This window comes from Humulus lupulus, chromosome 2, assembly GCF_963169125.1.
Source record: "Humulus lupulus chromosome 2, drHumLupu1.1, whole genome shotgun sequence".
In the NCBI taxonomy this organism is placed as follows: domain Eukaryota; kingdom Viridiplantae; phylum Streptophyta; class Magnoliopsida; order Rosales; family Cannabaceae; genus Humulus; species Humulus lupulus.
Genome location: NC_084794.1, coordinates 3549255 through 3693433, shown reverse-complemented (window position 1 = coordinate 3693433; position 144179 = coordinate 3549255). Strand labels below are relative to the sequence as shown.

At 35.2% G+C, this 144179-nt stretch overlaps 9 protein-coding genes and 1 long non-coding RNA gene across 14 annotated transcripts; 4 read left to right on the top strand and 6 right to left on the bottom strand.

Annotated features, from left to right (window-relative positions):
* Positions 1-26619: 26619 nt before the first annotated feature.
* Positions 26620-29347, top strand: LOC133816919 (uncharacterized). 2 transcript variants are annotated; one of them, XM_062249260.1, is made up of 2 exons: positions 26620-26810; positions 27961-29347. In XM_062249260.1, exon 2 carries the CDS (start codon positions 27978-27980, stop codon positions 29196-29198), a length of 1221 nt encoding a protein of 406 aa, XP_062105244.1. In that variant the 5' UTR covers positions 26620-26810; positions 27961-27977; the 3' UTR covers positions 29199-29347. The 2 variants fall into 2 exon arrangements, with proteins under 2 accessions (XP_062105244.1, XP_062105245.1); XM_062249261.1 differs by having other exon boundaries at positions 27951-29347.
* A 12280-nt stretch (positions 29348-41627) lies between these two features.
* Positions 41628-49071, top strand: LOC133815784 (uncharacterized). Its single transcript, XM_062248585.1, has 2 exons — positions 41628-42101; positions 48759-49071. The coding sequence occupies exons 1-2, from the start codon at positions 41663-41665 to the stop codon at positions 48791-48793; spliced, it is 474 nt and encodes a 157-aa protein (XP_062104569.1). The 5' UTR covers positions 41628-41662; the 3' UTR covers positions 48794-49071.
* Positions 49072-54757: 5686 nt separating this feature from the next.
* On the bottom strand, positions 54758-60146 carry LOC133820008 (uncharacterized). The gene is made up of 11 exons (XM_062253403.1): positions 60006-60146; positions 59757-59846; positions 59473-59589; positions 57973-58305; positions 57270-57371; positions 56812-57182; positions 56631-56730; positions 56493-56552; positions 56308-56394; positions 56046-56174; positions 54758-55188 (listed from the first exon to the last, which is right to left on the bottom strand). The coding sequence occupies exons 1-11, from the start codon at positions 60144-60146 to the stop codon at positions 54886-54888; spliced, it is 1833 nt and encodes a 610-aa protein (XP_062109387.1). The 3' UTR covers positions 54758-54885.
* A 3254-nt stretch (positions 60147-63400) lies between these two features.
* On the bottom strand, positions 63401-64053 carry LOC133815783 (uncharacterized). Its single transcript, XM_062248584.1, has 2 exons — positions 63951-64053; positions 63401-63872 (listed from the first exon to the last, which is right to left on the bottom strand). The coding sequence occupies exons 1-2, from the start codon at positions 64008-64010 to the stop codon at positions 63528-63530; spliced, it is 405 nt and encodes a 134-aa protein (XP_062104568.1). The 5' UTR covers positions 64011-64053; the 3' UTR covers positions 63401-63527.
* Positions 64054-64128: 75 nt separating this feature from the next.
* On the bottom strand, positions 64129-67246 carry LOC133820006 (uncharacterized). Its single transcript, XM_062253402.1, has 6 exons — positions 67100-67246; positions 66959-67017; positions 64919-65012; positions 64591-64834; positions 64296-64511; positions 64129-64230 (listed from the first exon to the last, which is right to left on the bottom strand). Exons 3-6 carry the CDS (start codon positions 65008-65010, stop codon positions 64129-64131), a joined length of 654 nt encoding a protein of 217 aa, XP_062109386.1. The 5' UTR covers positions 65011-65012; positions 66959-67017; positions 67100-67246.
* Positions 67247-88347: 21101 nt separating this feature from the next.
* LOC133816918 (BTB/POZ domain-containing protein At3g44820) lies at positions 88348-92589 on the bottom strand. 2 transcript variants are annotated; one of them, XM_062249258.1, is made up of 4 exons: positions 91796-92589; positions 91363-91432; positions 89703-90911; positions 88348-89601 (listed from the first exon to the last, which is right to left on the bottom strand). In XM_062249258.1, exons 1-4 carry the CDS (start codon positions 91849-91851, stop codon positions 89008-89010), a joined length of 1929 nt encoding a protein of 642 aa, XP_062105242.1. In that variant the 5' UTR covers positions 91852-92589; the 3' UTR covers positions 88348-89007. The 2 variants fall into 2 exon arrangements, with proteins under 2 accessions (XP_062105242.1, XP_062105243.1); XM_062249259.1 differs by lacking the exon at positions 91796-92589 and having other exon boundaries at positions 89703-90898.
* A 7932-nt stretch (positions 92590-100521) lies between these two features.
* LOC133816917 (UDP-D-apiose/UDP-D-xylose synthase 2) lies at positions 100522-103821 on the bottom strand. The gene is made up of 9 exons (XM_062249257.1): positions 103380-103821; positions 103194-103286; positions 102956-103063; positions 102076-102190; positions 101857-101990; positions 101666-101767; positions 101486-101578; positions 101242-101377; positions 100522-101154 (listed from the first exon to the last, which is right to left on the bottom strand). Exons 1-9 carry the CDS (start codon positions 103650-103652, stop codon positions 101039-101041), a joined length of 1170 nt encoding a protein of 389 aa, XP_062105241.1. The 5' UTR covers positions 103653-103821; the 3' UTR covers positions 100522-101038.
* Positions 103822-111164: 7343 nt separating this feature from the next.
* LOC133816916 (uncharacterized) lies at positions 111165-111897 on the top strand. Its single transcript, XR_009885479.1, has 2 exons — positions 111165-111292; positions 111388-111897. It is a non-coding gene; the product is annotated as an uncharacterized LOC133816916 (long non-coding RNA).
* Positions 111898-126440: 14543 nt separating this feature from the next.
* On the top strand, positions 126441-129887 carry LOC133816915 (putative phospholipid:diacylglycerol acyltransferase 2). The gene is made up of 6 exons (XM_062249256.1): positions 126441-127340; positions 127533-127755; positions 127834-128117; positions 128273-128615; positions 128720-128988; positions 129062-129887. The coding sequence occupies exons 1-6, from the start codon at positions 126862-126864 to the stop codon at positions 129543-129545; spliced, it is 2082 nt and encodes a 693-aa protein (XP_062105240.1). The 5' UTR covers positions 126441-126861; the 3' UTR covers positions 129546-129887.
* Positions 129888-132677: 2790 nt separating this feature from the next.
* LOC133816913 (patatin-like protein 2) lies at positions 132678-138383 on the bottom strand. 3 transcript variants are annotated; one of them, XM_062249252.1, is made up of 7 exons: positions 138113-138383; positions 137824-138014; positions 136283-136472; positions 135413-135574; positions 134274-134576; positions 133608-133783; positions 132678-133199 (listed from the first exon to the last, which is right to left on the bottom strand). In XM_062249252.1, exons 1-7 carry the CDS (start codon positions 138242-138244, stop codon positions 132944-132946), a joined length of 1410 nt encoding a protein of 469 aa, XP_062105236.1. In that variant the 5' UTR covers positions 138245-138383; the 3' UTR covers positions 132678-132943. The 3 variants fall into 3 exon arrangements, with proteins under 3 accessions (XP_062105236.1, XP_062105237.1, XP_062105238.1); XM_062249253.1 differs by having other exon boundaries at positions 132678-133196; positions 138113-138378; XM_062249254.1 differs by having other exon boundaries at positions 137824-137980; positions 138113-138251.
* Positions 138384-144179: the final 5796 nt, after the last annotated feature.

Genomic DNA, 144179 nt, shown 5'->3' with positions numbered 1-144179 from the left:
GCCCAATATTGTTACAGATATTATCCCCTGAATCATGGGATATTCAGAAGATTGCATGAAATAAATTCGGGATACATAAGATCTTTCCATAAATGTTGTTTTTCCAGCGGAACCACCGACCAGTCTGGTCGTGGTAAAGACAGGTCTGTCCTGCTTCTGGTGTGTCTCCTGGTCGATACTCTAGCAGACGCTCCAGGTGTCAGCCACGTGTCAAGAGATTATTCGCCACGTCACAAATGCTAATTCATTGGATAACATTTGCCCCCCAAAGTTTATTTACCACGAACAGTAAATAAACTTTGAACGAACGACCCTTCGGTAACCCCTCCTGACGTGTCAGAGCCCTTCGTGCGTTCTTGAGAAAAGCAAACCACTCCTGTCTAATCAAGGCTTTTCAGTTTCCCAGAAACAATTATGACGGCCATTACGCTTCCCCATACTTCGAAAATGGAAAACTAATGATCACGCCTTTTGAACACCAAAGACAAACTTATATAAGGTTACTTGAGGCACTTCTTTCCTTTTTACGCACGTCATCTCTTTGTCGAAAAACCCTAAAAACCAGAGCTTTACTCTCTCCGGCGAACCTTCCTTTGCGCTGTAGGATCAGACGGTGGGCTTCATTGACTCCCGAAACTCTCACTTTCATCTTCACGACCACTTTCCTTGGTAAGTTACTCTGAAACTCCATGCTTCTAACCTTTCGTGGTGCATGCTTTTAAACGGTGTACTGTTTGAATCTCTTGGTTTCTGATTTTTTGAACCAGTTGGAAATAATTTCTTCCCGTTGTAAGGGGAGTCGAAAAAGCTTTTCAGGAAAACTTTTCACTTTCATCCTTTTGGTCTGTTTTTTAAACTGTTTGCACAGAGAGACTTAGTTAGACTGCTGTTATATAAAGGCTTAGCTTTTATACTTCGACCAGCGTTACTTTAAGAATCTCCTAGATTCCTCTGACCTCGCTTCCCCATTCTTCTGTTTGCAGATTTTAATGCCAGATTTGTGGGGAGGTGAGAGACCCATCGACGACGACCTCCTCGCCCAACTGCTCGAGGGAGAAGAACAACCAGTCGATCGCATCCACCAGATACCTTTCTCACGAGCCTCATCCAGACCGCACCCTTCTCCTTCAATGGCCCGTTCAAAATCTTCTGGCAAGAAAAGGCCCGAATCTGAAAGTAACCCTTCTTCATCTGCCCAGCCTGATTCGCAGGCGGGGGCTCCCTCGACCAGCGGTCGAGAGAATCTTATTCCTGACCCCAATATCCAAACCAGGGCTCGTCCTCGTCATCGCAATCCGCCTGATGTCGAGTGGTACACTCCTCCAGCCAGTTCGATGACCCTTCGGATGGTCGCGAACTGCTTCAGAAAATACCCCCTAACGGGGGTAACCATTACACGTCCTACTGCGGAGCAGAGGGCTAACCGTCCAGGAGGAGCAAACAGCGCCTGGTCCCGGTACCATATTGAAGCGGGGGCTTATCTCCCTCTTCATCCTTTCTTTGTGGGGGTGGCCAAACTGTCCGCGGCTGAAGCTGCAAAAGATGCAGCGGTTAAGCTGAGGGAAGAGTACCGGTCGTACAACAAGACTCATCTCCGCGAGATCAAGCATCTGGAGGGGGTAGTCAAGTCTAAGGACGAGACTATTGCCACTCTCGAGGGCAAGGTGCAGCAGTCGGAGCTTGACAACTCCAAGAATCTGGAAAAGTACAAGAGGACGACACTCCGATGTTTCTATAACTTCTGGAAACACAATCAGGGTGCTGACTTTAGCTACCTTTCAGAGGAAGTCAGAGTTGCGGAGTTGGCTCGGTGCGCTGCTCAACTGGCTGAAGAGGAGGCAAGAACCGCGATTCCAGCAACCCCAAGCGTCGTTGGTTTGGACGAAGAAACCATCGAGGAAGAGACTGACCAGGTTGTTGCCCAGGATCCTCCTGCCCCCCATGCCTCTTGATTTATTTAACTGTCTTTCTTTCTTTTGGAACATGCGACCCACGGGTCGCAATGTAAAGACAATAATTTCTTTTTAAACTTTGCTGCACGGGCAGTAAATCTTTTTGTTTGAACAATTACATCCAAGAAGCAATGCTTGCGGTGTAAAAGCTTAACTCTTGGTGTTATAATATTTTTACTTATTATAACGTTTGTCCGTATGACCGAACTTAGCATAGTACTTTGTCATGATTTATCAAAACATATATTTTGAAAAAATACTCTAAGTACTTGAAGCATGCTTTCACTCATTTTGTTCATGTGTTTACATACCTTGAGAGTATGCTTTGCTATCGATGTGCCTTATATGCCCCCCAAGTGATCGAGGAGCTTTAGGTCCTTGGTCACTTGCCTTGACCATGGCCTGTCCGAACATTCCTGTTCGTGCGGAAAAATGATACTTGTAATACAGCAAAACAACACACGTAGTGAACAAATATTTGTAAATGTAAATTCACAAAGGTTGGCAAGAACGACTGGCTGAGCACAGTCCCTTATAATTTCGTATTAAAAATGGACTAATCATGTCTTTACGAATGATTCTGAAACAGAATCTTACATATACGAGCAGTTAGCCATACACCGTGGCTAACCCTCTTTGCAAAACTTGTAAAAATTAATAGAAGAATTTGAACAAGCCAGTCCTTTAAGAAGGGATGTTTATTGGTAATACTTGCGCAGGTGTTCTCCATTCCAGTAACGTGGAACGAGATCTCCGTTTAAGCGTGCAAGTTTGTAGGTGCCTGGGTGAAGGACTTCTTCAATCTGGTAAGGTCCTTCCCAGTTAGGTCCGAGCACGCCAGCAGTGGGGTCGCGGGTATTCAAGAAAACTCATCGTAACACCAAGTCTCCGACGTTGAATCTTCTTTCTTTAACTTTGGAGTTAAAGTACCGGGCGAATTTTTGCTGATAAGCAGCCACTCGGAGTTGAGATTTTTCTCGTATCTCATCAATTGAGTCTAAGGACTCCAACATTAGCTGGCTGTTTTGCTCTTGATCGTACGTTAAACGCCGATGTGAGGGGGGATTTATCTCGACGGGTAACATGGCCTCATACCCATAAGCTAAGGAAAATGGGGTACGTCCTGTGGCTGTTCGATGAGATGTTCTATACGACCAGAGGACTTCAGGTAGTTGTTCTGGCCATGCTCCTTTCGCTTCTTCAAGTCTTTTCTTCAGGGTGTCCTTGAGGGTTTTGTTCACAGCTTCGACTTGCCCATTCGCTTGGGGGTGTGCGACTGAAGAAAAGCTCTTAATTATCCCATGCCTTCCGCAGAAATCGGTGAATAGGTCGCTGTCAAATTGGGTCCCGTTGTCTGATACTATCTTTCTGGGCAGACCGTAGCGGCACACAATGTTCTTGATGACAAAGTCGAGAACTTTCTTGGTCGTTATGGTTGCGAGTGGTTCAGCTTCGACCCATTTTGTGAAGTAATCAATTGCCACAATTGCGTACTTTACTCCTCCTTTTCCTGTTGGCAGGGATCCAATTAAGTCTATTCCCCATATTGCGAAAGGCCACGGGCTCTGCATCTGCTTTAGCTCGTGTGGAGCTGCTCGTGGGATTTTGGAGAACCTCTGACATTTGTCACACCTTCGTACGTACTCCATTGAATCCTCGTTCATCGTTGGCCAAAAATAGCCCTGTCGGAGAATTTTTTTCGCCAAACTCTGCCCCCCAGCGTGATCTCCGCAGAAGCCTTCATGCACTTCTTTCATGAGTTCCTTAGCTTTTTCTGACGTGATACACCTGAGCAGTGGCATTGAGTATCCTCTTCGGTACATAATACCGTCGAGCAGTATGTACCTAGTAGCTTGTCTTTGCAGAGTTCTGGCCTTGTTTCTATCTGCTGGCAATGTCCCATTTGACAGATACTCCAGGTAAGGTGCCATCCATGTATCTTCTATTCGAATTTCCATGCTGGCTTCGGCCGCATCAATGCTTGGCTCACTTAATCTCTCTACTGGGACTATGTTCAAGGTGTCAGCATCTTTAGCACTTGCAAGTTTGGCCAAGGCGTCTGCATTCGAATTTTGGTCTCGCGGAATCTGCTGGAGGGTGTATTTTGTAAACTGCGCTAGCAAATCTTTTGTTTTGTTAAGGTAGGCCATCATTTTTAACCCTCGCGCTTGATATTCTCCCAGGACTTGATTCACGACCAGCTGGGAGTCGCTGTAAATATCGAGCGTTTTTATGTTCATGTCCCTGGCCATTCTCAGTCCAGCGAGGAGTGCTTCGTATTCCGCTTCATTGTTTGATGCTGCGAAGTCAAACCTGATTGCGCAGTGAAATCGATGCCCATCGGGCGTTATCAATATCACTCCCGCTCCAGCGTGAGATTCATTAGATGATCCATCTGTGAATAGTTTCCACGAATGAGTCTTGTCTTGAGGCATGGGCGCTTCAGGCTGTTTGCACAGCTCGTTACTGGGGAGTTCAGTGAACTCCGCAATGAAATCGGCTAAGGCTTGCCCTTTTATTGCTGCTCGCGGTGAATAAGTTACGTCGAACTGTCCTAATTCGACCGCCCATTTTAACAGTCGTCCAGCCGCCTCGGGTTTTTGGAGGACTTGCCGAAGGGGCTGGTCGGTCAGAACCGTGATAGGATGGGCTTGGAAGTACGGTCGCAGCTTTCGGGAGGCTAGAATTAGGTAATATGCTAATCTTTCGATCGGTGGATATTTTAATTCTGCACTGATAAGCCTTTTGCTGACGTAGTAAACTGCTTTCTGCACGCCTTCTTCCTCCTGTATCAGTACTGCACTAGCAGCAACTTCGGTAATCGCCAGATAAATATACAAAGTCTCTCCTTCGATTGGTTTTGATAGGATGGGAGGTTGTGACATATGAGCCTTTATTTTCTGGAATGCTTGCTCGCAGTCTTCTGTCCATTCAAACTTCTTATTTCCCCTAAGTAGATTGAAGAATGGAACACACTTGTCAGTTGATTTTGATATGAATCTACTAAGGGCAGCTATCCTCCTGGTCAGACTTTGGACATCCTTGATCTTTTCTGGCGACTTCATATCGATCAGGGCTTTTATCTTGTCGGGGTTGGCCTCGATTCCCCTTGAATTTACTATAAACCCTAAAAACTTTCCTGACCCGACTCCAAAGGAACATTTGAGGGGATTCAACTTCATATGGTACTTGTTTAACACGTCAAAGCACCTTCGCAAATCCCTCACATGTCCTTCAGCCTTCTTGGTCTTTACCAGCATGTCATCCACGTATACCTCCATGCTTACTCCGATCAGTTCCTTGAACATGTGGTTGACTAGTCGTTGGTAAGTTGCACCTGCGTTTTTTAGTCCAAAAGGCATCACCTTGTAACAATATAAGCCCGTATCGGTCCGAAAGCTTGTATGATCCTCATTAGGGGGGTGCATGCTGATCTGATTGTAGCCTGAATATGCATCCATGAACGAAAGGATCTCATGCCCAGCAGTTGCATCGACTAGCTGGTCGATCCTCGGGAGTGGGAAGCAGTCTTTTGGGCAGGCTTTATTGAGGTCTGTAAAATCCACACAGGTCCGCCATTTGCCGTTAGGCTTGGGGACCAGCACCGGATTGGAGACCCATGATGGATAAAACGCCATCCTGATGAACCCATTCTCTTTAAGTCTTTCGACTTCTTCTTTCAAGGCTCTTGATCTGTCTTTATCGAGCAGCCTTCTTTTCTGTTGCACCGGTGGAAAGACTTTGTTTATGTTCAGGACATGGCTGATCACTGTAGGATCTATACCGACCATGTCTTTATGTGACCAGGCGAAAACTCCTTGGTTCTCTTGCAAGAATTCCACCAGCGCCTGCTTTGCGGTAGGTTCTAAATTCTTCCCAACCCTTATGATTCGGGTCGGGTCTTTTTTATCGAGCTGGACCTCCTCCAAGTCCTCGACGGGTCCAACATTTTCTTCAAAATCCCCAAAGCGAGGATCCAAATCTGTATCCTCACTTTGGGCAACACCCTATTTGGTGACTTTTCCACCTGATTGGGTTTGTCTGTTTTCCGTCATCTGCAATCGTTCTGGGGTAGCGCTCCTCGATGATCCACTTTTTGCCTTTGTGATCGAGGCGTTATAGCACTCCCTGGCTTCCCTTTGGTTTCCCAAAACGCACCCTATCCCTGTGTCCGTTGGGAACTTCATGGCTAGATGCCACATGGAGATGATGGCTCTCAGTTCAACCAGTATGGGTCTTCCAATAACGGCGTTATACGCTGAAGGACAATCGACCACTACAAATGTGGCGAGTGATGTCCTTGAGGCAGGCGCTGTACCCGTTGTCACTGGGAGTTTGATCATTCCGGCTGGTGCGAGTCCTTCTCCAGAGAAGCCGTATATGGTTTGATTGCAGGGCTCCAAGTCCTTCACGGACAGCTTCATGCGTTCCAGCGTTGATTTATACAGGATGTTCACTGAACTTCCTGTATCGACCAGTACTCTTTTTACCATCATATTGGCCATTTGGATGTCCACGACCAGCGGATCGGAATGTGGGAACCGGACGTGTTGGGCATCGCCCTCAGAGAAGGTTATCCCGCACTCCTCTGAGCGGGCCTTTTTCGGCGCTCGGTCCTCCACAGTCATCATCTCGATGTCCTGGTCGTGGCGTAGAGTTCGAGCATATCGTTCTCTAGCCTTTCCGCTATTCCCTCCAAGGTGCGGGCCTCCACAGATGGTTAAGAGTGTTCCGGCTACGGGGGCAGGCTGTAATGGTGGCGAGCGTTGGCGTGTGGATGTCTGCTCGTTGCCACCTGGAGCTTCTCGTTGGGAAGTTCCCGAGGCCCGTACGTACCTTCTCAAGTGTCCTTGTCTAATGAGGAACTCAATTTCGTCTTTTAGCTGGTTGCATTCATTAGTGTCATGTCCGTAGTCGTTATGGTAACGACAGAATTTGGTAGTGTCTCTTTTTGAAATGTCTTTTCGAATGGGCCCAGGTTTCTTGTAGGGCACACTAGAGCTTGTGGCCTGGTAAACCTCTCCTCGAGACTCAACGAGGGCAGTGTAGTTAGTGAACCTAGGTTCATAACGATTACCCTTGGCTCGTTTGTTGTCGGAGGTGGAAGGCTCATTGTGTGGCCGTTTCCCACCATTCTTGCCATTACCGTTGCCGTTTCCGTTGCCTTTGCCGTTGCCATTTGGTTTGGTGCCATTGGCGGCTTTGGTGGGTTCGGCAGCCTTCTTACCCTTGTTCGAGGGTTTTCCATCATCGGCAATGGCTTCTTCGAGCTTGATATACCGATCAGCTCGGTCTAAGAACTCCTGGGTGGTTCTAACCCTATCCTTACAAAGACTTTTCCATAGGGGCGAACGGTGCTTCACTCCCGCGGTTATAGCCATCATTTTTCCTTCGTCCCCGACTGTCTTTGCTCCGGCTGCCGCTCGCATGAAGCGTTGGATGTAATCTTTTAGTGATTCTTCATCTTGCTGGCGGATCTCAACCAGTTGGTTTGCTTCGGTCGGGTGGACACGACCTGCGTAGAACTGTCCGTAGAACTCCCTTACGAACATTTCCCAGGAAACTATGCTTGCAGGTGGGAACTTAAAGAACCATTCCTGCGCGGCTTCAGAAAGTGTTGCAGGAAAGATCCTGCACCGAGCGTCTTCGGACACCTTCTGAATGTCCATCTGGATTTCAAACTTATTCACATGCGAGACGGGATCCCCGTATCCATCAAAGTTTGGGAGCGTAGGCATCTTGAACTTGCCGGGAGTTTCTGCGTTGGCTATTCTTTGGATAAATGGAGTGCCTTTTCTTCTATCGTGATCGATGTAAGAGGTCCTTCCTCCGACCAGCTGTTGCACAGCCTGATTCAGTGCATCTATCTGGGCTTGCAACGCAGTAGGAATAGCTACGGTCTCTGCTGCTGGGGGGATGTTCTCACCATGCTTCTCTCGACGATCATTGAGTATGTCTCTTAGATCTTCCTCTCTTCTCCGTTGCTCGCTACCTCCGAGCCGGTTGAAGACATTATTTTGCCTGGGTTGCCCCCCAGCATCGTGTCTATCTGGTTGATCATCTTGAGGTATTTGGCTCCTGCTCTTGCCTCTATTTCCGTTCCTCCCATCCGCATTATCCTTGCCTGAGTCAGCCTCGTTGTAGCCGTGGCCATCTTTGAACTTTGACTGGCTGTGGTAAGACTGGTTGTTCCCTCTATTCCCGTCTCTGGCAGAAACACCCCGAGCGTTAGAGGGTGGCCTGCGCTGGTCGCGATGTCCCCGCGCATTATCATGCCGTTGGGTTCCACGGACCGCAGAGCCTAACTCCGAGTCTCTCCTGTTATCAGGAGGGTGGTGACCCCTGTTCGCTTGGTGTGGCCCATCATTCTCGCGGCGTCTAGGACTACGAGGCTGTCGCTCGGCTCTATTCTGCCTTTGCTGCGGGGGATTACCTCGAGCAGCGTGGGATGGAGGATCTGCCTTAGGGTCCAGTGGGACGTCGTCATGGGGCATCTGGGGCTGTTCAGGCCTTTGCGGACTTGAAGGATGGATCGGTGGGCTAGGATTGGGACCTCCCTGGGGTGGCCCGTTTTCAGGTTGATTAGGCTGCGAGGCAGGCGCGGCCTGATTTCTGGCCAACAGCAAGGCCGCTTCAAGGGCTGCCATGGCCTCGGTCTGGCGGCGATCCACCTCCGCTTGTCTCTCGCTTAACTCCGCCCGCTGACGATCAAGTTCCTGCTGCTGCCTTGCCATAGCTTCTGCGGCAGTCTCTTGATTGGCTCTCAGACTAGCCAATTCTTCCTGCAACGTGCCCAAGGTGCTCCTCAAAGTCGCATCGTCCATTTCCTCCTCTTCAAAATCTAGCTGTGGCTCATCTTCCGCCATGCTTGCAGGAGGAGGAGGAGGTGGCGGATTCAACGGTGCAGTGGTAGCGGTCTGAGCAGCTTTCTTCCCTGCTTTCGCCATTTGTTTTATCAACAACGATGAGTCTTCCTCTCAATGAAAGCACCAGAATGTTGACCCACGATTTAGCCAACTGACACGGAGTCAAAATATGAATGATATTGACGAATATGTATAGATAATAACGTAATGACAAAAGTAAAGAAAACACAGTAATTTATAGTGGTTCGGCCCCAGAATCTGGTAATGACCTACGTCCACTTAGAATGATATTGATATGGGATCAAAAGTGTGATCATTGAACTTGGGTTCAATGAGTTTCAACACTCCTCATAAACAATACAAGTTTTCACAGATAATTTCTATAATCTCAATGATTTCTGGGCTCCAAAAGTCCCTTCCCATGAGCCATCTCTTGCTTTTTATAGGCTCATGGAGGGTTGCCCAATATTGTTACAGATATTATCCCCTGAATCATGGGATATTCAGAAGATTGCACGAAATAAATTCGGGATACATAAGATCTTTCCACAAATGTTGTTTTGCCAGCGGAACCACCGACCAGTCTGGTCGTGGTAAAGACAGGTCTATCCTGCTTCTGGTGTGTCTCCTGGTCGATACTCTAGCAGACGCTCCAGGTGTCAGCCACGTGTCAAGAGATTATTCGCCACGTCACAAATGCTAATTCATTGGATAACACTATCCAAACTATAAATCATATATAATTCTATATACACATCATCACTTATTAAATATGGATAAGCTAGGGAAAAGTGACCTAATCACCGTCTCAAATTGCATCGCCATCGGTGGGTGGATAATTAATCTTATATTTATATGGACTTTGTTAATTTTGTATTGTGTTTGTGAATCACTCTTTATTATGATTTAGATATATGTGGGACTTTATAATAAGTCTAAATTTGGATTTCATCCAATCGATCATGAATAGTAATTTTTCGCCATGTCCTCTTCTAAGAATTCATGAGACTTACTTGGCAATGCCATGTGTTCTTGGTAGAAAATATAAACAAGATATATATATATATATACTTAACAAATAAAAATAAAAAACCAATAAAAACAGAAGAAAAAAAGAAAATATTAATAGAAATAAGTTAAAGAAATAAAATCATAAAATATAAATAAAAAACAGAAAATTAAAAACAGAAATAAAAAATAAAAAAAATATTTCACACAAACACATACATATATATACACATACACATATATATACACAACATAGACATATATATATATACATACATAGGCAGGAAAAAAATAATTAAAATTAAAATTAAAACTCACTAACATATATAAACACATATGCACACACATATATATTTTAAATATATTAAATAAAAACTTAAGAATAAAATTCTTATATATATACATGTATATTGTGGTGGTCGTGGCGTGATGGTGGGAGGGCGCGGTGGTGGTCGGGGCGTGGTGGTGGCCGAAGAGAGGAGAGATCAGAGAGTGAAAGTGCGGGTCCGAGGAGAAGGTTGAGAGAGAGGGCGAGTTCGATGAGAAGATGGTCGGAGACAGAGAGAGGGTGGTCGGAGAGACGAGAGAGACCAAGAGAGATCGAGGAGAGAGACGGACTGGGGTCGGAGACGAGGAGAGAGAGGGATTGGGGTCAAAGAAATCGAGGAGAGAGGGGTTGGGTTCTTTTTTTTGCAGAAAAGGAAATTAAGAAGAAGAATCTCAAGGGTTGGGTTATCGTGGTCACTATTAGCGGGGATAAGTTTCACTGCTACTAGTCGCCGCTAATAAACTTTTTAATGACGTGGCGAGTATTAGCAATGACACGTGTTGCTGCTAATAGTCAAGAAAAAAAAATTAAGTTAAAAAATTCTCATGTTTCTTTCTGAAAAAATTCAAAATTATTAGGGGCGATAAAGTCACTGCTGATTATTAGCAACGACACCTAATATAGTCAAGAAAAAAAATTAAAGAGAAAAACTCTCACATTTTTCTGAAATTTTTTAAATTTATTAAGGCCAACTTTGTGGTCTCTATTATCACAAAAATCGCCGCTGATTATCCTTGTGGACAATTGTATGTACTAAGGTCTTCTTTTACATGAAAATATAAAGACGACCCTAAAGCTAGGCCAGTCAGTTAATAACGCAGTCTTTGTTGATCAAGTCACCCTAGGTCTATATACATGTATCAATGTGAATGTACGTGCGATGGTCAATATATGTATGTATATATATACAACAAAAAGGATTATTATTATTCCCTCTTCCGTGGCTGTGTACGTATATACAAATTGGCTTATATATTGTTTACAAAAATACCAATAATAATTTGACCAATCGATGATATACTTGTTGAGATGCATGCAATGAAATCGGTTGTTGCATATTTAATAGTATTATTATCCTAATTGACTTCTTTCAACGTTGCTGTGCTGTGTGTACATAAGAATTCAATAATACAATAAAATAATGAAAACTACGCGATTAGGTGCATGTGAATATTATATCATAATATTTTTACTAATAAATAGATTATTTACAGAGTATATATATATATATATATGGGAATTCTCTGATGGGGGCTTCATTTTAAGTCCTATCGGTAAGGCTCTTAATGTTTCTCGACCCTTGAACAGTTTTCAGCGCGATTTTTTTTATGACCGTATATATTGTAGCTATATAGAGCATCCTGCAGATTTTCAGAAAATTCCGAATAGTTTACAGTACCGAAAACTTGGTTCAAACATGTTGATTTCCACACGCATAAAAAAAATTAGTCACGCGTGCAACAACATGTTTGAATCAAGTTTTCGGTACTGTAAACTATTCGGAATTTTCTGAAAATCGCGCTGATGCTCTAAATAGCTACAATATACATGGTCATAAAAAAAATCGAGCCGAAAACTGTTCAAAGATCGAGAATACTAAGAGTCCTACCGGTAGGGCTTAAAGTGAAGCCCCTATAGAAGAATTGTCCTATATATGTATATATATCCCACTCCCTACTACTACTACTACTATTATGATATATATATTTATATACGAGATACAAACAACAACGTGCAATATAAATATTTGCTTAATTTTATTTATAGAATTTATTAATTATTTTTATTAAATTTATGTTAATATTATATAAATTTTGAAATAAATATCATATTTTAATTAAATAATTTATTTATTTTTATTTTAGTTTATGTTTGTTTTAGTTTTTGAATTTGAGAGTGACAACAAGAGATTATATATTATATATTTAATGTAATATTGAATATTATACGTTGACTTTAAATTTAAGTTTATTGCTAGTTTTTTTAAAAAAAAAAAGTAATTTGTTGCTAATTCACAGTAGATTATATTATATGAATAATATGATATTATTCTAATAAATGAATTTAAGTTTAATTAAATTTTATTTAAGTTATAAAACTGTTGACCCTGATTTTGGCCAACTGACACGGAGTCAAATATGTTTGACATGGACAAATGCGTTGAAATGAATGTGATGACAAAAACAATAAAGAACACAAGAGTTTATAGTGGTTCGGCCCCAGAATCTGATAACAACCTACGTCCACTTGAACTGTTATTGATATAGGATTCAAAGGAGTGATCAAAGAACTAGGGTTCAATGAGTTTCATAAACCTCTGAAGAACAAAACAATATATCAAATAGAATAACTGTAATCTCAGATAATCAGAAAGCCAAAAGTCCCCCTTCCTTGAGCTATCTTTCTCTATTTATAGGCTCAAGGAAGATTACATTAATTTGTTACAGATATTCTTTCCTAAATAATCGGATACTTAGGAAATCATGGGAGATAATTTCGGATTCGATCATAACTGCATAAGATTTTCTCCGTGTATAGCGTGTATACGACCAGGCTGGTCGTATATAGACATTGAGCGTTGCGCCAATAGATATCTTCCTGGTCGATAGTCGAGCATGAATTCTGCCAGATGTTAGCCACGTGTATTAAATGTTTGCCATGTCATCCATGCCTATTTTTTGGATAACATTTGCCCCCCAAGTTTGTTTGGTGCGACCAGCAATAAAGAAACTTTAGGGAAACAACCGTTCATATGCCCCACGAAATCTTTCAGGATCCCCATGCATTTTGGAAAGCCGTGACATAATTATGTCCAATCAAGCCTTTTCAGTTTTCAAGAAAACAATTTGACAGCTATTGACGCGGTTCTTCGCCAACAGGTAATTAAGAGAAGAAGAGAAAGGGATTAGTGCTAAATGTCAAACTGAAACAAATATATGATCTTAGAAAAGGAAAGAGGTGACTCAAGACACGTTTTTTAAGTGGTTCAAAGGTTAAAATCCTTCTACTCCACTAGTCAATATTATTGGTATATACTGGGTATTTGATTATAGAGTATTTATTACAAGAGATAATCCAACCCCTATTAAATCCCAGGGTCTCCATATTTATAGGAGAAGGCACCTGGGAGTTGGTAAGAAGGTCATCTCGTGACCTTCTAACCTATCATATCAACTCTGTGACATTCATGATTAATTCCTAAACCTAACACATAAGTGTGGTCAAATCAATAGGTAAGGAGATAATGGGCCGCACGACCCAACCCAGTCGTGGGTGTCTGAATACACACGTTCCTGCTGCGTGTCCGAGAAGTCAGGGGCATATCAGACACGTGATGTCTGATATGTGCACGTTTACCTTGCGTGCGCTGACTTTACAAAGGTTCACAGCCTCCATTTCCAGCCCGTACCGCGAGCTAGAGACTCGACTCGTTTTTCGGCCTTCAGAGCCTGGGCTCAGTCCTTTAGCAACCCGAGGTGAACACCTTGGGTTATCCCGAGCTAAGGAGGTACGATCTTATGAAGGCAGCTCTGGTTTGGGGATGTTCACGAGATAATCATGATTAGGCCGCCACTCAGCCCGCTAATCAGGCGCCTGATACGTGGAACATCGTGGTAGGTGATGGTACGTCTTACGAGAACCGCATTTAATGGCCTAGCCTATGCGCAGCCATCGTTTCGTATTTCGAGTGGAGGGCCTTGGATCCCACATCAGGGCCATCCAACGGCCCCCTACACGTGACCTTTCACGTATATAAAAGGGGTGGCCACCCTACGCATGGGCCACCCTTTCATTTGAAATTTTTCAGAACTTCCTTCCTTCTTCTCTCTTCATCTCAAAAGAAAAAGAAACCCTCTTCTTTGTGACCACCATTCTCAATTGTTCAAGAAGCTCAGGCGTAAGGACTCCTTCAAAGCTTTGGGAACAAACACTCCGATGAAACTCCCACCTAGGCGACACCTTCATCCACCTCCCAGCCAAACACTGTAAGTCTCCTGACCATGTGTGTTTTGAAAATATTTTTTACTGTAGCCACATGCAAGGGTTTACTAGTTTTTGAGGGTATGAAGGGGGAAAGCCTTTTAGGTTAGGGTATTTTTGCTATAGGAAAACGTTTGGGAGTATAGTTTACAGGATGCATTTTCTGGGGAAAATTTCTGGGTAGGAATTTTGGTATTTTAGTTCAAAGATATCCAGGATTTAGGTGCAAAACCAGGTAGCTTGTGAGACACGCCTCACAGGCGGTTTTTCCTTCTTTGCCAATTGAAACTTTCCCCCCAAGGCAAATTCTATCCTGACCCTCCTGACACACGAATTCCGAGTAATCTGGGATATGTTGGGAGCACAGACGCGTGTTCATAGAACCGCGTGGTCTCACTCTCCACAGGCTGGGCTTAACTCAGCTCGTGCAAATAACACTTTGATTCTTCCTCATGCTTAGGTCGCCTTTTTTAAAATCTTTTCTTTTGTTCGCTAGGCGACCAGATGGCACCAAAGAGGAATGCTCCACCGAAGACCGTCGGCAGCTCGGCCTCCCAGCAGGACAAAGGGAAAGCGGTGATGCCTGACTCCCCGATCCCCCGCTTTGGGCCGGCAGTGGAGAAGGAGCTCGAGGTGGCTCCTGGTTCATTTTTTGAGGCGGAGAGGATCGTCTCCAAGATTACCGATCAGACGAAGATCAATAAAATATTCCTCTCCCACAACATCGGGCTGGGGAGAGCATCAGTGGTGGCCCGACCTCCTGCAGAGGGCGAGCGGAGCTGCGCGCCGCTCAAAGATTCGTTCGCGGCCTGGAGCGGCGAGCATTTCAAGGCGGGGGCCTTCCTCCCGTTGGATCAGTATTTTGTTGACTTCCTCAATTATGTGGGGTTGGCCCCATTTCAGCTCCCCCCAACTCCTACCGCTTGCTGGCGGGGTTGAAATACTTGTTTCAGAAGCACGAGTGGGAGGTCCCCCACTCCTGCGGACATTTTATACTTTTTCTGCCTCAAGGCCAGCCCGGACCAGCGGGGGCGAGGCGACGAGTTTTATTACTTTACTTGGTTTCCCAATACGGCTGCGGTCATCGAGCTGCCCAGCCACCCCAATGACTTCAAAGACCAGTTCTTTATGTCAACGGGGTTCCGGAGCTGCGAGCACCACTACTTCAATCGCCCTCGTAAGTTTTCTCCGACTTTAGCTCGTACGTTAAGTATCATACAGTTCCTCATGTATCCCTTTCTGACTTAGACTAATCCTGCAGCCATCTTCGCGAGGACAGAGAAATCTGTGACCCTCGGGGCCCAATACGAGACACTGGAGGGCTTGCCCCCCAGTGAGAAAGATTATCGCGTGCTCGTGACAGACGAGACGATGGTGGCCTACAAGCTGATTTTCCCAAATCAGACCTTGAACCTAAAAAGGCTCCGGGGGCTTCCCCCAGCTCGCGACACCAAACCCATCATTGTGGAGGAGGTCGCGGGAGATGAAGATGAGGAGGACGAGGACAATGAAGCTCCGCTCGTGAGGAATAGGAAGCGGGCTTCGGAGGTCGTCCCGGGGACGGGCGAGGAGAGGACCCAGTCCGGAGCAGCCGCGGGTCCTTCTGGCCAAGGTAACCCTTACATGTTTAGGAGTCTAGATAGGGCCACAGCAGACCCCCGACTGGCTAGGTTCAATCCTAGGCAGCTCGTCCATCGTCACCGAAGTGATCCAGACCTAAACACAACCCTGCTCCATTGTGTCGACCGGCTTGTGCTGGACTACCAAGATAGCCGGCCTAGGGGTACCGTAGTAGTAGATAACACCCTAGCCTTTAGGTCGATCCTATTCGAGGAGTATGGGACCAACCTTCATACATGGCCATCACTCCGGAGGGGTGTCGTAGCTCCGGGGCTTAGGCAATATGTAGAGGAATCTAGCCTTGAGTCAGACTCGGACCCAGAACTTGCGCCAGCTCGGGAAGTAATCGTCTTAGATTCTTCTTCTAGCTCGGGGTGTAGGATTCCCTTTAGTATACATATACTTTACTTTCTTTACCCCTTTGTTTTTGTTTTTGTATGGTTGCTAACTCTTACTAACCATGTTTTTGTTTCGACAGAAGAGATGTCTCAGCCCGAGGAGAGCCTGCGAGGTGCGGTCTTCGGGGGGAACCCCTCAGCTGGGCCAAGAATGAAGAGGCTCTGGACGTCCAAGCACGCCGCCGGGACCCCCACCAAGTCTCCTGCAAAGGAGAAGGAGCAGGACCCAGCTGCCCAGGTCGCGGGAGCGATTCTTCCTGCTGCAGGGGGAAGCAACATGCCTCCACCCCTTCCGCGAGCTCCGGCCGCCGCCCGGGACGCAGGAACGGAGCTCGGGACTTCAGCGATTGTACCCTTCGACGTACGCATCCCAGTCAATCCCCAGGACCTGGGGAAGATCCCCGAGGCCTTCCGGGGAACAGTGTATGAGTCGGCGAACTACGCCGTCAGCCACATATACAAGTTCACCGAGAAGGAGCCCCGGGCCATTGAGACAATGAGCCCGGTGGGCGTGCTGGAGTCTTCACTGGGCATGGCCATGACGGTAAGCTAACTAACTTTTTTGTGATTTTTATCATTACACTTTGTCCTGCTTTTCTAAGGCAATTGTCTTTTCACCTTCGCAGAGCACCATTGCCCTTCACCGAAGCATCGCCAGGACCAAAACTCAGCTCGAAGACATGAGGAGCGAGCACCAGACTACTCTGCAGGCGGCTAAGGATGTCTTGGCGGCCTCGCAGGTTGAGTTGGAAAAAATCCGCTTGAAGGTCCAAGAGCTCGAGACCTCCCTCGCCACCTCACGGACAGACCTAGATGCCGCGAAGACTGAGATCCAGGCTGCCCTAGAGGCCGAGCGGGCAACTTCGGAAAAGTCCATGGAAGATCTGTTTTATCATTGTTGGGCCTACAATCCAGACGCTGACTTCTCCTTCATGTCAGCGAGCCTCTGGGAGCGCTTGCTGGTGAAGTTCCAAGCTCGCCTTGATAAAGAGGCGCCCTCTGAGACCGGGGAAGGCTCTGGCGCAGCTGAGTAAGGCGAGACGGCGACCTCTAAGGGGCCACCTGGCAGAGCTTAGGGCATTTTTTCTCCTGTGCCCCTCACTATTTTTAATATTATATATATATATTTTTTTTTTATGTAATCCTTGCATGAGGTGCTTCCACCTCGAGACAATTTGATTCAATGCTTTCAATTGATCCTTTTTCTTGCCTTTACGCGTTTTGGTTACAATTTCTTGAACAACTTAGTTCGCGCTAATCTTTATCCATATCTCGAGCTCTTTAGGAAGAACAACGATCAATAGATTTAAATCAACTTCTAAGTTTTATGACCCGGTTAGGACCAGGAACTTAATTTGAAAACTTAGTTCGTGTTAACTTTTATCCATATCTCGAGCTCTTTAGGAAGAACAACGATCAATAGATTTAAATTAACTTCTAAGTTTTATGACCTGGTTATATCCAGGATACGACTTAGTTAGCGTTAATCCTTATCAATATCTCGCGTTTTTTAAGAAAAACAACGGTCAATCGATATGAATCAACTTCTAAGTCATTAAGGAGACCTGGTTATATCCAGGTACCATATGCCCCCCAAGTAACTGGGAAAGGGTCTTTCGTGGTTACTTTAGATCACACTTGAAAACATGTACAAAAAAAACTGATTCTCATTGCTTATTACATGAAAAATGGCCTTCCGGGCCTTACAAGTGAATCATTGATAATATTTCTTTAAATGGATGGCGTTCCAAGTCTGCGGGATTGCCCCTCCATCAAGCCGAGCTAACTTATAAGTTCCCTCCTTAATGACCTCGATGACTTGATAAGGTCCTTCCCAGTTTGGTCCCAAGACTCCATCTTTGGGGTCCTTACTGGCTAAGAAGACTCTCCTTAGGACCAGGTCGCCAACGCTGAAGGTGCGCTTTTTGACTTTGGAGTTGAAATAACGAGTGATCTTTTGCTGATAGTGAGCGAGTTGGAGTTGCGAATCTTCTCGCCTTTCATCAACTAGATCAAGGGAATTGCACAGTAGCTCGTGGTTGCGGTTCTGGTCGTAAGACTGGACCCTATGCAAAAGCACCTTAACTTCCACGGGGAGGACTGCCTCACTCCCGAAGGTCAAGGAAAAAGGAGTATGACCCGTAGGAGTCCGATGCGAGGTCCGGTACGCTCATAGGACCTGGGGGAGCTGTTCTGGCCAGACCCCCTTCGCTTCATCTAATCTCTTCTTGAGGCTCGCCTGTAGAGTCTTGTTGACAGCTTCGACCTGGCCATTCGCTTGAGGATAGGCTATGGAGGAGAAACTTTTCACAATTCCGTGCCTTTCACAAAACTCGGTGAACAGGTCGCTGTCGAACTGAGTGCTGTTATCGGAAACGATCTTCTTGGGCAGGCCAAATCGACAGATAATGCTTTTAACCACGAAGTCAAGCACTTTTTTGGACGTTATTGTTGCCAAAGGTTCTGCCTCAGCCCACTTAGTAAAGTAGTCAATGGCTACCACGGCGTAACGGATCCCGCCCTTTCCAGTGGGGAGGGCGCCAACCAAGTCTATCCCCCAAACGACAAACGACCATGGGGACGAGATCATCTTTAGCTCGACTGGAGGAGCTCGGGCAACTGTGGTGAACCGTTGGCATTTGTCGCACTTCTTCACGTATGAGATCGAGTCTTTGGACAGAGTTGGCCAGTAATATCCTTGCCTCAGGACCTTTAAGGCCAAGCTTTGCCCCCCAGTGTGGTCTCCGCAAAATCCTTCGTGCACTTCCTGCAGGATGGCCTTCGCTTCGTCTGGAAGAACACACCGGAGGAGAGGTAGGGAGTGCCCACGTCGGTACAACACCCCATCGACTATCGTATACCTAGGAGCTTGATACGGGACTCGCCATGCATCGTTACGTCCTCCAGGCAGCTTGCCCTTGACGAGATATTCAAGGATGGGGGTCATCCAGGTCGGCCTGGTATCGATCATCTCGATCTCCGTCCTGACTTCCTCTATACTTGGTCTTTCCAAGAATTCTATTGGTACTAACCCCAAGGTCTCCGTCTCCCCAGAGGTGGCGAGCTTGGCGAGAGCATCTGCATTAGTGTTCTGCTCCTGAGGTATCTGTTCGATCGAGCCTCGCTCAAACGCGGACAGCTCAGCTTTTACCTTTGCCAGATAGGCGGCCATCTTGGGTCCCCGTGCTTGATATTCGCCCAGAACCTGGTTTACCACGAGCTAGGAATCACTGAAGCACTGGACGGAGTTCGCCTTCAACTCCTGGACTATCCTCAGCCCGGCCAACAAAGCTTCGTATTCGGCATCGGTTTTGGAGGCCTTGAACCCGAATCTCAGCGCCGAGTAGAATCTATGTCCCTCGGGGGATATCAAAATGATTCCAGCCCCGGAGCCGCTCTCGTTGGACGAACCATCCACAAAGATCCTCCACAATGACTGGGGCGAGGTGACTCAGGGTGAGTCTTCTGCGGGATCCTCCTGGAATCCCGTGCATTCCGCCATAAAATCGGCCAGGGCCTGACTTTTTATAGCAGTTCGCGGAGTGTAAAAAATCTCGAACTGACTGAGTTCGACTGCCCATTTCAACAAATGTCCCGAAGCTTCAGGTTTTTGCAAAACCTTCCTTAGAGGTTGATCGGTCATGATGTGTATTGAGTGGGACTGGAAGTACGACCTGAGCTTTCGCGAGGCCGTGATAAGGAAGAACGCCAATTTCTCCATCAATGGGTATCTGGATTCAGCCCCGAGAAGTCTCTTACTGATGTAGTAGACTGGCTTCTGAACTCGGTCTTCTTCCTGGACTAACAGAACACTAGCTGCATCCTTAGTGACAGCTAGGTAGAGAAAGAGAGGCTCTCCTGCCTTTGGTTTGGATAGTACGGGCGGCTCGGCCAGGTGTGCCTTCAGGTCGAGGAATGCGCTTTCGCACTCTTCTGTCCACTCGAACATCTTGTTTCCTCGGAGCAGGTTATAGAATGGCAAACACTTATCGGTGGACTTAGAGATAAACCGATTGAGGGCTGCCACTCTTCCTGTCAGGCCTTGGACATCTTTTCGCGACCTGGGCGAAGGAAGCTCGAGCAGTGATCTGATCTTGTCGGGGTTCGCCTCGATTCCTCGGGTATTGACTATGAACCCCAGGAATTTCCCTGATGCGACTCCAAAAGTGCATTTCAGTGGATTGAGCCTCATGCCATATTCCTGTAGTATCTTAAAACATTCTTCCAGGTCGGAAACATGGTTATCGGCAGTCTTCGACTTGACTAGCATGTCATCAACGTACACTTCCATGTTTTTTCTGATCTGGTCTGCGAACATTCTATTTACTAACCTTTGGTAGGTAGCTCCGGCGTTCTTCAGCCCGAACGGCATGACCTTGTAACAATAGACGTTAGTCGGGGTCATGAAGCTGGTGTGTTCCTGGTCCACCGGATTCATCGCGATCTGATTGTAGCCCGAGTACGCATCCATAAAGGACATGAGCTCATGCCCCGCCGTGACATCCACCAACTGGTCAATTCTTGGCAATGGAAAACAATCCTTGGGGCAGGCTTTATTCAGGTCGGAGAAATCGATGCAGGTCCGCCATTTCCCGTTAGGCTTTGGAACTAGCACGGGGTTGGCGACCCAGATTGGAAACTTGGCTTCACAGATGAAGCCACATTTTTTGAGCCGGGCTACTTCTTCTTCTAGGGCTTCAGCCCGAGTTGTTCCTAAACGTCTTTGCTTTTGAGACTTGGCAGGAACGCTTTTATCCAGATGAAGTGTGTGCATGATGACACTCGAGCTAATTCCCACCATGTCCTCGTGTGACCATGCAAATACGTCCAGGTTACCCCGCAGAAACTTAGTCAGCTCCGCCTTCCTCTTGCTACAGAGGTTTTTCCTGAGCTTGACCTTCCGACAAGGGTTCTGCGGATCGATACTCACCTCCTCGAGCTCCTCAATAGCCTGGAGCTCGGATCTGTCCTCGCCTACTCGGGGGTCAATATCCTCACTTAAGACGACATTTTCCCCCTCGGCTCTTTGAGGTTTTTCCATCTCAGGATCAGCTAAGGGTTCCTGAGATTCCTCTTCACCTTGAATGGCCATTGCCAGCTGCCCGGGTTTAGATTTTCCCTTCATGGAAATGCTGTAGCATTCCCTGGCAGCGAGCTGATCGCCATGGATAGTGCAGATTCCCGTCAAAGTAGGGAATTTCATCGTGAGGTGGCGAATGGAAGTGACGGCCTCAAAAGCCATGAGCGTAGGTCGCCCCAAAATGGCGTTGTAGGTAGTGGAGCAGTCAATGACCACGAACCCGAGGAGTTTGGAGACTGTCCGAGATCCTTCACCTAGGGTGATCACCAGCTCGATCGTCCCTATCGCTACTGATCCTTCTCCCGAAAAACCATACAACATCATGGAGGTTGCCTTCAGCTCGGCGACAGTCAAGCCCATCTTCTCTAAGGTGGATCGGAATAGGAGGTTCACCGAACTCCTGTTGTCTATCAGCACCCTCCTCACTCTCCAGTTGGCGAGCTAGACTGCTACGACCAGAGGATCATTGTGAGGGAACTGGACATGGCCTGCATCCTCCTTCGTAAAAATGATTGGTTGCCTCTCCAATCGCTGCTGCTTTGGCAGGCGCTGCTTCAGGACGAATTCTACTCCATTATGAGCCTTTAGTTCGTTCACGTATCTCTTCTGGGCGCCTCTGCTCGTGCCGGCCATGTGCGGACCTCCAGAGATGGTGGTTATCTCTCCCCCAACCACGGGAGGAGGGACGTCCTGATCTATCCGAGGCCTGGGCTGACTGGCCAGGACTTCTGGAGCAGGTCGACTCGCTGGAACCCTGTTCCATGCGTATTGAGCCAAGGGGCCGGCACGAATGAGAGTCTCGATCTCATCTTTTAGATGCCTACAATCGTCGGTATTATGGCCAACATCGTTATGAAAACGGAAAAACTTGGAAGTGTCTCTCTTCCCCTTGTGGTGCTTTAATGGTTCCGGCCTCTTCCAGGGGACTCGAGTAGAGTTGGCTAGGAAGATATTCTCCCTAGACTGGGTGAGCTAGGTATAAGTCACGAAGACGTGCTTAAACTTGTCTATGGACTTATTCTTCTTTTGACCGTGTTGGCTGCCTTCACCATTCCCCTTTCTTTTGCCTCCGCCGAGCTGGTTGTTCTGTGTGACGTTCTGGGTCGCTTCCACGACCTCCGTCCCCACTCCAGCGGGCTGCTCAGGGACCTGGCTGGTTCCTGCAGCAGAAGCTTCGACTTCTTCCAAGTTGATCCATTCCTGGGCTCTGTTAAGGAATTCGTTAACCGAGCTGACTCCCTTCCTTTGTATATCCTTCCAGAGATCTCCTCCGACGAGGATTCTAGTTCTCATGGCCATGAGCTTGGAGCTATCATCCCCGTCTCTAGCTCGAGCAGCAACGTTCGCAAATCTGCTCAGGTAGGCCTTCAGAGTCTCATCGGGCTGCTGCCTCACGTTAGCCAGGGAGTCGGCGTGAACACGGGCGGCCTGGAAGGCTCGGAATGCCCTTTTGAAGTCAGCTGAGAAGGTTTTCCAGGAACTGATTGACTGTCTTTTGCCTTGCTTGAACCACTGCCTGGCTGGTCCGGTCAGTGTAGAAGGGAAGATTAAACATCTCAGCTCGGGGCCAATGTTATGGGCCATCATGAGGGTGTTGAACATCCCTAGATGGTCCGATGGGTCTCCGTCCCCATTGAACTTTGACAAGTGCGGCATACGGAAAACAGGTGGGTACGCCGTTGGCGCTATGCTGGGGGCGAAGAGCTCCATCTCTTCCCCAGAATCATATTCATCTTTCTCCTTCTCCGATAGGAGCTTCCTCATTAGCTCCTCCATCTGAGCCAGACGTTCGAGGGTTTGGTCTAGCTGGTTTGGCCTAGCGCTCTGTGAGCGCGACCGCACAAGTTGCCCACAAACCTATAATTTAGGGATTTTAATGCACCTTTTAGATATTAATTGGTACACTTTGGTTAGGGCTTTATGCAGTAGAATTTTAATACTTTCTTAAGGATATTGTGGGTATGGATTAGCCTTAAAAGGATATAGGTGTATTTTAATATGGCTGGGTTTGGTTGAGGTTTTAAAACTTTAATGTTATGTGATATGTTTAGGCTCGCTAAGGATACTTGTAGAGACGCGTTAGGGTGTGTGGATCACTACTACTTTTAAGGTAAGAAGAGTGGACACATGCACACAGGGTGTACGCTTGACGTACTCTTATTGATAGAATTGTTATGTTTAAATTCTGTTGTTAGATGTATGGTATGAAAGTGAATGTAATATGTTTTGTTGATGCTTGTAAGTGTGATATGTTGCTTAACATGCTTATGTTCCTAAATGCATGTCTACGTTATAAATTAGCATGCTTATGATATGTTGAAAATGCATTCTTATGTTCTTATGTGCTTCAATGCACTACGTTATTTTTGTTTTGGATATGATTGATGTCAATGTTATATTTATGATTTAAATTATCTAATCTTGTTTTGAATTAAGAAGAATGTTTTTGGGTAAATTAAGGGGGTTGTGTCCTCCACAGCTCTTCTTGTTGGGCTTTGGCTCACAGGTACTCTATGCTACAGGTATTAAAGCCAAGAAAGAGGTTATATGGAAATGAGTTGGAGAGCTTTGGTGAAGGGCGAACATGTCACGGATATCATGACCGTTAGGGGTCGAGCCTATTTGGAGAATTTGAATGTTTTACTGTCTAGATTTCTAAGATATGCTTTATTTTAATTTCAAATGATGTTCTTAAGTTTTGTTATGGAGTCAAATAACATATTTTAGTTGTTTAAATGGAATTTATGAAACTTTGGAGTTTCTTTTCTTTTTAAAATGTCAGGTTGTTATTTACATTGGTTTCTTTATAAATAAAGGAGGTTTTCCTTAAAAATTAGTTATTGTTTAAGTTAATTAACGTCCACTACAAGAAAAAGGCTCTACAGCGACGACTTTTGTCGTCGCTATAGATCAAGAAGTCGTCGTTGTAGGTAGACAGCGATGACATGTCGTGGCAACAACAACGTCGCTGTAAGTCCATATGTGTAGCAATCTACGGCGATGACAAAACACAGTCGTCGCAGTAGGAAATCTTCTTTTTTCAGTTGGACTGGGATATTGCGACGACATGTCGTCACTGTTGGTGGTGCAAAGATTTGAAATTTTGAATTTCAAAAAACTTCTACAGCGAAGACATGTGGTCGCTGTAGGTCCGGCGACCGCTCCATATACAGCGACGACATGTCGTCGCTGTAAGTATACAATTTTTAAAAATATATATTTAATTAATTAGATTGATTAAAATTTATTTAATAAATTATTAAATATTAATTAAATAAATAAATAAAACCAATTTATTAATTAAATAATAAATCCAATTTAACAATAATCATAATCTCCAAAATGTAAGATAACAAAACATAAGTAGTATATTGTCTCCAAAATAAAAAAACAACACAAAATATTATTAATTTAAAAATAGTAACTTAATAAAACTAAATGTCATCAAAATCAATTCCAAAGTCATTATCGTCGGGCTGTTGTGGTGGTTGCTGTTGTGGTTGATTGCTTGCCATCATGGACTGTATCATGTTCATGTCTAAGTTGATAGGCTGAAATTGTGGAGGTTGGATGCTCGGATTTGTTGTTTGCAAATATTGTTGCATTTGCTAGAAGTTGTTGTTCTAGGTCATAAAGGCTTGACTGAAGTGTTGAATCATGGATTGGAAAGCCTCAAGTGGTATCGTCGGAGGGCCAACTGTGGTGGACGGAAACGGTGATGCCTCTGATTGTGAAGAGGATCCGGTGGCGCTTGAGGCAAATGTACTGGTGCCCTTCAACTTCCGTCCAATACCTCAGTTGTGGCCACGACGGTTACCAAGTACCTTTGAGACTACTTGTGTCTCGTCAGATTTAGATTGAGATTGTGTCTGGACTTCTTGCTGCAAGGCATCCTACAGTTTAGAAACAAGACAATTAATACATAATATAATGAAATAATATACATAGATACAAAACTTAGAAAGTTACTCACATGTAGTGCATCCTTAGCATTCATGTTCACCTATCCTCGTGTCTGATGATTGTGCATGTCATGGAAGGTATCGATAATGCTGGGCAATTCCTTGGTCTGGTGATTCATCTTTAGAAAACAAAATTTAACAAAATCTCAGTTAAATATTGAAATTATTATTAAGATAACTTAAAATATTTCAAATTATCTATATATTTTTATTTACCTTCTTAAATCGAGCAGAAGCATAAGAAGTCGATCCATGGAGACTTGGATACTTCTGTTTTGCTCTGTTGGAAGCATTTTCCTTTGACGACATTGTGATTCAAAAACTGATAACTGTCTTTTAGGAATAACAATATCCGCATTTCTTTCTGGTCGATTAAATTTAGTCTCTACGCCCTGAAGATATTGCGAACAAAAAGTCAAAGCTTCATCGACAACATAACCCTCCGCTATATAACCTTCAGGGCGCACCTTATTCCTCACATAATTTTTCAACTTCTTCATATATCGCTTAAACGAATACATCCACCTCATGTAAACTGGTCCTCCGAGGATAGCTTCTTGCGATAAATGAAGAATTAAATTAATCATTATGTTAAAAAAGGCTGGAGGAAAAATTAACTCCAACTTGCACAAAATTTGTATCACTTGATCTTCTGCATTCTCCATGTCTTTAACAACCAATGTACGATCACAAATTTGCTTAAAGAAATTACAAAGTTCAATGATTGTCTTCGATATAGACTTATCCAAGTAGCCTCGAATTATACGAATGATTTGCTGAGTGGTCAACTACCACATTATACGAATGTCTATTTAACTTACTGAAGCTAGCCAAAATTAAGTTTATTGCTACTAAACATATTAACATTAGTTCTAAGAATACATATACATACTCCAATAATTTATCATAAAATCACTATTTATGCATGTATTTTCTGTTTGAACTCTGAAATCGTGCTACATTAACATCACATCAGTGTTACATTAATAAATTGTCTTAAAAAATGATTCATAATACAACTGAAGGGGCACATTTTTAATAGTTATTATAGTTCGAAAAATAATTTCCATGCAAAAAAGTTTGGGGGAACCCTACAGGGCTCGGGGAAAAATATTATTTGTCATTAATTATATTAGTCATAGTTATCTTATAATTATCTATTGGCCTCATAAAGATATTTTCTTTGCGAATTGATAAAACTGAATTTTCGTAAACGTGCAAGTTATGAAATTAAAAGAGCTATCTGTTTTGTTTGGTTTTTATGAAAAGAACAAAAAGAAGGAGAAGATGACAAATGCGAAATCTTATCTCAAGAATGTTGGCCGTTCATCAGATTATTACCACAAATCTAAGATGCCACCTTATAACAAAAAATCTCTCAAGTCTATATAAGATATGTAAACCTCTTTGAAGAAGGCAATTCGAATTATCTTAGAGTTATCGATCACTAAACAAAGCCTGAAAAATTTTCTTCCTTAAGAAACCCTTGTACCAAACACTTCTCAATATCCAATCAATAAAAGATATATAAGATTTTTCTCTTGTATAGAAATTTTGAAGAAAAGTTGCGACAATGACAATCAGGAAGCCGTGGGAGTTGCTCAAAGATTAGCAGGTTAGTCAACTTTATTATTAGCTGAGGAATTTCTATATAAAAAGAAAATATTATATATATATATATATACACATATATAGTTAACAATGAATTCTTTAACACCAGAACTAGAATTCAGGAGACAAATAATTGACAACTTTAGATTACCACCTGAATCATACCAATTTAGAGGACCTAATGCAACATGGTTTCAACCCTTAAGTTCATGGGGAGAAAGTGATGGAATGCTTAATTTCCAATTAAACTGGATTAGCATGTTTTTATGGCAAACATTTAAAAAGAAAAATGCAAAAGATCTAGGAACAATACAACAAATACAAGAATTGAATGCAGCAGATCCAGAAATAAAAACAAAATTAAATGATTTAAAACTGTTGCAAAGTAAAAAATTTAAGGAAGTAATATCTTTAATAGAAGAAGATAAAGAAATTGATGAAGAAATATTAGAGAAAATAAAAAAGAAAACTAGGGAAATAGCTGATGCGACAAATACTATGGACCATATCCTAGAACAAATCGAACAATTGAACGAAAAATTAGACAAAACAAATAATATACAAAGACTTGAAAATAGAATAATAGAGTTGGAAAATAAAATTGATCGTCTGAGTGAAAGGTTAGATGAGTAGTAAAAAACCTTGATGGATTAATTAAAAAATAATCCAAATAGTAGGATTAATAATATATAAAAACATATATAAAATTTAAGGAAGAAATACCAAAAGTATGAAATAACAATAATAGATGTAAAAGACTATAAAACCAAATGAAGAATATGACACTATAAGAATAGCGACCTTTGCCAGCGTTATTTTGCACTGATGGAGGCCATTTCACTACAATGCTATCTCAGGTTTCCGTTCTTTCTATACGTTTTTCTTCTTTTTTTTTCTCTTCGTTTTTTTTAATCCTTTCGTTTTCCTTTTTTTCTCTATAATCGAAAATCTGAAATTCTGTATTTTTTCGTAATAAATTTTTCATTTTTTTTTCACCAGCGAGGAAAAAGGAAAAAAAAATCTTTGTCTATTCTATCCAAACTTTTGTCGGTGCAAAAATGCGTCTGCAAACTTTTCCAATAATTTCAACACCATTATAATTTCAAACTTGGATATATGTAAGGATCTAACAAGTTTTTGGCAGACTTGCTCAGAAAAATAGAATTTAGTGATGGAACCTGAGGAGAATACTGATGCCAAGATAGAATTTCTCAATGAACGGATAAAATTCCTTAGGGAAGAGTCCGGAGATATATACCAAGCTGCAATATCAATGATGGAATACCTTGAACACAATGCTAAGGTTCTTGTTAATCTAGCAGAGTGTCACAAGAAATATACCAATGAGATGTATGATCAATTCAATGATTTACAAGTTGAATTGAAAAATAAATGTATACCAAAATACCAAACAGGTACTTATATGACCTCAACACAAACAGAAGAAGAAGAAGAAGAAAACAGGAGCACAGAAAAAACTGTCCCAGAAATAAACATGCAAGTTCTAACACAGGTCAGAAGTGATGATGGGCCTAGAGAAGATGAAAGAGCAGAACCAAGAATGGATAGAGGCAGCAAAGTCAAAAACACCGGAGACAGATCAACTCGTTCTACCAAGATAATAAAAATCAGAGCAGATGAAGACTTGAGCCCTTTATCAGCAAAAGAAGAAGAGTACTCTAAATTCGCAGAATGGGTTTACAGGATGGAGAATAATGATCACTGTTTCAAAAGTCCTGGGAATCACACGTACCCAAGGATTGTATGCTTGGAGGGTATAAATCCAAACTTAGTAAGTAAATTAGCTAATTTTGGGTTTCTTGATTTGATATACCCTGGACTAGGCCTTAAAGAATTGGATGCATTCGATGAAATTTTTAAGATAAAAGTCTCGGAATTCGCCAGAGGAAGAAGAATTTATCTCAAATTCTATTCCATTAGTCCAGAGTTTGAAGACAACATTGACTATCAAGCTCAACATGTGATCTCTATAGGTCATGTGGCTGCTAATTTCTCGATGGAATGCGGTACAGACACAAGTCCCATACCAAGAATTACGAGAAAATGGATCAAATCCAGGAGAGCATTAGGCATCAAGGCTGTCCATGGAATTTCAAAGAATCTTTTCGAAAGAAGATTCAGGGTTATATGCCAATTTTCCAATTATACTATTGCTACACAGGGAGGAACTGATAAATCATCCATCCTAGAAGAGTTGATCAACAACTTCCAAATCCATGCATTTCCACCATGCTCGGAGACGACCAGGAGAGAAGCATGTGCCATTATGCAGTGTCCAACTTGCAATGGCAAGAATAATGAGACCCCGTCAATCATGTCACCAAGGACAATGGACCAGCTGAGAAAGATAGCACTTAAAAATGTTATGTAAAAGGCTTATGAAAGAGCCACCTGTTCTACCTTTAGTGACTCTGCATGTTACCAAAGTCTACATAAAAAGATGTAAACAATATGATACCAATATATCAATAAAAATGCATTGCTAAATCCCTATTCTGGGATATAGTATTTTTCCCAAAATTCTCTTCAAACTCTAAACGATTATTTATATACTATACTATAAAAAGAAGCCCCAGATACTAGTTAATAAAAGAAGGTCTTTTCTAAAAAATAAAAAATAAAAAAGATGTCGTAATAGAAGACCAATGAGATAGACCCAAAGCTAGGCCAGTCAATTAGTTAAGAAAGTCTCTTTTAATTAACTCATATTTATATATACTTTGTCTATACATATTTATATATGTACATCAATGTGAATGCACAGTTGTCTATATATATATATGTGTGTGTGTGTATTGTTTACAATATAATATAATAATTTGACCGATCGATCGATATATGCATACAAGGAAACAGGTTGTTGCATCATTATTATTTAACTTAATTGACTACTTTTTAGAAAATGTTGCTGTTATACATATATGAAAATAAAGTACACTGTTACGCACGCATGCATGAATATGAATCATAATTTTTTACTAAATAAATTATATACCCACCTACTACTACATACCTACTATCATATACATATATAAATATCACATTAGAGATCATATAACTCATAATACATCTCGATTGTCAAAAGATATATTTAGAGAAAAAGCGCATTGAATAACGATCGAACAACGTTCTCTTGAGAGTCATCTCCATCGTACGTAAAAGTTAAGACAGTGGTTTATCTAACCCAACTCGATATCGACCGATATATGGCTCCCATTCACACTATAATGCAAAACCAAGCCCGAGCCCAAGGCCGAGCTGCCCTAGCCGAAGCTCAAGCCCTAGCACAAGCTCAGACCCGAGCCCGATCCCAAGCAGTAGCTGATGCCCGAATCCTAGCCAGAAGCCGAACCCAAGTTCAAATCCTAGCCTTAACCAGAGTCGTAGCCCAAGCTCAAGCTCAAGTTCGAACCAATGCCCAAGCACTACAGCGAGCCCGAGGACTACATGCACAGCAAGGCCAAGTCCATGGCCTAGCCCTTGCCCTAGCCATATCCCAAGGCCGAGCCCAAGGACTCGCCCAAGTCTTAACCGAAGTCCGAGCCCGAGCCAATCTCTGGCGAATGTAAGCCTTAGCAAAACTAGTATGAGATGGCTTCATCAGCTCCTAACGATCCAGAGTTTGTGTCATTATTGAGTTTGTCTTATTTTTCATGTGTCATTTATTAAATAATGTTGTTTATTGTAGCAGTTCCCACATATAAGTTTGCTCGACTTGTCCGGTGGGCTTGCCATTGAATAATTTTAAGCTTAATCTTGTTTATAAGACAATTTGTATTAAGTTATGAATTAGATACATAAATATATATTTATATGTATAAGGAATTAAAGAAGCAACGAGAAAGAATCTTGAGAACTTAGAAGAATGAGTTGTGTATATTTGTAGAACAACATCTAAAACTTATTTATAGATAGAAAATTATTAACAAGTATTAATAAAATATAATTATCCTAATAATATCTTAGGGATAATCCAAATTAATAAAATAAAATTCGAACTCTATTAATATCTATCCAAACTATAAATCATATATAATTCTATATACACATCATCACTTATTAAATATGGGTAAGCTAGGGAAAAGTGACCTAATCACCATCTCAAATTGCATCGCCATCGGTGGGTGAATCTTATATTTATATGGACTTTGTTAATTTTGTATTGTGTTTGTGAATCACTCTTTATGATTAAGATATATGTGGGACTTTATAATAAGTCTAAATTTGGACCATTTCATCCAATTTATCATGAATGGTAATTTTTCGCCCTGTCCTCTGGAAAATATAGACAAGACACATATAATGAAAACATAAAAATAAATAAAAAAACAAATAAAAACAGAAAAAAAAAATATATTAATAGAAATAAGTTAGAAAAATAAAAACATAAAAATAAATAGAAAAAATGATAATAAATAAAAAACAGAAATATAAAAAATAAAATAAAAACTATATATCACACAACCACATATATATACATACACATATATACATAGGCAAAAAAAACAATAAAAATCAAAATTAAAACTCACTAACATATATAAACACATATATACACATATATTTTAAATATATTAAATAAATACATAAAAAATAATAATAAATAAAATACTTAAATATATATACCTGTATATATGGCAGTGGCCGTTGCGTGGTGGTGGGAGGACACGGTGGTGGTGGTGGTGGTTGAAGAGAGGAGAAATCGGAGAGTGAAAGTGCGGGTCAAAGGAGAAGGTTGAGAGAGGAGAGATCAGAGAGAGAGAGGGCGGGTTCGACGAGAAGATGGCCGGAGACAGAGAGAGGGTGGTCGGAGAGACGTGAGAGATCAACAGAGATCGAGGAAAGAGAGAGACTAGGGTCGGAGAAATCGAGGAGAGAGAGGGACTGGGGTCGAAGAAATCAAGGAGAGAGGGGTTTGGGTTTTTTTTTTTTTCAGGAAAGAAAATGAAGGAGAATAATCCAAAGGGCTGGGTTATCATAGTTACTATTAGCGACGACACGTGTCACTGCTAATAAACTTTATAATGACGTGGTGATTATTAGCGGTGACACGAGTTGCCGTTAATAGTCGATAAAAAAATTAGGTGGAAAAATTCTTACTTTCTTTTCAGAAAAATTTCAAAATTATTAAGGACGACAAAGTTGCAACTGTGATTATTAGTGACAACACCTAATAGTCGAGAAAAAAAAATAATAAGTAAGAAAATTCCTACTTTTTTTCTAAAAATTTTCAAAATTATTTGGACCAACTTTATCGCCTCTAATTTAAAAAAAATTCGTAGCTGATTATGCTGGTGGACAATTGTATGTATTAAGGTCTTCTTTTACATAGAAATGTAAAAAGTTGTTGTAGTAGATCGGACAAAGGAGAAAGACCACCCTAAAGCTAGGCCAGTCAGTTAATAACGAAAGTCTTTGTTAATCAAGCCAATGTGAATGTACGTGCGATGGTCAATATATGTACGTGGTATATTTATATATAATATATATATATATATACAGCAAAAAGGATTATTATTATCCCTCTTGGCTGTGTGTACGTATATACAAATTGTCTTATATATTGTTTACAAAAATAATCATAATAATTTGACCAATCGATGATATATTTGTTGAGATGCATACAAAGAAATCGGTTGTTGCATATTTAATAGTATTATTATCGCAATTGACTTCTTTCAACGTTGCTGTGCTGTGCGTACATAAGATGTGCGTACATAAGAATTTAATAATACAATAAAATAATGAAATCTATGCGATTAGGTGCATGTGAATAATATATCATAATATTTTTACTAATAAATAAATTATATATAGAGTATATATATCATATAGTAGAAGAGATAACTATTCATGCATATCGATTCAACCTCCAAAGATTGATATGACTCTCACTCCAAGAATAAAAGGAGACCAAGCCAGAATCCTATCATCAGCTGCCCGAGCTGCCCTTGACGAAGCTGAAAAGACAAGCGCCTTTCACCAAGCCATAGTACGTGCCCGACTCCAAACAAGTCAACGAACCCGGGCCAAAGTGATAGCATTAGCCGGAGACGTAGGCCAAGCTCAAGAAATAGTTCGATTCGATGCCGAAGCACTAGCAACATTCCGACGCAAACCATTCAATGAAGTCGACCGAAAAATCCAAATCCGAATCCACGGCCTAGCCCTTACCCTAGCCTAAGTAAATAATGTTGTTTAGCCTAAGTTTTCATATATGTATGAACGATTTGTTCGCTTGGCTTGGCTTTAAATAAATTAATTAATTTTAGACAATAATCGGCATTTATTTATTTATTTTTCTATTATTATATATTTGTAAGCGTAGCCTAATATATATATATATATATATATGGAATATTAGTTCAAGATTTTGTAGATGATTAAATGTGAAGTTATATATTTATACTAGATACAAGAAACGTGGAATATGCACGCTTGCTTAATTTTATTTATTAAATTTGTATTATTGTTATAGAAATATTTTAAATAAATATAAATAATATTATATATAAAAAATAGTATAAACATATTAAATGAAATATTAAACCAAAATACTATTTATGATTTTTAAATATATATATATATATAATATGATAACTTTTTAAAAATATAAATGATAGTTTTTTTAATAAAAATTAAGATTATGTATTATATATTATTATTATTATAATATTTAAATTTATATTAATAGAAATATTAAATATCTAGTTTTATATTAAATATTATTATAATAATAATATTTTATAATATTTGAATTGATATTAATATAATTAGTATAAAAATAAAATTATATATTATTATGATAATAATATTTAAATTTTTATTAATATAGCTATTAAATATCTAGTCAATCTTGTATTATATACTATTATAATAATGATATAATTATTATATATGTACTCTTATATTAAATATTATTATAATAATAATATTTTATAATATTTAAATTTATATTAATATAATTAATAAATATTTATTTTTAACTTAATTTTAAAGGTATATTCCGTTAAATATTTAAAATATTAATGGAAAAAAATTGTTAAAACCAAAAAATTTCGTTAATAACACACTTATTATATAGAAACCACAGATGTTGATGAGGTCCAGCCTATTTTTATTTTTTATATATTATACAAAATGGGCAAAACAAAATTAATTAACATCTTTTAAAAAGAAACCCAAGATATATTTCTGATATTTATGCATAAAAAAAAAGGGGTAAACCCAGATATTTTAAGATCTAGCTAGCACTTTCTCTTTTGTGTGCCTTGATTCTTCCTTAGCTTTACCCCAACGTTTAGGCCGAAAAGACACAAAAAAGATTTCTACAACAGTCATAACATAACGTTGAAATTAAAGGCCTAGCTAGCTAGCTATGATGTGGATCACAAAACCAACATCATGAAATTTTAGATTACATCATAACAAGTGATCAGATTACAGGGAATTCATAATAGATGCAGGCGAGCTCTAGTCGGAGGACAGCTAGGGTTGATTATTTTTTGGAGGAACAGTGTTAGTCCTGCTCTGCAACATGTACTCAGACTTAGTCAGACTATGAGTAGAGGTTTCAAAGTCTTTCGGAGGGTGGACAGTGCTAGTGGCTGACGAAGCCGTGTGTTGATACATGGCAGAACTAGTCAGACGAGAGGTTGCTTCTTTTGAAAGAGTGGCAACGCTAGTATGTAACGAAGTCGTGTACTTCCACATACCAGATTCAGTCAGACGAGAAGTAAGCTCTTTTAGAGGAACAATGGTAGGAGTTAACGAAATCACCGTGTACTGGAACATGTTAGATACAGTCCAACGAGAGGGGTTTTGCTTTTCTCTAGTCATTGTACTTCTACAGCAATTGAGGGATTGCTTAATTTTCTATGAATAAGTCTTTCAGTACACAATATATATATACACACACACACAACTTAAATATTATCACTTGTCTCAACTCTTGCATATTATTGTTTATAATAAGCAGAAGACAGCTCATGAGTGTGAGTTGAGAAGCAACTCAATTAGCAAATAATTTATAATAACCACTAATTGTAAACCACCGACTCTTGCTATTATAAATAGCTTTTTATTACAAATGTATGTGTGAGAATAAAAAATAATAATATACATACACTCCACAAAACATATTTTTGTTAAATATTTATAATTTGAATTTAGCCCTAATTAATTCAAGAGAATCAAACAATAAATAGCCAAAGATTAGCGGAAGTGTACCAGAGTCCATTGAATCGATTGTACGAGGTTATGATCTTCCGAATTTGCAGTCAAAACTTTTGAGAACCTTAGTCTCTTGATGATGGGGATTCAAGAGTAAAAATATACGTACTGCAAATTGGGGACCATTACCTCTTTATTAATAACTGACAAATCAGTAACTAATCTTTATTTACTATTTGTAATTTGGCCCCTCATCAAATCAGAAATTGCCTTTATGGTATTCACATATTAAAATCATGACAAGCATGCCCTTAAGTCATAAACTTTATTCCAAAATAGACCACATAATTTCGACTCATTTATATGATGACCCAACACACATTTTATATATACAATTGTGACCCAAATAAATAAATTTCTAACAATTTTATTATTCATCGGACAAATTCTTACCTATACTTTCAAAATTAAGGCAATACAAATTATTACTATATCTTTTATATATATCATCAGGTCAACATCTACATGTGTGTACACACAGAGAACTTATCACTTCCCATCAACGCTTGAATATTATTGTTTTATAATAAGCAGGAGAAACAACTCAGCATGAGCATACATAAGTCCAAAAGAATACCATTATCAAATATCATCTGTCAACAATCAACATATAGATATATATTAATTAATTCATGTGAAATACCATTATCATATATCATCTGGCAACAATCAACATATAAAAATATATAGCTAACTTTCTCCACTACTAGAAATATCGGTTTTTATACCCAGCATACAACAAAATTGAAGTAAAAGCATTTTTAAACTCTTTTACTTCGTTTTTGAATTTGACACTTAAAAAAAAATAGATATTACGCACTACAAAAAATATGAATTTTGCGCTGGCAAAATCCATATAATTTTTCCCGACGCGATTTTGCGTTGGCAAAAAGTGACGACGTACACCATCGATAATGTGACTTTTGCCGACGCAAAACGCACTACGCCGGCAATTGTATATTTTGGCGACGAAAAAATGCGCCAGGAAAAATAAGGATGCACCGACGAAAAATTTTGTCACAAAATTATATAAAACACTTTTAGCGGCGCAAAATTGTCCCGGCAAAGATGCTTCTTTTAGTGGCGCAAAAACGCGCCACTAAAAGACACATCTTTTTCCAGCGCAATTTTGCGTAATTTTAGTGCGCAATTTTAGTGGCGTAATTTTGCGTCGGTAAAAGTATTTCTTAAATAAATTTTTTTGATAAATTACTAATTTTATTTTCAATACACTGATTCTGATTTCCAATCAGACAAATACAGTCAAAAATCGACATCTGGGTCAGTGTTCACTCTTTGTGGAGGAGTTGTTGTTTGGAGAAGCATTAAACAATCCAGCATAGCTGATTCAACCATGGAAGCCGAATACATAGCAGCTAAGGAGGCGGTTTGGTTGAGGAAGTCCTACACTGATCTGGAAGTTGTTCCACATATGGATAAGAGCCACTAATCCTGTACTATGACAACAGTGGAGCAGTAGCTAATTCCAAAATACTGAGAAGCCACAAGAGAGGGAAGCATATAGAAAGGAAATACCATATGGTAAGAGAGATTGTACACCGATGTGATGTGACTATTATGAAGATAGTGTCAGAACAGAACCTGGCTGACCCGTTTACCAAAACACTTCACTACTACAAAAACACATTTTCAGACACTTTTTTAGGGCATTCACCTATATGCGAGCCCTAAAAACAACTCCTGGACTTTTTAGGGCTTGAGTTGCGAGTCCTAAAATCTATGTGTGTCAAGTTTTTTTTTTTTTTTAATAAACACCTCCTGGACTTTTTTGGACACTCATTGCAAGTCCTTAAAAATTTTCTTTTAAGGCTTGCGGAGCGAGTCCTAAAAATTATATGTGTCCTAAAAGTTTGAATTTTTTTTAACAAACACCTCCTGGACTTTTTGGGACACACGGTGCTAGCCTTAAAAACTTATGTGTGTCCTAAAAGTTTGGATTTTAAAATATCACAAACTCCCTCCAATCCATCAAATCACTCAATATTATAAAAAAACACAACAATAACTCAAATCATTCTCTCTCTCTCTCTCTCTCTCTCTCTCTCTCTCCCGAAGCTCCCTCTCTCTCTCTAGCTCATCTCTGCCATGGCCAAATGGCCGCCTTGCCGTTGCCGCTGAACGCCACGCGCCACCCCCCGAAACCTCCAAACCCTAGAGCTTAGCCCCTCACGCGCGGCCTAAGACCCTCAAAGTGCTCGTCGAAGTTTATGCGATTTTGGGTTTTCCCAAACTTTCCAGCCACCTCAAGCGACCACGAGATGAACCACCACCACCACCATATTCCTTGCATCTTGGTCTTCAAAACCCACTAAAAAATTAGTGGTGTCGCCACTTACTCCGGCCATTCTTTTAGGGTTCGCAATGCGATTCCTAAAAAATCTCAGTTTTTAAGGCTCTCAAATAGAGGATTTGCACCCTCGTGAGTCCTAAAAAGCTTTTTTTGTAGTAGTGCTTTCTGAAAAGTCGTTCGTGGGTCACGTGCGCAATATGAGATTAAGGGTGATGCCTCACTTGCTTTGAGGGCAAGTGGGAGATTGTTGGACTAATTCTCTAAAAGCATGTAAAGACATTTTATTTGTTTTAAATAAAAGTACAATTTTATTATATTTGAATATTATAATTATTTTTTGAGTTAATTATATAATAATATCAAGAAAATTCCCTATTCATTCATGAGAATATGATCTTGTATTAGTACGAGAGAATTAAGATCATATATAATGAATAAAAATTTCGGTAACATATTAAAGTGATGAATTTTTAATGAATGGTTATTAGTATGGTTTACTAAGCATACGAGATGCAAGAAATCTAGATTCAGATTACTGATGTCGATAGACATCTTAGTAAATGTGTTGTATATATAATATAGATTATATATGACAGGACCGATGAAAATTAATTATTTTTATAAACTTGTCGTTTGACGTAAAGATTTAATTCTTATCATAATAAATGATCATTTGTAGATCAGTCTAAATCCTGAGTATTCATGAACTCCTGTTTATGTTTATTGGGTATTTTGATTCACTCGTTAAGATCTCTTAGAATAATGAGGCTAATGACTTTTGTTTTGGAGATTCAATATCATGGATGACTGGGAACATGAATTACAATAATGGAATTCATGCTTTCCCAATGGATCGAATTTTGGTATCCTTAAGGGTTGATTCTGGAATTGAATAGTTATTGAGCTCAAATATATAATTAGATTATAGATTAATTATTCGTTATAGTAAATTAATGGTACTTTAGGATGAAGATGTAATTAGAAGGGTAAAACAGTAATTTTGACCAGCTCTAATTAACGAACCAATAATGGAGGAAAAAACTACATATATCGATTATATCAATGGACTACTAGAGAAAACTCTGTAAATATAATTCTATAAATACTTAGAATGCAATTCCATATTTATAGTGGAGTAGTCATGGAATTAATAAATAAGATTATAAAGAGTTTAATTAATAATCTGGTTTATTGGAGCTTCGTATTATAGGTCCATGGTCCCCAGATCACCTATGCCCTACACTATCAAGGGTAAGGATGTCAAAAGAAAAATTAATATAAAGAGAAAGGACTAAATTGCAAATGAATTAATTTTCTAGGGCAAGGAAATAATTATGTGATAATTATGGGTCATTGATTAATTGTGAATTAATTAATTATTTTACTATAAAAAAAACTATAGGTTAAAATTAATATTAATCTTGTTTGGATTAATATAAATAGAGAAAATAATAAATATCTTATTTATAATATGATATTTATTTATTTCATTTAAAACTTAAATTTAATTTTGAATTAACTAATATTTATATTGGGATAAAGATTAATTAAACAAACATATGAGAAAATCAGGACACCTGATACAGGCTTGGGCTACACACACTGTATTGTATATGTACAGTGTGTGTGGCGCCTATACCAAGGATTTTTAATACATGAGATTTGAATTTTAAATTTCAAATATTTTTGTTTAATTAGATATTCAATTATTCTTTTTAAATATGATTTAAATAAATAATTAAATGAAAAATATCTTATCAATTTTAAATTTAAATTTATTTAATTAGATTAAATAGTTTATAAGTGCGATAGTACCTCACATAGGATTCATTTTTTTATATATCTTTATAAGTGGAACTACACCAAGACACTTTAATTGACCATACCATCACCAGAAACTTATATATATAAGAGCAACTCTAATGGTGGCTACCCCAATGGTGGCTTAATATGTCCAAATTATCTCAAAATATTTTTTTTATTTTCTCTCTCATCCACGTCACTTTTGACAACTTTTTTCATAAAAATGCTTCAATGCTAAGCCAATTGTCAACTATGGTCCCACATATTATTATTTAATATATTATTTTGTAATTATAAATAGTGTCACACTAAATTTTTTAAATCTATATATTAATATAAATAAATATTACATCAATTGATAATATTGAAAATTTGGATTTTGAGGATTAGTAGAAGGAGTATTTTGAAAATTTTGATTGAAATGAAAATATTGAAAATTTGGATTTTTGGGATTGGTATGTGGAAAAAATGATGAATTTTGAAAATTTAGATTTTAGGAGTTGGTATTTGGAAAATTTTGAGAATTTTGGGAATCCATTGTTAAGAAAAGAAATTTTGTGATATTGATAATTTAGAAGAAAATGTATGTAATGGTGTAAAAATTGAATAAAATAATAAATAAGTATTTATAAAAAAAAAATTATGTAATAAACAGTAAAAAAAAAGGGTAACAAAATTAAAACAATAACAAATATATTTATATATATATAATTAAAAAAAAAAAAAACTTCAAGTGGCAACGATGCCTTAGATTTATATACCCTCCAATGCATAAAAAAGAAAACTGACAAAAAATAGTCAGAATTGGTCAAAGAGCCAGTGCGGTTGGCAACCGCAGTGGAATTCTTAGGACGTATGTAATTAGAGGCTGCATGTAGGGCCCATTTCTGTTTTTTTTTTTTTTTTATATTGATATTTTTACATATTTTTTTAATTTCCTTTAAAATTATTGTTTTGTAGTCCATTTTTTTTCCTTTCAGTTTGGCCCCCCTTGATTTAAGACTCTTGGTTCCGTCCCTGCTTATACTCTCTTTATTTTTTGAATACTCACACCCTTGGTAACTTTTCACTTCTCTCACCTACTATATATTTTTGGACACACTATAATATAATATATATTAGTTTAGTTACCATAGACTACAAAGACTCTTGAAACTTTGCTAGACATAATAAAGATAACTCTTGAAAAATAAGTATGGTAATGGAGAGACCAGTCTGAACGCACAATTATTAATTGCGCAAAGGTCATTGCTGTTACATAGTTTATTGCTGAGAGATATGTTATGTTTGGAGTAGTGGAATGTTGATTTTTGGTGACGTTTGTACCTTTACAAGCTTCGATGAAACAAAGAATAAATAAGAGAAGGATAATTTGGGTATAATATTATTGGGATTGGAAGAATGGAAAGGGTTTTCAACCCGTTTATTTTTGAAAAACTTTATTCCAATATTTGGGTGTATCACTTTTCCAGTTGGAGTAGTTATTCCTAACACAAAAGTAAAACCAGACATTGAAATATGAGCACACCTTAGGAATTAACAAGATTCCATTTCAATACTCATTCTTGTCAACCAAAGAGCACCTTATATATTATAGATTACACACTCTTAGTTTCAACACGTACTTGACCTTTTAGTTTTCACACACTTGACGTTTGCTCGAACACCTCGCCAAGAGACCAAGTCACCTCTTAAAACTTTGTTTTATATATATATATATATATATAGTGACTCCCTATATATATATATATTTAGATCACTCTACAAAAATCTAGAAAAAATGGAGAGGCCACACACAATTATTAATTATAAAGGTCTTTGTTAACTTTTTTGCTGGAAAGAAGGTCATCGTTTATTATTATTATTATTAATTAATTAATTAATTTAAGTCACGTATATAATGTCTATATATATATATATATTTATATATATGTACTGTGTGAGTGAGTCTATGTATCAACAGCAAGAATAATGAGTATGAATCAACGCGGCGAGGCTTAAGAACGTTCTATATATCTTTTCTTCGTAGTACGTAATAATATTTTAACCGATAAAACTATATAACTTCTTAAGATCGATGTATATATAGATAACTTTACTAAATTTGATGAAATGTATTTATATATATATATAAAAAAAAAACGAAATATTATACAGATATTCAGTGAAAATATATGACGTTGCATTTGTTAATAACGAAATTAATAATTTTCTTTGCTGATCAAAAGTTTATAATAGATTGAAACTTTTAATAATTGTATACATAAGTCTAGTTTGGGGGTCAGAGACTCAGAATTAATAAAAGATTAATAATTTAAAATTATTTTCATAAAATATACAAGAACTTTTGTGGCTGTTGAGTCTTTGTTTATATTATTTGACTTTGTAGAAAACGCTGTGTGATCGAGCTTATATAAAGGGTGTCTTTTTTTCTTATATAGCCAAAGAACGACGACTTTCTTTGAAGAACCGGGCACCATCGAGTAACAATGGAGACTGGTTGGAAAATGCTTCGAGAATTCGCAGGCCGAACAGGAGGCGCGGCCAAAGACTACTGTACTTCAATCAAAACTCAATTGAACCGCGATCCTGCTCACCAGGAAGACCTGCGCCGTGCCAGAGAAAGAGGCGAAGCGAATGGCCGTGCCCAAGCCCAAAAAGAAGAAGAACATGCCAAGAAGGCCAGAGCCAAAGCTCTTGCTGAAGCTAAAGCCAAAGAACTAGCCGAAGCTGAAGTCGAAGCCCAAAAGCAAGCCCTAGCTGCTGCCCGAGCTAAGGTTGCAGCTGAAGTCGAAGCCCAAAAGCAAGCCCTAGCTGCCGCCCGAGCTAAGGTTGCAGCTGAAGTCGAAGCCAGAAACAAAGCCAAAGCTGCAAAAAGAGCTAAACCTGCTGCTGGGGCCGAAGTTTTTCGCGAACTCCGGGAGGCTGGTAAGAAAAGAAAGGAGTGGTTCAATTTATTTCGAAGAATTTACATTTTATATTGGTTTTCTAATGAAGTTTTCAAAAATATGACTTTGTTTTAAAAAATTCATTCTTATGGATTTAGTTTCTTATATTTTTCTTATATTTACTCTTAATTAAATTTCTAATATTTAGTTAATTAAAAATTGTGTTTTTCATACTTTGATTTTTTCTTTAATAAATTTTTGAATATATATTAAAAAAAGTATAATCTTCGTATTTTTACAACATAAAAGTTATTTATGAAAAATTCCTATTTATTTTAGTTTACATTTTTGTTTCATGTTTGATGTTGTCGTTTGCAATCATGGGGTTTTAATATTTATTTTGTAATTTAATATCCTGTCTAATTATATTTTATAGCTCAATATTTTTGTATCTGTCAGAGCGAGCATGATAGTTGATGGTTTATGAGTTTTGGTTATTTGAGTATGAGTGGATAGTGTAGTAAATGATGAAAAAATATAGTGATAGTTTTGATAAGATGAGCTAAGTATGGTTGATGGCATTGGTGTTGATAATGGGGCAAAGGAGAACTTTAATTTGAGGTATATATATAGGAGAGGAGTAGAAAAAGGAGTGGGCTTTCTTATTTATTTATTTTTTTTATTGTAGTTTGTTGGTACATGATCAATACATGAAATTAGTATTTATAGATGCCAAAGTCGGTCTTCATTTCCAAACCGACATTACACTACTGGCTATTATCATTTTGTCTAGATTTTTCCGATGTACCTGTTTTAGCATATAACTAGAAGGTTCTACACTACTAAGTTTCTAGAAAATCTTCTAGAAATTCTTATAGTATTCTTCATATTTCTTTGAAAAATCTAGAACAATTTAGAAATATGTAGCAACTTTAATACTCCTCCTTGATACATGTTTCTTTAACTCCGATCATGTCTCGCAGTAGCTCAAATTTTCTTCTTGGTAGTGCCTTAGTGAATATATTTTCCAATTGTTCTTCAGTCCTGCAATACTTTAGCTCTATTTCTTTATTTGTTTCATCTTCTCTTGATACTTGATGCTTATACGTTTGGTTCTGCTATGAAATACGGGATTCTTTGCCATTGTTATAGCTGATTGGCTATTGCAATAGATTTTTATAGCTTCCTCTTGTAATTCTCCCATGTTTTCAAGAATTCTTTTGAGCCATATAGTTTGGCTTGTAGTCATAGCTGCTGCGATATATTATGCTTCTGCTAAGGATTGCGCAACAATTGCTTGTTTCTTAGATGCCCAAAAAAATATTCCAGATGCAAGTGTGAAAGCATATCCTGACGTGTTCTTCATGTCATCAATTGATCTTGCCCAGTCACTATCTATGTAGCCAATCAATCTTGAGTCTGGCGTGTCACCATACCATATTCCGTAATGATTCGTTCCTTACAAGTATCTAAGGATTCATTTGGCTGCTCCGTAGTGAACTTGACTCGGATCATGCATGAATCTTGATAGGAGACTAACTGCATACATTATGTCTGGTCTTGTAGTGGCTAGATAGAATAAACTGTCTATTACACTTTGAAATCTTTGATTCATCGTCTTTTGGTGAGCTGTCCTCTTTCTTGAGTGCTTTGTTGTTGTCTAATGGAGTTGATACAGTCTTGCATCCCTCCATTTTGATCTTTTTTCAAGATTGTCTTTGTATACTTCTTTTGCAAAATGAAGATCCCAGCTTCTTTTTGAGTTATTTCAATTCCGAGAAAATAATGCATTAATCCAAGTTCAGTCATCTCGAAACTTTTCATCATATCTTCTTTAAATTGTTTAACCATCTCATTACTTCTTGTGTAGATGAGATCATCGACATATAAGGAGAAAATAAGTGTGTCATTCGTACCTTTAGTCTTGATGTAGAGTGTCGGCTCACTATTGCTCCTCCTAAATCCTTGTTTAGTAAAGTGGTTGTCAGAGCTAAAGCTGGGATTCACAAACCCAAAGTATATATAGCTTCAGCAGAACCAAAGAGTGTTAAGGATGCTTTACAAATTACTCACTGGAAAGATGCCATGGCAATTGAGTTCAAAGTTTTACAAGCTAATTCAACTTGGTCTTTACTTGATCTACCAGCTGGCCGAGCCCCTATTAGATGCAAATAGGTGTTTAAAGTCAAAGAGAATCTTGATGGGTCCATTCATAAGTACAAAGCACGACTTGTGGCTAAAGGGTTCCACCAACAACATGGCTTTGATTATAATGAGACTTTTAGCCCTATGGTGAAGATGGTTACTATTAGAGTTCTCTTAACAATAACTATCTCCAAAGGTTGGTGTATTCGTCAATTAGATGTGAACAATGCATTCCTCAATGGTGACTTGCAAGAGGAAGTGTACATGGTCAAACCTCTGGGGTTCGAAGATAGCTTACATCCTACAAAATTTTGTCGCCTTCACAAAGCGCTTTATGGTCTAAAACATGAGAAGTTGTCCAATGCACTATTCAGCTATGGTTTTGTCTCTACTAAAGCTGATTCTTCCTTATTTGTCTGTGCTACTTCGAATTTTTTGCATCTATGTTCTTGTCTATGTGGATGACATTTTGATCATAGGCAACTCTAACATAGTTATATCTCAGCTGGTTTCTGATCTACATTCTTCTTTTGCTCTCAAGGATTTAGGCCAAGCTACTTATTTTCTTGGGATTCATTTCACTCATACCACTGATGGGATTCATTTGTCACATAAAAAGTATATTCGGGATCTTATTTGTTGAGCTCAAATGCAAAATGCCAAACCAATTGGTACTCCTTTGAATGGTGGTTTGAAACTCTCCAACTGTGGCAGTGATCCTGTTGAAGATGCCACTCTATATCGGCCTATTGTAGGAGCTCTACAATATGCCATTATCACTAGGCCTGAGATTGCCTACTCTGACAACAAAGTAGCACAATTCATGCACAATCCTCTTATTTCTCATTAGGTTGCTGTCAAGAGGATTCTTCGATATCTTGTTGGAACTTTAGATCATGGTGTTCATCTCCGTTGATCTACTAATTTGAACCTTGAAGCTTTCAATGATGCTGACTGGGCTTCAAATTCTGGTGATCCCAGGTTCACAACAGGCTTTTGTATATACTTTGGCGGCAATCTCATAGCTTGGCAGTCAAAGAAGCAGGCCATAATTTGATGTTCCTCAACTGAGGCTGAGTTTTAGAGTTTAGCAAGTGTTGTCATTGAGATCACATGGAATTACTCCTTGCTTCAGGAACTTCGTCTGCCTCTTTGTGTACCTCCAATAGTATGGTGTGACAACCTTAGCTCTGCTATTCTCGCTGCAAATCTTGTTCTTCATGCATGTACAAAACATATAGAGATTGACCTCTATTTTGTTCGTGACAAAGTTTTGCAGCATCAAGTTTTTATCAAGCATGTCCCAACTCTTGATCAAATTACTCACTGTCTCACCAAGCCAGTTTCAGCTCTCGTTTTTCTGATCTCAAGGACAAACCCAGTGTTGTGTCATTATCCACAAGAGGAGGGTTGTTAAGGAATTAGTTAGTTATTAAGTGCTTAAGTTTGTTAAGGTTGTTAATCTATTATTAATGTTGCTTAACAACTTTCTCTATTCTATTAGATCCTAACTAACTCGTTGTATATAAGGTGCTAGTTCCTCTTTGATCAGTAGAATCAATACACAAATCTTCTCATTGATATTCTTTCATTTCTTTGAAACCTAATAAATACCAACTTACATGATGATATACCGTTACACACTACAAAAAACAGGGGCTATACCGAGAAAAATGTCGTCGGTATAAGCTCGGATGTTCTCGATTTAAGTTGTATCGAGAACATGTTCTTGTTAGAAAGTTCTCAATACATCCTCGTCGGTAGAGGTAAACTTCTACCGAGGACATTAAATATGTTCTCGACATCGCCTATATACCGAGGACAACTATTCTTGGTATACAGGGGCAATATTGTTGGTGGAGCCTGCCAATTTTGTCATCTGGCTGGGCTATATTGAGGACAATGTCCTCGGAATAGGCTGAACTGAGAATTTTTACTAGTGCAATATTTTATTATTTATATATTTATTTAATTTGAATTAAATAAAAAACAATAGATTAAAATTAAAACACTTATATTAAACATTTAAATAAAAACATAAGAGTGTGTTTGCTCAATCAAAATAAATAGTTGTCCTAAAGATGATAAAATAGTAGTCTATAAAAATAAACTCATACATAAGTCGTACTGACTCGGTTCTCCAACATCGAGATCATTAGGTGGTGGTGGGGTACATTGAGATCTCGGGGTGATACAATGAGTCTGGATGTGCTCTTCTAATTGTTGAAGACGCTCTCTCATCTCAACAATCTCTTCATCTCTAGTTTGTGGAGGATCAGTAGTAAATGGAACTTTGTCCCTTATGTTAAGGATACGTCCATATCCTTTTGGGTGACCATGTTTTTTTCCGAAGACAGTTTGTACCAAAGACAAGTCGTCATCTTCAGGCGCGCTTAAAATTGGTATGGAACTCTCATTACCAGTTGACTGTGTCTGTTGTGTGTTGCGATATGCACACAATTGATCATATAATACAATATATAATGTAATTATGTATTGTAAATAAATAATTAAAATTTTGAAAAATGTTTTAAAAAAAAACTTAACATGCCCATGTTTTTTGGCTGTTTCTGTCACTCAACCTGTGCCGGATTTGTGGTGAGTATCCATCGAGGTATCTGGGATCAGCTCAAGTGGCCCGGTCTCTAAATTTCCCTGCCACGTACATAGTTTTTTTAAAAAAAATTATTAAACGTAAATAAGAAAAACAAAATTAAAAAAATTTAATTAACTTACTTTTTTGTAGCGCAACGCTGGGATGGACTGAGAATCTCCATAACAGAACTCTTTTAGTTTCTTCGTATTTTCCTTGTTGACCCCAGAACATTTTTGCGTATCCGACCATTCAACTTCTTCAGCTGTAACTCTGGTCTCATAGTCATCTTCTCCAAGTCTATTGTGACACTAACTGTGTAACATCCGCTTCTATTAGTAAGGATATTTTGGTAATCTGGCTTGGGTCAGGGTATTATAGTAAAATTGTATTTTTTTATGTGTCTAATTATATGAGTTATGATATGCATGAATCATGGCTTATGTTTTCTGCCAGTCGATCTACACATATGTTTCTTCAAGTATTAGAGAGTCTAATGGTGATAATAGTTACAATATGGGAGTCAAAGTAGAAATATAAGCTCTTGTGGTAGAAAGCATAATTTAGGAAAAGTAAAACTATTAGTTTAAGTAAAAGACAAGTGTGGGTTTTGGAAGTCACGTTAAAAGATTTAAGGGTTAGGGATATTGAGGTCAATTGGGTTTTTACACGATTATAATCAAATTAAATAAATAATAAACTAAGTTTAGATGTCGTACGATTATCATACTACCCGATTGCGATATACGAAAGGCTAATAGACCAAGAAAAATTCTCTCATTCTTGATCCAGTCTTGAGGCCTAAGGTTTTGGGAGAAGAGTATCGATATGCGTTTTGGAGGGCTAGGAGATCTCTTAAGGAGCAAGGATCTAAGCTTTGTGGCTGAGATTTTGATCGATAAGTTTTCAAACTTTATTGTTGGAGTTTTATGTCAGATCTAGGTTTTGAGGTTTTGAGATGAATTTAATTGCTTTTGAGATTATGAATGTTTATTATAGGTATAAGGTTTTTAATGTTTGGGTTCCAAGGGTTATAAACATGTTAGGACAGCTGGTTGGGTGAATCGGGGTCAAAATTTTGCGATTTGGGTCGATTTCTAGGGTTAAAAGTCGCAACTGCGATCTCCAAAAATAGAGACCTAACGCAACTGCTACCTAGCTAGTTTGGCCTAGCGCTATGTGAGCGCGACCGCAAAAGTTGCCCAGAAACCTATATTTTAGGGATTTTAATGCACCTTTTAGATATTGATTGGTACACTTTGGTTAAGGGCGACCGCAAAAGTTGCCCAGAAACCTATATTTTAGGGATTTTAATGCACCTTTTAGATATTGATTGGTACACTTTGGTTAGGGCTTTATGTAGTAGAATTTTAATACTTTCTTAAGGATATTGTGGGTATGGATTAGACTTAAAAGGATATAGGTGTATTTTAATATGGTTTGGTTTGGTTGAGGTTTTAAAACTTTAATGTTATGTGATATGTTTAGGCTCACTAAGGATACTTGTAGAGATGTGTTAGGGTGTGTGGATCACTACTACTTTTAAGGTAAGAAGAGTGGACACCTGCACACAGGGTGTACGCTTGACGTACTCTTATTGATAGAATTGTTATGTTTAAATTATGTTGTTAGATGTATGGTATGAAAGTGAATGTAATATGTTTTGTTGATGCTTGTAAGAGTGATATGTTGCTTAACATGCTTATGTTCCTAAATGCATGTCTATGTTATAAATTAGCATGCTTATGATATGTTGAAAATGCATTCTTATGTTCTTATGTGCTTCAATGCACTACGTTATTTTTGTTTTGGATATGATTGATGTTAATGTTATATTTATGATTTAAATTATCTAATCTTGCTTTGAATTAAGAAGAATGTTTTTGGGTAAATTAAGGGGGTTGTGTCCTCCACAGCTCTTCTTGTTGGGCTTTGGCTCACGGGTACTCTATGCTACAGGTATTAAAGCCAAGAAAGAGTTTATATGGAAATGAGTTGGAGAGCTTTGGCGAAGGGCAAACATGTCACGGATATCATGACCGTTAGGGTCGAGCCTATTTGGAGAATTTGAATGTTTTACTGTCTAGATTTCTAAGATATGCTTTATTTTAATTTCAAATGATGTTCTTAAGTTTTGTTATGGAGTCAAATAACATATTTTAGTTGTTTAAATTGAATTTATGAAACTTTGGAGTTTCTTTTCTTTTTAAAACGTCAGGTTGTTATTTACATTGGTTTCTTTATAAATAAAGGAGGTTTTCCTTAAAAATTAGTTATTGTTTAAGTTAATTAACGTCCACTACAAGATAAAGGCTCTACAGCGACGACTTTTGTCGTCGCTGTAGATCAAGAAGTCGTCGTTGTAGGTAGACAGCGACGACATGTCGTCGCAACAACAGCGTCACTGTAGGTCCGTATGTGTAGCAATCTACGGCGATGACAAAACGCAGTCGTCGCAGTAGGGTTTTACTACAGCAACGACATGTCAGTCGCAGTAGGAAATCTTCTTTTTTCGGTTGGACTGGGATATTGCGACGACATGTCATCACTGTTGGTGGTGCAAAAATTTGAAATTTTGAATTTCAAAAAACTTCTACAGCAAAGACATGTGTTTACTGTCCTTTCTTTAATTTGTAAAACCATTTGCATGCCACTATGCTCTTCCCTTTAGGTCTAGTTACTAGCTTCCAGATCTTATTCTTAGTAAGTGACCTTATTTCATCTTCCATTGCCTTGGTCCATTTTTCAGAATCTTTGCAGTTTACAGCCTCTTCATAAGTAGTTGGTTCAGTTCTGTTTAGTCTCACTGCACTAACAAAAGCATATGTCAACACTTATTCCCATGCATTGAAGCTAAATTTCTGATTTGGATTAGGTATCCTTCTGGCTCTATCTCTTGTTAACTGATAGTCAACTAGGGGTTCTGTTTCTTGCTGTGTTTCTGCTGTAGGTTCCACCTGAAAAATATCATCTTGATTTGTTTCATTTTGGGTTGTTTCCACCTGATTTGTGTCGGGTTCATGGTGTTCTTGTGTTTCTTGTTGGATGTCGGATTGGTAGCTTATTGTTGTGCCTGCATTGTTAGTTTCTAATAGAGTTCCTGCACTAGAATCAAAGTTAGAAACACAAGGGAAAACATTTTCTTTAAATATAACATCTCTACTTATAATTGTTTTCATACCAGAATTTTCCCTTACCCATAACCTATACCCTTTTGTACCTTCGGGATAGCCTAGAAAAACACATTTAAGTGCTCTAGGTTCTAGCTTTCCTACACTTTTGTGTGCATAGGCTGCACAGCCAAATACCTTCAGATTGGACAAATCAGGTGGCTTACCAGACCACATTTCTTATGGTGTTTTGAAGTCTATAGCACTAGATGGGCATTTGTTAATTAGATAGGCTGCTGTTAAAACAGCCTCTCCCCAAAATCCTTTTGCTAATCCAGATTGGATTAGTAAGCACCTAACCTTATTCATTAAGGTTCGGTTCATCCTCTCGGCAACACCATTTTGTTATGGTGTTAACCTTACTGTTTTATGCCGCTGAATATCTGTCTCTTTACAGTAATTATCAAATTGATCATTACAAAATTTCAGTCCATTATCTGTCCTTAGAGTCTTGACCTTATGATTAGTTAAGTTTTCCATTGAGTAAATTTTTGAAATGCTTCACTCTTATGTTTAAGTAGAAAAACCCATACTTTCCTAGAATAGTCATCTATAATAGACATAAAATAAACACAACCCCCATGGGTAGATAATTTTTCAAACCTCCAAAGATCCGAATGAACATATTCTAGTATATTTTTAGTTTTATGCATACTGGTTTTAAATCTAAGTCTATGATGTTTACCTAGGATGCAAGACTCACAGAAATCAACCTTACTAACCTTATCACTTCCAAGTAGGTTCCGCTCATACTTTCCTAGAATAGTCGTCTATAATAGACATAAAATAAACACAACCCCCATGGGTAGATAATTTTTCAAGCCTCCAAAGATCCGAATGAACATATTCTAGTATATTTTTAGTTTTATGCATACTGGTTTTAAATCTAAGCCTATGATGTTTACCTAGGATGCAAGACTCACAGAAATCAACCTTACTAACCTTATCACTTCCAAGTAGGTTCCGCTCACTCATTATTTGCAACCCTCTTTCACTTATGTGGCCCAACTGTCTATGCCATAGAATAGCCTTTTGATCTTCAGGTGACTGTGTTGTTGTATTGTTACATTGAATCACAGGTTCTCCTTGTAAGTAGTAAAAATGTAACGCCTCACGTCACTATGGCTGCTTTCTGGAATGACGACTGGCCCTACAAACCAACACGAGTCTTTCCAGCGTGCTTTGTCCTCACTTGCACACTTCCTGGGAAAACTTCCCAGGAGGTCACCCATTCTTAGATTACTCCAGGTCAAGCACGCTTAACTTTGGAGTTCTCAAGTGATGGGCCACCGAATAGAAGATGCATCTTGTTGATATAGGTTGTACCCATCAATCCATTTAAGCCTTCTTCAACTGTGTAGTCCCATACCTACACAATCTTAGAATAATCACACTTGACCTTCCTCGGGCGGTATGGGATTGCACAGCTTACCCGGTTTTTCCCCTTACGGATCACAGGATTCTGACTGTCACAATCACCCCCCCTTACAGGCCCGACGTCCCCGTCGGCCACACTTTCGGCTGGGTCAAGGCTCTGATACCATTTGTAACGCCCCACGTCACTATGGCTGCTTTCTGGAATGACGACTGGCCCTACAAACCAACACGAGTCTTTCCAGCGTGCTTTGTCCTCACTCGCACACTTCCTGGGAATACTTCCCAGGAGGTCACCCATCCTTAGATTACTCCAGGTCAAGCACGCTTGACTTTGGAGTTCTCAAGTGATGGGCCACCGAAAAGAAGATGCATCTTGTTGATATAGGTAGTACCCATCAATCCATTTAAGCCCTCTTCAACTGTGTAGTCCCATACTTACACAATCTTAGAATCATCACACTTGACCTTCCCCAGGCGGTGTGGGATTGCACAGCTTACCCGGTCTTTCCCCTTACGGATCATAGGATTTTGACTGTCACAACAAACCTTCATGTTTATGGCCTTTGATGATTGTCATAGCTCCCTTGCTTAGTCTCATAGTTCCTGCCTTAATTTTACTTACAATTCCCATGTCATCTAATACACTTATAGAAATTAAATTTCTAGCAAGTTTAGGAACATACCTAACCCCTGTGAGAGATCTAATCACCCCATCAAACATTTTAAAACTTACTGTTCCTAAACCTTCTATTTGACATGATTGATTGTTGCCTAGTATGACTTTTCCACCTTTTGAATCCCTGAAATCAGTCAAGACATTCTTAGAGTTAGTCATATGAAATGTACAACCTGAGTCAAGAATCCAATCATCTTTGAATTTGGTAGCTACCACATAAACTTCGTCACTATCATATCCATCATTGAAGTTTACTGATTGTTGCTCTGATTTGTGTCTTGATGCATGATAATCTGATTTTTGTGAGTCTGAGTCTTGTCCTTCTGTCCGAGCCTTGTTCTTCCTTTTCCATAGATAACAGTCCTTTTTCATGTGTCCTGGTTTCCCACCCTAGGACCCTTAGATTGTGACCTGCCTCTGCCATTGTTAGGTCCTCTACTAAATCCGCGACTATGACTTCGTCCTCTGTGATGATGTTGCTTTCTGTGATGTGGTTTTCCATGGATTAGATTAAGTTCCCCATTTGATGACCCCTGTCTTTCTGTTTTCATTTCTAGATCTTTAGATTTAAGAGCTGAAATAACTTCTTCTAGGGTAATTTCTGTCCTGCCATATTTTATTGCTATCTTGACTTCCCTATAAGAATCTGGTAGAGAATTTAGAATAATGATAGCCTGGTTTTCATCACTCAGTGCCTCATTCTCCCCTGAATTTGCAAGCTCAATGTGCATCCTTAAAAATTCATCAAGATTTTGCTCTAAAGTCTTAGAGTGACTCATCTTGTACCCAAAGATTCTTTCTTTTAGAAAAATCTTGTTTGTGAGTGATTTCTGTTGGAATTGCTCCTCCAACTTCTTCCAGATTTTAGCTGGTGTTTCCTCTTTATCTACCAATCTTATTATTGCATCTGAAAGATTGAAGATAATGATCCCTGTAGCTATTTCTATATACTCTTCTTGCTGTATCTTGGTTGTACCCTCTGGCCATTCAATAGGTTCCTCTAACACCCTTAATAGCTTCTGTTGTGCAAGTAAAGATCTGATATTTCTTCTCCAAATTCTGTAATCACTAGACCCATCAAACTTGTCAATGTCTATTTTAATATTGCTCATGTTAGTATATTCAGAATTTAAAAGAGATAAAGGTTTAGAATTCTTAGTAGGTTCGGATAATGGAATATCCTTAAACACTTCTTGATTGTCTCCTGCCACTTGGGGATCTTCTTCCTCCAGTCTTGTAGAATCTTAGTGTCACTTCTGAGTTGAGTTTCCCAGCCAAGAACCTAGCTCTGATACCACTGTAAGGTTTAAATACCCTTATAACCCTACACCAACTCAGCAAGAGATTAGACACCGCAAGGTCAAACCTGACCTTTCACCCAATACAAAAAATATGGCCAAGATTTAGACATGTTTCCTTTACTGTTCTACTTTATCAATAATATTTAATATTGCTTTTGTACTTTTCAGATGAAACTTTCCTTTTGTTCCACACAAAATAGTGATAAACGAAAGCTAGGGCGCAAATACAAAAAATACACATCAAGTACCCCCAAAAACAATCAAAGAAGAAGGGAAGAAGAGCACACAGATTTATGGAGGTTCACCCAAATAAACTGGGCTATGTACTCTTGAGCTCGCCTCAGAGATGTGGTTAGCTCTTGCACTAAATCAATGGTGATTACAACAATTTCTGAGATTACACAAAACCTCACTCTCTATCTCGGAATGAGAATACAAGGAAGAAGAAAAGGGGCTGGGTTCTTAGATTTCACTGGTCTTGAAGCTTTTGGTGAGATTTGGCTCTTCAGAACTAGTTGTATTTATATATATATATATATATATCTCTGTATATGGTAGGGTTTAGATATAAATTATTTTTTCTTTTTTTTTTTTGCTAAACTGTTAAGAGTTTGTTGTAACTTATAACTGATTTTTGGTATTGGCTTATAACTGGATCCACACAACAAATTCGTTAACTTGTGTCAGTACATTGATTGCAAACATGAACCAAAATACTTAATTTAGAACCAAAATTATAGATAGAAGAGTAAAACGGCCGATCTAAAACAAGGAATCTAGCTAAGCTAGCTATCTATATTAGAGAAATTTTAAAAGGAGTACACACCTCCGAGGTATAATATTTATAAATAGGCACTACTAAAAAAAACTTTTCTCTACGGTTTTTTTAGAGTACTGAGAACCGCAGTGTATATGACCACAGAGAAAACTAATAAAAAAAATAAACATGTTTCAAAACAAATTATTTCACGCGCGTATAAAATAGGTATCAAGACAACATGTTTCTTGATTTTTGTACTATAAATTATTTTGAATTTCATAAAAATTTGTGGGAGGTTCTAAATAACTATATTGTACACTGTTGTATAAAAAAAATTAGATTGTACCTATTCATGTGCCAAAAATATAAAAACAGATTGTTTTGAAACTTATTTTATACGCAACAGATGGTTTTGAATCTATTTTTTCGATACCGCAAATTATTCGAAATTTTCTAAAAAGTAATGGAATATCTATTATCACCATTATATAATAAAATAAATTATAATTTTTTTTACGTGCTAAAAGTAGCAACGTCCATTTGTAGGGACAAAATCCCTACTATAGAATTTTCTTACCAATATATATATATATATATAATGTCTCTCTTGTAACTTGTTTTGACATGCATGGTGGCCGGTTACAAAATGGAGATAACAAAAAGCTACATATTGCACCATTCTACTTCTTCTTCTTCTTGATCTTCTTTGGTGAACTTCATATTCTAATTTGTACAAATTAAAAAAAAAAAAAAAACGAGAGAGAGAGAGAGGTATTTATGTAAAAGAATCTGAATCCTAAACTCACTTCACTAGCTCTTTGGAGATCAGATACCTAAAAGAGAAATTATGAGGAATCCATTCGATGGCCTTATGCGATTTCCCACCTTGACATTTCTTTACACTCTTTCTTAGAGATTCAGGCAATGTCTGCTCAATCATCTCCAAAACACCACTAGAACGCATGCCCGAATTCTTTGCGAAAGACTCGATGATCTTCGGTAGAAGAATTTTCTCGTCCTTGTGTACCCCAAAACTTGCTCTTATGTACTCTTCTTTTGCTGAATCTAGTTCTTGCATTATTCTCTCCGGGGTGTAACCACGAACCTAAAAGAAGGAACAAAAATCTTAAATCTACATAACAATATAAAATCTACAAATACGCTTGGAAAGCGACATGATAACTAAAATTAGATGTAATTATTAGAAATTAGGAAGCAAGACCAAGTAATTATTATATTGTAACTATATATTTTTGGAAGCAATTGTGTAGTCTTGATTAGACTCTCCAATTCTAGGAGTATATTATTGTGTTATTAAACATGACATTCAAATATAATTACTTCTTCACATTCAAATAGTATTTTAAAATACATTATAATTACTACCTTAATAATTAGACAATCTATGCTTCACATGATGGAGAATGAACAAACATTTTGGTTGAAAAATAATAACTACAAAAAAATCTTAGTTTTAGTCACAATAAATTTTGTGACTAAAAACAAAAAATTTGTGATTAAAGAAAAATTATTTTACCTATGCTATCATTAAAAAGTTCGTGGCTAAAAGTATTAGTCACAAAAATCACAATTTGTTGATACTAAATGTATTTTTAGTCACAACAAACTTTATTACTAAAAATGATAGGTTGTGACTAAAACTACATTAGTGACAACTTGTAATTAAGTATGATTTTATAGTCACAAGTAATTTTTTGTTATTACTAAAAATGGCATTTAGTCACACAAAATATATGTTGTGACTAAAAAATTGTCCCTAAAAGTTAGCTTTATTTGTAGTAAATTTTCAGTCGAAAAAGAAAATCTAATTTGATTGTTTGATATATGCACTTGATTTGCCATTTTGAATGAGTATTAATTAATGATCTATTTTAGAAGAAAAAAACATAAATTTCAAAGCAATAGATATTAATTAAAGAGTTTATAAGAATAGTTAAATACCACAGGATCAGAATGGCTTCCTGAACAGAGAGCAAAGTGTAAAAGGGGTTCTGGATGGTCAATTGCATATGCATGTCGCTCATCTTTAGTCTTAAATTTTGTTCTTGAAGAAATCAACAACCGCAACCACTACAACAAGTTATTAGCTTCACGAGTCAACAGTACAAAAAATATTAACAGGAACAAAGGAGTGAATTCATATTTAAACAAACAAAACAAGTCTGATGAAAGTCCAAGAATGGAAAAAGAAAGTACAAAAAACCTGTCCAGGACGAGACATAGGACATCCAAGTATAGAACTGCGAATGGTGTCTGCACTAATTGTGTGACCCCCAATGTTATAAGCAGCCTGGTGATAAAGATTTTAAGAAGATCAAAAATGAGTTAACAGCATAAACTTTTTATCATTTTCTCTATCTCCATACTAAGTTGAGGAGTGTCTATTACCTTTAGGAGTAGAAATACCCTCTTCACATTGTTTTGTGGAATTCCATATGCGAAAAAAGCCTAGTAGAAAACAATTATTTCAGTTATATATATATATAGTCAACTTCTGAAAATTCTAAAAGAGAAGCCATTAATTACATGCATCACTAAAGCATTGTGTATGTTGATCCAGAAGGCGAGCTTTTCTTCGTGTTTCAACTTTCTTGGATCAACTTCCCCTAGCCTTTCGATCATCGACCTGTAATAGAATTTTCATGTAAGCATAGTTTACTTTAAGAGAACATGTTCGAAAAAAGGAAACAAAAACTCATCATCTCACCTCAAATTTTGTAACAAATGATCGATGTCACTTAATTTTTTACTGTCTCTATAAATCCATGACACTTCAACCATGGTGCTGTAAGGGTTGTCCAACCTTACATCAAAAGGTAAATTCTTCTTGAAACCTGGAGTCAACAAGTCACACTGCTCTCTTGAAGAAAAACCACTCACTGATGACACAGATGAATTGGGAGAAGAAGGGCCATTGTGTGGCGATGGTGGCTCTGCAAGCTTGCAAAATATAGTGGATATACATTTGATCATATCCTCTGAGAGCCTATTATTAGGTGTCTCTCGAGTATAATCAGAAAGGCTTGTACCAAGATCCTCAGGAAGACTTGTTATGTTTGATGAAGCATTCTGATCAGCCTAATGTGTAAAGCAATTATTTCACTGTGATTATACTAAGTTTTAACCAGAGGAAATCTCAAGAGATGATCAGTAAATATAAGTTACCTCCATTGTGGCTAATGGTTGAGAATGACAGTCAAGCACAGGTTTAGCCGAAGACTCTCCTGGTGGAGAAACATGTACAGTTGTTGCTTGTCCATCAAATGCCTTTCGATATAAGGTGAGAAGATATTGTTCCAAGTGCATAACTTCCACGTCTAATACTTCATTCTCCTTAACTAATTTTGTCACCGGCTAGAGACATAGTAAAAGAATCGACAATTATAAGCAGTAGTTGAAATTTAAAAGTGAGAATAATGAGTAAAAGAAATGGCAACAATTGCAGGAAACTAAGTCCTTCATAGTTTGACATACTTGGTCAGCTTTTCCTTTTGGGAAATTCTTTGTCTCAAGGTGTCGAAACACTGCTTGATGAGACAACACAATTTCTAATATCGGATTCTATTTATTTTATTTTAAAATAAAAGATATCACTACTACAAGAAAATTATTTTAGGACATTTTTTTTAAGGCTTACCTTAATGCAAGTCCTAAAAACAATTTCTGGATATGAGTCCTAAAAACTATAGGTGTCCTAAACGTTTGACTTTTTAAGAATCTTTTTAGGACACTCACTGCGAGTTTGTGAGTCTTAAAATGTAGAACCGGATCATATTATTACATCAAATGAAATTGGACACCATAAAATATCATTAGCAATACTTATGTTCACACTAATAAAGGTCAAAAATCGATTCACCATTATTACCTCCATCGTGGGCAATGGTTGAGAATGACAGTAACGCAAAGCTTCAGCCGAAGAATCCAAACTCTTCTTCTCTCTTTCAGCTCCGTTTGACTCTTCTTCAGCCAAAGTTTCAGTCTTTGATGTTTGGCCGCCGGCTTTGGTAGGGTCCAAAGGCGTACTTTGTGGGGTGGTAAGAGGTGATTTTGATCTTCCATCCTTGGCAGGAGGAGAAACAGTAGTAGTGGTTGCTTGTCCATCAAATAATGCTTTTCGATATAAGGCCAGAAGATCTTGTTCCAAATGCACAACTTCTACTTCTAATACTGCAATCTCCTTAATAAGTTCTTTCACAACCTGGAGAACATATATGTATAGTAAAGAAATGTTAAAAAAAAAAAGGTTAAATTTAAAAGTGAATGAGGAAAAAAGACAATGTACGTGGCCAATTGCATGTAAAATGTAGGAGAATTGCTAAGGGACGCCACTGGTGACCAACACTACAAGTAGTTGGCATACCACTATTAGTGCAATCTAATATCAGGTCTTACTTATTTGAAGAGATCGAGTAGATGATGAAAAATCTCAGAGTAAAATGAATGCACAACTGAGATTAGGACCTTCTCATTTATGGAACAAGATACAATAGGGATATATGAAAGCAAAATTACAAGAATGCCCTCAAGAACTAAACAAGCCTACAACTGACTAAACAAACTTAACTAACATAACATGCCTAGTCAAGTGGGTTCTCTAACATTGCATGAAACTAGTTTTACATACTTGGTCAGCTCTTTTCTTTTTGGGAAACTCTTATTCCCATTAATTTACTACTTATCTCTCTTTCCCCCAACCAATAAAAACATTATACAACTCAATTAAAATTCCACATCCTCATTTAACAGATATTTTATGAGAGTTTTGTTATTATTTTCTCCTTCTTTATTTTAGAAAGATATTTTTAATTATCATAAGTAATCGTAGTATTTACATTCTTCTTTTGTTTAAAAAGAAAATTATACTTGAAAAGCATTCTAAAGCTAACCAAAATAATATTTTTATATTTCTTTTTAATTTATTAACACCGTAAAAGTTTACAGCCTTTATTTAATCGAGTCAATGAATCTTATATATTGTTATTTTTTAAATTATGTTCATATGATGAAATGTGGTTTTTTTATTCATCAAAAATGGAAAGTAATTGATTGAGCCTTGGCAAAGGAAATAAATAAAAGCTATAAACTAAGGGGCCGGTGTTTGTTAAGGGGGCTTTGGTTTAGTGGGAATAAGAATGTAAAATCTATCCTGTGTTCGGTAAATTTATTTGATTGATTTGATGGTAATCTTAATATTTTTAAACACTTGAGTTTCATAATCTCTTAATCTAAAAGATCTTTAAATCTACACCCACAAACTCAAATCTCGTACCAAACACTCCTAAGCGTTTACCGCAGAGTCAAACTTTAAATTAAAAAGGTTCAATTTCTTTCTATAATGTTGAAAAACAAGCTATTAATTATATACCTTAGGCATTTCCACATCACTTGTAAATTCATGTGTGGAGGATCTATGACCCAATGCTTTTTCTAAAGCAGAACGAACTTGAAATTGGTCTTGTAATTTCTTGTCAAGCTGTAGAATCTGTGTACACACAAGATATTAAAATTGTTTAAAAGCAAGAAACATAATAAAACTTTGAAGATCTTTCTTATTAATCACAATATATATTTTATACCTATAATCATAAATAATGCTTGGAAAATACATAAAGATAATAAGTAAAGTTTATTATTATTATTATTATATACCTCTTTCTTCAAAGACTTGTGCAGTTCATTTTTAGGGGATTGCCTCTTATTGTTGGTGGTAACACAGGCCTTCGTCAAGTGCCCCATATCCTGTTGCAAATAAAAAAATCACTCCATTACCAAAGTCATTTTTTTTCTACTTTTTTCAAGGACCTCTCAATCAATACCTAGACATAATATAATAATAATAATCTGAATTATTATTTAGGACCAAAAAGAAGAAGAAGAAGAATGTGAATCGTTACTTACCAGGTTGACACTGTATGCTTCCATGGAACTACCAAAGTCATCTTCTTCAACCTTTTTCTTATGTGGAAAGTTACCTGTGCATAAAAGAGAATAGAAAGAGTGAGATGTGGATTGAAGAACAGAGGACTTGATGTGTGTCATTCTCTTAATTCCCACTTCACACCATAAATCTGCTTTCTTAAAATCTCTGTCTAGCTATCAGCAATAAATGAGTAAAAAATAATAAGAAGACAAAACGTGTTAAAGTATTATTTCTTCAGAGGTATAATGTAATTTCATATATATATAAAGATTTGCGACAACCAGCTAGGAAAATAACCCTAGAGATAAACTAAAAATGGTAAGCTAATTACACCTTAGATATTAAAGGAAATAAAATATCTCCTTTTATTTTTAGTTTCTAAACTTAAAATGGTCATATATCTACACAACAAATTATTCCAAATCTTGCAGATTTGCAGATGTGAATATATATATATTATAAAACTATTAAGAATGCTAAAATATAAAATATAAAGAAACGAAATAGACAGAGTAAGAGTAATGAACAGAGAAAGTGAAACTGTTATGTATTATTTCAATGGGGATATATATAAATATGTATAGTCACGGTTGAGTGTATAAGCCCAATGTATGGTGTATAATTTGTGACAAATTTGGCCAAAATATGTGCCAATGATATATTTGGCTAATTTTTGTATTTGTAATCTAATACACAATGTGTAAACTAACTACAAAAGTTTATATAGTTATTAATGTTTAATTATTAAAAATATACAAAAGCAATTAATTTTTTTAATTAAAATCTAAATTAAAAATTATTAAATTAATATATATATTTTTTATATTAATGAGTGGCAAAGAAATAATTAAAAAATATGATATTTATTATGGGCCAAATTTAACCCATACTATATTTTGTGCCAAATTTGGCTAGCACATATTTTAGACCATCATTAAAATTCAATTTTATGAAGATAGGCTAAAAAAATTACATTACAATCTTGAAAAGGGTCTATCTTTAAATTACTTATCCACAAAAAAAAACTAAGTGCAAATGTAGTCATACCTATATGAGCCCCAGCATTTTACTATTTTCAGTTTTCGAAGCTTTAAGTAATAATTAAGTAGTACCCTTTAAACTTAAAGTGACCATTTTGCTGTAACAGAGTCAGAATACATACTTGAAGTTTTTTACATAAAACCCACAACACATAATCTCCTAAACCATATATATGCACGGCCCATTATACATTTTATGTTTATTACACTCATAGAGAGTACGTTATATAATATTTTCTTTTTAATATCATTTTTTTTGGCTTTAATAATAAGAATAATAATAATAATTATCTGACATATTTGATTTATTAATGGGACGTTGTTGTTAAGTAAATGTTCGGATTTTTTTAGGGTAGTTCCTAAGTTTTTGGTGATCAACAGCTCTCAAAACTAATTAATTTATATAGAGAAATCCTCCTACGTCATAATTGGACTGTGACGTCGCAGTAAGAATAGTTTATATTTATATATACTAGTGGTTTTGTCAATTACTAAAAAAGCTTGATATATTTCTTCTGTATAATAAATGTGTAGATAACAGAAATTTTTAGTTTTAACGGTTTTCTATTTTTTTAATATTAACTTTAACGGAATATTATTATATTCAACAGAATATTTATATATTTAAACACTTAAACTTAAATAAAATAAAATAAATAATTAAAAAAAATAAAAGTATGATATTTTATAATAATAATTATTTAAAAATAATAAATAATAAAACAAATTAAAATATAATATTTTTAAAATATTTTACAATGATAATTATTTTAAAATAATAAATAATTAAACAAATTAAAATATGATATTTTTTAGATATTTTACAATAATAATTATTTAAAAATAATAAAATCATACATTTTATAACTTAAATAAAATTTAATTAAACTTAAACTCACTTATTAGAATAATATCGTATTAAACATATAATATAATCTACTGTGAATTAGGAACATATTTTTTTTTTAAACTAGCAAGAAACTTATTAAATTTAAAATTCATGTATAATATTTAATATTACATTACATATATAATATATAATCTCTTGTTTTCACCATCAAATTCAAAAATTAGAACAAACATAAACTTAAACAAAAATAAATAAATTATTTAATTAAAATATGATATTTATTTAAAATTTATATGATATTAATATAAATTTAATAAATTCTATAAATAAACTAAACAAACGTTATTTGTAACTAGTATTATATAAATATATCACAGTAGAGATCATGACAAAAAAATCAAAGTTATGAAGAGACCCTTTGATAATAGAGGTAATGAAATATATATTTAATTAAAAAAAAAACTAAACAGACGTGAGAATAGAACAAAAAGGAATGTCATAAGTATGAGTTTTAATTTTAATGATATAAAAGAGAGATACGACTATAATATATATGAACGAAATTATATGCAAACATGAAGCTTTTGAAAACTTTGAGTAGCAGAAGATGAATACAACTCCATAAGTGGTCAAACTTATATACATGCATGCAACGTCCATTTGCTGAATTCCTATAGTCAATCTGCTAAGTGTTGTTATTTGGTATTTTAAAGTGTCCAACACCACATGAGATGGCACCCTATAATTAGTTAGTGATATCCTATAATACTTATTAAATTCAAATAAGTGAGACCCGATATTGAATTGCACCAATAGTGATATATCATATACTTGTGCTGTTGGGCACTAATAATGACCTTAGTAATTCTCTTATTACACTGTAGTTAGTATATTAGCAACATGACACCCGAACTCTAAGAGTATGCGACTCGAGGTAAGGAGTGGCGGCCCTAACACTTGAAGAAACCTATGTATGAATTGACTGACAAAATTCATAAAATAAAACATTCATCGTAATTCATACATCATAATGCCCTCACTCAAGTCAGATTATCAAAATACCCTTACTAACAGAAGCATATATTACAGTCGCACTACTCACTTCCAACACTACAAAAATCAGGGCCTATACCGAGAACAAATGTCCTCGGTATAAGCCAAAATGTCCTCGGTATATCTTATACCGAGACAATGTCGTCGGTATAAAGTTGTCGGTACAGCCGCGTCGGTAAAACAAAACGTCTACCGACGACATTCAAAATGTTCTCGGTATACGTTTTACCGAGGATAATGTCCTCGGTAGAAAGTGACAAATGTCCTCGGTACAACAAACCTCAATTTCTCATCGTACTGGTATATACCGACATCTTGGTGGTATATACCGAGGACAATGTCCTCGGTACAGACTTGTCCCCAATTTTTTTTTATATTTGTTATTCCCTTATTTATTTATTTATTTTGAATTAAATATAAGAAAATAGAATAAAATTAAAACACTTATATTAAAGATATAAAAAAAAACATAAGAGTGTATTCGTTGAATTAAAATAAAGACTTGTCTTAAACATGATAATGTAATAGTCAATTGTAATAAAATTCATACATAAGTCCTACTGAGTCGGTGCTCCAACATCAGGATCATCGGGTGGTGGTGGTGGGGCAGATTGAGATCCCGGGGTGATACAATGAGTCCGGACATGCTCCTCTAACTGTCGAAGACGCTCTCTCATCTCAGACAACTCTTCATCTCTAGTTTGTGAAGGACGAAAATCAAATGGAGTTCGGTCCCTTATGTTAAGGATACGTCCATATCCTTTCTGGTGGCCCCGTCGTTTTCCGAAGACATTTTGTACCAAAGATATGTCTTCATCTTCAGGCGCACTCGAAACTGGTGTGGAACTCTCAGTATCAGTTGCCTGTGTCTGCTGTGTGTCGCGGTATGCACGCAATTCCTCCTGTGATACAATGTATAATGTAATTAAAATTTTGAAACAATTAAAAATTTGAAAAATGTTTAAAAAAACTTAACATACCCAAGTATTTTTTGCTGTCTCTGTCACCCACCCTGTGCCTGATTTATGGTGAGTATCCATCCAGCTATCCGGGATGGACTCAAGTTGCCCAGTCTCTAAATTGCGCTGTCACGTACATATATTTTTATAAAATTAATAATTAAACGTAAATAAGAAAAATAAACTAAAAAATAATTAATTAACTAACATTTTTATAGCGTAAGGCTGAGATTGACTGAGAACCTCCATAGCTAAGCTCTTTCAATTTCTTTCTATTTTCCTTGTTGACCACAGAACGTTTCTGCAAAAAGTTATCGTTAGTAATATATTTAATTAAGATAGTTAAGTTTAGCAAGAAATTAATACCGTAATTTCTGGGCGACGGAAAAAATCAATTGCTTTTTGCCACTGCGTATCCGTGCAACCACCATAACGATTTTGTGGCCCATTAATCGTTAAGTGCTCTTTAATATCGTACTTCCAGTCAGAATACTTTTTAGCACACGAAGTATCAATGCCTCTCAAGATCCCAGGCATATGCCCTTCTCCATATCTAGTACGCCCAATATCAAACAAATCATCCTAATTTACAAACATTTATTAGTAAATATCATATATAACATAAAATGAGAATTAACATAAAAATACATAAACTACTTACTTCCAAATGTGCAAGTATTCTTTCTTTCGAGGCATTTGGTACTTTTGACCATTGAGGACAGTCCGGATCTGTGTACTGTCGAACAAGTAATCCGAGCTCTCTTGAGAAATTTGAGCTGTACTCTCCGATCTCTTTATATGTTCTCCCCCGCACATCCCACTCGAGAGGGAGAGGACGCCCCAACTGTTCCCTCTTTTCCCGCGTGTTCAATCCCTTATGGCGTCCACGTTTACTTGGAGGCGCTATTGTATGCAAATTCAATATTTTAAAATTAATATGGATTAATTGTTAAATTTTAAGGAGTATATCAATGTGTAAAATATTAGCTCGTTCACAATCAGCTGGGATATCTGCCGGTCCACGTGGAGGATCGCATCCTCCACCATCACCCCCGTGAGATTGAGCAATAACATCAGCCATATCTGTCAAATTAATCGATATTAAAATTACATTTATCAGTTAAAAATGACAATATAAAATTATTTATTGTGAAATTCAACGTTGACACACCTCCTACACGGACATTTCACCAATCCCCTTGAGTCAACGCACTGCCGGGCTCTCTGGAGAAAATCCATCACACCAGCCTCATACTCATCGGATAATCGATCTGTCAAATTAATCCAACTCTTGTCGATCGACATTGTATGAATGTAGCACTGCACGGAACACTAATCATCAAACTTACAATCAATTTGTGTGTGTCCTAATTCAGAGAGAGGCAAATGTAAGAGTCTTCAATGACTCACCCTCTCTAAACGGGTCTAAGGCTTCTTGTGATGAACACTAAAAAAATATAATATTATCACTATGTGATAATAACACTATTATATCTTTGGTAATAATTTCTTATTACCAAAGAAAAAAGCAAATATAATTAAATATGTTTTTTTAATGTCTTATGCTTTTTGAAGTTAATTATGTTGTTTTATGATATCTAACTATAATATATTTCAGTGTAAATATTATTAAACTTATTTAAATTTGACATATTAATTTAGTATTTATTAAATTACATATTTTACTTATGCTTTATTGAATAGTTTGATTAATTTAAACAAAATTTCTAAAATTTGTTTAAAATTTATTTAACTACTTTAGGATTAATTTTTATTTTTATTAAAATTTAGTTGCATAATGTTAATGTTAATTTTTTTTATTCTTAATTTTAAAATATATTATTTATATAAAAAACATAAATTATTCAAAAATTGAAAAAAAATATTAAAAAAAATACAAAAAAATTAAAAACAACTAACAAATAATATTAAAAACATATTTTTTTAATTTTAATTTTAATAATGATTAAAACTAACAAATATTAAATTTAATTTTTTTAATTTTAATTTTAATTTTAATTTTAATTTTAATTTTAATAATGGTTTTCTAATAATATATTTGTTAATTTTATTTAATCAGAACTAACACATATTATTTTTTTACATATTAATTTAGTATTTATTAAATTACATATTTTACTTATGCTTTATTGAATAGTTTGATTAATTTAAAAAAAAATTCTAAGATTTGTTTAAAATTTATTTAACTACTTTAGGATTTAATTATTACTTAAATTATTTAATTAATGTTTATTTTTATTAAAATTTAGTTGCATAATGTTAATGTTAATTTTTTTAATCTTAATTTTAAAATAAATGATTTTACTTATCAATTCACTATTTATTAAATTAGAAATTTTATTGAGTGCTTCTACTAATATTCACAATATCTCTAAATTTTACAATTCTATAAAAAATTCGGCAGCATAACGACTATATTTTCATCTATCCCAAAATTTAAAATCCTGCAAATAACACATAAAAAATATCCAGACCCAGATCATGCAGAGAGCATTACAAATTCATTTTAAATGACTATATAATTTATAATTATTAGTCTAAATTTTATTAATTATTCAATTTTCTAACCAAAATATTAAAATTCTACTAAAAAATAACAACAACAAATTAATCATCAATATTCATAAAATCTGAATTTTTACTACTAACATAAGCAAAAAAATTAAAATTGACAACAACAACATACTAACATTACCACCAAAATTTTCAAATTAACACTCAAATATTTAATATGTTTACTAATATGTTTAATACACATAAAATTCACCAAACACAACATAGAATTTATTTAAAAAAAATACTAATTAATCATTTAACAATTTTCTAATTCCTAATATCATTTTTACTAATACTTATTTTGAAAACCTAAAAATAAATACATTCTATCTAATATAATTATTTCAGATTTTTATTAAAATTAATATTATATTATTTATATAAAAAAACATAAATTATTCAAAAATTGAAAAAAAAATTAAAAAAATTAAAAAAAATTAAAAAAAACTTACCAATGCCTTCAATATCTTGCTAGCAATCCCTATAGTCCAACAAAAACCGAATACCCAACCTTCAAACAAAAATTAGAAAATATCATTATACAATTTCATAAATATATAAATATATATATAAAATGAATAAATAAACCATACCTTCAACAAATACACAGAAATTCCTTCACCCTTGGCAATTTTGGGGCTTAAAACCGAGCTTTTATGGAGGAAAACGACTATAATCGGCGGAGGGAGGCGGAGGTTTCGGAGAAAACCCAGAGAAACCAGAGAGGAAGGAGAAGGGGCTTCGCGGCTAAGTGTGATATTTATAAACCCTATACCGAGAACATGTTCTCGGTATAGGTCCTCGGTATAGCAACTAAACCTATTCAGAACCGCGAAAATGTCTCGCGCATATGAAATGTCTATACCGAGGACATGTTGTCGGTATAATGTTCTCGGTATTGAACCTATTTTTTGTAGTGCAAATGCCTTTTTTTTTGTCATTTTGGTCTTCTTCTCGAGTAATTATTTCAATTCCAGTTCGTTCCAAATCCTTAAATAACACAAATAAAAGCATAAAACCACACTAAACAACCTAAAACTAAAAAAACACAACCTAAACTAACACATTAAAACTCACTTATCATCATATATGTGTGCACTGTTCCCAAAACCTACATGCATATAGTCAATCTGCTTATTTTTGCACTGGAGTTAGTTGATTAGCAGCACAGAGAGTCTCATGCGACAGTGAAAGTGGTTGGGCATTTTAAAGGCCTAGCTACCGACCCTGGGGAATATCCAACCAAGTGTTTGGAGCTAGCCACAGTACAGGACTCGTGGAGGTTTGTACCTAGTCACCCTAATATACTTTGGGTCCCACTATTTTGTCTAGGAAAATATCCCAAACAAATGTAATTATTTTATTATCATTACAAAAATAATTACACCAAATTTTTAGATCTTTTTGCTCACACACCTCACGAAGGGAACTGTTAAGAATTTTCTAGTGACCATTGGCTACACGACTCTTGAAACTTTGCTATACATATTTCTAGATAACTCTAGAAAAATAAGTAATTAACTAGAAACATCTTGAAAAATATTAGAGAGATGCATGGTGGTGAATATTTAACATGAAATATAGACGACGAGGGACCCGCGCGGGGCCCTGACCTAGCAAAGAGCGGTCTCAACGCTGTCACATGCACATTCTCTTATCTTCCTAATAATAACATTTTATTTGCAAAGAATTAATGATAACATTATTATTTTATATATTATAATAAAAATACTATATATAATTTCTTAAGGCATGTATAAATAACTTTATTACATTTGTAATCATCTGCATTTATAATATATAGAAGTTATAATTTAATTGTTGATCACTTTATTAGTTGGGATCAGAGACTGATAATTTAAAATAATGTTCATAAAAAACAAGAACGTTGGTTGTTGTTGCGTCTCTACGTTTCTTTAGTTGATTTTTTTAGAAAATAAGGCTCATGCGTGTGAAGAATTAAATTAATATTTTAACATTATATATAATTTAATCACCTTGATCGATTGCCTATATATAAGGGTCGTTTTTCTTGTGGAGTAGCCAAAAGAGAGGAGTATACTTTCTTTTAAGAACCACCATCGATCGAGTACTGATAATGGAACAATGGAGAAAGGTGATGGAATTCACAGCCCGAAAAGTAGATATGGCCAAAAACTACACTTTTTCATCAAAACAAGATCAAAAGAAGCAGGAAGCCCCAGCTGAAGAACAACAACCCCCGGTTTATAAGCCCTTGGAAAAGAAACAAGAAAATAACAAAAAGAAGAAGTTCTATTTCTTTTAGTTTTTTACATTTTTACGAATATATATATATATATATGTATATGTTGTTTCAAGTTTGATGTTTCTCGTATATGCAGTCAAGGGGTTTTAATTTATATATATGTGTGTGTGTGTGTGTGTAATATTATTGCTTCATAAAAGAAAAAGTCCTTTGGATTTTCAATGCTAGTCTCTGTTGCCATCTCTTTATGTTTTTTTTCTTCAACTCCGGTGACATCTGTTGTCAACTTTGTCTGTCTGGGGTTGTGTTCTTCTCTTGTTGCAAAGTTATTAGTGTAAATATATTTACAAATAAATAAGCATAAAAAAATTAGTTACATGCGAATATTAAAGCCAGCCGGGCCGAGGATATAAACCCTTTGAGTGTAATATTCATGAAAAGAAAATAGTAAAGAAGTATTTCTATATTTTTTCAGTTAACATTTTCTTCATGATCAATATGTTTTCATGAATATCTCTTTTGTATAATAAGTGTGTAGATTTAGGAAATTTTTTGTTTTAAAGGTATTTTATTTTTTTTAATGGTAACTTTAACTGAATATTTTTATATTTAACTGAATATTCTTATATTCAATAGTAGTTTGTATACACTTAAACTTAAATAAAATAAAATAAATAATTAGAAAAACTAAAATTAGATATTTTTGAGATATTTTAATAATTATTTAAAAATAATAAATAATTAAACAAATTAAAATAAGATATTTTTTAGATATTTTACAATAATAATTATTTAAAAATAATAAAATCATACGTTTTATAACTTAAATAAAACTCACTTATTAGAATAATATCATATTAAATACATAATATAATTTATTATCAATTAGCAACAAATTGTTTTTAAAAAAAACTAGCAAGAAACTTAAATTTTTGTCACTCCCAAATTTATAAACTAGAACAAACATAAACTTAAACAAAAATAAATAAATTACTTAATTAAAATAGGATATTTATTTAAAATTTATATGACATTAATATAAATTTAATAGAAATAATTAATAAATTATATAAATAAAATTAAGCAAACGTGCATATTGCACGTTGTTTGTATCTAGTATATATATATTAGGTACAAGCAAATATGCACGTTTGGTTAGTTTCATTTATAAAATTTATTAATTATTTTTATTAAATTTATATTAATGTCATATAAATTTCAAATAAATATATTATATTATATTATATATTTAATATGATATTATTCTAATAAGTGAGTTTAAGTTTAATTAAATTTTATTTAAGTTATAAAATGTTTGATTTTATTATTTTTAAATAATTATCATTGTGAAAAATCTAGAAAAAATATCATATTTTAATGTGTTTAATTATTTATTATTTTTAAATAATTATCATTGTAAAATATCTCAAAAATATCAAATTTTAATTTGTTTAATTATTTATTATTTTTAAATAATTATCATTGTAAAATATCTCAAAAATATCCTATTTTAATTTTTTTAATTATGTATTTTATTTAAGTTTAAGTGTTTACAAACTACCTTTAAATATAAAAATATTTTGTTAAATATAAGAATATTCTGTTAAAATTAATATTAAAAAAATAAAAAACAGTTAAAAGTAGAATTTTCGTTTTCTACGCACTTATTATATAGAAGATATATATATATAAAAAAAAAAGGAAATTTGACTTTTAATGCATTAAGTGACACTACATTTAAAAAATAGTCTATCACTATATGACTCTCATTTTGGTGCTACTAATGACCTTACTACCCAAAATACCCCTAGCATTTTTTCTCACAAACTCTCTGTATTCTCTCCCAAAGTCCTGAAGCAAGCAAACTTTGTAACACCTAAACCCGATTGAATCCGTAGAACCCAACCATTGTCTTCCACGACCACGAACAAGGGCTCCCAAAGGGTTGGAGTTGACGATCGAAGAAGGGGAAGGAGAAAACGTCGAGCAAGCCGACCAAACTTTTAGGAAACAACCCCAAAGAAAGCGTAGGTGAGGGATTTCGTTTTTAATCTGCAATATGTGTATGTGCCTGGTTTTTTTTGTTGATTTTTGTTCATAGGATAGATCGGGGATGGGGAATGAAGAAATCTGGGTTTTTTTCGAGATTTTTTATGCACCTCAATAGAAATCGATAAGACTCGATAGGACTCGATAGTATATGCTAGGGTCTGGATTTGACTGTGCCTTGATAGACCTCGATGGGACTCGATAGGACTCGATTAAATTTTAGGCTTATAGATAATTTAGCATATACCTCGATAGGACTCGATGTCATTGGCCATATGGCTTATGTAACCTTTGCCTCGATAGGAATCGATAGGACTCGATGATACGGGGCTTTGGGATTTTTAGCACCTACCTCGATAGGAATCGATAGGCCTCGATAGGACTCGATGATACGGAGCTTTGGGATTTTTAGCACCTACCTCGATAGTAACCAGATGATATCTTGCTTTGGGATTTTTAGGACCTACCTCGATATGCCTCGATAGGCCTCGATAAGACTCGATAGTAACCAGATGATATGATTCTTTGGGATTTTTAGAACCCACCTCGATAGGCCTCGATAGTAACCTGATGATATCATGCTTTGGGATTTTAGCACCTACCTCGATAGGCCTCGATAGTAGCTGCCTCGATGGGACTCGATAGGCCTCGATAGTGACCAGATTGTTTTACATTTTTAACATTTTTTTTTGTTTTTTTTTCAGATGCCTGAACTTATTGTGCCGTTGGAGAAGCACTTTCCTGGCCGTGTCACTTATAGGGGCAGTGCCTACTTGGATACCCTTATAGAGCAGTTTCAGAGGCATGGTCTTATTGAAAGGGCACAGGCATGCCCGTTGGGACAGTTCTTTAAGGCTAAGCCGTTTAGTTTTTCTGGGATTCTGCTGCATCAGCTAATGTTGTGTAAGGCAGAAAGCAAGAAGCCTGAAGAGGGTTAGTTCTACATGGGCAACACTCTGTGTAGATTTGGTATTGCAGAGTTTGCCCTAGTTACCGGGCTAAATTTTGGGAAATCACCGTCCCCAGATGAGTTGAAAGAGCATCTTTCAAGTGATCAAATCATCCAGGAATATTTTAATGGTGATTCAAAGGTTAGTTTTGGTCAGTTGGAAGATGCTTTGAAGGCCTCCACAAACCCAGAAGATGCATTTAAGTTGGGTTTGTGCTATTTGATAGAGGGGGTACTGAATGCCCCAGAGAAGACAAGGACGATATGGGGAGATTCCCTGAGGATGGTTGAGGATCTTGATTACTTTTTCAAGTATCCATGGGGGAAGTTGTCATTTAAGAAGGTTAGCAAAGGTGTTCAGAAGGACATGAAGAAGCAATTGAAACACTACGAGGAGAAGAAGAAAGAGGGGTCAAGCAAAAAACAGAAGGAGGCGAAGTATAGTTTCTATGGCTATGGACCTGCGCTTCTTTACTGGGCTTTTGAGGCCATGCCATCTCTCGGGAGTAGGTTCAGTAAGAATAGTGGGAACCAGATACCGAGGATGCTTAGCTGGGCTACGAACACTGATATCACTATTTTGACAGCTCAGTTGGTTCCTATATTCGCCAACCGTCGAATAAGTTCCATTTTATCTTGTTAAATGTCACAAATTAATTGATTAACGATTTATTTTATTAAAGTTTTCCTGACACATGTTATTCAACCATGCAGTTAGTGGTATTTTCCATGCTGAAGCCACGTCCTAGTGAGGTAGTCTACTACAATAGCCTCCCAGAAGTTGATTCCAGGTTATTCCCTGAGTTGGAATCAACTGTGGGGGAGGCTGGAACTGCAGTGGAGGAAGTAGTAGTACCTGAGAAGGAGGCAGAGAAGCTGGCAAAAGTTGCAAAGGAAGCCTCCATTTTTTACAAGGATGTCCCGAGGGTTGAGGAGGGCACTTCACAGGCCTGTGCAGCTTCATCTAGTCAGGTTGCCCAGCTTGATTATGAGCAATTGATGCAGAGGCTTAAGAGGGTTAAGGAGGGTCAGGCAACCTTACTACAGAATCAGACTACGATTATGGCTCAGTTGGTGCAGCTGCTTTCACTGGTCTTAGGTCGATCCACCGACGTAAAATCAGATACAGAGTCTGATATCTTGCTTGCAGACTACGAGCACGGTGATCAACCCTCCACTCCATAGGCCCAGACATATGTAGTTGCCAGTGATGCTAACAGTCCCAGTGTACGAGTACTGCAGCCCGAGGAGGCAGCTGGCCTTGAAGTTGTCAGGAAGAAACGCAGGCCCAAGCATTTTGATGACTTCACCGACCCAATGAAGAAGATCAGACAAGATAAACAGGGGCTAGTTGTTGAACCATTGAGGAAGTGTGACCCACAACAGGAGAAGAGCTTCCATAAGTGGATCATCGGGAAGATCAACAACAAGAGAGACCAGAACGTCTATACTGGGACGCACGGTGTGGCATGGTTCTTGCAGTTGCACACAGTCCAAACTTGGCTTTGGGATTCGGTATTCGGTATGTAAATTACATTCATGTTTTCAATTTAATCTTAAAATATATTGATGGTACTAACGAATTTTCATGTTTTTCAGCATACTGATGCCGCTTTGCACATGCTACGCTGCCGACGCCACTTTTATCATGCTACATTTCGGCAGGATGCTGTGGTCATGAACACCACCTTCCCCCAGGCGTGCCTAGGTTGTTGGAATCATTTCAGAGAGACTGGCACTAAGTATATATGGGACGACGATGTGCTGAAAATGTTGAAGGGCGATGATAATCAATTCCTTATATCATGGCAAAATGTGAGTGAAGTATATTTTGCCTTGCACATCGAGAAAGTCGCACATTGGATCGCCATTGAAGTCTCCATTCCAACGTGGTGCATCAACATTTATGATTCCAACCATAGCGTGCTCAGTCCCACTCTGATGGAGGAAGCGATCAAGCCTTGGTGCTTATTGTTGCCTTCGTTGTTATGGTGTTCTGGCATGTTTGACGACCATGAGGACCTCCAGGTATATCTTGAGCAGAACGCAAAACCTTTTTCATATTGTCGTATTCCTCCGGAGGAGTGTCCTCAAACTAAGACAAGGTATTCCCCTATTTAATTAGTGTATTTTGAAATCTGAAAATTAAAGTCATTTTTATCTTCTATTGACACAAAATCGATTATATGCAGTGGGGATTGTGGTATGTTTGCGATCAAACATATCGAGCATTTGGTTGCCAGGCTACCACTCGATACCGTTATCGATGAGAACATCCAGCATTTCAGGACCAAGTGGTGTGTGGGCCTATTCTATCAGAATTTGTCCCCGTGATGCTCTTTACATTTTCGTCATACACATCTTGTATAGTATAACATATAGTTAGTTTTGTATATTATTTTTTATCAAACAATATTTTTTGAAAAAATTATTAAATAAAAAATTACTGAATTCACATAATGTGTCTGTCTCGACATCTAAACCAACAAAGTATTAGAAGAAGTACTCCATATAATAATTACATAATTACTCTCAAATCAATTAAATAATTATATAACACAATATTTTAAATCCTAGCCTTACATGACTTCCTATTGTGCCCACTACCACCACATCTGCTACACTTGCGATTTGTCTTTCGCCTACCCACTTTCTGCTTCCTGGGCCTTCTTGCAGGGGTTTTCTCAACGGGGACGCCGACAACTGTATCTCTAATGTGATCAGGGATTACCCATTCATCTTTGTTCCCAACAGGGTAAATAGTATCTTTATAAGTGTCCTTCAATGGCTCGATTCTATAGTAAGGGGAACACAATGAGTAAATGTTTATGCTTCTTTTTCTAGCTGCAGCAAAAGCATGTACACAGGGTATCCCAATGGTTTGGAACATGCCACAAGAGCATGATTTTGTGGCCAAGTTCACCTCACCATCACCATTACCATCGACCACAAGAAATAAGTGATGACCAAGGACTTGGACATCCAAAAAAAAAATTTATCACCTATTTTCTTCAAATCATTTTCCATCTCAGGTGATAACACAGTTGTTGTTGTTGTAGCTCTTTCACGTCTATCTGCAAACCAAGACTGAAGAGTGAATCTTATGAATTCAAGAAAAGTGGCGACTGGAAAGCTCATTGCCTCCTTGGTTTTATTGTTAAAGCTTTCTGCGTGGTTACGCGTCATGATATTGTATCGGTTACCAGGAAAATAAGTGCTACTCCACATTTCAAAGCTAATTCCCTCTAGATATTGAGCAATGGGCGGATCAATTACCTTAATTTTGTCAAAGAACTTGTAAAACTCCGTTCTTCGAAATGCGTACGCTGCACACCCCATGATGTCTTTCACGTGGCCAGTTTTGAATTTTGCCACAACATTCATACAGATATGATGGTAACATGCACCGTGATACACATCTGGGAACACAAGCTTCAAAGCATGATTAATGTTTTTATGCCTGTTTGATACAAAAGCAAGATTCTCAACGTCCCCTATGGCTTCCTTAAATTTTCTCATGAAATAAGTCCAAGAGTTGGTTCTCACTGTCCACCAATGCAAACGCAATTGGAAACAACTGGTTGTTTGCATCCAACGCAACAGCACAGAGCATGTGTCCACCATACTTATTCTTCAAGAATGTGTCATCCACACAAATTACAGGACGACAGTACTTGAAACCACGCCTAGAAACACCGAGGGAAAAGAAGCAATACAAGAAATGACCATCTTCATCTACAAAATCAGTAATTGTACCTGGGTCCTTATGCTCCAACTGACACAGGTATCCAGGTAACTTGGAGTATGATTCCTCACGTGTCCCTCTGACATACATAAGAGCCTTTTCTCTGCATCTCCACGCCTTCTCATAGCTCATTTTGACCCCAAAATGGTGCTTCATGTCCTCCCTTATGTTGTTTTCCATGTACCGAGTACCATCGGTAGCAAACTTCCTCTTGATTAGGTGCCCAACAACCCACCGTGATGCTTGACGGTGGTCCTTATCTCGAATTTCTTGTGAGCAAGTGTGTACTTCGTTGTATACAGTAATCTCGAACATTTCAAATTGCATTTTTTTCTTACCCCTCAATCACAATCAGGATCCTTGCAGGTAATGTACCACACGTTAGTCCCATATTTCTTCACCATAAACTCAAAATTATTCTTCATCGCAAATATGGATGCTTTGGTTTTCAATTCAAGCTTGTTCTGAAAGAACTTCCCAAGGTGCAATTCTCCTGAAGTTTTGCTGGTTGAGGAATGATGTTGATGTGGGGCCTCTATATCCTCTTTGGTGAACATGGGAGTACTCCATGTTCTACGATATTCACCTAAGTCCAATGGAGAACTCAATCTAAAACTATCATCGGTTCTACTTGGACCTGGACGACTACTGCTGGTCCCAGGTGTTTTCTGATCTTCTATTCTGTGCTCCTAATCTACCATAATATCTTAACTTTGTGTTGGAAAATCTGCCCTAACATTTGGCCCGCCAAGATCTGTTGCATCAACAACAGGATCGTCGTTGACATAAGGATTGTAGCCATAGGGATCGTACTCCGCCGTGTCATGCACAAATAGTGGATCTGTAACCGGGATATCATCATGGACTATGACGTATGGATTTGTCTCAGGAACATATGTTCCAATGTCATCTTGAGTTCCTTTGAAACCATGACATGGAGGAGAAATGTTCTCTTTAAATCGAACTTCTTTATTAACACTGGCAGAAGCCGATGCATTTCTTATACCTCCCTTCTTAATCAATGTCACATAGAGAGGAATGAGCTTCTCTACAGATTTCGATGCTAACCCAATGAATGCACGCACATGCCTATCATTTTTTATAACGGTAGGTTTGACGGATTGTGATATGCATGTGTACGGGACCTCAATTTTCAAGTCATGCACACATTTATCCACTTCAAGCTCATCGTACAGAATGTCAAGCAGTTGCTCATACGTCACACCCTTCTCCACGGGCAGAACTTGATTTTCAGCATCCCTGAAAATCCAATCTCTATTTTCGAGTTCCCAAACACCATTGAATGCAACAAATATGGAAACAGTCGAATCTGCAACAAAAAAACAAAAAAAAAAGTCAAAAAATTAAACTACAACATAAAATAGCAAAATGTCGATTTCTATCGAGGTCAAACTATCACACTATCGAGGTCAACCCATCGATTCCAATCGAGTCCTATCGAGGCAATACTACATAATTAAGTTATATGCCTCTATTCGAGGCTCATCGAGGCATATCGAGGTAGCCATTTCCCCCTTATGTGAGGATGTTATCGAGACTCATCGAGGCATATCGAGGTAGCCATTTCCCCCTATGTGAGGATGTTATCGAGGCCCATCGAGGCTCATCGATGCATATCGAGATAGCCATTTCCCCCCTTATGTGAGGGTTTTATCGAGGTCCATCGAGGCATATCGAGGTATACAAATAATATAATACATAAGGATTTATCGAGGTCCATCGAGGACCATCGAGTCCTATCGAGGCAGACAAAAACCCAGAAAAAAATCAAGAAATGAACGAAAATTCATTCCGACAATGAAAAATTACAATAAAACATGAACGCATACATAGATCTGTTCGAAATAGCAAAAGCAATATTGATAAACAAGTTTCCTCACTACATATAACAAATATATACTTACCCATACGATTTTTGATCCGAAATCCAAAATGAAGTCCTTGCCTTGAAAGGATTCACAAATTGCCCTGAAATAAGCTCAAAAATTTGTATAGATTAAGCTGCTTTTTTTTTTTTTTTGTACAAGAGCTTGAGAGATTGAGAGGAAAACGTGAGAGATAGAGAGGGAGAAGATAATGGGAGAAAAAGAAGGAAATTTATGATAGGGACATTTTTGGTAATCCAAATAATACTAGAATAAAAATGTGAGATTTTTTTCTATTGGTATAATTTATACGGTGCCACTTAATTAAAAGTCAAATTTCCCAAATAAAAGATATATACTCCCCTTTTTGGGCCCCTTCAGAATATGAGTATGTAATAAATAAATAAATAAATAAATAAAGAAGAGATGAATAATTTGGGTATAATATTATTGGGGTTGGAATGGGAAGAACTTTCAACCCGCTATTTTCGGAAACTTTTTGACTGTATTACTTTTTCTATTGAAATAGCTATTCCTATGATATGACAATGGTACATTGGAATTGGAATGAGACCATTCCAATACTTATTCTTGTGAACCAAACGGCACCTTATACATTATATATTATATATTATATATTACTTGATCTTTAAGTTTTCACACACTTGACCTTTTCTCACAGGATACCATGGTCACTGCTTAAAACTTTGCTATACATATAAATATTTCTAGATAACTCTAGAAAATCTGTAGAAATGGAGAGGCCCAGCTAGAACAGTCTGAACGCACAGTTATTAATTATAAAGGTCTCTCTTTTGCTTTTTTTTTTTTTTTTTTTCTGGAAAGGTCATTATTATTATTATTAAGTCACGAATATATTATTCACTAGCAACATGATAATTTATAGAATTTATTAATTATTTTTATTAAATTTATATAATTATTATATAAATTTTAAATAAATAAATAATAAATATATTAAAAGAAAAATTATATCAAAATATTATTTATATTTTTTAAATATTTATAATTTAATAATATTTTTAAATATAAATGATAATTTTTTAATAAAAATTAAAATTATGTAATATATATTATTATTATGAGATTTTATAATATTCAAATTTATATTAATATAAGTATTAAATATCAAGTTTTGTATTAAATATTATTAAAATAATAATAATTTGAATTTATATTAATATAATTATTAAATATATAGTCATATATATAGTAAATATTATTATAATAATAATATTTTTTAATATTTGAATTTATATTATTATTGTGTTTATATATTATAATAATAAAACTATATCAAGAACAAGAATAATGAGTATGAGTCCACGCGGCGCGGCTTTTAAGAATGTTTTATATTATAATGTTAATCGATACTATTATTGTTTTATGTATTTATATTTTTTTTTGGACTTTGTGTTTTTTTTAATTATCTGTTTGCATCTTGTATTTTAAAAAATTTATTTTTGGACCTTATATTTTGTAAAATTATTCAAATAGACTCCTAAACTCAATTTTGATAAAGAAAAAAGAGATTATAACAACACAGTTAGCAGAATGAATTTATTTTTGTTCTGAATTGTTAGTTTGATTAATTATTTGTAATTTCAGTTGAGAAAACTTTGACAAAAATCGGGTTTAGAGTTCTATTTGAACCATTTTACAAAACATAGGATCCAAAAAATAATTTGTCAAAACACAGGGTCCAAACAGGTAATGGGACAAACCACAGGGTCCAAAAAAATATAAACTATTGTTTTATATATTATAATAATAAAACTATATAACTTCTTAAGATCGATGTATATATAGATAACTTTACTAAATTTGAAATCTTCTCCATATATAATATAGGCAATGAAATGTACTTGTATGTAAAAAGTATGTTGATAACGAAAATTCTTGGTTTTAAGAGTTTTTTTTATTTTTCTCGTTATCTTAAACAGAATATTCTTATATTTAACATAATATTCTTATATTTAATAGTACATCGTAAACATGACTATAAAATTTAATAAATAAATAAACAAATTAAAATAAGATATTTTTTAGATATTTTACAATAATAATTATTTAAAAATAATAAAACCATACGTTTTATAACTTAAATAAAATTTAATTAAACTTAAACTTCACGTATTAGAATAATATCATATTAAATATATAATATAATATAATCTACTATCAACTAGCGACAAACTTAAATTTAAAATCCACGTATGATATTAATATTATATTAAACATATGATATATAATGTCTTGTTGTCACCTCCAAATTCAAAAACTAGAACAAACATAAACTTAAACAAAAATTAATTAATTGAAATAGGATATTTTTAAGATATTTTATGATAATTTAAATAATTAAATCATATTTATTAAAAATAATAAAGGCATACATATCATTTTTTATCTTATAAATTTGTGTGATAGTTTATTTTTTATCAAGTGATTGGAGCTATTTTTTTTCATCAAATAGTTTATGCATGTATACTACTGTCTATGTAACGCCCTGGTTAGCCAATACCGTCACACTATGTACTTTAAATAGTGCTTAACTTGCTAAACGAGTCATTAGGCCATAAACATGCATCTAAGTGTTATTAATGGGTCAGGGTTAAAATCTCGGTCAAAAGGAATGGATATATTTTACTAAAAACATTAAACTATGCATGGGATCCCATAAAAGTGTTTACAAAGTTGTTTACAATCCAAAATGGTCATTATAGTTCAAAAGTTACAATCCGCCGACCTAGGCGGCAAAAATAGGGTTAAACCCTAGTTCCCCTGAGAAACACATTGGTCGTGGTGGTCAAGCAGTCGCATATGTACATATCACCACCTAAGCTCTCCACTTAAGGCTGGGTAAGCTTTTCTTTTCCTTTACCTGCACTACATAGCACCCGTGAGCCAAGGCTCAGCAAGAAAACTTATTATAGCATGTATACAATATAAATAAATGATCATGTAATCATTCTAGGGTCCTGCACCCTGGATTGTTGACTATTAAGTCGTTCTGGGGACCAGCGCCCTAAATAGATGACTAGTAAGTCATTCTGGTGTCATGCGCTCTGAATAGATGACTAATAAGTCTCTCTGGGGTCCTACGCCTTAAGCCATATACTATCAAGTCATCTGAGCCTTTTAGCCCTGGCTCTGAGTAACTAGTCATAGACTAACTAGCCAAGCGCTTTAGTTTTCTTCAACCAATAGGTTGGCCAAGCATTTAATGCTCATGTTGATTAGATCTAATCATTCCGACCTGTGTTTAATACGCTAATATTGTAACGCCCTGGCTACCCCAGAACAGTTACGGTGAACGGTGGACCGGAAATTTGACTCATTGCCTGAGTCCTTTGGTCAAAAACGTGCTCTAAGTGTGATTAACAAGTTAAGGTACAAAACCAATAAAAAAGAAATGGAGATTTTATTACAAACTGCTCTGCAGAGCTAAACAAAACATTTACAAGTGGTTCTCAGTACAAAATGGTCAGTACAGTTTCAAATTTACAATCCCGCTGACCTAAGCGGCAAAAATAGGGTAAACCCCCTAGTTCCTCTGAGAACACCATGACCGTGGCGGTCAAGCGGCCGCATATGTACACACCACCACATCAGCTCTCCACTCAAGGCTAGGTGAGCTTTTCTTTCCCTTTACCTGCACCACATAGCACCCATGAGCCAAGGCTCAGCAAGAAAACATAACACTTTTCAATAACATTATCAAATGATTATCATTATAATCATACTAAACATAAAGCTTTCAACAAGAAAATGAACATCACATGATTTTAGCGGGAGAGTGGCTGTTAAGTAAGCCACTAGCCTCCAAGCTCTTTATTCTAGCAGGAGAGTGGCTGATGGGTAAGCCACTAGCCTTCAAGCTCTGTTTTGTAGCGGAAGAGTGGCTGATAGGTAAGCCACTAGCCTCCAGGCTCTGTTTGTTCATCGACCCTCAGGGTCGGTCAGGCATTAATGCTCCTTGAGTCATTCAATGCTAATGGTCGATTAGATCTAATCTCTGTTGGCTTGCGTGATTCACACTAAGGCCGTTCTGACAAGTAAGTCAGCGCTTCCTGACCTGTGTCCAGTAACATTGCCGAGCCTGACAAATAAGTCACAGCCTCACAGCTGATACTAACACTTTTGTCGATTCTGTACTCAATCCATGTCCATATTTATACAATCAACATGCCTCACAAATATCCATGCATGTCACACTTTGGGTGCAGTTTTCTTACATCCGGTTCGAGCAAGAACAAATAAAAGAGTGACCCTGAGAATGATCGACTTTTTGATCCTTTAGCGGTTACTTGGTCATAACCAAATTATGGGATTCCATCAATAAAATGAATAATAAAAAGTTCCCAAACCAAAACCTAACCTCCGGGACCTCAAACACTACTCAATCGGGTAGTAGGTTCAATCCCGAGGCCTTAGACTTGAATCCCCATGCTTAAAAGCTCACTTTGCCCAAAAATGCCTTAAGGGCCGCGGCCCTCCTTGGCCATGCCGCGGCCCGCCCCTCAGACAGAGGCGCCTAAACCCAGCAGCCACCAAGGGCCGCGGCTCACCCCTGCCATGCCGCGACGCAACACCCAATTCAGCCAAAAACCATGTTTTTCTTCCTCTACGATTTCTCTTAGAACCAACCCTTCAAACCCAGTTTAAACAACACCCAAAACTCTTTCAAACACCCATCTAACCACCAAGCATCACCCATAGCTATCCCTCATCATAACCCAAGTAAAACATCCCAAGAACTCCCCTTAATTCCAACTTTCCACACCTAAATTAAGAGCTGAAATCCATGAACGGAAATAGAGCAAAACCAGTAAAACATTTGATAAAACTCACCTCAAACCTGGAATTGAACCCTCTCCAATGGCTGAACCAAGTCTATAGCTTAAACCCCTTGATCTCCTAGCTTAGTTCCACCCCTTGAGCTCAAAATCTCCAAAGGAGAAGCAAAGAAAATGAAGAGAAGGGAAGGTACGGGAAGGATGAAGCAAACTCTGTTTTGGGTTCTGTTTTACAGCCTTCCATACATCATATATATCCAAATCACAAATGACCAAAATACCCCTAGGTCTTTAAAGGTCTCTAAAGTCAACCCAAGGGAAATTTTGACATTTTCCACCTACACCGTTAATGATAATTAACGCTTCCCAATTCCCGCTAATCTCAATATTCTCAAACACCAATATTTCACATCCTGTTACCCTTTAATACCCGGTAACACTCTAAACATTAAAAGCACCCTGAGACTCACCCCGAGCCCCGAGCTTAAGCCTGTTATGACCAAACCGATATTTAACATTCCTTGATCGTCTCATGCCAAATGGCTCGAACAAACCCACATCGTAATGTGGTCTCAAATTATATCACCAACATGTGAACAAATAATCAATTTACCCTCAACGGGTCAAATTACCATCACACCCCTGTATAAAGAAATATGGACACATATGCATGCATTTCACATCATATCATAATATAATCAACATATACATGCATTTAATCAATTAATAACATAATTAAGCAAGTACGGCCCTCCCGGCCTACTGTTCACGCCGTTAAATACATCGGAGAATTCGGGGCATTACAAATATTGCTCTTGACTCATAAGTCAATTCCATACAACCAGCGCTCAGTACCATTGCTGAGGATGACTAATAAGTCAGAGCTTCACGACCAGTACTAAACACCATTGTCGTTTTTGACTATGAGTCACAGCAACATTATTGATTTCGTCGACTTTTTATTATTGTGAATAATTATATTGTATAACATATTTTTATATAGTATTATTGTTTGAAGTTGACTTGTATTAATATAAATTTATGATATTTTAACAAAACTTAATACATGTTATACAATATAATTTAATATAATATTATACAATACAATAATCGAGTAAAATATTGCTAAGAATACTGTTTGGTGAGATGCCCTCCTCAAGACTCCACCACCTTGGCATCTTCCCCCTCGGGATTCTTCATGCTCAACTCCAGGGGTTGCAGGGACTCTTCGCGAGCAAGACACTTGGAAATTTCTCTGTCACAAAATTGGCCTCCTTATTGTTCTTCCAAAATAGGAAGAAGCAATTGAAAGTCGCACTCTGGAACTTGGCTAAGTTTGAAGAATGTGACTCATTTTCGCGCTGGAGCTCTTCCTCGAGAAGTTTCTTCTCCTCCGAACTCTTCTCTCTGAGCTGCCTCATCTCCTCCGCCGACTTGAGTTGCTGCTCCTCAAGCTCTTTGACACAAGCATCGAGGCTGCCCTTCTTCTCCTTAAGCTCCTACAGGTGGTGCTTGAGCTTTGCCTCTGACTCCTCAAGCACCTTGATCATTTTGCCCTTATTATCGATCTCGGTGTTCTTGCTGTCGAGGTCCTTCTACAAGTCTTGAGCAACTTGGAATTGGAGAGTATGGCAGTCCTTGAAGTTTTTTGGAGTGTCCTGCAATTGCCTCAAGGCCTCCTCAAGTTTTACTGCCTCGGTGCGGGTGTTGGTGAGAGTTACAACACCCTACAGAAATAAAGCAAGATGAGACTAAGCACATAAAAGGAGTAAAAGAGCATGAGACTTACAAGAAAATTGAGAAACATATCAAGAGCAACTTACCGAAAGGATCTCGAATAGTGCTCATCTGAGATCAGAGTCGACCGACGAGTTTCGATGCTTGATGAAAGCATCAACACTCATCAAGTGTTGAGCAAGGGTCTGGACTCAAGAGGAGATGGAGTGAACAGTTGCCTTCAACTTCCCATTTCCTCGCTCCTTCTCAGTAGCGAGGGATCCATTCCATGAGCACGGGAAGGAGTGGCCTGGTGGACTAATGGAGACCCCCGAGTAGGGGAAGGAGTGGCTTGCTCAGGAACGGTAGCAGGAAGAGTGACTATCGGTTGGCTAGAGGGCATCGTCGGGGAAGCAGCAAGAGATCTCCGAATAGGAGAAACACTCATCTGCTGCTTTTCTGTCGGTTCTTTGCAACCAACCCCCGAGGCCACCTTTCTTTTACTACCCCCTTTGGTCAGGGCTGGAGGGGAAGCATAAAGATTAAACATATCTAATCAGACACGTTCGACTGCAGTCAACAAATGCAAGTGTATTAGATTACAGAAATATAGAAACGGGTAGTACACGTATGCAAAATATTATATGACATAGAAGATTTTTCAAAACAGCCTAAACGTGGGCTAAGTTAGGAACTCCCTAGTCTTGTCCCGGTGATAGAAGTAAAAGAACCTAGTACCCTTGTGGCCTGGGTTCAACTTCAAGACGATTAAGTAATGGCCCCCATGAGGAGTAGGAGCGGCCCATCATTGATCGCGATAAAGGATAAATAATGTTGAAAGCAATAAGTATTCGTTTGGTGTTATTTGAAAAGGAGCGAGGTCGAAATAATTTGCAACGCTCCTAAAATAATGATGGAGGGGGAGAGTGGCTCGTGCTTGAATATTATGCCTCGACCATGCACCATACGCACTACCAAGACTGTGTGCCCGCTAGTCGGGTTGAGGAAGAACTAAATCCCCCTAAGTCCATATCTTTGGGGGTACTCCCCAAGTACCCAGCTCGAGAGGGTACTGGTCGGGGCCACATACCACTTAATCTGCTTCCTCGAGCGGGCTTTTCTTTTCATGATGAGTCTTGTGACATCAGTAATCTGATCGTCGTCAAATTCATTCTCATCAAAAGGCACATCTTGAGGTTGTGCCTACGGTTTCCCTTGTGGCTATTGTTATTGCTCGAGTTGTTTTCTTTCTAGTTGTTCGGGTTGTTGTTGTATGGGATGCTCAGCATTTTACCCATTGGTCGCGTACCTTGCACCCTAAGGATCTGTAGCAGATCTATGTCTAGTCATTTGCTTGATCCTAGCCATATTTGGGGAACAAAAAGCATCAGTTATGGCCTCTTCAATAAACAAAGACCTGCTCGTTGCCCTCCCGCTGGTCGGAACTCTGACTGGGAGTGGATCAACAGAGTCAGGATGTACAATAAAAGTCCAATTATTTGGAAGGAATTTCCTTATTCCTTATTCTAATTCCTCAATCATCTAGCAATATTCATGATCGGGAACAAAATGAAAATCATAATGAGAGTGCTCACCAGATTCATCAGATGGTTCCAGAATATCACAATTGAGGTCAATATCTGGTCGACTCTGTTCCACTTCATCGATCAGCCTATGTGTGTGCCTAACTAAGTATGAGTTTTTCGAGAAACGTGATTCTACACTCGAGTAGAAACTAGATTGGATACAAAAGGCAATTAAAAAGTTTTTCGCGAAAACTTTTCTCACCAAACTTTATTAGAAAAGCAAAAAGTACTTCCTTGAGTTTTAAAAAATCTTCTCGAAGCCAACAACACAATTAAGAGTAACTCGAAGCCTAAAATCATTTTCCCACTCCACAAACAGACATTTTCCCAGAAAATCAACGATTTTTGCAAAAAATAGTCAAGTTTTTACGTAAAAATCAAGGACATCAAGAACGCACAAGTACGAAATCTTCAAAAATTCATGGAAACTATGCGACAAGCTGTAGGAAAGAGTCACGCAAACACAGAAAATGAAGTTAGAAACTTATTGTGATGAAGATTTGATTGGAAAACTTAAAGAAAAAGGGGATTTTTAGAAGAGGAAATGAAGAGCAAAGTCACGGCCTTGAGAGGATTTTAGAGAAGAAAGCTTGAAAAGTTTGAAAGTGTAAAAAGTGAGAGGTTATAGGAAGACCTATTTATAGGCAATGGCTCGGGTACGAGCAAATGACGTCATCTTGGAAAAATCCATCATGATTTCTAGGGTGATGTGATGTCATGCGCATGGGTTGGTGAAAAGGTGCCTCGTTTTTCGCTAAAAAGGTGCAATGATGGCAGAGTAGGAAAGCGTGTCAGACGCCTAGGAAACCCAAAAACCATCAATTGCGTATTCGAGGAGGCGTGATCATTGCCTATAAAAGCAAAGCTATGAGTAGTAAAGTAATATTCAGAAGGTGAATAAATACTTACCTGGTCGAAGATTGGAAGTTTATCCAGTGTTGGTCGCCCTAGGATAAACTTGGGGGGGCAAATGTTTAACCCAATTTTAGACTTGATGACATGACATCTAAAAAAGAGACATGTGGCATTACACCGCATTAAATTCATAGAGCTGGTTGGAAAGAGTAGCTGCTTGAGAGAACTACATCAGAATATAGAAGTTTATTCAGCAAAGTTCAAGTAATCTGATCGATAATGGAGCAGGCTAGTACCATTCCATGAAAGCTGCTCGGAGTGCAAGACCTGCTAGATGAGCAGGACACTTTTACTCGAAGATCCGGATTTCACGAGATACCAATGAATATCCCAAGATATTTATGTAACAAATATTTAAATTGTAATATTCTCGTGTTATTTGAATTTATAATTGAATGTACTAATCTCACACCTACATGTGTAAGGCCTAGATTCGTTTGTAATGGCCCATAGCCCACTAAGATTCTCTATAAATGGGGAGTTCATTCAATCATTAACCCTAAGTGAAAATTACAGAAGAAAAGACTAGAGATTTCTTTTATACACACTTTACATACAAAACCCTTCGAATTGTATTCTTTTCTTAGCTTAAGAAACTCACTTGAGCATTGTTTCTTCTTGATCTTGAGCCTAAGTCTTCATTGATAAATACAAGTGCAAGTGGACGTAGATTATTACCAACTCTTGGGGCCGAACTACTATAAAATTATTTATGTCGCTTACTTGATTTCAATTCGTTGAATTCTTATTTCGTCGTAGAATCATGGACGTATATTTATATTTAAGTAAAGGATGACCTTCTAGAAAATGACGGGAAGGACAACAACGGCACATGAGGAATAGAGATATAGGGTTTCAGAGAAACTTATACTTTATATAGACATTCTTTTAAATTGCAAACATATATGGCACATTTGGTCCCTAAACTACACCCATTGATACGATTTGGTCCCTTAAGCTTCAATTTTCAGAGTAATTCTAATGTTCTAACGTGGCCATTGATATTTGAATGAGTGGCTGATAATTTATAGACCAAACGCATCATAGTTCACTAGTGTTGTGTCCCTTTGCCTTCACAATGTTCCTCAACAACTCCAAACTAACTAGGGACAAAGCTAACATTTTTACGACCAAACCCCTCTCTCATTCTCTTATTCAATTTCTTCGAGGCAGTTGTTGATATGGGTTTCCTTCATACGAGTTTGGCTTAAATTCTATTCAGAGATTGATTGGTTATTTCAAAAACCTCACTTCCATTAAAGTTGCAAGCTTGAGACCATATGAGACTTGTATTTCCAGACAAGTTTTGTTTTTCAATGAAAGATTGACTTTGTTTTTAAACAACAAGAAGATGAAGATGATCGGTTAGAGGAGTTGGCAATGACAGAACAAAAAGTTAAGACTTGTTCATTTTTAGAGAAAGTCAGTGAAGCACTTCACTTGGAAGTAATCTATGAAGCTACAAACTGTAAACTATATAAATGTATACAATCTTTCTCTGTTTTGAACCATTTTCAACCTCTCATTCAAAACGTAAGAAGAAACACATAAGAATCATTTTCCCTTCTTTTAGTTTCGAATCAAAATCTCCATAGAAATGTGCCCAAGAAAGCTTCTAGTTTTCTTAGTTTACCTCGAATCTCAAATTTTGATCTAACCCTCGAGTCATAGGCAATTAGATCAGAATAATAATAAGATAAAAAGGGTAGTCGGTACTTGGCATTTGCATTAGTAGTTTTTGAAGCTTATAAAAGAAAAATGCAGGGTGATAAATAAATGCCCATATCAACATCATATATGACTCATTATCTCATTATGTTAGTGCATCAAAGTTTTCTAAACCAATTGTAACATTTGGAAGATAACGATAAATAGCAGAGGTCCATTATGTATGTATGTCTTTGATGTTTCTATCAAAGCAATTATTAGCAGAAACTTCAAAAACATCAAACAACAACAACAATTTATTATTAATTTACATATCCATTTAATGTCTAAGCGTGCTTATGTTTCAATAAACAAGTTATTAGCTCATAATTATGCTAATATATATTTATCTTCACATTGTTTGAATAAATTTACAAACATGTTTTGCAAAGATTTACACGTATAAAGCCCGAATTAAACACTAAAACATATTATGAAAAGGAACATAAACAATTCCTCTTTTCTATCTATGAAACAAAAACAAGGTATATTTACTTGTATCCACTTGTGATCAAAGCATTTCATCTGCAATGGCAAATCTAACCTCTTTTCCTGATTCAGCACTGCTGGATTTCGATTGAGTAATGATGAAAAGAATGTCGCAAAGTACCAACACAATCTAACTTGAAAAAAATGATGAGTTACCTCACTTATCATTGACAGTTGCAATGCAATGCGTGTATAAACTGTTGAAGTATTGCCCTGTTCTTCTATGTTTGGTCCGCAGAAAATCCGGAAGGAAAGGAATGAAAGCAGCTCAAACCAGTCGAAAATTACACTCAAAAGAGAGCTAAGTATGAAAAAAATTCTTCTCCTTCCTTAAAACTTTCTGAGTACCAAACAGAGGCTTTAGTTATCATGGGCAGACTTCTTTTTTTGCTTATATATTATATACTAGCTCTTAAAACAACGAGAAACTTTTCCGGTGTCTAGAATGACCGGAAGTACGCGCCTGCTCGACGGATGATGCTCTTGGAGTGGGCTCACATGCAACAGATGCTCTAGGAGTGGGCCCGGTAATCTCAAGAGTCTCTTGTTGAGCGTCAGACGGCTGTGGAAGAAGCTTACACCCAAATTTTCTAGCGACTAAGCAGGGAGAACCAAGGGTGCTATGAGACTTGCTCACTTTTTTCATCTCCTCCTTGATTTTACTAAATTCTTCTTCAAGTTCACCAACTCTAGACCTCATCCTTTCCATATCTACCTTCAGAACTTGGTTCTCTCGCACAACAGTTACCCAACCGTCTCGTTGCACAATCTGTCCAGCTGTCTCAATTGTGGGAGCTGCAGGGGCACTTTCATTGTCCAAGACGTGGAGGCAACCAGCTAGAGCGGTCCTCAAATGCATCTGCTCGAAGAATAAGACTTGAAGAACAATCCTAAGTGGTAATCTTTCATTTTGGGATGCATGAGCGCATGCATCTATAGAAAGTCTCTGGAAGTCAATGAGGTTGCAAAGTTCTTCTTTCTCTTTCTCTGGGAGCCAAGGGTGTGCCTGCAACAATGCCATGAGCAATTATCAACTTTATAAACATATTTCTGATTCTAGCATGAGCAACATCTTACAATGTTCCAGTGTTAGTCTAGAATTAAAACCTTAAAGTATATATCCAGTGCTCGATAAAGCCCATCATGCAATGATCTTGCAGACCCCGGTGTGGCCTCAGCTAGAGAACGAATCTTTGCAGGCTTTAAATTCACATCAGAAGCAACCTCTGCAATGTAGCTATCTATCAGCTTAGCAACTTTTCTTACCGGTGCAGATGAAGGCGATGTTTCCAAGTCCTGTGATGTTGGAGAAAATGACTCAATCCTAGTTTCTGTCGACATAAAGTGATAGACAATCCTTTGAACACAGTCAGTATTATACAACGCATCGGCATCCGAATATGTAGGAATCAGAAGACCATCTAGGGTTGCTAGTTCAAGTTGCATCCCTATTCTCCTCTCTAAACAATCCAAACATGATTGATTGACTCCCAGAATCAAAGCCACACGAAGTAGTCCTAGTAAAAACCGACAAAACACTTTCCCCTTTTTCTGGGGAAGTAGTCTTTCAATGCTTTCCAGTACAGCCTTTTGATCATGGGCAACAGGTTTCAAATTAAAACTTGTAACCATTCTAGTTACGCTACTTTGTCCGTTGTGCCATCGGCCCAGACCAGGAAGGTACTTTCTTGCATAATACATTATAGCACCTACAAGGTTTTCATGTCGTATACCCCTTGCCTCCATTGTCTTGATAAGTCTCTCAAACAAAACAATGCCGAGATATGAGATGTCTTCGAACCACCAGTCAGATTCCGAGCTCTGAATTCTTGCACCGGTATTTATTCCATTCCACAGAATGCTTCCACCGGGGCTTTGTAGACTACCATACATCATCATCGGCCAACCAAACAAACTAGGATCTGTACAAACCATCACAGACAAAGCATTCAAACATCTGTTTACTATCTGGAGCTTCTCTGCTCTACTTATCACTGGCTCAGAGCTTTGGAGAGCCAAGATGCAATCTTTCCAATTGTGAAGTATATTTTTATAAAAGAAATTCTCAGCCTTAGAGAGTAAGTTTCCTTCTCCATAAGCCTCTGTCATTTCAAGGTAGTCTGCAGCACAATAAACCATTACTGTGTTTCTTGGAGTCAATTCGATCTTCGCACCATAACAGAATTTAGCTGCAATCAAGAAAGAGTCAGGGCCACCGGGGAATTCTTCCAGATTTGTATTGAGGATCTTTGTGTTGGTACTTTGAGATTCTTCATAAATTTGTGCCATCTTCCCGCATTTTGCTATGAGAGGAAACTGGAGAGTTTATAGATTGTGATAACTAATAAGTCTTACTTCTCATTCAACAAAGCAACACTACATCTTATTAAAAGTGATGACACTTCCTTTTGATATGATGGCTTTAAGAGAAATGAAAACACTTCATATTATGCATAATTGACCGAAACAACAATGATTTGAAAAGCTTGAACAAAATCAATGAATAATTTTTGTAATTTTTGGAAAAGATACATAAAAAATCTTATAAAATTTGTATTGAGCTAGCTTATGAAACTTTTTCTTCTTTTTCACTTCTTCATAAAATATCATAATGTTATAGTCCCAAGACAACCATCCCATGAGAACTTATTAAGCTTAAACATGCATCACTCATTAAATTAACACAATTGCATGGCAAATCCTTTGAAATCTGACTAAATATGCAGTAAAGAAATATAATTTACTAATCAAAATGGCAATAACATACCTTGTGCAGATGAAAATTCACTCCATCCACAGAAACAACAATATCACTTGACAATCCCGCCTTGTAAAACCTGGCCACACCAATGAAATTGTAGATAAATGAAACCTTTAATTCCCCTCCAAAACTTATGTAATTCGATCAATATTTTCATCACTTTAAGACAAAAGCACAATTGGGTCAGCCTAATTAACGATGGTCAATTCTAGTTTTTGAATGAGATTATGTTACAAAATTGGACAAAAAGGAAAGTGATAACAAGAACCCAGTATACTCTACCCAAGTTTAAAGGTCTCTAAACTCTATACCCATAAATTATTCACAAAACCAACCCAGATTAGAACAAAAACTCAATCAAAAAAAGCATATAAGAAATGGGTTATTACAGTTATAAAAGAATTGATTAGAGAGTGAGAGAGAGAGGGAGATGCAGTACCAGTCATTGCCTTCTCTGTAAAACCCAGAATCCTTCCCAGGTGGAGGAGGAGCCATAGCTAAGCAGGCAAGCAAAGATCTCTCTTTTCTCAACCTCTCTTTAAAAGAAGTTCATCTAGGTGGAAGTTGGGCACCCAAAAAATATTCTGTTTTTATTTTAGTGAAAGAAAAAGGTTGAAAAGAAAGGAAAGGAAAGGAGAGAGAGTAGTAGTAGTAGTAGGTAGGTATACTAGTCCACAGAGTCAAATAGGGGTCATGGTGGGAGGTTTACAAGAGTGGGCCTTTACAGCTAGTAAGACTAGCTCCCAAACTGTCTCCTTTGCCGGTTTCCACTTCAACATCCCACAAATTACACAAATTTATAATAAAAATCAAAAATTTGAATAAAAGGGTACACAGATCACGACGCCAGAACTGCCGGACCCGCGAAAGAAAAAAAAAAAAAAAGTTTGTTTGTAAAGCAAGCTATATATATTTATAAGTGAAAAAAAAAGTGTAATAAACAGGAGAAGAAGAATCAGAAGAAGGAGAAAAAGGGTGTGTAAGAACGGGTGGGGGCTTTAACCGGCCGAGGACTGAGCGTGGAGACAAGGCTAATCATGGGTGGTTACGAGAAACGGAAATGGTGTCGTTTCACTGTCCCTTTCTTCCTCTGAGGCTTTTTGTCGAACATCTCGCCTGCAATCATAATCACTTTATCAAACAGAGACAGACCAGAGAGTTTTATTTAATGAATTATTATTCTGTAAAAAATGAATAAATAAATTATTGAAATCTAATTGGGAAATGGGAAATTTGAGTTTTGGACCCATTTTCTCCACCTCTTCTGGCTGCAAATCCTCCTCAGCTGGTCCCACTTTTCACTATGTTTTTTCTTTTCTTTTTTTTTTTAATTTCTTAAAATAAAAATAATTTTTTTTAAAAAAAAACTTTTTATTAAGTGTGAATTATATATATATGCTTAATTATGCTTCAAACACAATACAAGATGCCAAATTATTAAAAATAATTACAACATTAGATTTAGGATTAGGATGTTTTTTTCTTTTTGTTAAATGAATGATAACATATACCTCAAATCCTATTTCAATTATAATTTTAAGTTTATTACTCAGAAAAGAAAAGGAAAAAAAACAATATTGATGTGATATTATAGGATATAGGTAGCTTTTCTTTTAGTTCATAGTCTTAAGGTTATTTTTGACAAGATTTAATTGTATTAATCTTTTTAATTGTAATAGTAATGTGATTATTGTGGAAAGTCATTTAATATTATTTGCCAATTTTATTTTTTTTAATTTCTTTTTTTTATACTTATTTATAAAATATTTTTGGTTGAAAAAGGAAAGAAAAATAATAAGGAATAGAAATTAGAGGTGATAGAATAAAAACTATGTTTAATAAAGATAAGAGTAAAATTATAATTTGATAATTTTATATAAATTATCTTAAAATAAATAAAATAGTAAATAAGTAATTATAATTTAGATGTATATTATAAAAGTGTACTCTCTACTTTTCTTTCTAAAATTGGAGAGAATAAAATTGGTGAGACCCACTAATTTTTTTTAAATCATTTTTTTTTCAATCTCTTTTCTTTCTAACTAAAGAAACATTTTTTCTTCTTCCCTTCACTTTTCATCGCTTATTATTATTATTATTAAATCCAACCTCATATTATTGAAAAATATAATTCTTCTTATGAAGTTATAAAAGAATTGTTTCATTTAATTTTATCAAATCTAAGAAAATATTAATGGGTGAAAAACAAACAAGTTATTTTATCAAAGTGAACTTAATAATAATAATAATAATAATAAAAAAATTATTAAAAAAACATATGATAATAATATTTTAAAGGTTTGGTCCTATCCTAAAAGGAGAGCAAGAAAGCATGTTATGTCAAATTGAGCCAAGTCTTGCCAAAATTCTCTAATGTTTTAGGCCACAAAACAAAATTTCCATAATGCATATTGCTCAATCTTTATCCTCTTACAAATTATATATATAGTCTTCAATTCAATTTGCTTCCTTCTTAAAAAAAATATAAAGCTTATGATACTAACTAAATATGATAGTAGTACAAATTATATAAAACATAAACATTTTTATTAAATAAAATAAAAACGTACAACACTAGTTTGCATTATTGTCATGACAAACATAACTTCATAATATTTATGATTTTCATGACAATGCAAATAGAAATATTAATATATAGGACAATTTTTGTATAGGGCTTCACTTTAAGTCTTATTGGTGGGGATCTTCAGTGTTCTCGACTCATGAACAGTTTTCAACACGATTTTTTTTATGACCGTGTATATTGTAGCTATTTAGAGCATCCTGCAAATTTTCAAAAAATTTCGAATAGTTTACAGTACTGAAAACTAAGTTCAAACATGTTGCTTTTCACGCACATAAAAAAAATTAGTCACGCGTGTAATAACATGTTTGAACTTAGTTTTCGGTACTATAAACTATTCGGAATTTTCTGAAAATTTGCATGATGTTCTAAATAGCTACAATATATATCGTCATAAAAAAAATTTGCGCCGAAAATTATTCATGAGTCGAAAACACTAAGAGTCTCACTGATAGAACTTAAAGAGAAACCCCTATAAAAAATAATATCATATATATATATATTAGAGCTCTAGCTCTTTTTAGGTCTTGAAATTGAAATATTCGAAAAAAAATTGTTTTTTATTTTTATTTTTCTCCTTAAAAAAATTTCTAATAGCAAAACTTTGAAAAGAACGTAAAATTGTGATTTAATTTTACTTTTTCACTATTAATTTATCGTCACGTGTTTATGCAAACTAGAGAGAAAATATATAAAAAGAACACAAAAAGGTGCATCTCTATGATCATTATTAACGTAACACCCTATCAATATTAATAATAATAATACCAAATCAAAACAATTATATTAAATCATTTACTTTGAAAACAAATAATAAGTAAGAACAGTGGTAAACTATAATGACTACTAATTTTGGTCAAAAGAAATAGAATGGCATAATGAGCTATAATACGCATGTAGAAAAAATGTTTCAAATTCTTTGTGCAAACACCTAGTTTAACCCTAAAATGTACTAATGATATAGTATGATATTTTTGTTACTTTATTATGTGGGGTTCTTCTACACAAGTAAATGCAAGCATTAATTTACTAACGCTCCACCATCATTATTATTATCACGTGACCCATTCATCATAATATACTAGAGGACATATATATATATATATACATCATAATTGTTGTTATTATTATTATTATTCCAAACAAGATTTGAACCACAAAATATGTATGCATATACACATATGTTAGTGAGGCTCGGATTCAGCTCAATTTGATATGGAAACAAGTGGAATAACACCACTAGATATTGAAAGGGTTGAGATTTGTTGAATATAATGGTTAAGTTATTTATATCAAATGGTTTTCAATTAATTTGAAGTGAAAATATGATATTTTGTAATAGGCATCTATAATTAATTTTAATGGGTCTAAAGTGATACAAGATATCTAATAGGGGTGAACATTTGACCCGAAAAACTCGCAAATCCGCCCGACTCGCAACCCAAAAACTTGATTTTTTGTAAAACCCATCGAATTCGGGTGAAATCTGGTTCGAACCTGACATGATTCGGGTCGGGTTCAATTTTTGAAATGAAGGACACACAGGTTCTGGTGTAACCAAAACCTGAACATAATTAAAAAATAAATAATTTTCGAAAAAATTAATGCTTTTTTCAAAAAAAAATGAAAATTACATTTTATATGGGTTTTTTAATTAAGTTTTAAAAAATATGGCTTTTTTTTACAAGTATTATTTTATGGCTTTTTAAAACTTGTATTTCTTTCTATGGGATTTTTTCTCCATATTTTTGTAAAAAAATCATTATTATGCCATATATTTTTTCCCATAATCTGATTTTTTTTAATTAAAATTGTCCATACAAACCAAGAAAATTTTAATTATCATATTTTTGCATATTAATGACTAAAAAGCCATATTTATGAAAAAATCCCAAAAAAAAATTACTAAGGCCCAATTTGTAAAAAATCAACATTACCAAACTAACAACAAAGTTAAAAAAAATGTAAAAAAATGGTACTTTTGAAAGGTTTTACCAAGGCCCATTTTCAGCCCAAAACCCTATTTTTTGACCAATCTCACCTGAAACCCGACCAAACCCGAAACCCGAAATCACCCCAAAAACTAAAAATTTCGAACTGGATTCAATACCATTTTCCTCTACCTGAACCCCACAAAACCCGAACCCGATGCACCCAAAACCCGACTCATGTGCACCCCTTATCTAAGCATGCCCACAAAATTGAGGAGCATTTGGAGGTGTTTAGGTTACTTTTGATAAGTTAAACCTGCTTATATGGCGTTGCATCTCCACCTATAGGTGATGCATCACCTAAAGCATTGTACAAGACGATTCCCTGCAGGCGATGCATCGCCTACAGGGAGGCGACACATCATCTGACGTGTTCGTACGATTTTGTGTGTCTTAGCTCCAAAATAATGTGTTTAAAAGTTTTAATCATATTAGTTAGACTTAATGACGACGTCTATACTATAAATAAGGGTTATTAGAGTTGTAAAACCTTGTCATACTTTTACAACTCAATCTCTAACCTCGCACTCTTTCTAGCTCTCAAATAACATTCATTTTCTCCAAGAAACTCATCAAGCATTGCTTGACTTGTATGAGTTTCAAGACTTGTTAAATCTCAAATCTCATTCTATTTTGGAGAAGTTTCAAGCAACTAAATGAAGGTTTGGAATAGAGATTTTGAACAGCGATACTAATTCGTGTATAAGCCCTTAGATGTTCCCCAAATTTGAAGAATCAAGTGCTCGAATCAAATGTTGTATCTCCCTAAAACCTAACTCTATAATTGTGTTATTCTATTGTGATTTACTTCTTTAATTGTGTTCATTATTGTTAATATTGATGATTAAATATTTCTAAATTCATATTATAATCATTTAATCACTTGGTCTTTGATTATCAAGATTTACATTCATACTTCATAAACATTTAGGATTTGTAATATTAAATTATTCACATTATTCATTCTTGATTTAGAAAGTATAAAACTTTAAATCCCTAACAAAAAAATATTATTGAATATCAATGGTATCCAACATCACTTGATATAGCATATCGTGTGATTAGTATAATTTAATATTATATTCAACATATTTTAATTTAAAATTAAATATATGTGACTCGATACTAAATTACACTAACATTAAATGGTGATGGGTACTATAGTATCCTATAGTAATACCCATAGATATTAGTCATTCATTAAGTTTATTTCAAATTAAGAGGTGGATATGTTAATTGTGGTGTAATCGTAGGTTTTATTTGTTGTATTAGATTGTGCAATAAGGGAGTTACGTGGGAATTGGAACTATGATTGTCATCCACGTGAAAGTTGTAGTCTACTCGTGTATAGAATTTTCAAATTTTTGAGTTTTCAAAGTTCAAGTTTCGATTGGAGAAAAGTAATAGAGAAATGCTAAAGGCATGAGTGGTGCCCAACACCATATGAAGTTGGCACACGGTTATTAGTGTAATTTAATATCGAGACCCACACAATTTAGTTTAATAATGAATATGGAGTATTATTGACCAATTATGAGGAACCACCTCATATGATGTTTAGCACGTTAAGGTGACACTCAAAGTTTTGGAATTTCTCGGATTCAATTTTTGGATCCTTTAGTGGGTTTAAGTGTCCTTCAGATATAATAGTTTGCTTTTGGAAAAATATCAAAAATACTCTTTTTATATAAAAACAGTGGATAACAAAAATACCAATAATATATACACAGAAACCATATATTCAATTCAACAAAAATATCAATAATATCTCTATTTTAGTAGAATACTAGGACATCAATACTAATGAGCAAAAACAAAACAAAGCTAGGGAAGCCACTGTTGTGGGTACAAACGATAAGGTTAATTTTCTTTCTTTCTTTTTTTGTTTGTAAATTTGAAACCTTTTTCTTAATAAATTTAACAAAATAATTATAATATTTTTAGAAGAGCTCACCCTAAAAATAATTTAACTATGTGCCTGATGATAATTAGTGCCGGCCTTAGGCATAGGCAGGCTAAGTCTGTGCCTAGAACTCCAATTAAAAAGAGCCAAAATTTACAAAAATGCCATTTTAATACCAAAGAAAACCTATATTTTATAAAAATATCATTTTATATATAAAAATCAATATTTTCCTTGTACCCCAATGCTTTGGGGCGCACCCTAATCACAATGGATAATTAAACAAAACTAAAAATATATATAATGACATCTCCAGTGATCATTATTAGATATCTCTATGTGTTTGTTTATGCAATTCAAGTAGTGTAACTTAACAAGTATAATTCTAATAATAAAATAAAAATGAGATTTTTCATAATTATGTTATTATAAATTTTATTAAAGAAAAAAACATAATATGGAAAAAACAATTGTTAACTAACTAAATATGGAAAACATGATTAAGAGTAAAACTATCACATGAATTAATTTTTGGGAATTTATAACAAATGGCCCAAATTAAGTACATTTGAAGCCCAATGTCCCCATTTTAAAAATGGTAGCAAAATGGCCTTTTAGATCATTAATTTACTAAATTATCCTTACTATATCATTTCTATCATATTTCCCATCAAAACAACGTGAATGAGAGTGATATTACCAAAAAATTTCTCAGAAAAAAAACAAGAAGGAGAGGGAGAAGTCGACTGTTTCCTTTTGTGGTCGCCGGCAATTGAATCTCAATCTACTTTCCTCCATTTTTTCCAGTAAAGAGGGAAGGGCACATATGAAATTTCACTATATTAATTTGTTGGAATGGGCCATTTATTGATTATTTTTTAAAGAGAAACATTTATCTAAATAATGTCTGATTTGGGAGCTAATTTGCTTGTTAGCTCTTAATTTTTATACAAAAATATGAGAAACTAAACCCATAAAATGAATATTCTTAGATAAAGTCATATTTTTGCAAACTTTATTAAAAAACTCATATAAAATGTAATTTCCTTAAATAAAAATATGGGAATGTAACCAAATCCATAGAAACAAAGAAGATAGAAAAGAAAAAAATCCAACAAATAAAAAATGATCAACAAAATTTAGCTGATTTTTTCTAGTGGAACTATTGACTTTTGATAGCAACCCTTCATAACACAAATTTCTAAAGATTCTCTTCATATCACATTCATTAATCGAAGTTTTAGACTCATCAATAACATTATTCCTCATCTCTTTATTAGTCTTCTCCACAAATTTTTCTTTCTCTATCAAGCTACTCGAAATAGTAACTTGACTTGCATCACCCAAAAGACTTGAAGTCAATAGATGAGCATGATCGTTTGAGTATGAATAATCAATAAAGAGTCCTAAAGATTTTGCTTGGAGTGTTGATATCTTGATCATTTTGTTGAACTAGGATTCAAATAAGACATCAGTATTTAAAGAAAGAAATTATTTCATTCCAATTACTATCTTCTACCCAAAGAATAACCGATGGACATTTTGCTTAAATAATTGGAATAGATAAGAATTGTATTGTTGGGTATTTGCTTATATTTTGCTACGCTTGGAGTTGAAAACACAATACGTTATTATGCTATGCCTCATCTCTATATTTATATAGAAATAGGAGGATTTTTTATTTCTTTTTCGTGTGGATTGAGTGCATTGAATAATCTTTTTCTATTTCGATGCGTTACATGCCACTTCTTTTTCTTTCTTTTCTATTTCAATGAATAATCTTCGAAGTTTATATTATCAACGAGTCCAACCCATTTTTCCAACCAAAGTGTGGACTGAATTTGTAATCTTAAATCAGTGGTCAAAAACAAGTATCAACCACTTCTCTTGAAACTCTATGTGACAAAGACATAATTGCATACTATTAATAAAGAATACGACCTCAAAGTCCAAACCAATTCAACAATAATTATTATAAATCTGGATAAAATTAAATATATTCCGATTTATTATCTAATTGTGTTCGGTAAATAAGTAAAATAAAACTAGGGCTTGATTGATATCCAACTAGGATATAATTTTATGATTTTGAATACTTGAAATTGATGAACCCATCTTTGATTGGTAAACTGTTTTTAAAAATTCAATTCAATTCTGTATCTAAAATTTATTAACGAAAATTGAAATCGAAAAAAGCTTATTTTATTGTGAAGTTCTTTTTCAAAATCCTACGTATTCAGTGTCTGTTATACTTTTAAATTTAATACCAATCATAAATTCAATTTTTTAAAACTAAAAAATAATTTATTGACATTTAACCATATACATTTTCATAAACATATTTTTATTCACTAAATTCAAATTTTCAGTTTAGAATCCCACTTTTTAAAAATACAATTTTCTAATTGTGATCCAATCATACCCTAAACTACATAATTTTCTTTAATCTAATCTGTAAAAAAAATTGAGTTTTTTTAGTAAAACAGATTAATTACTAAAAAGCCATGTACCAAAAATATTAATTAAAAAATCCTTGAGAGGTGAACATGGTACAACATAAAGAAATGGAACATATTTTATAAACCACATTTAAATATTATATAACCTGCTTCTTGCCATTTGTACTAATAAATAAACTTGTGACCAGATCCCAAATAAAATAAAATTTAGTCTAAGAATCAGAGATGGAAGATTTTAATAAATAATAATAATTTACCCAGCCTCAAGAGGTCAAACTAAATAAAAAATACAACACAGCCTTCAACAAAAGTAATATAGCCATCCTTGAAAAACAAAAGAAGAAAAAAAATCAAGAGAGAAACGACAGCTTTTCCCTCGGTATAAGAAGTTGGTTGGCCCACAGATTGTCGTTTAGCCCAAAATGAAAATTTTAGTAGGAAACATTTCTTTTAGTCACGCACATATAAATAGGATATATGATATTTCTGGTCCTTTCTTTCTACCAGTGATGATGAACTATTGCTAGGACTAACGACACCATAGAGAAGAAGTTATAAAAAAAAAAAGAATAAAATTGTAGTGTATATTCGATTCCATGATCAAGATATATATATATCTTCACATTCTTAAAAAAAGAATTATAGGAAACACAGGAGGATGATGGTGATGATGATAAACGACAGCAAACCTAAGCAAGAAAGAAAGAAACCCTCCTTTGAGTGCCACCCAAGATGAATTTTTCGTCTAGTTGGTTCCAGATGGTTTAGCAATCGCCTTCTTGATTGCCTCAGCATATGTCCTATGTTGGTATGTAAGAGTCGACTCAAGCAAGTCCCAAAGTGAGGTCTTCGGGTTCCACCCTGTTTTCAAAACAATACCATGAAAAAATGGCTCTTTGTATTATAGATCTCGATCTGAATAATAAGATGAGGAATGAAAATAGTTACCAAGCTGCTTATTGATGATGGTCATGTCGGGAATTCGCTTATCACTGTCGTCGTATCCCACTCCATAGAATTCTTTGGAGGTTACATCCACGGTAGGAGAATCTATTGGTGGTTCACCACTTACCTTGGAATAAACCTGCATGTTTGAAGAAAAGAATTGGTCTTAAATTACAAATAAGTTGGTCGAACAGAACAAAACAGAGCAATGCTTTTTAACTTTTAAGCTCTGAGACAATGATCTGACCTCAGTCATCATCTCGGCGAGCTGCCTGACAGTAACTTCGTTGTTAGGGTTGCCCACATTGAAAATGTGACTGTTGGCCCTAGCAGGATTTTCCTGAGAAAAATAGCCGCCAATATTATAAAAAAGAAGCATTAAATATAAATGTTAAATCAGAAAGGATTCGTGAGAAATGAAACTCACAATCATCAAAAGAACAGCTTCAATAGCATCCTTTATGTAGATAAAAGTTCTCTGGGATTCACCACCATCCACAAGCTTGAGAGGCTCTCGGCGTAGGAGATTCTACAGCAAAAGTACAAGTTTGATTACAACAAATATACCAAAAAACTACAAATACATCAATGAATTGAAGATAGAATAACTCAACATACATTACTGAAGCAAGCAAGAACCCTTGGAACACCTTCACTTGGGCCATCAATCCCGGGAATAAAGTCCATCCTAGGACCAATCCAGTTGAAAGGTCTCACAATAGTGAACTCGAGACCATTTTCCGCACCCTCAGCTGTAAACATCAAAATATGATATCATAATCGAACAATAAAATATAAAAATTATTAAGTCTTACACAAGATGAATAGTTGACAAACCATAAATCAGCCTCTCAATCAGTTGCTTTGCACATGCATAAGACCATCTCTGCTTGTCAATAGCGCCAAAGATGCAGGGAGATGCATCTTCCTTGAGAACATAATACTCAGGATCCTGTAAAAACATATGCACAGTTAAATTCCAAGATCAGTTTATGAAAAGTTAGATAAGAAAAGATCATGCTTGGCAAGTTAAACAATGAATCATCTCGTTTATATCAAGAATTACTCGTACTTCTAAAAGTAGAAAAAAATTTCAACATAATGTGTACCTAACAATTTGTACATTCTTTGAACACGTCTCTTTAAGTAGGCAATACTAAAACATACTACAATAAGCAAAAAAAATAAAAAATAAAAAAAAGTCCACTTACCAATAAAATCACAAGTAGAGAGGGTACTAAGTATTAGTAATACCAAAAAACAATGTACAAATACAACTTATACACAAGCAATCTTCCTAAATGCTCAAAGAGAACATTAAAACAAGTGCCTCTACTTACAGATCCAACATATGGAGGATTTTTCAGAACTCTTATAACATTGATCTCAAATTAACATTTGTCAATTATTCAAAACTCCACAATTCTTAACAATATAGCATCAACACAAGTGAAGTTAAGCTTCAGCATTGCACCGACATGTAAAATCCAACTATTCCACCAATAATTGACCAAATATTAAACATTTGACCAGTACATTTCAATGCCACCGACATTCACAGCAGATCACCAAAAGCCTCAATTATACAATCAAACCGTTGAAACAGCAAAATAGACAGGCTAATCACAATACAATTGCCAATTAAAAGTCAGATCTGAATTCAATCTATATTATGCATGAAGAACAGAAAAAGAGGAAGACGAAAGCAATAGCATACCTGACGAAGAGGACTGTCTTTGGGAAGAAAGCTCCCAATCGTTTTCCCATACACTTCACAGGTAGAGAAGTGAATGAGCCTCTTATTGTTTTCCGAACAGTACTTCACCTAAAATCGAAAACGAAAGAACACACAAATCCACTTCAATCAATCAAATTCTCTGCCACAGCCAAACAAAATATTTTCAACAGTTACAAAAACAAGACAAAAAGGTTATCCTTATCCGTATTCAACGTACCACAGGAAGAGCATCAATGAAGTTGCTGTAAATGGTGTCGAGCGGGCGTGTGTTGTAGTCCGCCGGCGTACAGATCGCGGCAAGATTTATCGTCTACACAAGAAAATCACAATCAAAATCAAGAACCGCCATTTAAATGCCACGAATCAAGAAAGAGAAAAACAGCTATAAACAACAATGACGGACCAGATCTGCCATCTTGATGAGGCCTTCAAGCCGAGAATCGTGCTTGATGTTGAGTCGGTGAAACTGGATACGATCAGCATATTCGGCAGTCTCAGGCTCAAGGAGGTGCCTGATCTTGTCGTTGTAGACATCAAGGGCCAAGATCTTGTGAGGAGTTTCGTGCATGAGCTTCTCGCAGAGGTGAGAGCCAATGAAACCACCAGCTCCGATCATGCATATCGTCATTGGCTTAATCGGATTCCCATCCAGATCTACTCTCGTCGGCGACGCCATTATCGTCTTCTCTTTCTCTCTCTAAACAAAACAAAAAAATAGCTTAATACTCTTTCTCTTTCTCTTTCGGTTTCTCTCTCTACTGAAATGGGTTTCGAGATGCTAACGTACGCAAGGGGATGTGTTAGTAAGGAACGACAGTGAGAGATTTTTGGGTTTGGAGAGGGAAACGAAGGGCCTGTATTTATTTAAAGAAACTGAAAGGAAAAGGAGAGAGAGAGAGACAGAGAATGTGAGCCTTCGTAGAGTGGGCCCAGTGGGGCCCACTCGAGAGTCTGTAAAATGGTTTATCTACGCGCCTTATTCACATCCCACGTGGAATTTTCTTTTTCGGAAATTTAAATAAAAATTAATATGCATTAATGTCATAATTGTGGATTAATTTGGTAAAAGAAGAACCACATTTATCCACAATTTTTTTTTTCCAAGTGGGAAAAGGGAAACTACAAAATTTATAATTAGTAAGAAATGAAATAAGTTGCCTTTTTTTTTTTCAAAACAATTGTTTGGCAATTTTCCTTTTGTTATGAATTGATACATAGATTGTGATTAAGAACAAATATTATTTATTAATTAAAATTTTCCAACTCAACAATGGTATAAATGGCCTAACTTTTTGACATTGCAATGCTAAAATTTGAGACTCATTTTACCTCAACTACTCTTTATTATTATTATTATTATTATATGGGTTTATATTTTTTTTTACCATGTATTTTATCTAATTAATTGTTTACACTTTGTATTTTGATAAATTATTTTTTGGACTTTATATTTTGTAAAATAATTAAAATAGAACCTTAAACTCAATTTTGATGAAGAAAAAATTAAATATAACAACACAGTTTTTAAGCTGAATGATTGTATTTTTGTTCTGAATTGTTAGTTTGGTAAGTTATTTGTGATTTTAGTTGAGAAAACATTGACTAAAATCGGGTTTAGGGTTCTATTTTAACCATTTTAAAAACACATATGGTCTAAAAGTAATTTATCAAAACACATGGTCCAAACAAGTAATTAGACAAAATACATAATCCAAAATTATATAAACCCTTATTATATTTACAAAAACAAAATATTAAAAAAGTTTATAATAGTTAACACTAATTTTGCATCTTTTTTTATTATTGAATCAACTTTTTGCAATGACTAGCAAAAAAGTTAACATCAATAATGAAAACCTAACCCCATTCAAAATAAAAATAAAAACCATAATACAATAGTTAGTGCCTTTGCAACAAAATGTGAGTGAGTGGATTAATTTTAATTATATATAAAAATAATAATAATTAATTTTATTATGAAAAAGTTTTGGTAGTATTAGCGTATGAAAGATTTGAAATTAGATATGGCAGGTTGTACTAACACCTTCTTGGTTGTTTCTAACTAATTAGATAAAGAAAAAGATAATTATTTTGTGAAAGTTGTCACTTTGCCATATTCATATAGATATATTTTACTATATTCTCAAATAAAAATAAAAAATCATAGGACTCCTTTGTCAATACTTTATGGTAATACAATTTTTTTTCCATTTTCTTCTTCTGAAATTAAAAAAAGTAACCATTGTTGTTTTCACTAAAAAGTAATATATTATTAATAATTTACAAATATTACTAAAAGTGAAGAATTTGATAGTTAAAAGTATAGATCTAGCGGTTCTAAGTAGGGGTGGCAATTCGTGTAAACGTGTCAGATTCGTGTCAACACGATTATGACACGACACGATTAAGGTCAACACGAACACGACACGATTATTAAACGTGTCAAAAATATAAACACGAACACGACACGATTATTAAACGGGTCAACACGACACGAACACGATAACACGATTATGACACGATTAATCATAATTATACGAAAAAATCTATGTAAAGTATTCGTGTTATCATGTCTGACACGATTATTAAATGGGTTGACACGATTATGACACGACACGATTAAGGTAAACACGAACACGAACACGACACGATTATTAAACGTGTCAAAAACTCAAACACGAACACGACACGATTATTAAACGTGTCGTGTTCGTGTTTACCTTAATCGTGTCGTGTCGTGTCGTGTCGTGTCATCGTGTCGTGACCCAAATTGCCACCCCTAGTTCTAAGTGTAGTCTTAGTCATTTCTATATCATTTTGCTGCCTTTAGATTTTATTTTACTTTATTTTTTGCTATATGGACGAGTAGTAAAAATATTTAGTATTCTTATTTGACATTTTAAGGTTCTCAATACTATATTATACGACAAATTATAATTTGTATAATTTAATATCAAGTCTCCTATATTCAAATTTAAAACAAAATATACGAGATCTGATATTAAATTACTTTATCGTGTAATGTTAGGCATGATATGCTCCGTAACAATATTTAAAAAAAAAATTTATACATTTTTGAACTCTTTATTTTTTTTAATTACCTGTTTGGACCCTGTATTTTAAAAAATTTATTTTTAGACCCTATATTTTTTTAAAACAGTTCAAATAGACCCCTAAACTCAATTTTGATGAAGAAAAAATTGAATACAACAACACGGTTTTTAAGCAAAATTATTTTATTTTTGTTCTGAATTGTTAGATTGGTGAATTATTTGCGATTTCAGTTGAGAAAACTTTGACAAAAATTGGATTTATGGTTCTATTTGAGCCATTTTACAAAACATAGGGTCCAAAAAATAATTTATCAAAACACAGGGTCCAAACAAGTAATGAGACAAAATACAGAGCCCAAAAATATATAAACCCTTAAAAAAAAATTGTTAAAAAAATAATTAATTTGTGATAAAATCCTTGATTGGCCTATTATCAAGTCAACCTCTTCTTCATTGCCATTTTCAAATAAACACGTTACAATAATTAGTAATTATCAAAGAATATATTATTGAAATGCATTATAAAAATCATGTATATGGTGTCAAAATGGGCTCAATTTTTAACATTTAAAATGAAATAATTTCAATTATATTGTTTAGTTTTATTTTCTCATAGCAAAACGACACCAATAATAGAGATTGGATTGAAAGTTTTGTTTGGACAAAGAAGAACTGACAAACTACACGTGAAAGTGAATCTGTAATTTGTATAAACGTGAAACACAATGGAGTAGTAATAATAAATTAGTTTTTTATAGTCAATTTGTATATATATTTTTTATTTTAAATAATTCTTTGTGGATTTTGTCCAAAATGTTATTTTACAAAAAATATAAATATATATATTTTTTCCACTATTGATTCAAAATAAATAATAAATAAGGAAGTTCAAAATCCAGAACTTCATACAAATCTCTAAGAAAAAAAAGAAAGAAAAAACTGGGATAAATTTTACTATAAACAGATACAACTTATATTTAGTATTATTTTCATAACAATATATTTACCATTGCTTTTATTTTACTCACATTTATTATTTTTATCATAATTATCATTTAATAATTATAACACATTAGTATTCTATAAATAACTTTGTCCAATAATTCTATCTTTTTATCCATTCAGTTTCTTATTAAAATTAAAAACATTTTAGTGAGATAAATTTGTAAACTTCTCTCATTTCTTTTATTTTTTCATAATTATAAAGTTTTTTTTTTTACTTATTCTCTTCAAATTTTAATTAATAATATTTTCTTAATCAAAAACATGAAATGGCCAAGTCATTTTCATTAACTAACTAATAAAGGTCCTTACAGTCACGATCCTTGTACCATAGACTATTGGTTAAAAACGGTATTCAATTATTGGTCACATGTGACCTGTGAAACATAATAAATAATTTTTTATTTTTTATTTTTAGGGTAATAAATAGTGTTTATTTTGTTAAAATATTTAATCTTGAAAAAATCAGATTTAGAATGTGCTGACTAACTAATAATAGTGATTAATTAGTCACCACTTTACACATGGTACACTCCTAATTTAGGTTGCTCGGGATCCAAACAAATTAAATTATCTCAAACTAATTAAAATCAATCCAATTACAAAAAAAATATATATTTAATTAGATTGAATTGAATTTAAAAAATTGAATGTTAATTGGATTTGATTGGTTCTAATTATTTATATATTTATATTTATATATATTGTGACAGTCAGAATCTCGTGATCCATAGAGGGAAAGACCGGGTAAAGTTGTGAAATGCCACACTGCCTGGGGAAGGTCAAGTGTGATGATTCTAAGACTGTGTAAATATGAGACTACACAGTTGAAGATGACTTAAATTGATTGATGGGTACTACCTATATTAACAAGATGCATCTTCTTTTTGGTAGTCCATCACTTAAGAATTCCAAAGTTAAGCGAGCTTGACCTGGAGTAATCTAAAGATAGGTGACCTCTTGGGAAGTTTTCTCAAGAAGTGTGCGAGTGAGGACAAAGCACGCTGGAAATACTTGTGTTGGTTAGCAGGACTAGTCTTCATTCCGAGAAACAGCCATAGTGACGTGGGGCGTTAAAAATAACTTCAGGGACCATTACATATATTATATTAAATATAAATATATTTAATCATAAAAGTTTATATTGGTTGTCATATAGTATATATGTGGTCATTATTAAGGTTTCAATGTATTATTATTAATAAATATCGTTAGTTTTTTTGTATAATTTTTTTATTTGTTAGTCTTTTTAATATTAGAATTCAAGTTAAGATATAAAAAAAATGATTAAAAAAATCTAACCAATCCGATTATAGTTCAATTATAATTGGATTGTAATTAGATTGGATTTTGAAGGCAAATTAGATTGAATTGGATACCCATTTACAATATCGAACATTTAATTGAATTGGATTGGTTAGTGACAAAAATGTTAGATCATGAGCACTCATACTCTATTTATTTTATAGTAATGATATGTGTATTAAATTATTACATACTATTGTATGACACTACTTTTTAAAAGTTTGGATTTCAATTTTGATAAATAAAATTGGTTATGCTAACGGGGGTGAAATGTTTATATGCATATTTTGGGTGCTTTATTTATTATGTCATAAGAAGCTTCTTTTGGAGTATATATTTATATGGGTATTGCTATGGTGCATACATTATGTGACTTTTTGTATTTCTCGGCTCGTGAACAATTTTCGACGCGATTTTTTTTATGGCTGTATTTATTGTAGTTATTTAGAGCATCCTGCAAATTTTCAGGAAATTCCAAATAATTTACAATACCGAAAACTAGGTTCAAACAGATTATTACACTCATGATTAATTTTTTTTATACGAGTGGAAAACAGTCTTTTGAACCTAGTTTTCGGCATTGTACATTATTCAGAATTTCTTGAAAATTTGCAGGATGCTCTAAATAACTACAATAAATATAATTATAAAAAAAATTCGCACTAAAAACTATTCACGAACCAAAAAATGCAAAAAATCACAAAAGATATACACCGGTGCACCAGTGCATACCTTTTCAGGCATACACCGTAGTATTACCCTATATTTTTATCAGAAATAATTAACTTTTTTCATTACGTGAATGTGTGTGAAAAGTCGATAATGTCCTTCTCATTCGGGAATCGAAAGCGCGTCATGTAACTATGGCAATGAGCTGTCTGTGTTCGATACTCACGTGCTCATTTTAATTTATTTTAAAAAAGAAAAGAAAAACAGAAAGTCTTTCCCCAGCCGCACTGCGTGCACGCGCCCTACACGCTCAAGCAGCCATCATCTTGTCCATTTCTTAATTTATGTTTTTTTATTTATTTATCATATATTATATAAATAAATAAAAACTATATATACATACAGTCATGTTAGAATTATCACCGACATTGAAGGAAGCTAAGATTCACTCCTTTTTTTGTCATTACTGGTGACTGATGTAATTATTTTAATAAATCTAAAAATATAAATGCCTTAGCTAATTTTATGTACAATTTGATGTCATCTGTTCCAAATTATAGAGAATTAGTGTGCAAATTAAATATATAAATATAATTGTTGATGTGATTTTAATTTTAATAAAAGATTATTTAACGAGTTTGTGAAATTTAGTGTTAAATAAGTGACATAATTTTTTTTTTGTTAATTACTAATAAAAATATTGAGTTATGACATACAAATGTATTGTTTGGTAATTCTATTTTTATTTATTATTTTTTAAATTTTAATTAGAATTTATTAAAATTTGAAAATAGAACTTTTTTACTTTTAAATTTTTTTTAAACAATTTTCAATATTTTTTTCTTCTCTTATCCAAATCAATATCTTATATTGTTAAACAAAAAATTAAAATTAAAATTATTAAATGCGTTTATTATTTTTTGTTTTTACAAAACAAAAATAATTACCAAATATATTTTTATTTTTAAAAAATAAAGAAATAAAAATAAAGTAATATTTCTAATTTTATGTTTAAAAAATTCAAAAACAAAATTTTTACCGGACGAGCACAAAATGTGTTTGGAATTATAATTCTATTTATAAGTGTTTTAGAGCACCTAGTAATATTTTATGATGGTGAAAAAAATATATATCTTCAAAAATGACTAAATAATACTTTCACTTGAATATGTTGACTAATTTCAATTCATTTGTATCGCGTATTGTAGTGATTTAAACACTGTGATTATTAGTTTTAGGTTTTCATTCTCAGTTTAAATAATATATATGTGATAAAATTAAAGTCAATAGTAGTTTTTAAATTAAATATTTTTAAAAAAATATGATACAGACTTATTCCTTTTTGAAAATATCAAGTCATGAAAGTATTTGAAAAATATCAAACCACCTGATATTAGCACATATTTTTATTTGCTAAATTTGCAATTATTTAAATATTTGCAGCATTTTTGCTATTCTGTCTAGACCTTTTGCAACACATAATGCAAAGTTTTGGGCCATACATAGGCCCAGAGTGGTAGCTGTAGATCCACGATTTGCCGGATGATACATAACAATGCCCTACAAGTAAAGGAGTAGACATGGACAAAATAGTCATTTTCTTATTCCTTTTGAAAATTGAAGAAAAGATTGAATTTTTTTTAATAATTATTCTTATCAAATTTTTTTATCTTAATTTTTATTTAATTATATTCTTATCTCATTCTCATTTATATTCCTTCAATTTCATTCCTTTCAACCAAACGTGATTTTATTTTTTACAATAAACTTTATCTGCATGAAGAATTGAAAGTTGTTGATTAAAGAATCGCATCAAGAGAATGGAATGTGGAGGTGATTAACGTGTTCTTTAAGATGCAACATTAATTTCGAGTATTTCGGTCGGTTGGCTCGTTCGACCATGAAGAAAGACTTATTTGACATTTTGCAAAAGAAGGCGAATACTCTCATCAGTGAGCAGTAGGTACATACTTGGAGTTGAAGAGAGGATGCAGAGGCATCAGATATGTCAAAAACATAGAATTGGTGGAACTTTCATAAAAGTTAAACACTTTTCATGGAAGTTGAGCCACCACATTGGCTTCCTACTAATAACAAAGCTTTATTTCATAGGGAGATTTACCTGTTAACCAGATTGTGCAGTGGACTGGAGTGAATAGAGATAAAAAATAAGAAAACAACACTGTTTTGTATAGAATCAGCTCAAAATCAGAGTGAGCTCAAGATTTCATTATATAGACCAGTGGGTACAAAGGAATGTTCTAGTGCCAATAAAAAGGCAATACACGTGAGTAATTACAAAAGCAAATTACAATACCCATATAACAGAATTCTGTTAGAAAAGGTACAGCTAATATTCTTTTTGATTCCATCATTTATCAGGTACACTCTTCCAGGTCACCAGCCGTACTCCTTTCCATATCAGCAGCTAAATCACCAATTTCTTTTACACCACCCCTCAAACGAAATGGGGATGAAATAACATTGAGTTTGCTGATTAAAAATTGGAAGCGAGATGGAGACAGCCCTTTAGTTAGACAGTCAGCTATTTGGTCATGTGAAGGGACATATCTGATTTCAAGAGTCTTTTGCAGAATTTTATCTCTGATGAAATGCACATCAAGCTCTATGTGCTTTGTTCTAGCATGATAAACAGGATTTGATGCCAGTGCACTAGCACTCATGTTGTCGCACCATATAACAGGTGTAGCAGTCAGTTTGAACTTCATTTCAGCGAGTAAGCCTTCTAGCCAGGACAGTTCTGCAGCAAGTTGGGCCAAAGCTCTGTATTCCGACTCCGTGCTTGAGCGAGCTACAACTGTTTGCTTCTTCGAGGACCAGGAAATTAAAGACTCTCCCAAGAAAACACAATAGCCAGCTACTGATTTCCTATCATCTGGACAACATGCCCAGTCCGCATCAGAGAAGCCGACTAAGTTGAGCGTGTTGGAAGGAGATATATGTATTCCATGATGCAAGGTGCCCTTCAAGTACCTGAGTACTCGTTTTACTGCACTCCAGTGCACTGTTGTAGGACTCTTCAGGAATTGGCTCAGCTTGTTGACTGCGAAAGAAATATCTGGGCGAGTGTGGCTGAGATATTGAAGAGCTCCTACAATACTCCTGAAGAAAGTCGGCTGAGTCAACTGTTCTCCATCATTGATTGAAAGTGGTTTACCTGCCACCATTGGAGTAGAGCAAGGCTTCACATGAGTCATTTCTGCTTTCTGTAATAATTCTGTAATGTATTTGCCTTGTGATAAATGAAATCCAGTCTCATCTCTGAACACCTCAACTCCCAAGAAATAATGTAATGGCCCAAGGTCTTTCAATGAGAATGTATTGTTCTATTTATTAATAAATGAATGCAGCTCCACTTTGTTGTTTCCTGTTATAATTATATCGTCAACATACACCAATACCATAATAATAAACTTCGATTCTTGAAGCATGAAAAACGATGAGTCGGCTTTAGAGTTCACAAATTTCCATTTCTGCAGTGTGTCTCGCAATTGATCATACCACGCTCTAGGAGCCTGTTTCAGACCATAAATTGACTTATGAAGTTTGCACACATAGTCTTCTTTTCCCTGTTCCTCAAATCCTTGAGGTTGTGTCATATACACATCTTCATCCAGAATGCCATTTAAAAAAGCATTATTAATATCAATTTGTCTAACCTCCCAATCATAGGCAGCAGCTATAGTAAGGACAACTCGAACAGTGGCTGCCTTGACCACAGGACTGAAGGTTTCGCCAAAGTCGAGACCGGGTCGTTGGTGAAATCCCTTCGCAACTAAACGAGCTTTGAAGCGCTGTAAGCTCCCATCTGCATTCAACTTTTTCTTGAATACCCACTTGCAGCCGACCACGTTATACGAATCATGCGAAGGAACAACTGTGTAGGTGTTGTTTCGTTTGAGAGCAGCAATTTCTTCCCTCATAGCCGAGTTCCACCCCTCCTGCTGAAGAGCTTCAGCAACTGAAGCAGGTTCATGTAGAGGCGAAGAGGATGTAGCATGGCCCAGGTAGATTTTAGGTTTGAAGATTCCCGCTTTTGAGCGAGTCGTCATAGGATGAGTAGGTCGTGGTTCATGAGGCGAGGAAATTGGAATTGCAGTGGGCAACTCATGCGGAGACGATGATGAACCACCTGCAATATCATCAGGAAACATAGTAATAGGAGACCCAGATGCAATATCGTGCCGTGGAGAGGAAGAGGAGCTGACAGACGGCTGGAGAGGAGAACTGGAAGAGGGTGCTGTGGGAACACTTGTTGATTCAGAGAGACTGGATGCTGTTGGAGACGTGTACACTGGGAGATGAAGCCACGAATGAGGGAGATCAAGTGTGACAGGTGTTTCAGGTTGAGTCGTATTGAGAAAACCCATATGAAATGGAAACTCCAACTCATTAAATACAACATGCCGAGATATATATATACGCCCATGAGGACTCAAACACTTGTAGCCTTTGTGCATCTCACTGTATCCCAAGTTAACACACTTGATAGTGTGGAATTGGAACTTATGGCTTTGATAGGGACGAAGGCAAGGGAAGCATGCTGAGCCAAACACTTTCAAAAATTGATAATCAGGAAGTCGAGAGTAGAGTACCTCAAAGGGGGATTTCTGAGACAAGACTGATGTTGGCAGCCTGTTAATGAGGTAGACTGCTGTATGAAAGGCTTCTGACCAGTATTTCAGAGGCATTTTTGCCTGAGCCAATAGAGTGAGCCCCATTTCGACAATATGTCGATGCTTCCTTTCGGCTCGTCCATTTTGTTCCGAAGTGTGAGGACAAGAGTGAGTAAACTGAATTCCATTTTCAGTAACAAGTTGGGTGAACGCTTGATACTCTCCACCCCAATCTGTCCTAATTCGTTTTATTTTCTGTTCAAATTGATTTTCCACAAGTGCCTTGAATTGAATAAAAGCTCTTAATGCATCTGACTTTTGTTTAAGAGGAAACAGCCAGGTATAGCGGCTATAATCATCTATAAAATGTATGTAGTACCGAAAATTGATATGAGATGCAACAGGGGCTGGTCCCCATAAATCTGTATGAATTAAATCAAGTACTTTGGCAGCTCTGTTATGCGAATTCTTAAAAGGCAAAGCATGGGATTTTCCGAATTGACAAGCATCACAAAAGGACTGTTTCTCATTGATATTGTGCTTTACATTTGACAATCTCAACACTTGATTTAAAACTAAGCTAGAGGGATGACCTAGGCGTCTATGCCAGGTATCCTTTAGGGAAATACTAGAAGAACAACTTGGCTGAACATCACTGGTTACAGCAGAATAAACATGAGTAGAACTTGCTTTGGGCGATTTTGACGACGTTGGCAGAGAGCTGAGTTGATAGAGACCGTTCTTAAGTGTTCCTTCCAGCACCACTCTCCCTGTTCGAAGGTCTTTCACACAGCAAAAATGAGGGAAAAACTCAATTGAAACATGATTATCACGGGTCAGCTTGGAAACACTAATAAGATTCTTGGTAATAGTTGGAACATGCAATAGATCATTTAACAGTAATGCATCAGTATCTGAAACATGTAGAGACCCAGTACCAATAGAACTAATTGAAAGTTGTCTACCATCACCAATAACAATTTGTTCCTTACCACCATAATCTGTTTTGTTTCCAAGCTTATCACCATCTGCTGTCAAATGATTTGTCGCACCACTATCTGCGTACCAGCTCTCATCAGTGAGCATTTGAGGAGTAGCAACCAAGGCAGCAAGATGTTGTTGTTTTTCCTTGTTCTGATTTTGCTCAAAATGAGGTGGCTGACCCATATAGGACTCATCATATCTGTTATAGCAAACAGATGCAGCATGCCCGTATTTTCCACAAACTTGGCATGTTGGTTTAGACCCAAAACCACGGCCAGATCTGCCTCCTCGACCTTGATAGCCTCTTCCTCTTGATGCATTATTTTGTGACCCAGATCCACGGCCTCCAGAATTATAAGGACCTCCTTGTGAGCGTTGCAAGCCTTGCGAACCTGAACTGTATGGCTTATGAGCAAGATTAGCAGAGAGTGACCTAGAAGAATTAAGCAGTTTGTTGTTGACATTGTTCAATCGATCTAGCTTGCTGTCAAAGCTGAGTAAAGAACTTTGAAGTTCCTGCCAGGTGAGTTGAGAACGAGATTCAAGTAAGCAAACAATAGCCAAATATTCAATATCCAGACCTGAGAGAACATTTGCATTCAGATGTTGTTCTGGATATGGTTCTCCAGCCAAAGCAAGTGAATCTGCCCAGATGCGTTTTTGCTTCAAATAATCTGTCATAGACATAGCACCCTTTCTTGTAGTTTGTATCTTAGTCCTCAAATCATCCATGTTTGCGCGAGAATGAGCTCCGTACAAGTCTTCGAGAGCTGTCCAAAGCTGAGCAGCTGAGATGCACCCCATTACTTCAGAAGCGATACCCTCTGTCATTGAGCCGTATAGCCAGCCCATTAAGAGCTGGTCATGAACGATCCAAGACTCATACTCCGGATTGACAACTTGTTCTGTAAGCTCCACCCCTTCGTCAGTTGTTTTCTCTATTGTGAGAAACTGTGGAGGGCAAACTTTGAGCCCTTTGAGATACCCATCAAGTCGGTGTCCTCTGATGATGGTGGAGACCATTGTTCTCCATAATGGGAAATTATTTCTGTCAAGTTTTAGTGAAAATGGTTGACTCAATGTATTGCTGAAAGGAGTCACCATGAGTTGAGCAGTGGCATTTTGCTGTGCGTTCATGCTTCCCTGAGCATCACTAACGTTTCCAGGACCGGTCTTCTCCGGCTGGGTTCCAGGAGTCTGACTCTCACCGGTGGACATGGCTAAGCGGCCAAACCTGGCTCTGATACCAAGATAAAAAATAAGAAAACAACATTGTTTTGTATAGAATCAGCTCAAAATCAGAGTGAGCTCAAGATTTCATTATATAGACCAGTGGGTACAAAGGAATGTTCTAGTGCCAATAAAAAGGCAATACACGTGAGTAATTACAAAAGCAAATTACAATACTCATATAACAGAATTCTGTTAGAAAAGGTACAGCTAATATTCTTTTTGATTCCATCATTTATCAGGTACACTCTTCCAGGTCACCAGCCGTACTCCTTTCCATATCAGCAGCTGAATCACCAATTTCTTTTACAAATAGACCAGAGGATATTCATAATGCAATTTGAAAATGTCAAGTTGTGAAGGAAATTTGGAGGAGAATTGGTTTTAGCAAAGTGATTAAGGATAATGATATGATTACTTTTCTTTCTAATATTACTAAACTGTTTCTTCTAATGATTTTATTCTGTTTATAATAATGGCTTGGCAAGTGTGGAGCAGCATAAATAATCTTGTTCATGGGTAGACAAGCCTTGCTCTGGGCATAGACGGGTCACGCCTGTGCCTAGGGCCCCATATAATGGGACTCAATTATTTTGAAAAATACTATTTTTTACACGTACAAAGATTACTAAAAATTTGAAAAATATCATTTTATATATAAATTTTTTATAGGGCACCCATTACCACTCAGGCTAGGCCCTGTGGGCAGATTGTGCAAAGACCAATGACTATTAGTGTGCTCATGGTAATAAGAAAACCAAGAAACTAAGTCTAGTCTACGAAGATATGGCCTCCTCTCCTCATGGTCAGTTGTATGTTACTATAGATGTTGCGTAAGTTAGAGGAGTGAACAATAGAGTGATTATCATAGATTTCTAGAGGTGTTGTTCCCAAATTTGGTGAGTTATATGTGATATATAGGATGGAATTAAGTTAACCTAAGATTTAAAGTGCCAAATTTTTTACATCATATCAAACTATTTGGTGTCTACAAAACTACATAATGCCAAAAAAAATTAGAGCTGGAAGATTTATTTACTCTCCAAAATTAATATATATATACAGGGGACGACTACAGTGGAGGTAAGCATTTACATTCACCGGTAAGGGTGTCTCTATTTTTTGCAAGTGAAAAAATTATAATCCAAATTTTTTTATATAATGGTATACATTATAGTTATTTGAGACATTCCAACCGTTATTAGAAAATTCAGAATAATTTACGGTACTAAAAACAAACTTTAAAATAACTTGTTTCACACGTATAAAACAAGCTTCAAAACAATATGTTTTTTATTTTTAGCACTGTAAATTATTTAGAATTTCCTAACAATTTGTGGGGATTATGAATAATTAAATTATACACCGTCATATAAAAAAATTAGATTGTAATCGATCCATGTATCGAAAACACAAAAAATAGATTGTTTTTAAGCTTGTTTTATATACCCGCTCGAAACAAATTATTTTGAAAAAAAAATCAGCGCTGTAAATTATTCGAAATTTTCTGAAAAATGGTAGGATGCCTACTATAATTACAATATACACCGTCATATAAAAAAATTAAATTATAAATTATTCCCGTGCTAAAAATAAAATCACATTTATTAGTGGGAATACATCTACGAATATATATATATATATAGAGAGAGAGTATTCACACTAAATTTATCCTACTTTTTCTAAATTAATTTATTCACGATAAATTTATTTTTGCTAAATTAATTTCTTTCTTACTTTTGTTTCTCAAACATAATTTATTTTTGCTAAATTAATTTCCACGTTTTACATGCATGTATATATAATAATTATTCTTGGGTGATTCTAGAGATTTTGCTTAATGATTCGAATTCCCAAACTAATGCTGGTGAGAATATAGACAAAGTTAATTAAAGCAAGTAATTCCAATTCTTTATTGAAAAATAAAATTTAAAAGTTACTTCTACACGCTTTACGTTTACTTATTAAAACTGAATATTAAAAAAAAAAATTCTTTTTCTTTTTCTTTTCCTTTGTGCAATATATACCAACAATCTACGTTTATATCATCCACAAATTTTAAATATTCCCCAAAAAGTAAAAAAAAGCAATGTGAGTGAGTGTTATTATTGGAAAAACCTTAGCCATGTGTAATGAAACTCATCATCTTTCCAGTACAGTTATAATTTGAAAGAAAAAAAACAAGTGATGAGATCGATTTGACTTGATATACAAGGAAACGTTAAATTGATTGGACGTTAGATTATTAGTCACTAATCTCATAAATTATGTATACTCAAAAGGCCACAAATTGAATTAAACAGAGTAAAATAATTTATATGTTTTACGTAGCTATTTTCTATAGCGTTTCAGCAAAAAATGCATGCATATGCGTGCCCTAGGTGGGGTAATACATTGAAGAAGGCTAGTTTTTTTTTTGGCAGCTACTAATTAATTTAGAGTAATTATTAAATGAAGAAAATAACAAGAATAATTGAAGAAAGAAGTGAAATAAGAAATGTGATATAAAGTGAATTAATCCAATATATATATATATATATATATGGGGAGGCTTCGGTGCAGCTAGGGCTCGGTTTGAGTATTTAAATAATTTTTTTTTTTTTTATGATAATGTACGTTGTTGTTAATTAAGATATCTTGTAAATTTTCAAAAAATTCCGAATAATTTACGGTGTCGAAAACAAGATTGTTGCACTCGTGTCTGTTTTTTGTATGCGTGTGTAAAATTCAATTGTTTGAACCTTGTTTTCGGCACCGTAAACTATTCGAAATTTTTTGAAAATTTACAGGATGTATTAAATGACAACAATGTACAATATTATAAAAAAAATTGAAAAAAAAAAATTATTTAAATGTCTGAACCGTATATTGACTTCACCGATGTAACCAAAAAGTTGACTGCACTGAAATACTACTATATAGTTGGAGACCTCCAATCCATAATGGGAAAAATGTTTGGATGGCATAGATGAAGCAGAGAAAGCTGGTCCTAATTATAAAAGTCTCTGTCGTTTAGGGCAGCAAAGCAAAGATGACGACGCTACAAAAACAAACAACATTTCATTGTCATACCCCATCTCCTTAAACATTGTGCCATATCATATAAATATTAAAAAAGAAAACCATATGTCTTTATTTTTATATCAAAATTCTTAGCTATTTTATAATACAAAATTTGCCTAACGTTCGTCTTTATTAAATAGTTAATGGTTTTATGACAATATGTACGCGAAAATTTATAGAAGTTGACTACAAAGTGTTGTATTTTGTATATGATTACGATAACTAGTTTTAGTTTCCCGGGTATTAAAGGTGGTGTCAAACGCCACAGAAAAGTGACCTATTGTTAGTGTTTAATCTAATATGAGTCATATATTTTAACTTACTAAATATTATTGAATATAACTAACCAATTATAAAGTGTTACCTCATGTAGTATTAGATATCTTAAGTTACTAAATAACAACACTCTATTTCTCTTCTATATAAAAAGTGTGTAAATAACAGAAATTCTTAGTTGTAACGGTTTATTTTGTTAACTTTAACGAAATATTCTAAATATTTAACAGAACACAACTTTAAAATTAACTAAAAATAGGAGCAATACATAAGCGAGTACCCTTGAGTAATATTGGAGCCCAACCTCAAGCGAAAACCTGCTCAATAACCTACTCAAATCACTCACTCTCTCTCTCTCTCTCTCTCTCTCTCTCTCCCGAAGCTCCTTCTCTCTCTCTCTAGCTAGTCTCTCCCGTGGCCAAATAGCCGCCTTGCCATCGCTGCCAAACGCCACGCGCCGCCGTAGGAGATGCGCTGCCCCCAAAACCTCTAACCCTCGGAGCTCAGCCCCTCACGAGCCGCCTAAGACCCTCAAAGTGCTCGTCGAAGTTTATGCGATTTTGGGTTTTCCCAAACTTTTCGACCACTTTCCGCCCACCTCGAGCCACCACGAGATGAACCACCAACACCACCATATTCCTTGCATCCTGGGCTTCAAAACCCACTAAAAAATTAGACCCAATGGCCACTGTGGAGTGGTGGCGCCGCCACTTACTTCGGCCATTCTTTTAGGGCTCGCAATGCGAGTCCTAAAAACATTCTTTTAGGACTCGCAATGCGAGCCCTTAAAACATTCTTTTAGGACTCGCAATGCGAGCCCTTAAAACATCTGCAAGTCATAAAAAAATCTCAGTTTTTAAGGCTCTCAAATAGAGGACTCGCGCCCTGCGAGTCCTAAAAGCTTTAAAAAGCTTTTTTTGTAGTAGTGTTCGAATATGAAAAATCAAGGTAGATAGCAAGCCTTGTAGTCGTTAAAGGTTTTTGCATTCCAGATGGTCCAATCAAGCTCCCATTCTAGCTGAGATCTGTGAGCAAACCTAGCCACAATATGAGCAACAAAGTTTACCTCCTTTGTAATTTTCATGACTTCCCACTCTCTAAAACAAACAGTCCAGTTGAGGAACCCCTTTTATGCAGTTTTGTAACGCCATTGTCTGTGTTGACTGCCCAACAACTATCGCTCTGGAATAAATTGTGACTAGATTGAGTTTGTAGTTGTTTTAGCAGCTAGTAAAACCGTTACCTTTGCTTTCACCAAATTTTGGTCCGTTTGAGGAATTTGGGCAGCTAATAACTCTTCCCTCATGATCTCTACTGTAATGCCCCAAAATCCTTAATAAGGTTTAGAACCTTGATCAGGAGGGCGGGAGGGCCATAATTGATTTATTATGCCATTAAATGATTATATGCATGTTTATGTGAATTATATTATAATATGATGATAAATGCATGCATATGGGTCCATTTTTAATTATAAGGACATTTTGGTAATTTGGCCCGTTGAGGGCGTGATTGTGTATTTTCATGCATGTGGGTGAATTATGATTAATACCACATTATATGTTGATTTGTTCGAGCCATTATGTAACGACCCAAAATCACTAATATGGCTTAATGGCCTTGATTAGTGTGCCGGGAGGGCATAAGTGGCTTATGTGTGTGTTTATTAATTTAATGCATGATTATATGATAAGCATGCTTGTATGGTTATATGAATGCAAATGTGATTATATGCTATAATTGTGAGAACCACATTATCATGTGGGTAAATCTGCAGCATGCGGCTTGAGGCGATCCTAGGGAGCTAGTTAGCAAGAAGTCACAACGGGGCCTAATATTTTACTTGGGGCAAGTCAAGGGGGTATTTCAGGTACTAGATGATTATTTGGGTTATCAGGTCATGGAAATAAATAATTGGAGATATATCTGAGGTTAGGAAGTTTAGGCGAGAATACTGGGGAATTTTACCATTTTTCCCTCGGGGACGTTTCCGGTACCCCGAGCCTTGGGATTGGTTTAATTGCTTGAGGATAGATAGATAAAACTTAGAAAACAGTGGAAACATTAGAAACCGGCCCTACTCTCTCTCTCTCTCTCTTTCTCTGATTAGTGCTCAAAAGATGTCATTTTATCAAGTTTAAGTTCAAATTAAATTAAGTTTTGAATAATATTTTCTTGAATTTATTATGATATATTCTTTAAATGGAAAATATTAGTTTTAATTTAATTTAAAAATATTTTATATGAATTATAATGCATTTGAGCCTAATTAAAAGAAAAAGAAAAGAAAAGAAAAGAATTAAACTTGAAAAATGAGAGCTGAAAAATAATATTATTGTAGTTAACTTCTCTTTTTCATTCCAGGCCCAACACAGGCCCATGATTCCTACAGCCACATGCATCCTCCTTGCACCACGTGTCCCTGCCAACCTTAAATTCCATTCAGCTTCCTTTCCACCTGCATTGACCCATATGCACATATATGCATATCCTTCAGCATGTTAACGTGACCATTCCACAAAGGCCCAAATGCATATGAAAGCCCAACACACCATGCACCCAAGCAGCAGCTCCAACGACAAGCTTCACTCCAACGTGAACGTGACCAGCCCAATTCTCTTCTCAACAACATCACATGCCCCTCATCATTCCATGTCCAAAGGCCCAAGGCACCCAACGACCCAATCAAGGCCCAAGGCATTTTCTTCAGCCAAGGCTGCCTACGTGGCACTCTCTCATTGGTTGAAAATGGGTCAAAACCCTCTTGTGTCACCAGCCATGTTTTGTGGGTATTGGGCTTTGTAAATTGCTATTTTGAGCTTTATAGATTATGTTTTTGTGGTATTTTAGAAAAAGAGCATTTTGACTATACACAAAAATAACTAGGGTAATATTAATAATAAGATTTGATTTTTCAAAATCATATTTTATTATTAATATTTCAGATTTATTTTGTAAACCTCATTTTGTTGTTTAATTTCTTTTTAGTCATTTTCCCCATCTATAAATAGGGACACTTTCTTCACATTTGGTATGTAATTTTTAGAGTAGATAAACTATAGCAAAATTTCCACTCACTTTCTTCTCATATTTTCTTCTTAGAATTTTGTGAGAATCATGAGCATAATGGCCTAATCTTCCTAGGAAGGTTAGGAATGATTCCATATGCAAGTGATGTTATTTTGCTACTTTGATTTACTATGTTCTTAATGTAATATATTTGAGTTATTTATGTTCTTTAATCTCTATCTTTATTTTGCTATCTTTATTTACTTATGCTAATAGTATATATGATTAGTCATGCTCTTTCTATGTGCTTCTAATTAGAAAAAGTAATATTGATACATAATTTTATGTCTAATCTTCTATTGCATTATTGCCCTTGGGTATTTTGTCATTTTTAGATTTTTCATAAGATTAACTTTGTGCTTTTAAAGTAAAGAACTTTATAACTCAAATGGACTTTTGTTAGAAAAGAATATGGACTTTAATGTTAGATTTTCCAAGTAAATGTTGGGATGTGAACTATTTACTTGTGTATTTTTGTAAATCAAGTAACCAAGTAACTAAGCAAGCATATGGATGATTCTTGAAACCTTTCATTTTCTCAAACTCTTGATTACATCTTACATTTATTTCACTTATCTCATTTCATCACTTTATAAAAAATACAATACCAAAATCTCAAACTTCTTTCCATTTACAATTTTATTTACTTCTTGTTACTAACTTTTTGTGTTATTTTCTACTAACCTTTTGATTTTAGGTTACCTCCTTGTGGATCGACCGCCCGATCTTACTACAACTACCGCTTAGTGTAGTCACATTTTGGGCGTTAAACACTCTCCTTCTCTCTCAAGGAAATCACTAAAAACTAATGGGATTTGGCTGGGAATTCAGTGGAAGCTAGGGAATCAAACTAGAAGCTAAGGTAAGCACTGAATTTCATTTTTTATCAGTTGAATATGAGGTTTTTGGGCTGGAATCTAAGAGTTCTTAGGTTCTTAATTTCAAGGTTGAATTAAGGTAGGAAGCTTGGGAGTTAGCTCAGAATTTGCTTAGAGAAGTGGTTCTGCAGTGGAGGTAAGCTCGAATTTATGATCTAATGGTTGAATTATGGTGTTTCATGGCTGGTTTTTATGTTTTTAAGCTTCTGGGTTTCAAAAATTAAAATGGGATTTTAATGAGTTTCTAAGCTAGGTTTTTGCTGGATTATGTTGCTAGAATCATGTTAGAAGTTTTGTGATCAATGGGCTTTGGAATTAGGATGGTTTGGAGTGGTTTTGAGCAAGGTTGGGATGTTAAAAATTGTGGATTTTCTGGGCACGAGGGGCTGGGTCGCGGCTCTGTTCTAGAGTGTCGCGGCTCTGCGAAGCAAAGAAGAGCCAAGGAGGCTCTGCAGTAGGGAAGCACCGCGGCACCACAGGGCAGGGCCGTGGTGCGTGTCTGTGGTCAGAGAGGCCTAGCCTCTGTTTTAAGGGGCGGGCCACGGCGCAACCCTTAATGGAATTTTTGGTTATTTGAAGGTTTTAAGCGCGGAAATCTAACCTAGGGTTCTCGGGATCGATTCCACCACCGTGCTTGGTGGAATTCGATGTCCCGGAAGCTAGAACTTCACCCAGAAACCTTTATTCGAATATTAATTGAATCCCTTATCTTGGTTGTGACTAGGTAAAGGCTTGGGCTCGGGAGACAGATCGTGCTCAAAGGGAATTTCTCGTAATCGAAGCGTTTGGAAATTAAAGGTACGAAAGCTGCACCTGATTGTGGATTCATAATGGGACTAAGGGTTCCTCTGTTTGTATGCTCTATAGATGATGGTATTATACCATATAAATAGTAGACAAACGACCTAAGAGTGTCGGAGTTTACATTAGCTCTCAGGGCGCGACTCGCCCACTGGTAGCTGAGGACAGGTTATTATGCACTGAGCTCGGTTTAAGCGGGCCGGAGTCAGTGGGGTAAACAGAGGGTGCGACCTAAGGGTGTCGACCCTATTTATTGTGTAATCTGGTTGTTGTGGTTGATTATTGAATATGATATGCTGAATGGCTAAGTGTTAGCTTGTGAGTTCATGTGTTATGTCAATGAGTTACATGTTTATTAGAGATTGCTAAATGTTTAGACATGCTTAAAGAGTTTACGATTATTATCAGTACCTGTGTTATGATATTACGCTTTCTTGCTGGGCCTTGGCTCACGGGTGCTTCGTGGTGTAGGTAAAGGCAAGGGCAAGCTTGACCAGCCTTGATTCGGAGAGCTCTGGGAGCATAATGTACATGAATAGCTGCTCAGCCGCCACAGTTGAGGGGAGACAGGGACAAGAGAACCATAAACATCTGTTTTTCCTTTAGAATGGCTAGTGGTTGTTATACACTGGAAATTTTGTAAACAGATTTTTTGATGTTGTCTCTTTTGGGATCCCATGTATAAAATGTTTAATTATATAAAAAAGTATCTTTTGAAACCAAAACCTTTTAACCCTAGCGCACTAATGACTTTAGCAAACACGTTTTTAACTAGTTAACTTGATTAGCAAGCCCTGCACCTTTATAAATACACAGTGTAACGGTCTTGGCTATCCAGGGCGTTACACATTCGGCATGAGACGATCATGGAATGCAAGTTTTCAATTTGGTCATAACAGAGTTAGTTTCGGGGCTCGAGGTGAGTCTCAGAGTAATTTGGTGATTACAACATTGCTGGGAATTAAAGGGTAATGGAATATGAGTTATTAACATTTAAGAATATTGAGAATAACAGGAATTGGATGATGTTAATTATGATTAACGAAATAGGCGGGAAATGATGGTTTTGCCCTTGGTGGCCTTAAGAGGATTTGAAATGACCTAAGAGTATTTTAGTCTTTTCACCCTAAAGGATATATATTAGCCATTAGATGGCTGTGGAAGTAACCAAAATAGAGCAAATGTTCCTCTTTTCCCGTGCACCATTTCTCCACCTTTTCTCCTTGAATTTTTGAGCTTAATTTGGGGAATCAAGCTAGAGAACCAAGCCTTGAGGGTTTTGGGTTATGCTCTACCATTGAAGAGGGTGGTAAGCTGAGATTGAGGTGAGTTTCTGGCTATTAAAATCTTAGTTCTTGCTCTGTTTTCATTTGAGTTTCAGTTGGGTTTTGGAGTTGGAATGTTGAGAATTTGATTGGAGTTTTGTCTATGGTTACTTGGGTTATGATGCCTAGGACATATGTAGATGGTTTTTGGGTTCAATTGGGACTTAAAATGAGGTTTGGAAGCTTTAATTTATTTATAATGTTTTACAAAATAATTTTCGTGACATACTCGACAAAGTGCTGAAAATTCTAATTTCTAAACACCATCTGAAAGGCTATTTGGCCAAAATTAAATATTTTTTTTGTTTTACAGAATAACAATAAAAATAAAAGAAAATATATTATTTAATAAAGTAACATTATAAAAAATTTAATTTCACTAGTTACTCCTTTTGATTCCATGTGTTCATATACCCAAAATGCCACATTTGGATTCTCTTTCCATCTCTGTTCCCACCTTTTACTAATACTATTTCTTAAAAGGGTCTATGTACTTTTAGACTTTGTATTTTGACTTATTATTTGTTTTGATATTGTATTTTGACAAATTACTTTTTGGATTCTGTGTTTTCTAAAATAATTCAAATAGACCTCTAAACTCGATTTTGATCAAAGTTTTTTGAACTAAAATCACAAATAATTCATCAAACTAACAACTCAGAACAAAAATATAATCATTCTGCCTAAGAACTGTGTTGTTATATTCAAATTTTTATTCATCAAAATCAGATTTATAAGTCTATTTGAATAATTTTACAAAACATAGAATACACAAAATAATTTGTCAAAACACAAAATCAAGACAAATAATGGCCAAAACACAAAGTCTTAAAATGGAATAAACCCTTCTTAAAATCGTTTTCGGCAAATAATTTTTTAAATATTATTTTGTAAAATAATTTATCTAAAATATTATTCGGGAAAATATTAAATCTCAAATGTTTCTAATTTGAATATGAGATCTCAATAATAAATTACACAAATCGTGATCATATGTAATGTCGAACAAGTTAAGGTAAATACTCTATTTATATATATATAGACAAATTGTTACCCTGTTTTACCGGGACTAAAACAGAGGTTTAATCAATGTAAAGGTTTTTACGATTGATCCACGTGAAGATCAAAGAACCACTCCACTCCAAATCAAAGCCATAACATTTTGGAAAAACCAGAGCCACACTGTCTCACTCTCTGCACCAAAACGAAACGGTGACACACACACCCAGCTTATAAAAAAGGAAACTTTGCATGTAAATGCCTAGACAAGTGTCGTTGCACAAAACCAAGGCATAGCTTAGGTGTGAGAGAGAGTCAGTGCTGTTGAATTTACTAGTCTTATTTGCTCCCACCACAACACCCACTTTCAGCAGAAGAAGCTAGGCTAGCCCAGCCTCAATCGGCTGCTCCTTCTCTCGATTCTTCTCTGCCTTTTTCCTGGGTTGTGATGATTCCTTACACCATTACATATCTTTTTACTGTTCCTATATTCTTCTTCTTCTTCTTTACCACGTGGTCTTGCTCTTCGTAACGCCTAGCTTAGCCTCTTAGTCTCGTATTTTGTCTTGATGGGTTGCTCTTGTTCTTCTCTATATGTGTAAAGTTCAAAGCTTTTGGGCCATGGGTTCCGTTCTTCGGTTTAGGAAGCTTTGCTTTGTGGAGCCAGTAGTAGGGTTTCATTGTACTACGACGACCCAAAAGAATGAAGAGAAAGATGAGAACGGTGTCGTTTTAAAAGATGAAGATAAGGAGAATAAGAAGAAGAGGAGCAAGAAGCAACCAAAGGAATGGAGGTGTGTAGATAGTTGTTGCTGGTTTATTGGGTATTTGTGTACCACTTGGTGGCTTCTGTTGTTTCTCTACCACAGTTTACCACCCACAATAACTGGTTTTCATGTACCGGAATCGCCCGGGGAGAGGCTCAGGCGAGAGGGCTTGACACCACTTCACCCTGTTGTTATGGTCCCTGGCATAGTCACTGGTGGGCTTGAGCTTTGGGAAGGCAGGCCTTGTTCTGAGGGACTTTTTCGTAAGAGGCTTTGGGGTGGTAGTTTCACTGAAATCTTCAAAAGGTTTGACATTTTTCTTTATACAAATTCTACTTGATATTGACTTTGATAGTGGTGGTTATTTTACTAGACTAGTACTGTCAACTAAGACTTGAATGAGTTACAATTTGATTGAAAATTACACTTTGTAAATGACTTTTTTTGTTAGTTTCAAATCGGACTGAATTTTTGAACCCTTTTGTGGAATTTTTTTAGGCCATTGTGTTGGTTGGAACACCTATCACTACACAACGAAACAGGGCTCGACCCGCCTGGGATTCGAGTCCGAGCGGTTCCAGGACTTGTTGCAGCTGACTATTTTGCTCCTGGCTACTTTGTTTGGGCAGTTCTTATCGAGAATTTAGCCAAAATTGGTTATGAAGGGAAGGACATGTATATGGCAGCCTATGATTGGAGACTATCTTTTCAGAATACAGAGGTATGTAACTCTGCTTCTCATATTCATTGTCAATACAAAGAATACTGATATGTGTTTTTTCAAACGGGAACAATGCAGATTAGGGACCAAGCTCTAAGTAGATTGAAGAGTAAAATTGAGCTCATGTATGTGACCAATGGCTATAAGAAAGTGGTGGTGGTGCCTCATTCTATGGGGGTCATTTATTTCCTTCACTTCATGAAATGGGTTGAATCACCTCCACCTATGGGAGGTGGTGGTGGTCCAGATTGGTGTGCCAAGCACATCAAAGCAATCATGAATATTGGTCCAGCTTTTCTTGGTGTTCCAAAGGCTGTAAGTAACCTATTTTCGGCCGAGGGTAAAGATGTGGCATTTCTCAGGTTTGTTTTTGCAATCCTTTTCTCATATTTTGAACTTTGGCTATATTGTTTTCAATACATCAGAAAAGTATAAGTAGCAGCAAAAGGACTTTGTGGGAGCAACTCATATTATTATCTTTAGTTTATAATGGAATTTGAACTCTTGGCCCTTGCAGGGCTATGGCTCCGGGAGTTTTAGACTATGACATTCTTGGCCTTCAAACACTTGAACATCTTATGCGAGTTTCTCGAACTTGGGATTCCACCATTTCATTATTGCCAAAAGGTGGAGATACTATTTGGGGCAATTTAGATTGGTCTCCTGAGGAAGGACTTAGTTGTGATTTGGATAAGAGAGGAAATACACAACAACTCTCTTCAAGTGACACTAATTTCAATCACAGTGATGGAGGTAGAGGTTTTCGAATAAAAGAGCCTGTTAAGTATGGAAGAATAATCTCTTTTGGAAAGGCAGCATCACAGATTCCTTCTTCTCATCTTCCTCCTCCTGATTTGAAGGTACATAGAATTGTTGAATTTGGTCACTTGCTCGAAAAATTAATTTACATTGTAACAGAAATGTGGCACTAGTATTAAGTATGATTCTAAAAATTTATTGGCAGGAACTTCTCCAAATGCGATCCTCAACTGGACTTAATTTATCATGTAGTGGTGAGGTTTGGACTGAATATGATGAAGTAAGCAGAGAAAACATCAGAAAATTAGCTGAAAACAAGGCCTACACAGCTGAAAATGCCTTTGATTTACTGCGTTTTGTGGCTCCGAAACTGATGCAACGGGCCGAGGCTCACTTCTCTCATGGAATAGCTGATAATCTTGATGATCCTAAGTACACACACTACAAGTACTGGTCAAATCCACTTGAAACCAAGTAAGTTCACATTACCTATCATAACCATTTTGAAATCAATTGAAGCACAAAACCTTATAAATGTCTGTTACAGGTTACCTCATGCTCCTGATATGGAGATTTACTCTCTCTATGGAGTTGGAATCCCTACAGAAAGATCATACGTGTATAAAATGTCTCCTTCAAGCAAGTGCAAGAGCATTCCATTTCGAATAGATAGCTCGGCCGATGGCCAAGCAGACAGCTGCCTAAAGAATGGAGTATACTTTGTGGATGGCGATGAGAGTGTTCCGGTTTTGAGTGCAGGCTTCATGTGTGCCAAAGGGTGGCGAGGAAAGACTAGATTCAACCCGTCCGGCATAGCTACTTACATAAGAGAGTACCGACACAAAGCGCCATCGAGCCTGCTGCAGGGCAGGGGTTTGGAGAGTGGTGCACATGTTGACATCATGGGAAATGTTGCTTTGATTGAAGATGTTTTGAGGGTGGCTGCTGGAGCCAGTGGCAAAGATATTGGAGGCGACCGCATACATTCGGATATCATGAAAATGTCTCAGAGAATAAATCTTCAGCTGTGATTATTATGAATGATAATCATCACTAGAAGATGATGATGAAGTTTGAGGAGGGAGTGAAAGAAGTTCCAATGGACTTTGAGGCTGCTAATAATGAGGCTGCTGCTATGCTGCTCAGAAGAGAAAAAACAAGTGTTCAAAGTGATCAGAGTATGAGAATAGAAAGGCATAAGTATTTCACTCTAGCTAGCAATTCAGTTGGTTTTTTTTATTTGTAATTTTCTATATATGAACAAATTACCAATGTGCTGTTAGATTGGCTCAAGCTAACAAAGGATTTTATAACTGCTTGTGCATTTTAAGATTCTGCTTTTATTTTATTATTTTCCCCTAAAAATTTGTATATAAAAGAAAAAAAAGGTTAAAATTAGTATTAATTAATTATTGACACTATATTGTACAAGTGGTTTGAGTATTAATGATTATGATAGAGTTCATAAATGGAGAGACTGATATATTTTTATATATATATATATATATATATATTTATATACTCATTGCTCAATTTTGATATGTGGGCTTTGGATTGGGCTGTCTTATTGGCTGATCATGAATTAGCAGGCCAATTTGGGTCACATTGACAAAAATAAATTGCTCATTCCTCTTTGGGAAATTAACATAAATAGTATATTATGTGATAATCGTGGATTAATTTAGTAATAGAATAAATCTTAAAAAAATAATGAGTGCAATAAAGTTTACTACATGATAGGAAATTAAAAATGATAATAAGGGAGAATCCTCATAAATTATAATTAGTGAGAAATGAAATAAGTTGCTTTATTTTTGGTTTCAAACAATTTCCAAAATAATAGTTTGGCAACTTACTTTCTTATGAATTGACAAATAACTTGTGATTAAATGACAAATGGAAATAATATCTAACATTTTATAATCCAACAATGCCATATGGATCACCTACTGCAATGAAAAAAATTGAGACTTTTTTTTTTGGCTGAAGATAACTTGAGACTCGTTACATTACACCTTTTATATCACATGATAACACTCAACTACTCTTTAATATTAAATTCAAACAAATAGCATGTTAAGAAAAGTTTATAATAATTAATAAAAAGTCACCATCATTAATAATGAAAACTTAACCACTTAAAAACATAGTACATCGATCGATTATTATTTGGGATTTTTTCATTTATATATTTATGAAAAAAATTTCTTTCATTTATATATATATATAAATATATGTAGGGTTTATACTTTTTTAAACCCTGTGTTTTATCTCATTATCTATTTGGATCCTGTATTTTGACAAATTATTTTTTGGACCTTATGTTTTGTAAAATGGTTCAAATAGACCCATAAACCTGAATTTGATGAAAAAAAAATTGAGTATAACAACACAGTTCTTAGACAGAATGACTATATTTTTGTTTCGAGTTGTTAGTTTGATGAATTATTTGTGATTTTGGTCCAAAAAACTTTGATCAAAAATGGGTTTAGGGGTCTATTTGAACTATTTTATAAAATATAGAGTCCAAAAAATAATTTGTCAAAACATAGAGTTTAAATAAGTAATGAGACAAAAAAATAGAATCTAAAAATGTATAAACCTATATATATATATATATATATATATACTAAAATTTATATTTTCAAAATTACGGTTTACATAAAAATCATTATGCATTTATGTTTTTTGCATGGCTTTGCTTCATTGTTCTTTGTGACCAGTCACAGTGTAACTTGTTATTTTATTTTCGATAAAATTTGAAGAAAAACTTGACAATTGAGAGTTGGTATAAAAACGCATAAACTGTCCATTTAGCAAGAAGAGAACGGTGTACATTTATCAATATATTGCCAGTAGTAAACTTCTTTCCATCCTTGTACAAATAAAAATTTAGTAAGATATATTTTTCAGTCTTGAATATAAATAAAGTGTAACAAAACATAAAATAAAGAAAGGATAAAATACGTTGACTACTAAGCATACCCATGCCATCAATTTACACGAGATAAATACTTTTCAATACTCTCATAAACAGTAATTGCAACTTATTATAAAAATAAACAATTTTTTAGGGATCGATTTTAAATGGTATTTATTACATAATATGATTTTTTTTTGTAATTACTAATTATTTTTCCAAACATGATAATAGTAATTCATAAATAATTACCATTTGACATTTAAACACACATTGTATTTTAATATATAGTGTAATTACTCAAATATATAATTACTACTCAGTAATTACACAATTACTTTTAAACACGCCCTTAATGTTAATACCATCTAGCAACGAACGCACCAGTTTCATTTACCATATATCTGTTGGGTGTAATTACTTTCAATAATCATTAAAATATTATTATAATCTTCTTCTTGTGTGTACTAGAAACGGCAACTCTAGTTAGTGGGGATTTAACATTGTTAGTTAATTAATGTATTATTATTACCTAAAGTTAGTTAAATAATTTGTATAGTGTCTTCCCAGTCAAGCTTAATTAGATTTACTACCTTCTTAATCACACTTCAAAACATGTAAAGCATAACGTGAAAATTTTATAATATTGTCCTTCATTCGAAGTATATAAAATTAAACGTTAAGGTCATTCATGGCAACAGGTAACATCGACGATTTTGTGGAGGATCTGGTAAGATGATGAGTGGGCTCTGAAATAATTTGTTTGAAATTGTCGCTGCAAAATAGTCATTTAAATGTTGAAAAAATAGCTTAACTTTTTTTGTTTTGAGGCGAGAATTCCGTGTTTTTTATAAAAATAAACAAAATAAATAATAATTTAATTAATAATAAGGGCATGTTTGAAAACAATTGTATAGTAATTACATATATGAGTAATTACACTGTATTTTAAAATGCAAGTTGTGTTTGGATGTCAAGTTATAATTATTTATGAATTTCTATTGTCATGTTTGATAAAACAGTTAATAATTACACATAAAAATAATATTATATAATAAATATTATTTAAAAATTGATAGTAAACACCAAATTCTCATGGGGGCTATGAAATTGGATAGTGTAATTGAGACCTCCAATTACATGATTATCATGTAATTATATGGTCATACAAACATGTCAAATTGAGCAATTACTCCAGATTACACTCAATTCCAATTACGTTGACTTTATTTCCAAACTCATATATCCAAAATAATATTTATCATAAATAAATAATAATATCCTTAAAGCACATACTTATTTACTAGTATTGTCAAATGAAAGACAATATATCTTACTAGGACTCTATATATCTTAGGTTGGTAGTACTGTCATCGATCGCCGTTGTCCTGATCATGTATAAAGTCTCTAAATGACAATGGCTGAGGTTGTGGTAGCCTAGTGCTAAGCATAATCTGTATCAGTTCTTGGATAGTTGCATGCCTTTGAGAATTATTAGGAGGCGCATTCCTATGATGATGATGATGATGATGATGATGATGATGATGATGATGATGATGATGATTGTTGAGACTGTGATTGATGATGATTCTTATTATAACAGCTGGGGGGGAATGATTTTGAGCCCTGATGAGCACCAACTTCCAGATTATATCTATTATCTCGTGGAATAGAAACTTCTACGGTAACGGTAGTCTTTGCCTCTTCTATAGTTGGTCTACTTTCACGAGTCTTTCTCTCCCGGGAAAGCATTTCAGCAAAACTGCTTAATTACAAACAAATTATATATATATATTAATATTATATAGTTATACACAATATATTTACCATATTATTAGAATATATAAATTTTTTAAAACTGTCTACCAATAATAATTTATAAGGATTAAATGATTTTTTTTTTATAAGATTGGGGGAAGAATAGAAACTGTTGAAGAAAAGATCAAAATATATAGAATTATAATATTTACACAAAAAATATACTAATAATCAAAATATATACACTAATTATTAAGACCATAATAAATATATGAAATTTAAAAATTAATTTTGCCAAAATAATAGTATCTATACATATTCACACAATTCACAACATGTCAAAACTTAATAAATATAACATCATATTTAGTGTAATATCTATTTTATTATATATGGATGGATATTTATTATATACCGTGTAAGAGCTTCTCCATTTGTCGTAGTTCCATGTTTAGGAGAATAGATACCAGTTTCTAAGTTAACCATTGAAACAGGTTTCTTCAACAGCTTTTCTCCAATTCCCACAAGGTTCTTTAGGTTTTCTTTAGTAGCAATATCCACCGAAGATTCTTTTTCACTTAATGTGTCATCCTACATAATCAAAATAATTAATATATATATATATATGAGACAATTCTTCACTTTAAGTACTATTGGCAGGACGACCTTTCAACAGTTTTCGGCGCGATTTTTTTTATGACTGTGTATATTGTAGCTATTTAGAACATTTGTGCGATTTTTAGAAAATTCTGAATAGTTTACACTGAAAACTAGGTTTAAACATATTGTTGCCCGAGTGACTAATTTTTTTTATGCGCGTGGAAAACAACATGTTTGAACCTAGTTTTCAGTACTATAAACTATTCGGAATTTTCTGAAAATTTGCAGGATGTTCTAAATAACTACAATATACACGATCACACAAAAAATCGCGCTAAAAACTGTTCACGAGTCGAGAACAATAAAGAGCTTTACCGGTATGACTTAAAGTGAATCCCCGTAAGAGAATGAATTCTGCTATATATATACATACTAACTTTATAATTTGACATTAAAAATATATCTATGTAAACAAAGTAACCTGGATTCGAAGGTAGTTTTTCTCGGAGTTGAGAGCTTGAAAAACAGTAGAGAGAAATAAATCAGTCATGTCACTACTAGCTTGAGTAAAAATATCAAGCAAGGGAACAGAGTTGTGACTTTTCAACCATCCCAACAGACCCCATTTTGCAGCCTCATCAGCACTATATTTGTCCTCTATTTTTACCGAACCAGTTCCTATCGATAGAACCAAGAAACGGCCGAACTCCATCGGCTTTATTTGAAAGAAGTCAGGATTGTTTTGGTGAATTTCTTTCGACACTTCATTTATAGCAACCAAAGCCTAAAATAATTGAAAATGAAATTAATATGGTTATAAAGTCATAACGCCTTTACACATTTACTAATACATAGTAAATATTATTTGAAAATTGCAAAAAATAATACTATATGTTACTGCAATGAAAACTACGTACAAAGAAGTATAACCCTTTGCTACACATATCTCGAAGAACATGCTAAATTTCACTCTAGAATTATCCTTATTAATACTATATATTAATACCTCTTAGAAGCCATCGATCTTAATTTAGATCCATAATTAAGAAATTACATGTTTCTACTATAGCTTATCCGTTATTTGGGTTCAAATTTGTGGTTTTACAAGTTCAAGCCCTTTTCAACCATTAATAATAACTCTTTCTTCAAAAAACGAGTTGGTATTGTTTTGGGATATTAAAGTTTTATTGTCTAACTTTATTGGACATCTTTAATTCACATTAGTCGCAAATGATAATAAAATAATAAAACGACTCATGGATTAGCCTAGCATGCTCTTAGGCTAAACACTAGACTTTTTTTTTTTTTTTGTCTTTTTGGATGAATGAGATTATTTCTTCATCTTAAGCTCATTCCATCACTTTTACAAAAAAAAAATATATATATCAAAATTATTATTTGAGACAATGATGATTTGTTCTCTTACGTATGTTATCGAATCTTTGAACTCACGTATACGTAATAATTCACTAACTAACATGAACAGTTTTTTATTTTTGTGAAGATATCCTTATTATAAACTGTTTTTAGTATTTATCTTCTTAACATGCATTATGACTATAAAAAGATTCACTATATATATATGCTAAATAATTATGAATAATGTTCTTAATTAATTACCGGATTATTGGCCACAACACCACCATCAATGAGATGGAATTCTTTAACTTGACCATTGGAGGCTTTGGTTTCAAAAGAATGAGGTGGGAGATAGGTTGGAGCAGCTGAGGTTCCAATACATACATCTGACAACAAAGCATTTAGGCTGGAGTTCCTTTTTCCCTAAACCAAATCATATATAATAGAGAAATTAACAAGCTAAATCACTTCCAAAAAGTAAAATTGTATATAAATTTTATAGATACTTTCTCAATTTACACACTCAAAATACACATTATGATCGATATGTAATTATTAATAATTATAAATATTTTTAATTAGGAATTACATCATATTTAATTGTATAATTAAGATTAATTACATATCATTTGAGCGTGTAGAATAAAAGTGTATAACAATAGTGTTGTTTGGTAACACTTAAAAAATAGTTTTTTATTTAATTAATTAAAAATTTGACAATTAAACAAAAAATGTGTTTGATAACTCTATTTTTATTTATTATCTTTATAAATTTTAATTAAAATTTATTAAATTTTGAAAATAGAATTTTTTTACTTTCAAATTTTTTTCAACAATTTTCAATTTTTGTTTCTTCTATTTTTTCAAATCAATATCTCGTATTGTTAAACAAAAAATAAAAATAAAAGTTATCAAACGCTTTTATTATTTTTTATTTTTAAAAACAAAAACAAAAAATAGTTACCAAACATATTTTTATTTTTTAAAAATAAAGAAATAAAAATAAAAAAATATTTCTATTTTTGTATTTAAAAAATTCAAAAACAATTTTTTTTACCAAACGGACCCAAAATTACTCAAAATTTAAATAAATAATGTTGTTATGTATTTACAATTAATTAATTAGTATACCTCATAGGTAGAGAAGACAGTAGGTTGGAGACGGTTGATGTCAAATGTTGGAATTATGACATTAGCAAGCGTTTGGTTCAACCTCACATCACCTAATTTTTCTCTCAGCAGATTATGCAAATACTTCCCGTCGTATTTTGGTCCACTCAGAGACTTAACCTTACTAATAAGATGACCTGTATGCTTATGCCTATACATATATTTATTTTACTGTTAGTCAATAAAGTTAGGTAGTTGGGCATTTATGACTTATGAGTAATATGAATGAGAATTGCCAAGGGCTGGAAAATGACGTATAGATATCATCCTTATTCATACAATTCAATATCAACTCACACATATTTAAATTAAATAAGATGCCACTTCAATATAGTGTTAGGTACCTCCAAATAGCAATATTCAATATATATATATATAGAGAGAGAGAGAAATAATTGTTAAGGAGCAATATTTATGCTCAATACTACAAGGATGTGACATATCGCTATTGGTGTAATTCAATATGAGATTTTATATATTTGAAATTAGTAAATATTATGGGGTATTGCTAACTAATCGTGAAGTGCCACTTCATATGGTGTTGGAGACCTTAACGTGTCAAATAGCAACACTCATATATATATATATCTTCTATATAATGAGTGTGTAGATAACGGAAATTCTTAGTTTTAACGATTTTTTATTTTTTTAATGTTAACTTTAACAGAATATTCTTGTATTTAACAGAATATTCTTATATTTAAGGATAGTTTTAAACTTAAATAAAATAAAATAAATAATTAAAAAATGATATTTTTTGAGATATTTTAAAATGATAATTATTTTAAAATAATAATTAATTAAACAAATTAAAATACGATATTTTTTAGATATTTTAATAATAATTATTTAAAAATAATAAAATCATATATTTTATAACTTAAATAAAATTTTAAATAAATTTAAACTCACTTATTATAATAATATAATATTAAACATATCTACTGTGAATTAACAACAAATTGTTTTTTTTTTTAAAATTAGGAAGAAACTTAAATTTAAAATCCACGTATAATATTTAATATTACATTAAACATATAATATATAATCTGTTGTTGTCTTCAAAAACTACAACAAACATAAACTTAAACAAAAATAAATAAATTATTTAATTAAAATAAGATATTTATTTTAAAATTTATATGATATTAATATAAATTTAATAAAAATAATTAATAAATTTTATAAATAAAAGTAAGTAAATATTTATATCTAGTATATATATAAATATATGGCACAGATTTTGTTCTACTTGGGATAAGTCTCATTCCATCTACAACTGTCGGAACAATTATTAGTTTTATCGAATGATTTTTAATCATATAAAATTAAGACCATGAAACATTAAATTTAAATTAAAGTAGATAAAACTAAATTCAAATACATAATAAAATTTGTTTCTAATTAAATGAGATAAAATTCAAAGCATATTAGTTTAAGAGAAGATATGAGGACAGTGTTATGTATGTGTGTGTGTGTGTCTCTCTCTCTATATATTTAACCTGGTATGATGTTGTGGAAAGATAAGAGGACAGTGTTGGAGGTAGAAGTCGATGATATCTTTGGCAGCAAATAATGGCCTTTTGTTTTGGTCTGGGGCTGTAATCATGGCAGTAATGAGTCCACCTGTGCTTGTTCCCGCAATTACATCAAAATAGTCTGCAATTCTAGCATTCTTGTCATCCTCCACTTTCTGTACCAAATATCCATCTTTTATATAATTTGTACGTACGTACGTACGTAGCCATGCATAATGGTCTCTAATTAAATATATATATATATTTATACTACCTGAAGCTCAGATTCTAAGAAGGCAAGGATAGTCGCCGGAATAATTCCTCTTACTCCACCACCGTCGATGCTAAGAACAGTGATCACATTTCCATACAGCGGCGACGGTAGAAACGATTTGGTTCTCTTCATATCATATATATATGTGTGTGTTAGAAGAGAAAAAAATGGAATTGATTGGGGAATTGAAGAAATTAAAAGTGAAATATTTTTAGACAAATATAGTGAAAGAGCGAGAGAATATATAATGCTAGGAAAATTCCCAACTATTTTTATTCAACATTAGTACTATAAATTCAAAAGTAAATTTCTGAGTGTGAGAGTCTCTTGGAGTTGGATAATTTGGATTGGTCGCTCATTTATTTGGGTTGTTGGCTGGATTGGTCAATTCAAAATTAAAGTCTTCTGGAAACATTAAATGAGTTATGTACGTAATTTTACACTGATAGATACATAAAAGGGGTCATTGGCAAAATGGCCTATTTTTATAGTGCAATTTGCACTATGGCTTAGTTTCAATAGTTTTTAGCTAAATAGCCTCTTTTATTAATGAATTTTTTATATTACCTATTTTACCCTTAAAATAAAATAATAATAAATTAAAAACAAAAATCCTAATAATAACTATTATCTTCTTCCTCTCACCCATCCACCCACACCCATCCACAACTACCCACTATCATCCCCCACCCCCACCACCACCACCACCACCACCACCGGCGACCACCGCCCCCTACCGCCGACGAACACCGCTCATCACCGGCTGCCACCATTTCTCCACAAATCCGGCCACCACTCATTCAAAATATTGGTTTATAAAGCTTTTTTTATTTGTATAAAATATCAGATTTAAAATGCAAAATGATTGTTTTAGTATGTTGAAAGTATAAGTAAGAATTTAGGTTTATTTCTTGAGTTTTATGGAGGTTAAACCTTGAAAATCTGAAAAAATTAATGGTGGTTTCGGTTATTTTCGAGATTGAAAAATCCAGAATTTTTTGACAGCTTGTCTAATTTTTCGACAAGGAGTCTAAATTTTAGACCAGTAGTCGTAATTTTAGACCAGTAGTCGTATTTTTTCGACCACCTGTCTAAATTTTAGATCAGTTGTCTAAATTTTTAGACAGGTGGTCGAAAAAATACGACTACTGGTCTAAAATTACGACTACTGGTCTAAAATTTAGACTCCTTGTCGAAAAATTAGACAAGCTGTCAAAAAATTCTGGATTTTTCAATCTCGAAAATAACCGAAACCACCATTAATTTTTTCAGATTTTCAAGGTTTAATCTCCATAAACTCCAGAAATAAACCTAAATTCTTACTTATACTTTCAACATACTAAAACAATCATTTTGCATTTTAAATCTACAAAAACAATATAAAAAATCTCATATTTTATAAAAAAAAAAAAAAGATTTATAAACCAACCTTTTGAATGAGTGGTGACCAGATTTGTGGAGAAATGGTGGCAGCCGGTGATGAGCAGTGTTCGCCGGCGGTAGGGGCTGGTGGTCGCCGGTGGTGGTGGTGGCGGTGGCGGCGGGGGATGATAGTGGGTGGTTGTGGATGGGTGTGGGTGGATGAGTGAGAGGAGGAAGATGATAGTTTAGAGTTTTTAATTTTAATTTATTATTATTTTATTTTAAGAGTAAGATGGGTAATATAAAAAATTCATTAATAAAAGAGGTCATTTAGCTAAAATATTTTGAAAGTAGGTTATTGTGCAAAATGCACTATAAATGGGGTCTATTTCCACCAATTTCTCTACATAAAGCTACACTCATAATCTCCTTAAGTAGGAGACGTGGCATCATCCCTCGAAATAATTTCTAAAAGGCTTTGTAGAAAAAGTTTTAATGTCTTATGGCTATATTGTGATGCACCTATATATTACGACATTAAATAGGGACGTTTGTTTTCTCTATATTGTACACGAGAGAATAAAACAAAAGAGTGTTTGTTGTGATTGATTATTAAAGAATACAAGTTGAGCTTCTTATATAGAGAGCTGAGACTCAAAGGGTATAGTCGGTTACAAGTGCTAACATAATAAACTAACGAATAAAATTCAGCTGTCCTCTGAAAATGATGTCCCAAGCCCGTCCCACGTATAATATGTTAACATGTGGCAAAAAAATTTAATTAAAAGAGCTTATTAAAAAAAATTAACGGACGTTTGTTCGGTTGTTTTAGCTCCCTCTTTCTTTCTGTGTGTTTTTTGTTCCATAAATGTTTGATATCCCAACACTACAAGAATTTCATGTATTAGCGGCGAGGGACTCCGCCGCTAATACCCCGCGTCTAATTGTTTATCGCTAATAATCATTATTAGCGGTGGACTGACACACCCGCTGCTAATACATATGTCAGATTCAGTTTTATTAGCCGTGGGGTTCGCTGCTAATATTGTTTTTATAATATATTTTAAAATTTATTTGAAATAAATTAATATTTATTAAATTTAATTATTTATAAAAATAATTCATAATATAATTTAACAAAAATAAGCATTTAATTAATTTAAACATAACTAACATTAAAATTAATGTGAATAATTTTAATATTTATCAACCTAGCTAATATAGCTATTGTCATTAAAAATAAATACAGTATAATACAGTATTAATTCAGTCAAAATACATAAACTAGTAACTAAATAAAATCATTAAGATTAATATTGAAATTGTCCTCATCTTCAACATTTTGGTGTGGCTGTGAGGACGACGGCTGTGGTGGTGGCTGTGGCAGTGAGGGTGACGGCTGTGGCTGTGGCTGTGGCGGTGAAGGAATATAAGGTGCCTGTGATGATCGTCCGAGCGTGAGGTCCAAGTATCATACTGAGCTAATATCGCTGTGCCAGTGACACTGAGTATCATACTGTCCCTACTCCCTATTGAGTCCAAGATCAGATAACTAAGATACAAACAATGGCAAAGGTAATGTGGTTAATTAGGAAGCAAGATCTTGCCTCTGTGCATAATATGCTTCGATTAAAAAAAAAAACGTTTTAATGTGTTGTGCTTTAAACTCGCAGATATAAACAAATATAATTTTTCCTCTGACAAATATGATAAACAGATATTTAAATAAAAATCTTCAAATTTGATTAGAGGGAAAAAAGAAAAAAAAAAGAGCCCAAAGAGTTCTTCTATTTTCCTTGTTATGTAATATATACTAAAGTGAAAAGGCAACAACATTGGGCCCACCATTCTCAACATAAACGAAAGCTATTCTCAAACAAGAAAAAAAAAACCCAGAAAATTTCATTCTCTATAATCCACAAAACAAAAACAAAAACCCCAGAAAAAAATAATAAATATGAATACTAAAATATCTAATCAGTAGAATACCCAGTGCTCTGCTTCTTGGGCGGAGAAGAAATGAGCCAGACAAAGCCGTACGGGTCCGTGACCTTGCCCACGCTGCCACTGAATGCACCTTTGTCTTTACCCACGTTTCCATTGAGAGGCCGAGTTTGCGACGAACCTGATGTGGAGGAGACGACGAAGAAGACGATGGAGACGATGATGGAGGAGGAAAAATGGGTTTGTGGGAGTTCGGAGAAGGAGACGTTGCGGTTTTAATTTGCAAAAGTATTAGCGGCAGGCCCTGCTGCTATTTAATTGAGTCTGCCGCTAATAATAGTATTAGCGGCGGGTTGTCCGTTGCTAAATTAAGTTATTACCCGCCGCTAATACTATTAGCGGCGGGTAGTCCGCCGCTAATACCCCGCCTTTAATAAAACTTAAAAAGTTCCCGGGCTTTTTATTATGTGTATTTGCAACGGACTATCCGCCGTAAATAGTGGTAAAGTCTGCCGCTAATATATATTTTATTAATTGTTAAATACTCGAACCTTATTAGCGGCGGACCCCCGTAGTCTGCCGCTAATAGTATATGCAGTACAGGCAGACTTAGCCCGCCGCTAATAGACTCGCCGCTAATGCTTGTAATTGTTGTAGTGCATTAACAACTTTTAATAAATTAAATTCCATAAGTGGCTATGAATGTTAAGAGTGAAAAATAAAATAAATTAAATTTAGTGATATTTTGTATTGATAATACCAAAACGTTGACAATAGTATATTATTATTTTAAATGTGACAATAGTTTAGGATAATAATATACTATATTGAATCATTAAATTTGATTGTATTAAACTTCTCTCAATTTTGTGAGATATGTTGTACATTAGAACTATATTAAAATTTGTTAGTTATTATTAAAATTTGTTGGATTTTCCTCTGTATCAAATACATATATGTTATTAAGTGTTGTTTAAAAATTAGTAGAAAGTAACAAAATGACAAAAATCTCATATGAACTTAAAAAAGAAATATATATTAACTTTATTTAATTTAAAAAATATATAATATAATATAATATTATATTATAAAAAAGAGATATAAAAAAGTAAGGAAAAAGATAGAATAATATATATATATATATATTATATTCAAATATGTATGCATAGAGATGGAGTATATATTTAAATATTATATATGATTAATGGATTATAGAGTTTTTTTTAAAAAAAAGAATGAGACTATTTAAACCAAGACATATAAATAATTAAAGTTTGTTAGTGGGGTATCAAGCATTTATGGAGCAAAGTAGAGAGAGAGAAAGATGGAGATAAAATATCCTAATAAATGTTTGTTAGCAAATTTTTAATAAGCTCTTTAATAACCTAACAAATGTCCGTTAATTTTTTTTAATAAGCTCTTTTAATTAATTTTTTTTGCCACATGTTAACATATTATACGTAGGATAGGCTTGGGACATCATTTTCGGGACAGCTGAATTTTATTCGTAAACTAACCATCTTAACCAAACTACCAAACTTATATTCCTAACATGGGTTTTTTATTTTCAACTTTAATTGAATTCTATATCCCCGTTTATTTTGTTTCCATATTTTAGTTGAGATATATATATGGGGACACTTTTAATGGTTACTACCTGTGGATGATTACTTTAATATTAACTATTAGATTACGATCAATAATCCATATTTATAGTTGTTAATTAATATTTTTAAAAATAAACTTTGATTTTTAAATTTTTTTAGAAATGCTACCTGATTACATAACGATCACATATTTATTAAATTAAATAATTTTAAAAAATATTATTTAAGCATCATATATGAAAATTCGAACTAATTGTAGAAAAAACATATTTACTTGTTGGTGACTTGCTATACCAAGTCACTATGTTGCCGTATCATCATAATTGTTAGTACCTGTAACACCCTCACTTATTTTAGTTAAAAACCATATTTGAGGTGTTACGTTTTAAAACTATATCATAATTTATTTCTGCGGAAGTCTGGACATTTTTTTTTTTTAAACTTGAAAACTTATTTCACCTTATTTACATTAAACATAAAGTGTGTCTCAAACATATTATACATAAGTATTAAATAACCCAATTTATTTTCAAAACATAACTTCACACTTTATTACAAACATCTCACTGATAACTGAAATAACCCACAAAAAGGTCGATGTGTTCATATGTACAAATCAGGGTCAGGACCATGCTTCAGTTCTCCTCATATCATTCACATATTTCTTTCTCTACCTGCAACACAAGACAACTGTGAGCCTAAAGCTCAGTAAGCAAAGTAATGCATGCAATGCTAATGATTACCCAATATCAATGGACATATACAACTTCTTTTTTTTAAATTTTGGGCCCCTTAATATTGTGCACACTGTTTGAATTGGTCAATGCCTGCAGGGCTTGTTACACATATAATACAAAATCCCATGGGTTCTCCTCCGGCTAGCCTTCACCACAGTAGGGCACATTAAAAACCTTATTCCATCGTTGCCCCGTCAGGCTCAAGAGTTAAGGCGGCCACACACTGTGGTGTCAATACATATAACAATAACTCATATGGAGGAGAATAAAAACGGAAATATGGCAAACAATATAATTGGTTCACTAAACCTAGCCCAAATTATTGGGCAGCCACTATAAGCCTACTATAGGCATCCGTTTACACTTATTAACACTTTCATTTGCCTTTTCAAAACAGTGGCACTGAACTTAAACTTC

Bases quoted from the DNA above. Each gene is read 5' to 3' on its own strand.
- LOC133816919 (XM_062249260.1), top strand. From the start codon at position 27,978: ATGGAACCTGAGGAGAATACTGATGCCAAGATAGAATTTCTCAATGAA.
- LOC133815784 (XM_062248585.1), top strand. From the start codon at position 41,663: ATGGAGACTGGTTGGAAAATGCTTCGAGAATTCGCAGGCCGAACAGGA. The intron at 42,102-48,758 runs GTAAGAAAAGAA...TCTATGCTACAG, and splicing joins TCGCGAACTCCGGGAGGCTG to GTATTAAAGCCAAGAAAGAG.
- LOC133820008 (XM_062253403.1), bottom strand. From the start codon at position 60,146: ATGACACACATCAAGTCCTCTGTTCTTCAATCCACATCTCACTCTTTC. The intron at 59,590-59,756 runs GTATATAATAAT...GTGTGTACACAG, and splicing joins ACAAGTCTTTGAAGAAAGAG to ATTCTACAGCTTGACAAGAA. The intron at 56,731-56,811 runs GTGAGATGATGA...ATTCTATTACAG, and splicing joins CATTTGTTACAAAATTTGAG to GTCGATGATCGAAAGGCTAG.
- LOC133815783 (XM_062248584.1), bottom strand. From the start codon at position 64,010: ATGGATACTCACCATAAATCAGGCACAGGGTGGGTGACAGAGACAGCA. The intron at 63,873-63,950 runs GTATGTTAAGTT...ATTGTATCACAG, and splicing joins AGACAGCAAAAAATACTTGG to GAGGAATTGCGTGCATACCG.
- LOC133820006 (XM_062253402.1), bottom strand. From the start codon at position 65,010: ATGGCTGATGTTATTGCTCAATCTCACGGGGGTGATGGTGGAGGATGC. The intron at 64,835-64,918 runs AGCTAATATTTT...TTTGCATACAAT, and splicing joins ATCCCAGCTGATTGTGAACG to AGCGCCTCCAAGTAAACGTG. The intron at 64,231-64,295 runs GTATTAATTTCT...AACTTTTTGCAG, and splicing joins TCCGTCGCCCAGAAATTACG to AAACGTTCTGTGGTCAACAA.
- LOC133816918 (XM_062249258.1), bottom strand. From the start codon at position 91,851: ATGGCTCCTCCTCCACCTGGGAAGGATTCTGGGTTTTACAGAGAAGGC. The intron at 90,912-91,362 runs GTATGTTATTGC...TAAACTCTCCAG, and splicing joins TGAATTTTCATCTGCACAAG to TTTCCTCTCATAGCAAAATG. The intron at 89,602-89,702 runs GTTTTAATTCTA...GCATTGTTGCAG, and splicing joins CACTGGATATATACTTTAAG to GCACACCCTTGGCTCCCAGA.
- LOC133816917 (XM_062249257.1), bottom strand. From the start codon at position 103,652: ATGGCGTCGCCGACGAGAGTAGATCTGGATGGGAATCCGATTAAGCCA. The intron at 101,991-102,075 runs GTTTGTCAACTA...TGATGTTTACAG, and splicing joins GATTGAGAGGCTGATTTATG to CTGAGGGTGCGGAAAATGGT. The intron at 101,768-101,856 runs GTATGTTGAGTT...CTTTTGCTGTAG, and splicing joins TTCTTGCTTGCTTCAGTAAT to AATCTCCTACGCCGAGAGCC.
- LOC133816915 (XM_062249256.1), top strand. From the start codon at position 126,862: ATGTGTAAAGTTCAAAGCTTTTGGGCCATGGGTTCCGTTCTTCGGTTT. The intron at 127,341-127,532 runs GTTTGACATTTT...GAATTTTTTTAG, and splicing joins TTCACTGAAATCTTCAAAAG to GCCATTGTGTTGGTTGGAAC. The intron at 128,616-128,719 runs GTACATAGAATT...ATTTATTGGCAG, and splicing joins TTCCTCCTCCTGATTTGAAG to GAACTTCTCCAAATGCGATC.
- LOC133816913 (XM_062249252.1), bottom strand. From the start codon at position 138,244: ATGAAGAGAACCAAATCGTTTCTACCGTCGCCGCTGTATGGAAATGTG. The intron at 134,577-135,412 runs GTAATTAATTAA...CAATTATTTTAG, and splicing joins GTGTTGTGGCCAATAATCCG to GCTTTGGTTGCTATAAATGA. The intron at 133,200-133,607 runs GTATATAATAAA...TTTGTAATTAAG, and splicing joins AATGGAGAAGCTCTTACACG to CAGTTTTGCTGAAATGCTTT.